Genomic DNA, 138,675 nt, shown 5'->3' on the forward strand with positions numbered 1-138,675 from the left:
CAGGGACCCACCTGCGCCTCCGGGGTCTGACCCCCGAGGTCTCTGGGATCCCCTCGGCCCTCCGCCCTGTGTGCTGGCGCCGTGCTTGCCAGAGCAGGCCTCCAGGCCTCGGCGAGAAACCCGCAGGCCTGTCTGGGCCCTGAGCACGGGGCTGGCAGAAGGGCCAGCGCCCAGGGGAGCCGGGAGGTGCTGGGACTCTGGGGCACTGGGACCCCAGCCCCGGGGCTCAGGCCTGGGGCTGGTGCAGGGTCCCCCTCGAGGGGCTGACAGCCAGGGGCTCTGGGCCGGCTGCCCTTGGAGCCGGTGCTCAGAAGCCAGCAGAGCACGGCAGCCAGCACAGCTCAGCCTGAGGACAACGGTGGTGCTGCGAGGCCAACAGGACGGGGGCTGGGGGCAACTTCCAGGTGGCGGGGGTGCCCTGGAGGGGCCTGTGCAGGGCCGGTGTCCGTGGGAGGCTCTGGCCGAGGCTCATCCTGCCCTGGCCCGGGAGCAGCCGGGCGGGATGGGGAATGAGGGCAGAGGAGCAGTGAGGTGGGGGCGACAGGGCCGGGCCGGGGGCTGGGGGGCGATGGTTTGCTCTGACTGAGCCCAGCTGCAGGGTGTGACCTGCTGGGACCCTGTCCCTCTGGCTGCATGGAGAAGGGACCCAGGTCCAGGCGGAGGCAGGGACATGCGATGGGGTCCTCATTTCACTGAGAGCTCAAGGAGGTCTCCCCCTTCTCCAACCCGTCATGTGTCAGCTGGGAACCCTCTGGAAGGAGCGGCGCCCTCAGCTGCTGTCTGGCTGTTGCAGAGCATAAGGCGCCTTTGAGTTATTCACCAGTTTTCAGAGCAGCCAGTCAGTCCCTGGAGCCAGAGGTCCCGTGTGGAGCCTGCACTGCGGCCCGTGTGCCCACATGAGCGCGGCCTCCAGCTTCTCCCCCAGCCACGCGGCCTCCTCGGCCACCACCCAAGATGTCAGCCAGGCCGCCAAGGCCAGGAGGCCCCTTGCTCCCGCCACCCTTGCCAAGGCAGCAGGCACCCAGGCCTCCACAGGCACCTCCCTCCAGTGGGCCAGTGACACCGTGGCCACCCAGGCACGGGCCCTGGTCGCTGTCCTTCAAACACCAGTGGTGGGGTCTGTGCTTCCTCCCACCATCCTGGGCCCCTGGGTGCTGCGTCCTAGCTGGCCAAGGGCACAAGGGGCCGAGCCGGACTCTGAGCCTCACATTTTCCTCTGGGGAGGGACCTGCCTGGGGGGCTGCTGGGGGCTTCCGTGGGGGCCCAGCCTGTGCACTCAGCGCTGTGCTGGCAGGGCCGTTGGCGGCCTGGGGGCTGCCTCGTCAGGGTCTCTGGGCCCCGAGGCCAGGCCGTGACCTGGGCCTGCTTCCCCACCCCCCACCCCCTCGCTCCCCACAGGCAGGTGCGAGGCCTCTGCTCAGTTTCTCCCCAGGTTACTCATTTGGGGCAAACTTGGCCCCGGAGGGCACATGCAAATGGCTGTTTGCTCCACACCGAAAAACAAGTCTCTCAGCCTCTGAGGATGTTTCCCGAAATAGCTTGTGCCGACCACCCACCTGCAGCTCCCCGGGTGTGGCGGGTTGGCCTAGGCCTCAGGGATCGGGGGGCCGAGGCGCCGGGCCCACCTGGGCCAGTGGCTGCCCTGCGCACGGCGATCTAGTGAAATACAATTGCTCTCAGCTTGCCTGCACCTCTGTGACCCGGTCCCCCACGGGGCGACCCTCAGGCCCCAGCACTGGGGGCGGGAGCATGCAGAGGAGAGCAGCCCTGTGGCCCAGACGCTGGCCACCCCCCTGGCCGGGCAGCCCCCCCCGAGAGCCCGTGGGACCCCAGGGTGGCCACAGCCGCTGAGCCCCATCAACCTGCCCCTCCCGTGACCCTGCCCTGCCCCGTCCTCATCCTACTGTCCACACGCGTCTCCCCTGCAGCCTCTGTGTCCAGCGCTCTCAGACTCGCCCCCGTCCCCTTCTCCTGACACCCAGGTCTCTCCTGTCTCTGTCTCTCTCTGGTTCTCTCTCTGTTCCTCTGTATTTCTCTCTGTCTCTGTCTCTCTCTTTCTCTCAGTGTGTCTCTCTGTCTCTGTCTCTCTCTGTTTTTATGTCCTATGTCTATTTATTTCTGTCTGTCTCTCTGTGTCTGTCTATCTCTACCTCTCTGTCTGTCTCTCTGTCTCTCTCTGTGTATCTCTTTGTCTCTGTTTCTGTCTCTTGTTTTCTCTCTGTCTCTTTCTGTCTCTGTGTCTCTCTGTCTCTGTGTGTGTGTCTCTCTCTCCCACTCCCTCTCTCTGTGTGTCTGTTTCTGTGTCTCTTTGTCTCTCTCTCTCTATGTCTTTATGTCTGTCTCTCTCCCCCTCTGTTCATCTCTGTCTCTCCCTCTCTGTCTCTCTCTCTGTGTCTCTGTCTTTCTGTATCTCTATCTCTTTCTCTCCTGTCTCTTGTTCTCTATCTCTATGTTTCTGTGTCTCTCTGTCCCTCTCCGCCTGTGTCTCTGTCTGTCTATCTCTCTGTCTCTCTGTGTCTCTATGTCTCTTTCTCTCTCTGTTTCTGTCTCTTTTCCCCTATCTCTCCATCTCTGTGTCCCCTATCCCTCTGTCTCTGTCTCTCCCCCTCTGTCCATCTCTTTCTCCCCGTCTGCGTTTCTCCCTGTCTTGAGCTGGTGCATAAGGGGAGGACGTGAGAACCTACACCCACTCCTCAGTGATCTGTGCTCCACGATCTTCAGGCAGTAGATGAGGGAGCTTCTCCTTTTGGAAGGTTCCAGCTGACCCATGAAGAAGGGAAAGAAGGGGTGGGAGCCCCCACCTGTGATCCCTAATGAGACACAGTCCTAAGGCCAGTGGCGGACAGGGCTACCCTCTGGAGTTTGTGGCTCTGGTGGGTGAGGCTGGGGCCAGGCTGGGCAGGGACGGTCATGGTCCTGACGCCCACACCCGTGGCTCCAGAGCGTTCCCCCAGAAGGCCCGAGGGTCCGAGGAGCTGGAGTGGCCCTGACACCCGGAGCCACAGGGCAGTGGCAAGGGTCCGAGTGGGACCACCAAGGATGCAGGACTCAGTGTGGGAGATTTTGAGTGGCCGGGGTGACACTGAGCAGTTAGGAGCCACCAGAGCCTCCGGGCCTTGGAGACTCGGGTTGAGGTTTACAGGTGAGACGTGGGGTGTCAGGGCCTGCGTTCAGGTGGAAAAGCCTAACGCACCGCGACCCAGGCCCCTTGCCTTCCTCAGCAAGGGTTTTCAGATGGACCCTGGAAAGTGCTGAGCGACACGGGGAGCGGGCGGAGGGACACAGGCACGTGTGCGATGTTGACACACGTGCAATGGGAGGCCTGCCGAGACAGCCCTCCCGGCTGCCGTGTGTGTTTGAAATACCTCTAGTCAGCAGGGTGGAAGTGCTCCTCTCTGCCAACAAACTCCCTCCCAGCCCTGCCACCCCTCACCCCAGGGCTCCCGCCTCCACCTGGACCCCCATCTGGACCCCCACCCCAAGCCCCCGAGGCTCCCACCTGGACACGCAGCCTTCACCCTGGTGTCCCCGCCCCGACTCAGACCCCAGGTCTGTTCCCCACGCAGCAGCCACCCTGCAGCTGGGCTCAGTCAGAGCAAACCATCGCCCCCCAGCCCCCGGCCCGGCCCTGTCGCCCCCACCTCACTGCTCCTCTGCCCTCATTCCCCATCCCGCCCGGCTGCTCCCGGGCCAGGGCAGGATGAGCCTCGGCCAGAGCCTCCCACGGACACCGGCCCTGCACAGGCCCCTCCAGGGCACCCCCGCCACCTGGAAGTTGCCCCCAGCCCCCGTCCTGTTGGCCTCGCAGCACCACCGTTGTCCTCAGGCTGAGCTGTGCTGGCTGCCGTGCTCTGCTGGCTTCTGAGCACCGGCTCCAAGGGCAGCCGGCCCAGAGCCCCTGGCTGTCAGCCCCTCGAGGGGGACCCTGCACCAGCCCCAGGCCTGAGCCCCGGGGCTGGGGTCCCAGTGCCCCAGAGTCCCAGCACCTCCCGGCTCCCCTGGGCGCTGGCCCTTCTGCCAGCCCCGTGCTCAGGGCCCAGACAGGCCTGCGGGTTTCTCGCCGAGGCCTGGAGGCCTGCTCTGGCAAGCACGGCGCCAGCACACAGGGCGGAGGGCCGAGGGGATCCCAGAGACCTCGGGGGTCAGACCCCGGAGGCGCAGGTGGGTCCCTGAGCCGCTCTGCCCCCACCTGCACTCAGGCCCCCGGCTCTGACCCAGGGCTCACTCGGCCTCTCCCAGCTGCCAGCTGACCTGTGCCCCTGGGCTCCTGCACCGTGTGTGGGGGGGGGCCTTCCCCGAGTGGAGGGCACGTGCCCACCTCCCAGACGGGACCCCCGAGGCAGGACGGGGGCACATGGCGGGTGAGCGGTGGGGCCGGTGGATGCAGACACCTGGGCAGGTTCTCGGCCCCAAAGGAAGTGGCCGGGCCTGAGAGAGCCTCAGTGGGGCTCCCTGAGCCCCAAGGGCCTGGAGGGAGGAGTGTGAGTGTGTGAGTGTGAGTGTGGGTGTGAGTGTGTGAATGTGGGTGTGAGTGTGTGTGGGTGTGAGTGTGTGAGTGTAGGTGTGTGGGTGTGAGTGTAGGTGTGTGGGTGTGAGTGCGAGTGTGAGTGTGGATGTGACTGTGAGTGTGGGTGTAGGTGTGTGGGTGTGAGTGTGCGTGTGTGTGAGTGTGGGTGTGAGTGTGTGTAGGTGTGTGGGTGTGAATGTGTGAGTGTGGGTGTAGGTGTGTGGGTGTGAGTGTGTGGGTGTCTATATGTTCATCCTGTGTGTGTGAGTCTGTCCGTGTGCTCTGGGTGTGTGGGGAGAGGGGGAGTGAGAGCTTGAGTGTTGTGTGTATTTTGTTTGTGGGTGTGTAGTGGGTGTGGGTGTTGTGTTCAGTGTGTGTGTCTCTCAGTGTGCTTCTCTGTATGTGAATGGGGTGAGCGTGTATTCACAGGCCACCTGCCCTGAGGCCCCCACTTCCCCCCAAGGCCGAGTCACAGGGCCCCCACCCAGTCCCAGCAGGCCCTGACCCCGAGGGTCTCCTTGGCCCCCCAATCGCCACCCCTCCCTCCTCAGGTGGGAGCCTCTGTTGGGGGCCGGGAGTCTGGGGGCTCTGCCCAGGCCAGCTTGGAGCTGGGCAATTCCACAAGCCCCAGCCTTCTGACACACATGTGCACAGACACACAGGCCCTAGCACAGGGCTGTGCGCCACACCTGCCCCAGGACACCCCAGCCATTGTTCAGCACGGTGCTCACATCGTAAATGCAAGTCTCCTCTGTGGCACAGGCCACACCCTGCCTGGCCCCCGACCCAGCCCTGTCACTGCCCCCAGGGGGCTGAGGGGCGCGCAGGGACCCGGAGGAGAGCCAGAGGTCTTGTCCTGGGGGTGACAATGAGCCAGGCCTGGAAGGTGAGGGGAGCTGGCCAGGAGCCTCCACTGCACACCTGTACACAGCTACACACATTTACACACGCCTGTGCACATCCACATACCTGTGCACACCCACACCCATCTATACACGCCTTGCACACCCACACCCATCTACACACGCCTTGCACACCCACACGCCTGTGCACACCTACATACTACACACACCTACACACTACACTTGCAGGTCATGCTCACGCCATGCGCCTTCACACACTTGCGTGCTCACCAACATGTTTACACTCACATGCACACAAGTGGATTGTGGGCCCTGAGGTTTGCACTTGGGGTCAGAGAAAGCTGGCCAAGCGGGCACCTTGGCCTCTCCAGCCTCCCTGGTCAGCACCAAGGTCAGAGGCATGAGGCCGTGGTGAGGGGACTGCACTGCCACCCGGAGCCCAGGTGAGGACCCCTGGGCAGTCAGTGCTGGGGCCACAGCAGGTGTGTGCGCACATGTGTGTTGGTGTGTGTGGGTGCACACACATGGGATGTGAGTGTGCAGCCGGGGCCTGTTGTCACTGAGCTTCACTTTCTATCTGTCCCCTTGGCCCAGGGAGACTGTGGTTCTGGAAGGTTCCCTCTGGCAGAGCCGTGGGCCACACCCAGGTGGGAATACCAGCCACAGAGGCTTCCCCACCAAGGCCTTGACCCATGCCTGGGCTCCACACACTGCCTGGGGTCCTGCCAGGACCCTCACTGCCCCCCTGGGGAGGCTGGAGGTGGGCTCCCCTCCCCCAGCCCAGTCTGAGAAACAAGCCCCAAGGGTGCTGGCTGTGCCCCACCCCCGCCCCACACACAGCACAAACACACTTGCAAATGTTTCTAAAAACGGGCCAAGGACAGGCCACAGAGCAGGTGGGGCCCAGGGTGGAAAGCCCCACTGCCCTGAGACTGAAACAGCAGAGCCAGGGCCCCAGGGCATTTGCATTGTGGACGGCGGGGAGGGGGCCCAGCTGGGCCAGCTGGTGGGGAGGGTTCCTGACCATCCTCCCGCCACGTCCTGGGCACCCCTCCCCCCAGGTGGCCAAGCCTGTGCCATGGCCGGGCCAGAGTGACCAGGCACCCAGGCCGCTTCCCAGAGGCCTGCCTGGTGGAGGGGGCCCCATGGACAGGAGGGGCCAGGCACAGCCCCACAGGCCCAGCACCTGGGGAAGTAGGCTTTGCAGGCCAGCCAGGGACAAGCCCCTGGCCCAGGACCTGGTCCCACCCAGCCCACAGCTCTGGCCTCACGGCCCCTCGTGGCCCATCCTGCCACCAAACCTTTGTCCCTGCTGTGCCCAGAACAGGGGCTGCCCACTCCACGGTCAACCTGCACACTCTGCCTCATGGAAGCCCCATGAGACCCCACACACAAGAGGCCTCTGGTCCCATCGTCCTGCAGACTGAGACCCCCGGAGGGCCAGCGAGCGTGTGGTGACCATGGCTAGGAGCACCTGGGGGTGCCCACATCAGCCAGGGCCCAGGCCTGTGCCTGCACCCACCTCCCCAGCCAGGCCCAGGCCCCCAGGGTGTGGCCTGAGTGACGGGGTCACTGGGCGGCCCCTCCTTACACACACAGTCTCCAACAAACATGGCCATGCAGACTCACACAGGCACACAGACACACAAATGGACACACACAGGGACACAGAATGCACAGAGACACAGAGTGACACACACAGAGACACAGGGACAAACAGAGACCCACAGAGACACAGAGGTACAGAGAGACACGTAGAGAGACACAGACACAGGCAGGCACAGAGACACACAGAAACGTAAACACACTCAGAAACTCAGACAAACTACAGGGTACACACAGAGGTGTTGACATAGAGATATACCCACAGACCCCATGGGCACAAACACACACACAGGCACATGGGGCCTCTCAGGTAAACATGTGTTCACATGAACACACAGACACCCTGACACACAGACACACACACAAAGGCACTCTGCCAACCACTGGCACACTCTCAGAGGGTCACACTCAGAGTCACATAGACATATGCACTCACACAACCTCACACACAGAGGTTTCAGAGAATCAAAGGGCTGGAAGAACAGGCTCAGCCCCTCGAGTCAGAAGGCCCACACAGGCCCACACAGGCCCACAGACTGACACAGGAACACGGACTCACACAGACTCATACAGGCCCACACAGGCACACAGACTGACACAGGAACACGGACTCACACAGACTCATACAGGCCCACACAGGCACACAGACTGACACAGGAACACGGACTCACACAGACTCACAACTTACACACAGGCACACACACACTCACACAGGAACATGGACACACAGACTCACAAAAGCTCACAGAGAATTACACAGGCTCACAGGTTCACACAGAATCACAGACTCCCACAGACCTACAGAGACTCACAAGCTCACAGAGATTCACACAGGCAGAGACTCACACAGTCTCAAGGACTAACACAGACTCACACAAGTTCAGATGGGCTCACACAGACACACAGACTCACACAAACTTACACCGGCACAGGCTCACAGGCTCTCACAGGCTCACATAGTCTCACACAGGCACAAAGACTCACACAAACAGTCTCACAGAGACCCACACAGGCACAGGGACCCACACAGGATCAAGGACTAACAAGACTCACACAGGCTCACACACACACACAGATTCACACAGACTCATACAGGCACAATGGTTCACACAGGCTCACACAGGCTCACAGACTCACACAGACTCACACAGACTCACACAGACTCACACAGGATCAAGGGCTAAAAGATTCACACAGGCTCACACAGGCTCACACAGACGCACAGCCTGACACAGGCACAAAGCCTCACACAGTCTCACAGACTCACACAGACTCACACAGGCACATAAACTGACACAAACTCACACAGGCACAAAGACTCACCCAGGCTCACAGAATCACACAGGCTCACACAGGCTCACACAGGCTCACACAGGCTCACACAGTCTCACAGAGACCCACACAGGCACAGAGACCCACACAGGATCAAGGGCTAAAAGATTCACACAAGCCCACACAGGCTCACACAGACGCACAGCCTGACACAGGCACAAAGCCTCACACAGTCTCACAGACTCACACTGTCTCACATAGGCTCACAGACTCACACAGACTCATACAGACTCACAGAGACTCACATGCTCACACAGTCTCACAGAGATTCACACAGGCGGACAGTCTCACACAGTCTCAAGGACTAACGCAGAGTCACACAAGCTCACACAGGCTCACACAGGCACAAAGACTCACACAGGCTCACAAGCCCACACGGACTCACACAGGTTAACACAGGCTCACACAAGCCCACACAGACTCACACAGGTGCACTGACCTACACAGGCTCACAGAGTCATAAAGGCTCACACAGGCACACACTCACACAAGCACACAGGCTCACACAGGCTCACACAGGTACACAGACTGACACGAAGTCACACAGGCACAAAGACTCAAACAGCCTCACAGAATCGCACAGACTCACACAGGCACAGAGCCTCACACAGGCTCACAAGGCCACACAGGCACACAGGTGTGAAAAGTCTCACGGGTTCTCAAAGACACACTGATTCACACAGATTCACACAGGCTCACAGGCTCACACAGGCTCGCACAGGCACACAGGCTCAGATGGACACAGTCAGTCATCATGGCCACAGGTGAGGGGGCTGGGAGGCCGTGTGAGCCCTGATCAGCCCGGAGACCCCAGGCCTGTCTCAGGCACTGCCCTTTGCGCCGGGGCTGCATTCAGGGAACTCGGGACCCGGGCTTGCACAGTGACGTCCATTCAGAAGGGGACACACCTCGTCGTGACTGAGCCCGGGGCTGGGGTCCCTGACACACGTGGTGTGCACACAGCCCACCCAGAGCCCCTCAGACACCCGGCATGTGCCACCAACACAGGAGACAGGCATGCACACGCGTGTGGCCAGGACCAGGGTGTGGCAGTAGCTCAGGCGTGAGCACACACTCACTCTCTCACACACAAACAGGAAGCTGGCTGGCAGTCCCCTGGGGGGCCGCACCTTGCCTGTCGCGTCTGAGCACCCAGGGTTCGTGGTCCAGCTGACCTGGCCTTGTCCCCTTGGACCCTGAACCTTCGTCCACCCACCGCTAGGCCCTGCACCCCTCGGTGGCCCTGCACCGACCCTCATACCATCTGCACCTTGGAGATTGTTCTAGAAACCACGGCTGCCCATGGCCCCAGCACTCTCGGGGTGAATCCTGGCCAGGCACTGCCCTCCTCCGTGGCCACCCTCCCTCCAGCTACCCTCAGCACCCTGGCTCCCACACCCGCTGTGGAGGGCGTCTCAGGGCAGGGTCTGCGCGTGGAGCCGTGGCCCAGGCCGAGCCCAGCGGGTGCAGACATGGTCACCACCCTCCTCACGCAGAGCCCACGGTCCAGCCTGGACACTCCTCCAGGAAGCCTGCTGGTCACCCAGTGCCCCTGCCTGCTGCCACAGCTAGGGCGGTCCTGACCCCCCAGGGCCCCAGGACAGCGTGCCCCCCAGGTGGCTCGGCCCAGGCCATGGCTGAGCTGGCTGCACTGGGACCCTGAGCCCCCGAGCCCCCATGCTCCGCGGGACTCAACAGGACCACGAGTCCTCACGGGAATGTGACGCCTACAAGGCTGGGGTGCCCTTGGGAGGAAGGGGCCTTCAGGGCGGGCACCCCTGCTGCCTGGGGTGGGAGCACGGGGGGCTGGCAGTGGCCCTAGGGCGTTTCTTGGTTTGGGGCAATCTTCTGTCCGAATACCACATTTCACAATAAAAATGTTTTTTTCTTTAAAAGAAAAGGAAGAGCAGAGGGGAGTGGGAGGGGCAGGCCGTGTGGGCACCCTTCAGCGAGTTTGGTGCCCAGAAAAGGGAAGGACAGGGGCTCTAGGGGCCGGGGAGGGACCACGGAGAGGGAGGGGCGGGAGAGCGAGCGGGAGGGTCTGGGGTGGAGAAGCCGAGGCCACCTCTTAGGAGGGTCCCCCGGGGGCAGTGGGTGACAGGCTCTCCCTCCTCCCAGGCTCCCCCATGCCCATGGCAGAAGGCCCCTCGGGGCTCCCCTCCCCTCCATTGCCCCAAGCCCCATGGATCCCGAGGCTGGGCATATCATGGCTGGAAAGGAGGTTTCAGTCATCGTGGGGGTGCTCACTTCCTGGGACCTCCCCCCGGCCCTCAGGCGCTGCCACTTTCCCCCCAGAGAGTCTGGGGCGGGGGTCTGGTCGGGAGGGGCCAGGGGATGCTGGAACCACGGGGCACCCCCAAGGACTGGCTGGGGAGGGACCAGGTCCTGTAATTAAACTAGGGTCCCTCACCTGGCCTCACCCCAGACTCTCCTGCATGGTTTCGGACAATTATGTTACTTTGTGTTTTTCTCTCAGTGGTAAAAATGTTAATTTGTAATACCGCTCTGATAAAACTTGGAAACCACACCATATGCTGCAAACACACTGCCCACGTTGGTGACACAGTCTCACTGAAGTGAAGGGGACAAGGCCCGGGGGGCTCTGGAGGGTCCCGGCTGGGGAGGGGCGCTCAGGCACAGAGCAGCCCCCTCCATGTTCTGCGCGAGTCCCACGTCACCTTCTGGAACACGATAAGCCGCCCCCGCGGAGGTCTCGGGCACCGCCCCACCTCACTCCCAAATCCGGAGGGCTAGGGGCTGGGGGGGGGGGGGCAGCGGGGGAGGCGACGGGGCCCAGAGGCGTCCCGAAGGGGACACGAGGAGCTGGGCGGGACCGGAGGGGGTGCGCGCGGGGAGAGCAGGGGGGTCACGGGAGAGGGGTGTCTCGGAGAAGGGGCGCCGGCGGGCGGCAGGGCTGGGAGGCGCCGCGACCCCGAGCCTCTGCCACTGCAGGGCCTCTGCCCGCCGGCGGGGCCGCGACCTCGGGACCCTGCAGGGCCGGCCTCTCCACGGGCCCGCTTGCCTGCTTTTAGGATTAACGGGAGCCCTGCTCCCGAAGCAGGTGTGCAAGTCTCCCCAGAAAGACGTTCACAAAGCCGGGCCCGGACAACGGCCCTCTGCAGGCTCCGCCGCCAGGGCTGCTTGGACCTGGGCTGCTGGCCGCCCACGCCGGCCCTCTGCGGAGCCCCTGGTCCTGCCGCCTGCGGACCAGGTCCGCGTGGGCCTGGGATGGGACCGCCTGCCGCCCCCTCCCCCCACCAGCCCTCTCCTCTGGCCAGGTCACCTTGCTTTAGAAAAGTGAGCATTTTAGGTTTCTTAAGTCCAGCATTTTAGTGGTTTTCACCAGCAAGCTCATTCAGGGGGTCGCTGTGCCCTGCTGAGGGAAACAGTCCCCACCGTGGCTTTTCCCTTTGGTGTTTCACTTCCTGGGCTTACAGGGCACCTCCCCTCAGCATTGGTGGTGGCCAGCCGGAAGGACAGGCAGCAAACGGGCAAAACCTAGACAAAGAGTGGCCCTCCCCATCAAGCTGCAACCCATGGGGAGGCTGGGGTCTCTGAGGTGCATAGAGCCGGGGCGCCTTGCGCAGGGCAGGGCTTGGGGTGGACGCACCTGCAGAGACACACAACACACACAGACCAAGGCCACAGCCCCGCGTGTGTGCAGGTGCGAAAGCTTGAGAAATGGCTCCAGGAGGTCGCCCAGCGCATCCACCTCCAATATGGGTCCCTCACAGCCCCTCCCCACAAACCCAGCCCCGCCGCCACCATCCCGGAGACCCGAGCGGCCCCCCGCGGGCCCCGGCTCCCTCCCCTGGCAGGCAACAGGCGCCCGCTCCTGCCAGAACCCCCAGGACCCCCACCACAGAGGTGCAAGAACAGGGGGCCAGGAGGGCGCGCCCTCGTCCTGTCCCCCAAGCACCAGTCTCACTGTCCAGGGCCCAGCGTCCCCTGAGGTCTCCAAACGCTGCACTCGGCGGGGACACTCACCACAGGTGCAGCCGCCTCAGCCCCGCTGACCCAGGACCAAGGGGTGACCTACTGCCAGTAAGCTCGGCCCGCTGGGGACAGGGTCCAGGCTGAACCTGGGGCTGGGGTCAGGGGACCTAGGGCAGGGCTCGGGTGAGCCTGGGGCTGGCCTCCGTGCAGGCGTCCCCTCTGGCCACTCCCGGCCTCAGGGCCCAGGGCGGCCCCGTGAGCTGGACATCCGGTCCCTGAACACGCTGAGCTCTGCTGCCCCTGTGTGGCCGCCAGCAGCATCGCATGCACTCGGCCAGCAGGAGGCTCTGCCCAGACCTGGGGCCCCTGGGCGGGCAGGGGCAGAGGGCAGGGGGCAGAGGGCATGGCCAGCAACACCTGGAGGAGGGTGTCGGGGTTCACCCTGGGGCCCAGAGAGCGTGTGCATCCTGGACCCCATCCTCGCCCCACGTCCTTGCGGCGCAGGTGAGCTTTGGGGTCCTTGGAACAACCATACAGGAAGGGTCACACCGGGCGCCAGGCACACCTGGGGGCCCTGTGCCTGGGCACCTGTGTGGCAGGTGTGGACACGGCAGGTGTGTCGAGGGCAAGGCCTGAGGATCCCACGCCGCTCCCTGCTCAGCTGGGGCTGCTGTATTATCACTGCAGGTTGTGAGGACACTTCCCACGTGCCCCACGGGTGACCTCCCAGGCCCCATTCTGCAGCCTGTCCCAAGGTCACGTGCAGCAGGTCCCAGGCAGGCGTTCACTCCCGGGTGTCCCCTAGGAGGACATCTGGACATACCGGCTGTGAGGCCCTGTCTCCTCCCAGACCAGGGTTGTCCCCACAGGGACCACAGAGCGAGGCTGGGCACCCCCTGGCAGCCTGCACCTCTGCAGTTCTGCCATTGCTGGGTCACCAGACCCCTCCCCACAACCTCGGGGCTCTGAGCGGTGGCTCTGTGGGCAACACGTGGGCAGCCTGGGACAGGGTCAGGGGTCCCCCTGGAGCTTCACCAGGGCTGGGGCTCAGGGTGGCACTTGGGGCCGGGCCAGGACTCGGTTCTGGGCCAAGTGAGCAGGTTCCTCAAACTGCTCAGAGACTCACCAGTTCTTCTGCCTGGGTGGCGGGAAGCTCCCACCCCCACCCCAAGGCATTGCCCCAGCACCACTCCGGGGGTCGTTACCCAGACCCAGGCCCAGTGTCCATCTGCGACAGGGCAGGACCAAGCCTGGGCCTGGGTCTGGGACCTGGGTGGGGGGGTTTCTGAATGGATGGCTGAGATGGCCAGAGAGAAGGGGGTGGGCGCGGAGGAGGGCACTGCCCCGTGGCCAGGGTTAGTGTAGGGGGTCTGCATGCATCAGGGAGAGGAGCCAGGCCAGGGCCCATCAGTCTGGGGAGTCAAGGCAGACAGACACCCCTGCAAGCCAGGCCCCCGGGGGTGAACTGGGAAACCCACACCCAGAGGGAGGCAACAAGGTAACAGTCGGTCCAGCTCTGCCAGGGCTCTGGTGAGGGAAAGGCCCCTCCCAGCTCCCCACAGCCCCAGGCTGGTAGGAGCCGGGACTCAAGGTCCAGGGACCCTGAACGTCCTGACAGCCATCGACATGGCTGGTCCTGCTGGGGGATCCGCCAGGGGCCTGGCAGATGCACACGTTGCTCCCACGGGGACTGGGGCACTGAGCCTTCAGCCTCAGAGAAGGCTCAAGGTAGAGATCCGGGAACGGATCTAACAGATCCACTAACAGAGCAAATCACGATGAAGCAAAAACAAGAGGCCACCTCAAACGGGAATCGGCGAAACAAGGACCCACAGAGTGAGACCCCAGGAAGTGCGGTTATCAGAACCATCAGACTCAGAACACGCAGGGTGTGGGTTGGAGGGGCTTTTTTAAAATTGAAGAATGTATTCAAGTCTGACGAATTAAGATGAAAGTGTTCAAGAAACCAATAGATTTGAAAAGAGGTCCTAGAACTGAAAAAGGTGGCGTTTGACAGTGGAATCAAAACAGCTGGAGCGAGAATTTGTGATGGAGGAAAAGTTAGACACACGTAAGGCAGCACAGAGAGGCTGAGAGAGAGGACACGGACAGCAACGCCAAGTGCCCTGGACACACCACGGACTCATCTTCCAAAGAAGAAGTGGGTGCACGGAGAGGCAAGGGCCCAGAATCGTCCAAAAGAGCTGAGAGAGTGGGCCCAGCACACTGGAGAACCCCAGCAGACCCCACACAGGGACACGTTCTCGTCCGCTCGGGCTGCTGTCGTCAGCACCACACACTAAGCACAAAAACCACAGGTTCTCCGTCCCTGTCCTGAGGCCAGAGGTCCAAGAGCAAGGTGTCAGCACTCGGCCTCTCCTGAGGCCTCCCTCCGCGGCGTGTAGACGCCGTCTTCTCCCGTGTCCTCACGTGGGCACCCTCTGTGCGTGTCTGTGTCCTAATGCCGTCTTCTTATGAGGCCACCAGCCAGACTGGATCAGGGCCCACCCCAGTAACCCCACTTCTAAAGGCCCCGCCTCCGAGTGCAGTCACACTCTGAGGTCCTGGAGGGGAGGGCTTCAACATCTGAACTGGGTGGGGGGACACAGTTCAGTGCATAACGTTACATGAAAGCAAAATGCAATTCCTGACACACTGAGGTGAACACTCACTGGAAAAGAGACGATTTTAGAAGGAGGCAGCCAAGCACACCGGGCAGGGCAGGCTCAGCCATGGCTGCTGGTCAGGACTCAGCAGTTCGGATCACACCCGCAGATCCGCCTGAGCGGCCGCGGCCCCTACACGCCATCCAGGCCCCGCAGCGACCACACGGCGAGGCTCGGGTGCCCCCTGGTGGCCATCCTGCGCCATCGCACACGCCCCTGACCAGGCGGTTTCCCAGACCCGGGAGAGAGGTCACAGGGCAGCGCCTCCTGGCACCCCGCCCACCGTCTGGGTATTGCATTAGACCCCAAAGTGTAAAATAAATACCCGTGAGTCCACACTGATATAAGTACATAATGGATTCACTGATAGAAGTGAAAAATTGATGAAAAATAAAAATGGGGGAGAAGAGACAGCTCTCCCTGAAGAAGAACCCCAACAATTTACAGAGATGTTCCCCCCTCACGCGGGCGGAGGGTACCGCCCCCTGGAGTGTGGGGTTCGTGGCCTCTCCAGGTTGGTTCCTGCTAGAACCAACTGTCTTTATAGATCCTGCAGAGCTGATTTGGGGGCAGGGAGCTGCCACTCACTGGCCTCTGCTTCTCGGCAGGACTGGAGCCCCTCGTGTTCTATTTCTCAGGCTGCCCTGTAGGTACCTGTGTGTTCTCTTCACTACCACGCCCTGAATCGTGTGTGTGCATAACATTCCATACACCTTCGCGTGTTACGCCCATCATATGATTTCCCTAGAACACAGCCCCTTGTGGCCGTGCTGAGTCATTGCACGCCCCGCCGGACCCTGGCTCCAGAGACTTGGTCCCGCCAAGGCAGGGGGGCGTCTCGGGCAGACCAAGAGGCACAGGCTTGGACGTGAACACGTCTGTGGAGTGTGTGTGTGTAAGTGTGCGTGTGCTCACACACATACATGTCCTAGCTCCACCCACCGAGAGGCCCTAGGAACAATGATAAGGACATATGGGGGGGGGAGGGAGGGTCCCCATGTGCGGTCAAATGGCTCCGCGTGTGGAAACTAAAGAAGGAGAGTAGGAGCGAGGTGATGCTCCTGCAGAGTTTCTGTAGGACTGAAGTGATCTCAGTGTGGACCAACGTGCCCTGTCTTCCTCGGGTCCGTCCTTGCAGCTGGGATTTTCGACAAAAGCATCGAGACTTGGACGGAACCCTTTGCGGAGGGTTCAAGGCGGCCAGATGGGGGGGAGGGGATGTGGGGGTCATCGTGCCCCTTGCAGGGACCAGGCTGGCTGTGACTGCCGTCCACAGCGGAGAACAGCCAGAGGACGCTGTGCCGGCCTGATCGTCCAGGGACAGTGGGAGAGGTCAGCAACGAGGGACAGGGAAAGTGGCCTGGGTCCCTGCCCTTCGTTCCATAACCAGTGAAACATCCACAACTAACAGACGTGCCTCTGCCCGACACACGGGGGCACGACAGAATGCCACACCCCTGCACGTCTAGGAGGGTGGGCGGAACACAGAGGGGAGGCCGACCCGGGGCGACAGGGGAGGCGGTGCCTGAATCGCGGCCTCGGCCCAGGGAACCGGGGCCGCAGGGGAGGCGGAGCACAAGTCTCTGCATCCCAGCTGCAGCGGCACCTGCGGCCACAGGTAACCGGGCAGCAACAGCAATGGGGCCTGCGACCCCGTCCCTGCAGCCCCCGCCTCACCGCAGCAGCAGAGCCTGTGAACCTCACAACACCAGACGCGGAAGAGGTGCCAGCTCTAACCGGACCCCCACCATCTCCCTCCCCCGCGGCTGGGGGCCCGGGACTCAGCGGACCCCGGACACGAAGGCAAAGCTCATCTTCCCCGGGGAGCCAGGTGGTGACGCCAGCGACACTGGTAGCATCAGGGCACCAGCGACTCCGGAGGCACAAGAAGCAATGACGGGGGCTCGGGCGACACCCCCTGACAGAGGCGGCGGAGGGCGGAAGGTGAAGATTCCCAAGTATAGCCGGAGGAGCGCAGCTGGAGAAGCCGAAAACCTGTGTGATGGCGCCACCTGCTGGAAGACAAAGGAAAGGCCTCTAATTTCGAACCTGTCACCACTTCAAAGGTGCCGGGGGAGGAATCCCCCACTCAGCGCCGGGGAGAAGCCAGGACCCTGTACCACAAAGAGAAGTGGCAGTTCTCCAGAAACCAAACTTAAAGTCACGCAGTATTGCGGGCTAAATGACAGCCAATGCACATAGTTGTCACGCACTCGACAAGCTGTAGGAAAATCAGAGGGGCACTTCAGTCAGCTCTGACGTGAATTTAATGAACACAAGAAATACTTTACCAAAGAGATTGAAATTCTAAAAAAGAAACAAACAGAAATTCTGCAGCTTAAGAATTCAATCAATGAGATGAAAAACGCATTAGAAAGCACTGGAAATAGAGCAGACCATGTGGAAGAGAGAATTAGTGAACTGAAAGGTAGAAATCTAGAAATGACACAAGTAGAAAAGGAAAGAGAATTAAAATATTAAAAATGAAGAAATTTCATGAGCTCTATCTGACTCAGATAGGAAGGGCAATGTTAGGGTGATGGGTGTCCCAGAGGGACAAGAGATAGTTTATTTAAAGAAATAATAGTTGGGAATTCCCTGCTGGTCCAGTGGTTAAGACTCAGTGCTTTCAGTGCCATGGGCCTGTGTTCAATCCCTGGTCAGGGAACTAAGATCCCGCAAGCCACGCCACATGGCCAAAAGAAAAAAAAGAAAAGAAATAGAAAAAGAAAGAAAGAAATGATAGCTGAGAACTGCCCAAACCTGGGGAGGAACTGGATATGCAAGTCCATGAAGCTAAGAGAACACCGAATCACCTCAATGCGAAAAGACCTTCTCCAAGACACCTTATATTAAAATTGTCAAAAGCCGATGACCAAGAACTTGAAAGGCAGCCAGGAAAAATAGATGGCCACCTACCAGGAACCCCCCTTAGGCTACCAGCAGATTTCTCAGCAGAAACCCTACCAGCCAGGAGAGAGTGCAATGACATTCTCAAAAGGCTGAAAGATAAAAACTGTCACCCAACTCTCCTCTACCCAGCAAAGTTACCATTCAGATATGAGGGAGACATAAAGGCTTTCCCAGACAAACAGACCTGAGAGAGTCCTTCACCGCTAGACCTGCCTTACAAGAGGTGTTGGAAGGAGCTCTTCTACCAGAAACGAAAAGGCAAAAGCACACGAAACTGAACAAAGTGAAGAACAGACAGAATTGGAAATGCAGCTCTTTAGCAGAACAAGCTTGCTTTATTTATTCATTTATTCATTTATTTATTTAATCTTTGGCTGCATTGGATCTTCGTTGCTGCGCACGGGCTTTCTGTAGTTGTGGCGAGCAGGGACTTCTCTTGTTGCCAAGCACAGGCTCTAGGCACGCAGCCTTCAGTAGTTGTGGCTCATGGGCCCAGTAGTTGTGGCTCGTGGGCTCTAGAGCTCAGGCTCAGTAGTTGCACATGGGCTTAGCTGCTCCGCGGCATGTGGGATTTCCCGGACCAGGGCTTGAATCCGTGTCCCCTGCATTGGCAGGGGGATTCTCAACCACTGTACCAGCAGGGAAGTCCCAGAATAGGCTTTTAAACATTTTATTATAACAAAGTGAATCAGCTATACGTATACATATATCCCAATAAAGATGTTAAAAACAATTAAGTAAACATTTTATTATAGCATAAAGTTTAAAGGGAGGAAGCAAAAAAATAACTATAGCCACTTCAACTTCGTAACAAACTCATAATATTTAAAAGGGGTAATTTGAGGCAACAAAAATACACGGGGAAGAGGATAGAACCTGTCTAGGCAAATGAAGATAGACGTTGTCAGCAGAAAGAGGACTATTTTATCTATGAGACGCTTTATACACATTTATGGTGGCCACAAAACATACATCTAGAGCAGAGGCAAGAAACACAAAAAAGAAGAAAATGAGAAAAGTATCCTAGAAAAACCCAAACAAAAATGGCAGAGAGAAACACAAGGGAAGAAAGGAATGGAGGTATTAAGCAACTAGAAAACGAAAGATGAAATGGCAGCCCTGTGTTCTCATTTATCAATAATCACTCTAAATATAAATGGACTGACATCACCAATCAAAAGACAGAGAGAACCCGGATGGGTTAGAAACCAAGACCCAGTTCCATGCTGCCTCCAGGACACCCCGCTCAGCTCCACAGACACACAGAGGCTCAAAGAGAAGGGATGGAAGATGAAACCCCAAGAAAGTGGCAGCCAGAGGAAAGCGGGTAGAGCTACACTCATATCAGACAGAAGAGACCTCAAGCCAAAAGGGAACAAGGGACAACGATGGACTCTAATGATAAAGGGGAGAGTTGATCAAGAAGACATAAAGTTAATAATATATATGCCCCTAACATCGAAGCATCAATATACATAAGCAATTATTAACAGACCTAAAGGGAGGAATTGACAGCAACACAATAATAGTAGGGGACTTTCACACCCCACTTACATCCGTGGACAGATCTTCCAGACAGAAAGTCAACAAGGAGACTGTGGCTTTAATGAAACATTACACCAGATGGATTTGATAGATTTGGACAGAACGTTCCATCCAAATGCAGCAGAACACACATTCTTCTCAAGCACACATGGTATATTCTCAAGGATAGATCATGTGTTAGGAAACAAGTCTCAATAAATTTAACAAGACTGAAATCCTATCAAGCATCTTTTCCAATCACACTAGTATGAAATTAGAAATACACTACAGGACTTCCCTAGTGACGCGGTGGTTAAGAATCCGCCTGCCATGGGCTTCCCTGGTGGCGCAGTGGTTGAGAGTCCACCTGCCGATGCAGGGGACACGGGTTCGTGCCCCGGTCCGGGAAGATCCCACATGCCGCGGAGCGGCTGGGACCGTGAGCCATTGCCGCTGAGCCTGCATGTCCGGAGCCTGTGCTCCGCAACGGGACAGGCCACAACAGTGAGAGGCCCGCGTAAAAAAAAAAAAAAAAAAAAAAAAAGACTAAGAATCCGCCTGCCAATGCAGGGGACACGGGTTCAAACCCTGGTCCGGGAAGATCCCACATGCCGCGGAGCAGCTAAGCTGGTGCGTCACAACTACTGAGCCTGCGCTCTAGAGCCCACGCGCCACAGCTACTGAGCCCACGCACTTAGAGCCCGTGCTCTGCAACAAGAGAAGCCACCGCAATGAGAAGCCCACGCATCACAACAAAGAGTAGCCCCTGCTCACTGCAACTAGAGAAAGGCCACACGCAGCAACAAAGACCCAACACAGCCAAAAACAAATAAATAATTTTTCTAAAAAAAAGAAAAGAAATACATTACAAGAAGAAAGCTGGAAAACTCACAAATACGTGGAGACTGAAGAGCATGATATGAGCACCCACTGGGTCAGTAAGCAGAGCAGTGGTTACCAGAGCGGGAGGGGCGGGGAGGGCAAAATGGGTAAAGGGCGCTAACTGTATGATGATGGGTGGAAACTAAACTTTTGGTGGTGAGCACGCTGCAGGGTGTACAGAAGTAGAAATATGTTGTGCATATGAAACATATAATATTATAAACTAATGTTACCTCAAGAAAAATAAATCTTAAACAAATAAAATAAAAAGGGACAGTTGGAGGCCTGAGCCTCCGAGTGAGAGGTCCAGCTCCCAACTGGAAAGACCATTGGGGTGGGGGGGACACTGAGACCCGGCCCAGGTTTGGGAGCAGCCCGGACACCAGCTACCACCTTCAAGTGACCCTTCAATGTCCCAAGGAGACAAGAATGTCAGCTGAGCGTGAACCCCTGACCACACCCCTGGAAGGACCAGCAGTGCTGGGCGGTCAGTCGGGCCCCGGCTGGGCTGTCTGTGACCCAGCCCGTGAGCCAGCACGCGTCCCAGACCTCAGCTAGAACCTCCACGGAGGTGGGAAGGATCCTCCTTTCCATGGATGCAAATCTAGCCTGAGTGTCATGTTAGCAGCCGTATCAGCACTAAAGGTATCACTCACTGCTGCTGTCCCAAAACCACCGGCAAAGTTTCACCTCAAATTGTTGGCCCTCGCGAGGGACAAAACCCCCACCCGTGTGTGGAGATGTGAAAGCTTGAGAAATGGCTCCAGGAGGTCGCCCAGCGCATCCACCTCCAATATGGGTCCCTCACAGCCCCTCCCCACAAACCCAGCCCCGCCGCCACCATCCCGGAGACCCGAGCGGCCCCCCGCGGGCCCCGGCTCCCTCCCCTGGCAGGCAACAGGCGCCCGCTCCTGCCAGAACCCCCAGGACCCCCACCACAGAGGTGCAAGAACAGGGGGCCAGGAGGGCGCACCCTCGTCCTGTCCCCCAAGCACCAGTCTCACTGTCCAGGACCCAGCGTCCCCTGAGGTCTCCAAACGCTGCACTCGGCGGGGACACTCACCACAGGTGCAGCCGCCTCAGCCCCGATGACGCAGGACCAAGGGGTGACCTACTGCCAGTAAGCTCGGTCCGCTGGGGACAGGGTCCAGGCTGAACCTGGAGCTGGGGTCAGGGGACCTAGGGCAGGGCTCGGGTGAGCCTGGGGCTGGCCTCCGTGCAGGCGTCCCCTCTGGCCACTCCCGGCCTCAGGGCCCAGGGCGGCCCCGTGAGCTGGACATCCGGTCCCTGAACACGCTGAGCTCTGCTGCCCCTGTGTGGCCGCCAGCAGCATCGCATGCACTCGGCCAGCAGGAGGCTCTGCCCAGACCTGGGGCCCCTGGGCGGGCAGGGGCAGAGGGCAGGGGGCAGAGGGCATGGCCAGCAACACCTGGAGGAGGGTGTCGGGGTTCACCCTGGGGCCCAGAGAGCGTGTGCATCCTGGACCCCATCCTCGCCCCACGTCCTTGCGGCGCAGGTGAGCTTTGGGGTCCTTGGAACAACCATACAGGAAGGGTCACACTGGGCGCCAGGCACACCTGGGGGCCCTGCGCTGTGGGGAGCCGGGCCCTGTGCCTGGGCACCTGTGTTGGCAGGTGTGGACACGGCAGGTGTGTCAGCTGTCCTAACACATTAAACTTAAAACTGTGATCACCTGGATCAATCCCAAAGCTGGTCCCTCTTCAGACCTATCTCTCAGAAGCTGGGTTCAGGGGCTTCCCTGGTGGCGCAGTGGTTGGGAGTCCGCCTGCCGATGCAGGGGACAAGGGTTCGTGCCCCGGTCGGGGAGGATCCCACATGCCGCGGAGTGGCTGGGCCCGTGAGCCATGGCCGCTGAGCCTGCGCGTCCGGAGCCTGTGCTCCGCAGCGGGAGGGGCCGCAAGCGGTGAGAGGCCCGCGTACAGCACAAAAAAAAAAAAAAAAAAAAAAAGAAGCTGGGTTCAGTGAGCAGTTTGACGCCTAAACCTCATAGAGCTAATCCCACAATATCACTTTGAGACTGAAACGTGCCCTTACAGAGTTCCTCCATGCTGGACGCACGCGTTAGAATTCCTTGAAATCTTTTCGGTGCTAAGTGATGTTGTGATGCGTTCCTGCAGAGGCCAGCGGGCGTCCCTCCACCTGGACACACACCTTCTGGCGGGGCTCTCCGTGCGAGCGGGAGGGGCCGCCGGGCAGGGCTGGGGCTCGGGCTCCCCCTGGTGGCCATCCTGCGCCACTGCACGACCTGCCAGCCCCACCCCAGCCAGGTGGGCTCTGGGGCAGGTGAGCTTTGGGGGCATCCCACCTGCCAGGATAAACGTCCCTCCTCTCCCCACAGCCAATCCTGCTCATGATCAAGTCCTAGCGTGACGTCACTTGCTGGGGAGGCCCTGACACAGCCCCACCCGCCCTGCTCTCCCCTGCACCCACGCTGCCATCCATAGGCGTGACACCCGTCTCCCCGCAGGTGCACAGCCTCTCCTCCTAGGAAGTGAAAGTCGGCCCATCCTCAGCGCCACAGACACAGGGACCCGCGATGCACCCGCGCGCGCAGCCGAGCCCTCACGCCCCGCGCTGCAGAGTGTCTCCTGCAGGCCACAGCCCAGCGCAGGTGTGCGACCCCTCGGGTGGGGAACCAGCAGTCTCCTGCAACAACCTGCAGTCGGCCTGCAAGGCATTCGTGAGCTTTCAGCACCGTGTGAGCACCGAGGCCCATCAACCCCCAGGAAGAACACGTTTCCTGGGGCGAACAGCCGTGAGGTGGGTGGAAAGTCCCCGAGCTCCGCTGTGGGCAAACCATTCCCGAGGTCCTCCGTTTTCTGCCTCATTTCATAAAAAGTGAATAAAGAATCTTTTCCACATAAATTTTACAGTGAAGGCTTGATTCGCGGGCCAAGGTTCAACTGGATGAAACATCACCACTGTGTCTTCCTTCTGTCACTGAGTGTCCTTTCCCGGCCATGATGATTGTCAAGAACAACTTTCCCTAGTGAAATCCTGCAGAACCAAATTTCGGCAAGAGATCTGGTTTCTCCACCCAGGTTTAGCCAAAGCAAGTGTTATCACGTACACTTCTATGCTCCGTCCCGTCCACAGTGTATTTATTATTTCAGCTGCAATATTTCTTTTCAATTTAATGAAAGGTGGAACTTTTTTTTGAGACTTCCAAGTGAAACATAAAGGATTGATCCTGTGCACTTACAAACGTACTCTCCCAAAATCCCATTAGAATAAGAATACGGACAAGGAAGGCAAACACCTACCCGGCTGCTTCCACGCGCCAGGCCCTGTCCTGGGTGGGTTACAGGGTCACCCGGTTTGATCCTTGCAGGACCCCAGCTTACAGACCAGGAAACAGAAGTCAGGTGCCCAGGTCGCCCGGCTTGGAGCGCCACAGCCAAGATCTGAAACGGCGGAGACCCGGTGATCCAGTCAAAGCTGAAATCTAAGTCAGCAGCAGGGGAAACACACAGCAGCCCACCTTCCACTGCAGCACCAGAAACACTCAGTACCTGGGGGCGGCAGGATGGGGGGCACGTCCAAGAGCAGAGGACCAGGAGACAGACAGCAGAGGATATCTGGCCCAGATGTGCAAGGTCAAGAAACCACTTTGAGTCACTTCTGAACTTGGGAAGCGACATCCACCTTCATCCTTTTGGCCAGAACTGTCACACGGCTAAGCGGGTGGGGCTTGGAGACGTCCATTTCCAGCCTGTTAGTACAGGAAGGCCAGGGACACGGGACCCGGCAGACTTAACTGCCACGAAGTGTCACTTAAATGGAGCAAGAAGACACATGTCTAGACACACGAGGGCTAAGAGAACTTCCGCTCCAAACCCGTTTTGGGTCCACTATGACAAAATTCAGCTGTGTGACCACAAGGAAAAGTCACTGGCATGGCTCACGTGAGCAGAGCCCATGGCGAGCAGAGTTCACACCGCCCTCCACCGACCAAGTCAGACATGTGGCGGGTGGGCGGGTGGGTGCAGGTGACCCCACGGCTCTCCAACCCGCCACAACGTGCACATTCCAGCAGGAGAAGAAGTGTGAAGAAGGGGCCTTCTTTCCAGCAGGGACGCTCGGCCGGCGTGGGGATGTGGCCCCAGGATGGCTGGCAGCCCGGGGAGGAACCTCAGAACGTTCTTCCTCAGGAGGCCAGGTGGACCCGGTGGATAAAATTAATTAGCAACTCACAGTGAAAGAACACGGCATTTTGCATTTTAAAAGTAAACCCAGGGCTTCCCTGGTGGCGCAGTGGTTGGGAGTCCGCCTGCCGATGCAGGGGACACAGGTTCGTGCCCCGGTCCGGGAGGATCCCATATGCCGCAGAGCGGCTGGGCCTGTGAGCCATGGCCGCTGAGCCTGCGCGTCCGGAGCCTGTGCTCCGCAACGGGAGAGGCCACAACAGTGAGAGGCCCGTGTACTGCAGAAGGAAAAAAAAAAAAAAAGTAAACCCAAAGTCTAGACAACAAGTAGTCGAGGGGAGAGGGGTCCAAGGGGAATTAGAGGCTAACATCTTGATGCTCCACAGGGAAGGACGGAGACACTTACGTAAATCTGTTAGAACAAGTTCAAGTTAAGTGCACAGAAGATGCAATAGTACTCAGTCTGTTCATACGATGGAGTATCACACAGCCATAAAAAAGAGCAAAACAGTGCCATTTGCAGCAACATGGATGGACCTGGAGGTGATCATACTGAGTGAAGTAAGTCAGACAGAGAAACAGAAATATCAAATGACAGCGCTTACATGTAGAATCTAATAAAAATGAACTTATTTACAAAACAGAAACAGACTCACAGACCTCAAAATCAAACTACGGTTACCAAAGGGGAAACGTGGGGGAAGTGATAAATTAGGAGATTGGGATGGACATATACACACTCCTCTGTATAAAATAGATAACTAATAAGGACCTACTGTATAGCACGGGGAACTCTACTCAATATTCTGTAATAACCTAGATGGGAAAAGAATCTGAAAAAGAATGGAGATATATATATATATGAATCACCTTGCTGTACACCTGAAACTAACACAACATTGTAAATCAACTATGCTCCAGTAACATATTTTTAAAAAAAGAAAAAAATTTCAAGTTAAGTGCACAGAACGTTCTATAGTGCAATGTCCATTAATAAGATGGAATATTACTCAGCCTTAAAAAGGATGGAAATCCTGACACAGGCCTCAACGTGGATGAACCTGGAGGGCATTGAATGAAACAAACCAGTCACAAAAGGACAAATCCCGTGTGATTCCACTCCTAAGAGTTCCCTAGAAGGGTCAAATTCACAGAAACAGAAAGGATGGTGGGAGCCCGGGGCTGGGGGAGGGGGTGGGAGGGACTGTTTAATGGGGACAGAGTTTCAGTTTTACAAGATGAGAACAGTTCTGGGGATGGAAGGTGTTGATGGTCTCACAACCATACGAGTGTACTTAATGCCACCAAGTTGTTCACCTAAAAAAGGTTAACAATGGTCAATTTTATGTTATGTATATTTTATCCCAATTTTAAAGTCAGTGAATAAAATGTATTACCCTAAAAAACATTCAATGGTGAATTACAAAAGCATTTTTTTAAATTCTACTTGCCAAACCTGCAGAGGATAAAAAGTATGGTGGAAAATGTGACTGATCTAAAAGACCAGGGATGGAGAGGAGAGAGGGTTTAAAAAAAAAAAAAAGACGACAAACACATAAAATGAGATGGTAGAAAGAGGTCCAAATAGAACAGAATTCACAGTAAATGGATATGGATTAAGCTCATCTTTTCAAGCAGAGATTTCCACACAGCACGTAAACAACAAAGTCCACTTTTGAAACAAAACTGTGCCGAGTGTCTTAGTCAGCTCGGGGTCACTATGACAAAGCAGCACAGACTGGGGGCTTCACACAGCAGACATTTACGTCTCCCAGTCCTGGAGGCTGCAAGTCCCAGATCAAGGTGCCAGCGGCCAGGTCCTGACGAGGACCCTCTTCCTGGCTTGCAGACGGCCGCTGTGTCCTCACGTGGTGGGGAGAGCCATGGTCCCTCCCTCTTATCAGGGCACTAATCCCATCATAGGACCCCACCCTCACGACCTCTTCTAACCTTAATCAACTCCCAACAGCCCCACCTCCAAATACAATCCCACTGGGGCAGGGCTTCAACAAGTAGATTTGGGCGGTTGCGGGGGGGGGGGGGGGGGGGGGGGGGGGGGCGGGGACACAGACATTCAGTCCACAGCAGAGGGTTTGAGAATAAAGGGTGGGAAAACATACACCATAAAAACACAAACCAAAGCAAAGCTGGTGGCACAATTCTATCAGGCAGAATGGAACTAAGTCAAAAAGGATGACTAGTGATAAAGAGAAACACAGTAACAAAGGAACCAGGAAAACCAAACCTGTTACCAAGTTAGCATGAAAATGTGCACGGCAAAGGTGACAGAGTGCAGGAAAGTGACACAATTGCCTGTGAGGTTCCAACAAACCATCTACGCCCAAAACCAATAGATGGTTCAGCCAGCAGAGTCAGTGGCAATGGCTTTCCCAAACCTGACACCTCCCCTCGGTTCCCAGGACTTAGGAAGATGAGGGTGAGATGCAGGACTCCACACTTGGACACGTCGCAGGGGATTCAAGACTATCAAAGACCAACTCTACAAACTTGCAGAGAAAAAGCAAAGATCGCAAACAAAGAAGCAGGGACCAGGCTGATGTGAAAACGTGAACAGCCACGCTGGATGCAAAAGCACCAAGCGTGGGAGATGCTGCAGGGCTCACTCGACTCAGCCCTGTCGGAAAACCGTGTGGCATCACCTGGAGAAGGTTTACAGCCCCTTACCTGTGTCCCAGCAGTTTTATTCCTTAGTACATACCCCAGGGAAACTCCTTGGCACATATGAGAGATGCACACACAGGAGCAGTCCCAGCAGCACGGCTCACGGTGGCAGCAACCTGGAAAATCCAAATATCCATCGATGGGGACGGGATGGGACAGCGTGGAACATTCACGTAAGGGTCCTTCACTGGCACAGAATGAATTAGCAGACACGCAAAAGTATGGATAAATCTTAGTAAAACATGGAGGGAAACGTATCTCCACAGAAGAATATATATAGCATGACACCCTTTCCGTAACATTAAAAACAACTGAAACCAAAATATGCATTCAGAAATGCATATCGATTTGATAAAACTGCACAAAATGGAAACAAAGGAAAGGCGCTCCCAGGTCTCAGGGTGAAGGTGCCTCCCGTGAACACGGCAGGGACAGGTGGGGGCCCTCGGTGAAATGCAGTCATTGTCGAGATTTCACCTTTGGTTTGGGTGGTGGGTTTGCAGGTGCCTCCATGATTTAAAGTAACAAATTAAAGAACTGACTGTAAATAACGACATCCAGCGTGGACCAGTGAAGGGAGCATATCATGAACCAAAGGTGATGATCCCTCCCGTTCTCTGCACTTGTTGTCCATTTAAAAAGAAGACTGTGGGTCTTCCCTGGTAGTCCATTGGTTAAGACTCGGCGCTTCCAGGGTTCGATCTCTGGTCAGAGAAGATCCCACAGGCCACACAGTGTGGCCAAAAAAAGAAGACTGTGACCAGAATCTACACAGGATGCCTCCGAACTAATAAGAGAAAGACAATCGGATAGAAAAACAGAATATGCAAAATTCACGGAAGAGGGACCGCGAATGTTCCACGGAGATGTGAGAAGATGACCAACCTCGTGAATAATCAAGGAAACGTGAAGGTGACTCGCTATCCCAGCCCCATCACGTGGGCGAGACTAACGCTACCACCTGCGTCAGGGGTGGAGAAGCCGCAACGCTCATGTTCTGCTAGTGAGAACGTGAGTGAGGACAGATACCTTAGAGGGAAAAAAATACTGAAAAAACCTAGTGAAGTTCAAAGGTGCTGCTCTTTTGGAGATATAAGTGGCCCCCGTTCCTTCACAGCAGAAGAATTTCATCTGGACACCCAGGCACCCTTTCCCTGTGGACCCACATGTCCAAATTCAGGACAGTGGGGTGTGAGCCAGGTGTCTTGTGCCAGCTTCTGAGAACCACGCAAAGAGATCCTACAAGCGTCCCCTTTCGAGGTCTTCAGCGCCGTCTGTGCCTCGGCTGAGAACCTGGACGGAGGATCAGAGCTCACAGAGGAGGCGGGAGATGGGAGGGACGTGGGTCCCCAATGGGCTGGGATGGACCAGCAGCCTGGACAACCTTCCAGACTCACGTGGGAGTGACACGAACATCCATGTCATCTAATCACCCTCCTCTCCAGTTTCGTGCCTCCCTGGGGGGACATAGACGAGTCCACAGTCAGGTCAGCAGGCCTTCCTCCGTGAGCCAGCGCCAGTGAGGAAGGAGTCGATTCCACGATGACCACTGGGATAATAGGCACAGGGCGACCCCCAAGCAAATTCTGGTCTGGTCACCATGAAGGAGTGGCCACGGGGCAGCCATGGGGCAGCCACTGGGTGTCCACGGCAATGCCCTGCCTGCAAACCCAGCAGGCATCTTCCTCACCTGTCTTGACCTCCCTCCCCATCCCCCCAGCCCCCTCTCTGCCATTCCTCCCACCCCTCGGCTGTCCAAGCCTCGCCCCCACCTGTGACACTTAATTTGACGTGTCGAGCAGGCTGGGCCACAAGAGCCCAGGCAGCATGTGAGGCTATTTCTGGGTGTGTCGGTGAGGGTGTAAGCAGATGGCCTTCCCCGTGCAGCGGTCCTCACCCAATCCTGGAGGCCTGGAGAGAGGAGCGGGGAGGGGGGACGGGCGGTGGGTTCGCCCCTGCCTGAGCTGGGACGTCCATCTTCTCCTGCCCTCAGACATCCGCGCTCCTGCTCCGTGGCCCTTCGGACTCAGACTGAACGACAGCGCCGTCCTCCTGGCCCCCAGCCCGCAGCTGGCAGGTCATGGGCCCGCTCGGCCTCCACGGTTGCGTGCGCCAACCCCTCATAAAGGGTCTCTTCTGTTCCGTATCTCTCCCACTGGCTCTGTCTCTCCACAGAACCCTGACCAACACACTCGCTCCGAACCGCTGCCGTTCTGCTCTCAGCCCCCTGGTGCGACCCCACCTCCAGCTGTCTCCCTGGGAGAAGTCCGCCCCGGGGCCCCTGCATACTGACGCAGCTGACACACGTGAGTGCCCACCGCCAGTCTGAAGCCCTCGGGCAGCGCCCAGCCTCAGACCCTCTGACTGACGGGTCTTCTCCTTGGTCTTTCTCCGGTGAACTGGCAGTTACCTTGTTTTTGCCACAGATTAAGCCACTTACGCTTCAGCCATGAGAGGCCGTGCAACACTGCAGTGTCCCATCCCTCCTCCACCTGGGCCATCGTCAAAAGGGTCCCCAGAGAGCAGATGACGTGGCGGCCATCCTAACAGGGGCGATGACGGTGGTGGCTTCTGTTCTGGGCTTATCACTAACTGGGTCTCCACCACGTTACTGGACAACATGAATCGGATAGGGCTTCCCTGGTGGTGCAGTGGTTGGGAGTCCACCTGCCGATGCAGGGGACGCGGGTTCGTGCCCCGGTCTGGGAGGATCCCACGTGCCGCGGAGCGGCTGGGCCCGTGAGCCATGGCCGCTGAGCCTGCGCGTCCGGAGCCTGTGCTCCACAACGGGAGAGGCCACAACAGTGAGAGGCCCGCGTAACGCAAAAAAAAAAAAAAAAAAAAAGAATCGTATAATGTGAAGTTTAGCTATTACTTAACATGAGGGAGTTCGATTTTGCCAAGTTGGGTTTTTACTATGATGAAGCTATTTTCCTACAGAAAAAGTGAACGTGCTTTGGAACGGAAGAAGACGGGTCAGGAGTTCGAATGTGTTTTCGTCTTGAGGGGCCAAGCTGCGTCGTGCAGGGCAGACTCTGCCTGGTGCCACCACAGCAGGTGAGGTGCATCTGAGCCCCACCACAGCAGGTGAGGTATGTCTGAGCCCCACCACAGCAGGTGAGGTGCGTCTGAGCCCCACTCCAGGAGGAGCAAGGGGGACGCAGAGGCCCCTCACTCCGGGGAAGAGGGCAAGGCCCTCGGCCTCAAACCCAGGGGCCTCGTCTTCCACTGGCATCCCGGGCTGTCAGACCCCAGACCCAGCGAGGCAAGTACCCCACCCCCGAGGCTGGCCCTCAGAACACGGCCGTCATGGAACCAGTTCTGGCCCAGGGCCCCTGAGGGGCCCACGCGGGGGGCTTCTGAGAGGGACTTCCCTACCAACAGGGGAAGCCACAAGGAGGAGTCCCCGCCCTCTCCTTCCCGAATTGGGAAGCTGTTTTTGAGATGACAGGAGCTGTGAGCTGATGAGCGAGGCGATGACAGACAGGGAGCTGCTGTCACTTCTGGCCATCACAGACCACCTCAGGAAGCCAGGGAAGGGCAGGCTGGGACGTCCCCATCTTGTTCCCAAGGCAAACCCAGAGGGCAGACACCTCGGGCCACGAGCCAGACAACAGCCCCGGTCATGAAAACGGTGGGTGCCGGCCTGGGCCTCATTCGGAGACCCTCAAAGTCGGGGGGCAGGGCACATGGCCCATTAAACCAAGTCAGGACCAGTGTGGCTGGCACCGCAGGGCCATGGAGGCCAGTGGAGGCAGAGGTAGGAGGCGCGGACCAGTGCTGACGCCCAGGAGGACGGGTGAGCCTGGGGCTCCGTGAGCCCAGAGCCGTCTTCTCTGCCCTGGGAGTGCGCCAAGTTCCCGCCTCTGACACCGGGACACAGGGCCTCACAGCCAAGGCAACCCCACAGCAACGGCCCCATCGCTAGGCGGAGACCCAAGGGCCAGCAAGGGGCTCCTCCCGGAAGAGGCAGGAACCCAAAACAGACCGTCGGGGGAGGGGGCGGGACCCTAGGGCCCCTCAGACCCACTCTCCCACGGGTCCTCCCTGCCGTCCCCATCTGACTGCCCAGAGAGACCAGGACAGGACAGAAGTGGACCGGCCCAGCCGCCCGCCGTCACTCGCTCACACCCCGCCCCTCAGGCGCCCCTCCGCAGCTATCAAGAGACTGGACACATCAAACAGGCAGAGCAGTGCCACGTTCCATACAAAACTGTAAACAAGAGTCTTTAAAATGACAGAGGCCTCCTTAGTCCCAAACTCTGAGCCAGAGGCCCCCACCCAGGGACCCCAGGGGAACAGACCTCCGCCCACTCTGTCCTCCCTTCCCACCCAGGTCCCCAGCAGGCGGAGGTGGGACCCTTCCCGCTCTGGCTCAGGCTGTACACACGGGCGCCCACGCTGGGCAGACTGGCCGAGCAGGGGCTGAGGTCCGTGGTCCGAAGGATTCCTGAGATGAAGAAGCGGCCGGGGGTCGCCCCCCACCCCCCTGGGTTCGGGCACTCTCCGCACCTAGCCCCGTTGGGAGCCCGCCCCCACCCCATCCCATGCAAACCGTGCGCCTGCAGCCACGCGTCTCAGCGCCCTCGGGCGGCCCCTGTCACGTGTCCAGGGCGTCTCGCGTGGGTGAGGGCCCGTGGGGGCGGCCCGGCTGGCCGTGCAGCGGCGCGTGCGGCGGCACCGAGTTGCGCTGGGGGGCTGGGGGCTGCAGCTCCAGAGCCAGCGCGGGTGGTGGGAAGTCGCGCACCTGGCGGCGGTACTCCAGAAAGGTGCAGGCCTTGGTGGCGAGCGCCACCACGTTCTTGCCCACGAAGATGGCCGAGACGCGGCTGTCGCGGAAGAGAGCCATGTTGGCGGCGCGCGCCAGCACAGCCACCACGTTGACGGTGGCGAGGCTGAGCACCGGATAGAGCATCATCTTCTGCGGCGCGATGTGCTCGCCCTGCATGCTGACCTCACTGAGCGCCACGCACGGCAGAACCAGCAGCAGCATGTAGCAGTAGAAGAAGGTGAGGCCCTCGGCCCAGAGCGGCAGCGCGGTGCGCGGCGGCTCCCACAGGTTGGCCTGCATGTCCAACAGGTCCAGCAGGTCCAGCGCCACCCAGAAGAGGCGGCCGCGCAGGTCCTCGCGCTTCCGGAAGGTGCGCACGTACTCCATGCGGTCGAGCGCCACGAGCAGCAGGAAGAGGCCGGGCACGCACACCGACAGCAGCAGCGTCAGCGCCTTGCGCGCCAGCGGGTCGGCCGCGCCGCGCCGCGCCGCCTTGTAGTTCTGGAAGATGAAGTAGAGCTTGATCTCCAGCACGAAGATGTAGAGGAACCAGAGAATCATGGCGTAGCCGCGCTTGGCCGTGCGCACCTCGGCGCCTACCCACACGGCCACGTAGCGCAACACCAGCAGGAAGCACACGTCGCCCACCAACACGATAATGCACACGCCGATCTTGCGCGGGCCCTGGTTCTGCTCCACCAGGTACGCGTCCATGACCGCCATGCTGCCCATGATCACCAGCGTGGTCAGGCACACGTGGCGCCGGTCCGGGGGCGGCAGCACCATGGTCGGCCGCCGGGGCCCCGACCTGGGCGCGCGCAGCCCCACGCTAGGCGGGACGAGGCCCTGCGGCGGCGGCGGCGGCGGCGGCGGCGGCGGCGGCGGCGGCGGCGGCGGCGGCGCTCAGCCCTCGGGCATGTCGCGGGGCCTGTCCAGCCGCCCCGAGGGCGCCGCTGCTCCCGGCTGGCGAGCTCAGAATCTGAGGAGATCAGAGCAGACAGAGTCAGGATGCGGAGGGGGCGGCCTCTCCCACCCCGGCGACGTGCTTCCCGCGAGGGGCGCTGTCCCCACTCGGGGCCCCGGGCCTCGGCTGCACGCACGCGCCGATGTGCGCACGGGGGGCCGCGAGCCAGAGCGGGGACTCCAGGGGGCGCCGCAGCCCCACCTGAGACCCGAGACCTCGTTCCCGCCACCGCCGGGGAGGAAATGGAACGGAAGTGGCTTCTCCCCGCCGCGCGCGCGTCCCCGGGGACCCGGAGGTTTGTCCCTGCTGGGCCCACGCCGCAGGCCCGGGGTTCCGTCCCGTGGCCGTTCCCGCGGGAGCTCGGGCGTCCTCGCTCCCGGCGCCGCGCTGGGCGGGAGGCGGGCCTGCGCTCTCCGCTCTGCGCGCTCAGGGAAGGCCGGAGGAGCCGGAGCTCTGGACAGGTTTTCCGATCCAGGACTGAGAGTCATCCAGGGCCTGCGGATTCCATCCCAAAAGCCTCTCCGTGTTTCCCAACCCTTGCCTCGCAGCCCCTGCATCTTCCCTCCCTGCCTCGGCAGACTCAGTCTCCCCTCCGGTCCACCGTTCACAGGGCGTGTGGACCAGTCTCTGCCCTGCTCCCATCGTGGCTCCCTACTGCGCTGGCTGCGTCTCCTGCCGTGTACATTCCCCCAGCCGCGGCGCCAGCTCACCCACGCCGCCCTGCTCACCATGAAGGGGTGGTCCCCCTGCCACTCCCTCCCCCCTGCCCTTGGGGGCAATCTCAGGAAGCCTTCCCTCCGCTAACGCCCACCTGGGCCTGCTTTGGGTTCCACGGCCCCCTGCACCCCTCTCACACCCCTGGCACTGGTTGTCATGGCTGTACTGGTCAGAGTTCCGCCGCAGGCTGCGGGTCCCCACACCTGTGCCCGTTCGCACCTGGGGGACGATGGAGGCCCTGCGCCCTCACCCACCCGAAAGTCACTTGCAGGCTCACTCCCAGCCAGTCTCCCCATCCCTCCTGTCCCTCCCACAGCACCCCTGGCCCCAGGGCTCTGTTTACTGCCCTGTCCAGACAAGGACATAGAATTTAATGTCACGTGTGACTGTGGAGCCAGTGCCCAGCCTGCCCCTGGTGATACCGCAGCCCCCACTGCCTGGGGAAGGAGGTCCCCTTCCAAGTCGGCACCTCCACCCCTGCCCTCACTGCAGTGCTGCCCCACCCAGCACCCACCTCCCAGGAGCCCCTGCCGCCACATCCAGGGCCCCCAACCACTCTGAGCTCGGCCGCGTCGAGTAGTAGGTGCCTCGGGAGGGTCATCGGCCTATTATGCCCCTGCCTCCACACTTCCGTGAGCTGCTGCTCCCCCCTCACACACACACCCCGTGTCCGCCGCCACTGGGTGGACACGCTTGACCCACGAAGCCCCCCGCCCCCCGCCACACACACACATACCTGGGCCTCCTGTGGCTGCAGCAGCGGCCTGGGAATTTCCTTCATCCCAGCCCTTGGCCAACTAGCCAAACAGCCGCTGCACCACTAACCCCTTCCTCCCCACCCATACCACGGCTCACTCACTCATCAAACATGCGCGGAGGGCTGAGGGTGCCGGGACAGACCCCGTCACGGAGGGAGCCCCGGCCCCTGCCCCAGGCAGCCAGCGCCAGGGCCTGGCCACCCCTCCCCCACACCCTGCCGGGCCTCTCCCTGGGGACTGGCCCCGCTGCCCTGGCCGGCCCGGGCCCGGCCCGGTGCCTCCTGCACGCCCCACTGCCCGGACCTCACAGACTCCGGAGCCTCCGGGCCCTTCACTGCCCGCCTCCTCCCCGGCGCCTCACACGCCCTCCAGCCCCAACCGTCCCTCAGTGCCCACAAGCGGTGGCAGGGGGAGAGAAAAGGGCCGCCCTCCCCCGGCCCCAGCCCGATCGGACAGAGGGCGGTGAAGGGGTTGGGCCGCTCCCGCAGCTGCGTCTCCGCTCCTCTGACCCCACCGCCCGCTCCCCCGCCAGGCCTCACCCCTGCAGCGCCGCCCCTGCATCCCGCCGCCCCTGCGGCCGGAGAGTCGGGGTTCACCAGGAGCCCCAGCCCGCGCGCCCTGCCCGCGCGCCCTGCCCTCACTTACCCGCCGCCGGCCAGATGCTGCGCCGCGCCCGGGCCGGCTCCGCGGAGCCCGTAGGTGCGCGGGGCCGAGGCCGCGCTCTTCTGCGCTCAGCTGCGCCCCCAGCCCGCGCGCGCGCCCCACCCCCGGCCTGAGGCCCCGCCCCGCGCTCCCAGCCGCCTGCGCCCGCCTGACGGCGATGGGGGTCCCCGCGACCCCGCCCCCTCCGCAGCGCCGGTTGCCAGGGCGACGGCACTGCGCAGCAACGGCCCCCGGGACCTATGACACTGGGCAGCCTGACGCCCCCCAGGGTCCACGCGCAAGCCCGGGAAGTCTCCTGTCCACCGTCCTCACCCAACAGCCGGAGAATCGCCCCGCGGGCGCCTCAGTTCCGCTCACACCCTGAAGTTCCACGGCAGCCCGTACCCGGGCCACCCACCAGTGTGACCCCGATCGCCTGCGACAGGCGGCCTGCGGGACCCTGTGTCTTACCCGCGGAGCTAGCCCCGACGTGGGGGCCGGGCTGCCCGCCGACTATCTGCAGGTGGCCCCCCGGGACCTCGTTTGGGGACACGGAGCCGCGTCCCAGAGAAGCCCTGCATCCTGGGTTTCTCCAGCCTTCCCGGTTCTTATCTGAGGGCGCAGAGCAGGGCCACTGGGCAGCCCTCATCCTCTTCTCCAGCCATCCAGGGAGCACGCTAGGGTTTGGAAGCTCGGGCTTCCTTCCCCCCACCGGAGTCCCCACCCTGTCCTCACTGAGCACCGCCCCCAACATGCCAGCCATGCCCACCCCAGGATGGAGGAGGGGACCGCACCGGCTGCCTGCCTGCTGCCTCTGACAGGAGGAGACCAGGTCAGAGGGTGAAGGGACACCCTTGATCCCTCGCACCTGGTCGGCTTGCACCGAGGCCCCACATGTGCCTGGTTCCACACAGGTGGCTGAGTCTGTGCAGGTGACGGGATCTGCCGCGCTCCACCAGCACTGGGGGCCGGCCAGGGGTGCACCGGGGCCAGCAGGGAGTGAGGATAGCAGGCCCGCCGCCCTGGGCCGTCCATGAGAGGCACACGTGAGGTGCTGCGATGCTCTTGGGCTGAGCCCTCAGGATGGCTGACTGGGGGATACCAGCCCCCATGGCCACTCGCACACTTGCTCTCACGGGAAGAAGTGTAGTCAGGACCCTAAGGCTGCCTCACTGCCCAGGGAGGGGCCCCAGACCCAGGGAGGGTTTACCTTCCCCAGGAGGTCTCCAGGGACAAAGGGCCTGGGGAGCAAGGCCACTTCCTGCAGCATGGAGGGAGGAGGCCCAGGGAGCACAGGTTCCGTCTGGCCAGCAGGCACCACCAGCAACCACCTGGCACAACCACCCTAGCAGGCCCAGGAGGCAGAGGAGGGCCGGAAGCACCTCCAGGGCCCCCTGAGCCCACACCACAGCCCACACGGCCTGCTCCCTCCCTCCACCCTCCGCTCGCAGGGAGGGGCTGCCCCCCAGGACACCCTGCCCATCTCCTCTCTCCCTCTGCCCTCCCCACCTCACCTAAGGGCTGCTGGGAAGGCCCTATCTTTAACCCCTGTCCTGCTTGCCTGGGTCAGTGTTCCAAACACCACACACCCCATTGCCACCCCGGCACCCAGTTCTTGCCTCTCAATCCCCTTATCTGTGTGTCCACCCGGCTAGCGCCAGGCCCAGAGCCCTTGGGACGTGGGCCGGCTCCCTCTGGAGGATGTCATTAAATTAAGGGCCTTGAGATCTGGGATCATCCAGATTATCAGGTGGGCCATTGTCATCACAAGTGTCCTATTGGGAGGGAGGCAGGGGTGCAAACGCGCGCTGAGGGACCGCCGAGGGGGTCTCTGTGTGAGGACCGCGCCCAGGAGACCGTCCTTCTGGAGCCACGTGTGATGAAGTGACCAGGTGAATTGTCAGGGCACCTGTAGTTTACCCTAAGTGGTCCACGATACAACGTACATTTATTTCTACACACACACTCACTTCAATAAAGAGAAACCAAATGTGACAGGACAGTAAGAGGTGCCCAGTCGAGACCAAGGATATATATATATATATATATATATATATATATATATATATATATACACACACACACATATATACGTATACACACACACACACATATATTTTTTTGGGGGGGGGGCCACACGGCTTGTGGGATCTTAGTTCCCTGACCAGGGATTGAACCCAGGCCCTTGGCAGTGGGAGCGCCAAATCTTAACCACTGGATCGCCAGGGAAGTCCCTGTTGTCTTTTTCTTTTATGTCTCCTGGGTTCCGTTTGGGGTGAGATGGGATAAACCCTGTCTCGTTCGCTGAGTGCAGCTATAAGAAGAAGGTAATGCATGAGGTACTGAGGGCTCTGAAGCCTGAGCAGACTGGGGGGAGAACGAGAATGTGAAGCACCACCAACCTGGCGGTGAGTTTCTGGATCTTCCCCCCATATCCCCAGGCTGGACTCTGCCGGGTCCAGAAGCCAGACATGGGGACACGACAGGGACAGAGAGCTCCAGGAGGGGCCCCCTAGTTCTGGCTCAGGGAGGGAAAGAAGAGAGACTGGGAGAAGAGAGATTGGGAGGGGGGGTTCCGTTTGCTGCTTCGGGGCACCTGGGCAATCCTACCTCCACCCAGGCTGCAGTCAAGGCATCAGGGTTCACAGGCACCTTTTTAGGGAGAAGACCCTCCTCTCCAGTCAGAGGAGACGTGGTCCCAGAGGGTGGGACCCAGTTGCCTCGAGCAGACGGGGAGAGCCAGGCCCTTCTCTCTTTCCCAAGATGCAGGCACAGTGAGGGGGAGTGTGCAGGAGGGCGGGGTGACTAAAGCCCCCAACTTCTGCCAGAGGACTGGAAAGGGGAGCCCCAGGGAGCCCGAAAGTAACGGAGGCATGCCGGGGGAGGGGCTCCAGAAGGCAACCCGCGAAGCTCTTCATGACTTTTGGGCTCAACCCCAAGCCACGTGTGCCCGGGTCCAGTCCCAAGTGTCACCCTGAGTCCAAGGACTGAACTACAGGACGCAGCACTGCACGAGTCCCACACTGGCCACTGGGCAGTGCCCACACAGGACGGATTCAAATAACACTGCAAAGGCTTTGAAAACAGAACTGACATTGAAACCACTACCCACAGAAGGCTATTTGGAATTTTCTGCCTGAACCCAACTGGGTTGATTGCATGCTAAAACAAAAATATCACCATTCTCAATAGGATTTAAACAAGACCAGATATTCATAACATACCGTTTGAATGTGCAGAATATAATCCAAAATTACTCTGCATATGAAGAGCCAGGAAAATCCAACCCACAAGGGAAAAGAAAGTCCAACGCCATCATGTCACAAATATTCTCAACAAAATATTAGCAGATAGAAGCAAGCAACGTAAAAAATAAAAACAAAGAAACACCACAACCAAAGGGAGGTTATCTCAGGAAAGCAAATAAATCAGTGTGATCCACCGTATCAACAATCTAAGGAAGAGACCATGTGATCATATCAACTCATGCATAGAAAGCATTCAACAGAGTTCAATATCCATCCATGATAAATACTCAGCAAACCAGAAATAGGAGAAATTTTACTAAATTTAATAAAGGGTATCTAAAAAGAAAAAAAAAGAGACAAAACAAAACTACAACTAACATGATAGTTAATAATGAAGGACTGGGTGTTTTGCCCTAAGATCAGAAACAAGGCAAAGATGTCCACTCTATCCATTACTATCTGCTATTGTACCAGCAGTCCTAGCCAATGCAATAAAATAAGAAAACTAAATAAATGACATACAGAATAGAAGGGAAGAAATAAGACTCACTCTATTCGTAGATGGCATGAAAGTCTATGTAGAAAATCCCAAAAGTTCTACCAAAAAAAAAAAATCTGAGTACTAATAAGTGAGGTTAGCAAGGTTGCAGGATACAAGGTCAAAACAACTTCAATCCTGCTTCTACTGGAAGCAAACAACTGAAAACCAAAATTTTTAAAGCAATAACATTTACTTTAGCTCCCCCCAAAATTAAATACTTGGGTATAAATCTAACAAAACACATACAGGATTTATATGCGGAAAATGTCTGTTCAAATTCTTTACACATTTTTCCATTGCGTTATGGTCCTTTTATTGTTGAGTTGTAAGAAGGAATTCTTTTTATGTTTTGTATACAAGTCTCTTACCAGATATGTAATTTGAAAATATTTTCTCCAATTCTGTGGGTTGTCTTTTCAATTTTTTTGATGGTGTCCTCTGGAGCTTAAAAACTTTTGATGACACATGCCGCAACGAAGATCCCACTACCGCAACTAAGACCCAGCGCGGCCAAAGTAGATAAATATTTTAAAAAAAAAAAACCTTTTGATGAAGTTGTTTATCTATCTCATCTTTTGTTGCTTGTGCTTTCGGTATCATATCTAAGAAGGTTTTGCCTAACCCTAGTCATAAAGATTTTCCCCCATGTTTTCTTCTAAGAATTTTATAGGTTTAGGTTTTACATTTAGGTCTATGATCCATTTTTAGTTAAATTTAATGGATGCTGTAAGAAAGGGATCTGTTATGGGTTAAATTATGGTGCCCCAAAAGATATGCTGAAGTCCCAGTACCTGTGAGTGGGACCTTATTTGGAAATAGAGTCTTTGCAGATGTAATCAACTTAAATTGAGGTCATATTGGAGTAGGGTGGGCCCTAAATCCAATGCCTAGTGTCCTTATAAGGAAAGAGAGATTTGAAGACACAGACACATACACAGAGGAAAGAAGACCATGCGATGACAGAGGCAGCTCTTGGAGCGATACAGCTACAAACCAAGGGATGCCAAGGCTTGCTGGCCACCACCGGAAGCAGGAGCAAATTCTCACTCAGAGCGCCCAGAAGGAACCACCCCCGCCAGCACCTTGATCTCAGACCTCTAGCCTGCAGAACTGTGAGAGGACAAATTTCTATTATAAGCCGTCCAGTTTGTGGTCATTTATTGCAGCAGCCCTAAGAAACTAATACAGGATCCAGTTTAGTTCCTTTGCATATAAAAATTTCATTCTTTTGCATATCCAGTTGTCCCAGTACCATTTGTTGAAAAGACTTTCCTTTCCCACTGAATTGTCTTAGCACCCTTTCAAAAATCAATTGACCACAAATGCAAGGGTTTATTTCTGGATTCTCAATTCTGTTCCATTGGTCTATATGTCTACTCTTATTACAGTACCACACTGTCTTTTCTTTTTTTATATTTATTTATTTATTTTGGCTGTGCCGGGTCTTAGTTGCGGCACACAGGATCTTTAGTTGCAGCATGCAAACTCTTAGTTGTGGCATGTGGGGTCTAGTTCCCCGACCAGGGATTGAACCCGGGCCCCCTGCATTGGGAGCACGGAGTCCTAGCCACTGGACTACCAGGGAAGTCCCGCACACTGTCTTTTTTTTTTCAAATAAACAATAATTTTATAGATAACTTTAGGATGTATGAATGTGATAAAGAATGCTTCGGGTGGGGTGTGCTACTTTATTATTTTTTTAATATAAATTTATTTACTTATTTTTTTTTTTTTTTTTGGCTGTGTTGGGTCTTTGTTGCTGGGCGTGGGCTTTCTCTAGTTGCGGCGAGCGGGGGCTACTCTTGGTTGCGGTGCGTGGGCTTCTCATTGCGGTGGCTTCTCTTGTTGCGGAGCACGGGCTCCAGGCACGTGGGCTCAGTAGTTGTGGCTCGTGGGCTCCAGAGCGCAGGCTCAGTAGTTGTGGCACACGGGCATAGTTGCTCTGCGGCATGTGGGATCTTCCTGGACCAGGGCTCGAATCCGTGTACCCTGCATTGGCAGGTGGATTCTTTTTTTTTTTTAACATCTTTATTGGAGTATAATTGCTTTACGATGGTGTGTTAGTTTCTGCTGTATAACTGCACACTGTCTTGATTACTGTAGCTTGTGGTAAGTTTTGAGATTGAGAAGTGTGACTCCTCCAACTATGTTCTTCTCTTTTGAGATTGTTTTGGCTATTCTGTATCCCTTGCATTTCCATGTGATTTTAGGATCAGTTCGTCACTTTTGAAAAAAGCCGTCTGAGGTTTTGATAGGGACTGCATTGAATCTATAGATCAATCTGGTGATAAATGTAAGATGTCTTTTCCATTTATTTAGACCTTCTTTAATTTCCTTCACCTGTGTTTTGTAGTATTTAGAGCACAAATTTTACCCAACATTTGGTTAAATTTATTCCTAGTCTATTCTTTTTGATGTTGTTGTAAGTGAAATTGTTTTTCTTAACTTCATTTTTGGATTATTCACTGCTAGTGCATAGAAATACAATGGACTTTTGCATATTGATTTTGTATCCTGCAGCCCTGCTGAACTCATTTATTAATCCTAGTATTTCTTTGTGGATTCCTCAGGATTTTCTATATACAAGTTCTTGTAATATCATCTGCAAATATAGTTCTACTTCTTCATTTCCAACCTGGATGCCTTTTTTTTTTTTTTTACTTGCTTAATTGCCCTGGCTGGAACCTCCAATATAATGTTGAATAGAAGAGACAAGAGTAAACATCCTTGCCTTGTTCCTGATCTTGGGGGAAAGCTTTCAATATTTCACCATTAAGTATTATGTCAACTGTGGAGTTTGGGTAGATTCCTTTCATCAGGTTGAGGAAGTTCCTTTCTATTCCTTGTTTGTTGAATGTGACCAATTAGCTCTAACTAAGGTGTGAAGGTGATTCAACAGAGAAGGGATAGTACTTTCACTAAATTGGACATCCATATGTAAACAAAAACAAAAACCCTCAACCTAAACCTCAAATCTCATACAAAAATTAACTCAAAATGGATCATACACCTAAATGTAAAACTATAAAACTTTTAGAAGGCAATGTAAAAGGAAATCTTCACGACCTGGTGCTGGTCAAAAACAAACAAACAAACACGACACCAAAAGCACAGTCCACAAACAATAAATTGATAAACTGGACTTCATCAAAGTCAAAAACTTTGCTCTGTAAAATTCAAGTTTCAAGGAACAGTTAATTCCTAACTTAACAAGTTTTTCCAGAAAATAGGTGGCAAAGGCTGTGATGAGGCCAATGTAATCTTGATTCCAAAACATAATAAGGAACATATGAAGAAAAAAAAGAAAATTATAGACCTATTTCACTTCAAGCATAGATATGAATGTTCTAAATAAAATTTTAGCTAACCAAAACCAACTGTATATTTAAAAGTTATAGTATGATCAAATGGGACTTCTCACGGGAATGCAAGGATGGTTTGACTTGGGAAAGGGTGTTGATGTGTTAATATAATATAATTCATTACAATAAAGTAAAGGAGAAAATCATATGATTGTCTTGATTAATAAAGACAAAGCACTTAATAGTTACGATTCTAAAAAAGCTCCTAGGAAAATAAGAGTGGAAGGAAACGTTCTAAAACCTATAAAGAGTTGGGACTTCCCTGGTGATCCAGTGGTAAAGAATCCGCCCTACAATGCAGGGGACGTGAGTTCAATCCCTGGTCAGGGAACTAGGATCCCACATGCCGCGAGGCAACTAAGCCTGCGCGTCACAACTACTGAGCTCGTGCGCCTCAACTAGAGCCCGCGTGCCACAAACTACAGAGCCCATGCGCCCTGGAGCCTGCGCGCCACAACTAGAGAAGAGAAAACCCGCACACCACAACTAGAGAGAAACCCGCACACGGCAACAAAGATCCTGCACGCCACAACGAAAGATCCTGCACGCCGCAACGAAAGATCCTGCACGCCGCAACTAAGACCCAAAAAGCCAAAAGTAAAAATAAGATAAATAAATAATAAATAAATCTTTTAAAAAAAAGGGTATAATAAGTTATGTACCAAAAGCGCACAGCAAGCACCATTCTTAATGGAGAACCTTAGCTACATGCCCTTGAAGACTGAGAATAAGCGTTAGCAAGACGGCCAAAATGAAACTACCATCATCACAGTATCTTCCTACACCAGCAACAGTAGGCAATAAATCTCTTCATATAGAACCCCTACTGGTTCTGCTCCTCTGGTTAGACCCTGATGAAACACACGGTGATAAAAGCAGCGTAGTGTTAGTACATGAACTGACCAGTGGAACAGAAGGGAGGTCAGGATAGATGGAAGCTGAATATGGAGAAGGCCCAGATCAACGAGGACAGGATACGTCTGTGTGTAGACGGTGTTGGAAACTGGCTCACCACATGGAAGAGACCTGGATTCCTGCCCGACACCACATACAGAGGTGGACTCTGAATGGAGTGAAGACCTAAACGTTGAAGAAAAAACTGACAGAAGGAAATGTAGGAGAATATGACACAAGAAAGGGAAGCATGTCTTCAAATGTTAATTGTAAAAAGCAAGAGGCAAAAACATGATGAATCAATTAAAACAAACTTTAAATTTTCTATTCAACAAAGGAAAACCATGAGCAAACTTTTAGACAGATGACAGAATGCAGATGATATTTATAATGTGTAAAACCAATGAAGGGGGCTTCCCTGGTGGCGCAATGGTTGAGAGTCCGCCTGCCGATGCAGGGGACAGGGGTTCATGCCCTGGTCCGGGAGGATCCCACATGCCGCGGATAGGCTGGGCCCGTGGGCCATGGCCGCTGAGCCTGCGCGTCCGTAGCCTGTGCTCCGCAATGGGAGAGGCCGTAGCAGGGAGAGGCCCGCGTACCACACAAAAAAAAAACCAATGAAGGATTCATATCTCGAATTTTCAAGGAACTTCTGCAAAGCAATTTTTGAAAGTCAGCCGCCCCCAAACACCAACAATTAAAGGATATGACCAGCCAGTTACAGAAGAGGAAGGCCCCAAAACTAAGCAAGTGCATGAAAAGATGGTCAAATTCAATGATTAGAGAAATGTCAAGTAAACCTGCAGAAGCTAGGACATGCTGAGGGGGGGTCACAGGGACCGAGGATGTAGGAACTGGTGGGACCATGGACTGGAACATCCAACCGACCACCTGGAGAACTCACTGGTCTGCTCCAGGTGTGCACCCCAAAGCCCTCCTCCCACAGGTCCACCCAAGAGCAGGGGCTTTTGTGAGGCAGCCAGGGTGTCCACCTGTAGGAAACGGTCAATGTAGTGAATCTGGGACCTTATCTGCTGGGCAGAAGCAGCAAAGAGCTGTACACACAGCTTCGAGGATGCAGCTTTAAACACACAATACAGGGAATTCCCTGGCGGCCCAGTGGTTAGGACTCTGGACGTTCACTCCTGAGGGCATGGGTTCAATGCCTGGCCAGGGAACTAAGATCCCACAAGCCACTCGACAAAAAAAAATAAAGTAAAATAAATAAAATACAATAAAACACAATACAAAGTGGAAAGAAACAGAATAGGGAAACACAAAGACTTGAGTTGATTAGGGCCACAGTTCCCAAACTGTGTGCCGAGGCACCCCAGCGTGCTGCAGTGAATTCTCAGGGGCACTACAGGGTATTTTCCATTTTTGAGGGCAACACGGGATACAGAGCATGCCAGACGCATTGTGAATAATTCGACTGAGCTCAGAGCTTCCATACTGGATTGCACTGCTTTCCTTTCTAAGATCTCTTTGCAAAGCTGGTTTAACAGCAGTTGCTGAAATAAAAAAGCAAACACCAGGCAAAAATCCACATGGATCGGGTAATGCAGGTGGCAGCGTCCAATGTGATTAAGGTTTGAAAAAGTGTGTAGGGTCTAACAGTTTCAGATATCCTATTGATAAGTAATTGCAGTTTCTAAGAATTAAGGGTTTTTTCAATTCATGTGTTGTTGGTTTGTTTGGGGTTTGGGGCTTGTTTTCTAAACTGCTACTAAGTTGTTAGTACCTAAATACTTATTAAGCTCTTTGGCCACAATACACAGAAGTGTTAAGTATTTCTTCGGACCAAGAGGTGCTGTGAAAAATATTACTGAGCCACTCACTGCAAGCGCCACAAGCTGAGCAAGGGCAGGAGCCCTGAGTTAGGGCGATGCTGGCTGCCAAGACAGTCAGACCCAAGAAACAACTTCGGGGCAGCTAACAGTCACCGCTACCTTCCTCCCAAGGGAGACGAGCCAGGGCGCCCCATCTGGTCCCCGCCCCTGGCTCACCTCCCAGGGGCTCTGCGGACTACACGGCTGTCTCCATCAAGCCATGCCTGGCTCTCGATGACCCAGAGATCCTCTAAAACTAAACTAAAAACAGGAATGCCTGCACACCCACATTCATCACAGCATGTTCTTCACAACAGCCAAGAGCTGCAAGCAACCCAAATGTCCACTGAAAGATGGGGGGGGGGTAAGCCTATCGAGGTCTATTACTCAGCCTTAAAGAGGCAGGAAATCCCGACGCCTGCTACAACATGGATGAACCTCGAGGACTTTATCTCAGTGAAATAAGGCAGTCACAAAAGGACAGATCCTGTGTGAGTCCACTCATATGAGGTCCCTAGAAGAGTCAGATTCACAGAAACAGAAAGGATGGTGGGGGCCCGGGGCTGGGGGAGGGGGAATTAGTGTTTAGTGGGGACAGAGTTTCTGTGCTGCAAGATGTAAGAAGTTCTGGAGATCTGTAGCACAGCTGTGTGAATATTTTAACACTGTTGAACTGTACACTTAAAAATGGTTAAGATGGCAGAAGGAAGAATGAAATCATGCCATTTTCAGGAACGTGGATGCAATTAGAGATCATCACACTAAGTGACGTAAGTCAGACAAAGAGAAATATTACATGATGTCATTTATATGTGGAAACTAAAAAATAATACAGATGAATTTATTTACAAAACAGAAACACACTCACAGACATAGGAAACAAACTTACAGTTACCAAAGGGGAAAGGGGGTGGGGAAGGATATACGAGCCTGGGATTCATAGATACAGTCCTACTATACATAAAATAGGGAATAAGGATTTTTTTTTTTTGCGCTTTGACAAATTTATTTAACCATGAAATGACCACCCCAATCTAGATAAAAGGCAACAAGGATTTACTGTACAGCACAGGGCACTATATTCAATATGTTGTAATAACCCATAATGGAAAAGAATCAGAAAAAAATATACATATAATATATATGTGTGTGTGTGTGTGTGTGTGTGTGTGTGTGTGTGTGTGTGTGTGTGAATCACTTTGCTGTATACCCAAAACTAACACAGTATTGTAAATCAACTGTATTTCAATTTTTAAAAAATGCTTAAGATGGCAAACTTAATGTTATGTGTTTTTTACCACAATTTAAAAAAATTGTCCCTAAAAGGGAAGGAGAAAACTTGGGAATTGTAAATGAAGACGGTAAGAAGAGAAACAACTTAAAAGAGGGGCCACCAGCTCACAAGCCCCACGGCCAAGAGAGCAACAGATCCCAGGCCCCAAGTCCACCAGAGCCCACCAGGGCCCGGCCCAACACCCCTCACCGCCTTCTCGCTGAACCCCAGAAGCTCTCCCGCCCGGGGCAGACGGGGCCTTTTGGAACGAAGACGGGACCTGGCCCTGAACGGTGCCCCAACCTCGCTCAGAAGAAACTCCGAAATCCTGACCTGGGGCACAAAAGCCTGCAGCCCCTGCCCCTCTGCGACCCCACCTCTGAGCTCATGTCCTACCCCCTCCCAGACGCCCCCCATGCAGCCCCCGCATAAGCATAAGCACGCCATTTCCTTTGCCTGGACCACGCTCCTGGGCGGGACACTCAGCTCCCTCTCCTCCCCTCCTTTACTGTCTGGGCAGGCCTCCTCTGACCAACACCCTCTGTCACCTCGCGCCCTGACCCCGCACGGCCAGGGCCATCGCCCCCTGATGCATATTCGTTTATGGTGTTTGCTCTCCCCTAGACCCTGCACCCAGCCCCGGGGCTGACACACGTTGGGCACCTCGGGAATCCTGGCTGATGGATGAGAGGAGCAACAGCCCAGCTCAGCGAAGGACAGAGAGGCCGGCGCCCAGCTGCACTCAGCACCCAGGACCCAGCTGGGGGCCCCGGAGCTCGAGAGGCACAACTTCATGGCCACCAGCCACACCCACAGGCGAGGACACGGGTGCCGGGGCCTACGGACCAAGGTCGTCGACTGTGCCCGCCAACAGGGATTGTCTCCTAAATGCCACTGAGAGATGCTCCTGTCCACCCACACCTGAACTTCAGCAGACCACGGGGAATACCCCTCAGGCTGCAGGTGGGCCCCGGGGGGCCTCAGTCCTGACCAGCCAGCCACGCCCCCCAAGCCAAGGTCAAGCCAAGGTCAACCAATGCAGATAAGGACAAGGGAGAGGGAGGCCGGCCAGTGGGTAGTGGGGTAGGGCACCAAAAGGACCGTGGAGGTGGGGGTGACGCGGGAAGGCACCTGGACCGGCTCCTCGGTTTCTGACATCGTGGTTGACACACCCAAAGGACAGGTGCCCTGGGGGCGAGTGGGAACCGTTGGTAAACCCACGACCACAAGGCCCCGCAAGGCAGCCCCGCTGTCCTGAGCTTCCCCGCAGATGAGAATCCCTTCCCTACCCCAGTCATGGCTGTTTTAAGACCTCCCTGTGTGTGGTCTTCTGCGACATGCCTGTGTTTTCTAGAAGACTCTGAGGGTTTTTGACTCCGGATCCCAGGAGGCCGCTGCAGTGTGGCCAGCCGGGGGTCCCCGTCACCCCCTCACCCACCCCCCTTGGCGGACGGCAGGGACCGCCCACATCCGCTCCTGCCCCCGCGACTCCGAGGGGGTTGGGGGCCTCTCACAAGACGCGCGCGTGTGCTTCCCGGGGGTAGTTCGAATCCAGCCCCACCCCTTCCCGGTGCCCCGCCCACCTGCGGCCGCACCGCGCGCCTGCACGTCCCTGGCTAGTTTGACTTATCTGAGTTCCCGTTTCCTCTTCTCCGCGGTGTCTGCCCCTGGGCTGACGGCCCCATCTGCTCCACACCAGTTCTTCACGGGCTACAGGTGTTGCGATAAACTCCCGCTTGCTCAGCCTTGCCTTTCCGCTGTCTTTACAGTGTCTCTTAATGAACAGGTTCCTAGTCTTGACGTGTGGTCTTAGGAAGCCACTCCAGAGGGGAGCGTGGCATCCTCACCTCCTGCAGGGCTGTGTCTGTGGGTCGGTGGGGAACCCTGCAGCCCCAGTGTGCAGTCCTCACACATGCAGCCAGGCCAGACTCCAGTGCACGCGTGGGCCCACGCTGCCCCACACCCCGTCTGTCCCGTGGGTCTGGGGTTGGTGGGCAGGGTCTGAGCCTGTGAACCTGTCCTGGTACGCGCAGAGGGGACTGCAGTGGCCGCGGGGCTGCGGGGCTGGGGAGTGTTGGAGATGACAGCCCGCGTGAGGCCACTGTGGAAGTGGATTCTCCCCGGGGCCTCCTGCCTGCCCACCAGACCTCAGCCCCACAGAAGGCAGGGTCAGGGCCATGAGCCACTAACTTACAAGCGCTAACTTATCACGGCAACAGTAGGAGCCAAACCCCAGGGCCCACGCCTGCCCCCTGCAGCCTTGGAAAGCTCCTGGCTCGCGGGGTCACCGCGGACGGCTCCACTCACCCCCAGCTTGGCCTCTCGGGCCGGTTCCACCTCGTGTTTCAGAATCACCAGCCCAGGTCCCACAGACACACAGACACGCTTGTGGTTTTGATTGAATTGTACTGAATCTACAGATCAGTCTGAGAAGTGACAGCTCCGAAACACAGAGTTTGCATTTGAGTTTCTAAAACGTAAGTTCCCGAGGGCCAGTGGCCATCCCGGCTTCAGGGAATCCTCAGTGGACCTGCCCCGTGGGGCAGTCAGGAGGATGGCAGCAGGGGGTCCAGAAGGGCCTTTAAACACTCGAGGGCCGCAGGCGGGGGCCTGAGTCCCGTGTGCCCTGGACCCGACTGGAGCAAGCAGGGAGCCCATAAGAGGGGCTAGGAGAGGGGGGCCAGGCCTTGGAGAGAGGGGCTCGGGCCAGAGGCTCTCTGGGGCCAGCCTGTGAGGAGAGGGTCAGGGGGCACTCCGGAAGGGGCGCCGGCTCGACCCCGGTCTGGTCAGTGCTCCCGAGGCCAGTGCAGAGGCGCCACAGGTGTGCCCCAACCCGGGACGAAGGAGGCCCAGAATGGCCCAGAGGGGCCAGTGCCCCTGGGCGTGAGCCAGCACTCCCCAAGCGGACAGCAAAGGCCAGTGAGAAGGCGTTGTGGCTGGGCCCTGGGGCCTAAGCTGGCGGCACCAGGTCCGGGTGGAGTGCCCTGGGGGAGAGGGGAGGCCGGGCTGAGGCCATGTCCACTGGCGGAAGGGGGGCGGGGCAGGTGCCAAGCCAAGCCTCCTGGAAGGAGAGGAGCCTGTCCCGGCAGCTGGGGGCGCATCCTCCCGATCCCGGCAGCTGGGGGCGCATCCTCCCGACACAGATGGCTCTTTGTCAGGGCGGAGCCCAGCTCCCCGAGCAGTCTCGGGAACAAAGCCCCCTCTGTCCACAGTGGCCTCCCCCTCCCCCCCGGGGCACCACCCCCAGAAACGGAGCAGAGTCCCCCCACTACCCAAGGTTCCCATCAGGCGTCCCTGCCCAACACAGACACACACACGCACATGCACACCAGGCATAGGCGTGGCCCAGGTGGGGTGTACAAAGGGAGCCCAGGATGAGGGTGCTCCAAGGGTACATCCACGACCCTGCATCCCCGGGGCCCTCACGCCCACCCTGTGCTGCAGGCCATGCCTGTCCGTCCAGCACCTGGGCAGCCCTAGAACAGACCAGCCTCAGCCACCACCGCCCAGGGACCCCTCGCCCTGGACCTGAGGGGAGCATCCCCTCCCCAGACAGAGACCCGGAAGGGTGGCAGAGGGACAGCTGGAGCCTCAGCCCTGCAAGGAGGCCTCCACAATTTATTTCCGGGTCTTCTCCAGATCCTGAATGCCCACGGCCACCACAATGGGCCTGCCCCCAGCACTGCAGGCCGCGGGGCTGGGTACTGCCCAAAGTGGGGACCCGGGGCCCAGGGCCCAGTGTGCCTGCACCACCGGGGCTGTGTCTGTGTCAGCCCTGCAGTTACCTGGCCTGGAATCTGCCCCTCCAAGGCCCAGCCAGGCTGAGGGAGGTGCCCCCGGGAGCAGGGAACGTCAGCGTCCAGGTGGCAGGATCCAGACGGGGCCGGGCGGGGCTCCCACCAGCCTGGCCAGCTCCTGCCGACACTGGCCCTGGAGCTGGCGCAGCACCACCTCCAGGCGGGCCTCCTGGCTCCTCAGCGCCTCAATCACTTCAGGGGCCCGCAGGCCTGGGCCCCCGGGCGCCCCAGCCTCAGTCCTCACCAGCCGGTGGGGCCCGTGGGGCTGGGCCAGGCTGCAGCCGCCGCCTCGCTCGCAGGCCTGCCGCAGAGCGGCCAGGTCCTGTCCCACGGCCTCCCGCAAGGCCGTCCTCGCGGCGCTCCACTGGGGCCCACGGCCTCCGACCTGCACAGGGGACGTGGCAAGTGAGCAGAGGGTGACCAGTCTCACCAGGACCCTGGCTCAGGGCCTCGGCTCTCCCTGAGCCCTGCCCCAGCCGCCAGCAGTCCTGCGGCCCCTCCCAGTGCCCAAAGAGGAGCAGCTCCAGCGCCAGCTCTAAGGCCCGGCTCCTCCAGGCTCTGTCACCCGCACCGAGCATCTGAGCCCTAAGCCAGAGGCGGTGGGGCCCCGGGGAAAGGGCCAGCAGCTCGATCACCCCCGACAGCCCTGCAGGGCCTGAGCCCTCAGGACCACAGAGCTGCAGGCCCAGCTCTTGCACCGCGGTATTGCAGGGGGAGTGGGCCTGGCTGCCCCCAGCAGGCCAAGTCCTGCAGGGTCTGCTCAGAGCCCAGAGTGCAGACCCTGGGGGCACCCACCCCCAACCCCACCCACCACTCCAGGCGGGGTCAGCATGTCCTCTGCTCTATCGGCTTCCCACTTTCCCACCGCCCTCGCAGAGGGGTGGCATGGGGTGGCCCTGACCCAAGGGGACGCCAGGCTAAGGGGACGCCAGGCCGAGGACACGACCTGGTGAGGACACCTCTGGCCCCCAGGGCAGGCCCATCCCAGAGACCCTGCAGGCAGCAGGGAGCGCAGAGAGGCTGTGCCCTCGGTGTCCCCAGGGAACTGCCCTGACCCTGACCCTGACCCCGACCCTCAGTGGGCACTGCTCCGTGGTTCGCAACAAGGAAGCGTGAAGAGCCCTGAGCCCAGACAAGCACCGGCCCCCCTTCTTGTGAGAAACCGCCTGCAAACGCCACCGTTGCTCCAGCTGTCACTGCCCAAGAAGGCAGAGGGCTCCAGCTTGGCCCGGCCGGAGGAGACATGGCCGTGCAGGGCCTGAACGAGCCACGCTGCAGGCCCCCAGGAAACACCCATGCTCCCCAGGGGTATCTGAGGGGCAAACCACGCCTGCAGTTTACTCTAAGATGCTTCAGAAAAAGGAAATCAATGTAGCGCACGTGGCGCACTGCTCACAGCCACAAACCCGGTGCTCGCCCGGTCCAGCTCATGGAGAGAGGAGGGTGGCGCCCAGGTGGGGCTGGGGGACACACATGTCCACCAGCAGGTCCAAAAGGCCACATGGTGTGAGCGGAAGCCAGCAGGGACGACACCAGAACTGCCCTGGGATAACGAACGGACCTCCATCAGGGTGGCCAGGGTGGGGCGGCAGCCGAGTCTGGCAGGTGAGCCCACCCCCCTTGCAAACAGACCAAATGCTGCAAGTCCCACCGTGGGAGCCCCCCACCGAGCACAACCCGGGCCAGGGCCCCAAGTCCTCACCCCGGCCTCCCAGGCCGCCCGCCGGGCCTCCACCGCCTCTCGCAGCTCTCCCTGCAGGGCCTGCAGCTCCCGCACCAGGGGCTCCAACGCTCCAGTCCCTGGTGTGGGGATCCTGGGCAGAAACGTGGGCTGTGAGGCCTCAGGGGGGCAGGCGCCCAGGACCGTGTCCTGCAGAGAGGGACCCCAAGTGAGAGGGTGGGCGGCAGGCCCGGGCCTCACAACCAGAGGCCCAGCTCCCCAGCCGGCAGGGACAGAGGCCCAGGGTCACTTCCCGCCCCCGGGTCGCAGACCAAGCTGGACAGTGACCGTCACCCTGGTGGGCCTGGAGGCCAGGGAGGCACAAAGGCCAGGCTTCCGGAAGGCCAAGACCGCTGAGAAGTCTGGGCCTCCCCAGGAGCTGGGAAGGGTGGTGATGGGACAGACAGACATCTGGAAAGAGCCACACACACAAAACCCACAGGCCTGGGTGTGAAACCAGCTTCAGGGCTGGGTGTGGGGGGCTTCCCTGAGACTTCTCTTCCTGTGTGGAAAATGAGAAGACCCCACCACCACCCCAGGGCCGCTGTGGTCAGACCAGGGGAGGGGAGGGACAGGAGGTGGGTGGAACGGCTTCCTGACCATCCACCGCCAGAAGACCAGCTCCCGGCGCCGCCACTCGAGGGCCGCCTGCAGCCGCGCGTTCTCCCTCTCCAGCCTCCGCAGCAGCTGCAACGCAAACCAGTAAGGCCGCAGAGTCAGAGAACCCAGTGCGCCTGGGACCCTGCCCACCCTGCCCACCGTCTCTGGCTCAGTCGCCTTGGCTCACCCGGCCCACCCGCGGGCTGAGCCACCTCCCTGCAGGGCACGGCACGGCAGGACAGGGCGCGGCACGGCAGGGCAGCCTTGCCTCCAGCACAAGCAGGCCAAGCCTACCAGGCCTCTGACCACGCCAGTGATCCGCCAGCCCCCACAGGCGTGGGTCCCGCAGGGTCGGCGGCTGAGTCCTGGTGCCCCCTCCCTTGCGGCTCCACCCCACATCCCCCGCTGACTGAGGGCTGCACCCCGGAGGCTTCGGGTGTACAGGGAGGCCCCGGATGGGGGAGACTGGCGGGTTCTGGGAATCCCTCCCTGTAGTCCCCTGGAGCCCAAAGGCAGGGCAGAGGCCCAGCTTGGAGGCGACGGAGGACAGACCGGGGACCAGGGTGGAGAACACAGCCGCGCAGACCCCCAGCCCCACCCTGCAGGCGCGGCCCGAACAGCCCCGCACCTGCGGACCCCGCAGTCCAGTGCACGGGCACATGCTCCCGTCCCGCCTGCTGAGGCCACTGCGGCCTCGGGAAGCCGGACAGGGGCAAGGCCAGGCATGGTCCACCCCAAGGGCCCACGGTAAGCTGCGGAGAGACAGATGGGCCCCACTGGGATGGCCCAGGCCAGCACCCGCTGTGCTCCTCTCTGAACACAGCAGCCAGCACAGTGACCCAGCCTCCGGCACCACTCCTTCTAGAAGGGAGCCCAGGAGTGTGCTCTGGGGCCGGGACAAACGGCCAGACAAGAGCCCTGCCAGGCCTCCACTCACAGAGGCTGGTGCCCGAGCCATGCACACCAGCATGCCCGCCAGGCAACCAGGGGATGCACATGGCTGGACAAGGGGCTCCCGGGCCAGGGGGCCGGACAGGGGCAGCCTTGAGCACCAGGCCAAGGGCCCAGCCCATGGCCAGTGGAGCAGGGAAGGCAGGCCTGCGGTGAGAATCGTCCTGTGGTCTGGGGGAGGGCTGCGGACATGGGAGAGCGGAGCCCACATGCCCACACCACACACACACCCCGCTACACACACGTGCTGGCCCGTAAGAAGAGCAGCTTACTCAGCAACCAAGAACAGTCCCAGAGAGTGTCCACACCCCCGCGTCCCAAGCCACAATATAAGAAGACTACAGGCCCAGCCAGTAACCAAGGATGCTGCCCAGCCACTCCACGGCATGCCTGGCCACTGACACGGCAACAAGAGATCATTCCAGAAGCTCATGGGACCCATCCCAAGAGCGCAGCCCCTTCAGGTCGGCTGGTCCAGGCCGCCACCAGCTTCTCATCCAGAATCCTTGGAAGGAAGCCAACTGTCCCCATCCACCTGGCCACACCGTTTTCAGTCCTGGCGCACCAACATGCACCGCCCTCCAGGAGGAGGGGAGTCGTACCCGCCCAGGCCCCCCACAGAGGCTGGGGTCCCAGGCAGCACCAGGCTGGAGCTGGCACAGCCTCTGCTCTACTCAGACCAGGGAGGGGACCAGGGGCAGGAGGCCTGCGCCTCGCTGAGTCACCCCTGAAAGGGAACAGAGCCAAGGGCATCTCAGGACGCCCAGATGCGGCCTCAGCACCTTCAAGGCCAAGCACGGCCTCGCCCAGGTAAAGCCAGGAGCGCAGGCCGGGCAGGCACCCCCAGGTGGCCGCCCTGACCCCACGGTGGGGATGCAGACCCCCGAGGAGCACGCGGCTCTACAGGCGGGATCTGCTGGGCCTGCCCTGAGCCTCAGCCCTCCTACCCAGCCAAGTGTCCCAGGACAAGGCACTGCCAGCCTCACACTCTGGACAAGCCAGGGCCCAGCACAAGTAATGGCCAGCCTTGGGCCTGTCCCAGGACCCCCTGGCCAGGCGAGCCCAAGGGAAGGAAACAGTGATGATGGACGGGGGCTCCTGAAAAGAAGGTCAGTAGAGTGTGGGGCAGCGCCAACCCCCACCTCCTCATCAACAGGTGACACATGCCCAAGCTCAAGGTACCCACACCGTCAGCTCGGACCCTTGAACAGTCTTCCTTAATTCCAGTGGCCCCCCTTGCTGGCTGCCAGCCCGGCCCAGACACCTGTGTTCTTCCCACTGCCCAAAGTGTACCCAGCCACGTGCACACACACAGCAGCACTGGCTGCTCTGGGGGCAAGAGAGGCCCTGAGGTTGCACGTGTCTCCTACATAGGCAAGGGGGTGAGCTTGGGGACTTCCCTGGTGGTCCAGTGGGTAAGACTCCGTGCTCCCAAAGCAGGGGTCCCAGGCTCAATCCCTCGTCGGGGAACTAGATCCCGCATGCTGCAACTAAAGAGTCCACATGCCACAACTAAGGGTCCGCATGCCGCAATGAAGATCCTGCACGCCACAACAAAGATCTCACGTGCCGCAACTAAGACCCAGCACAGCCAAATGAATAAAATAAATATTTTTTTTAAAAAAAAAGGAACTTCCTGCTGGTGCAGTGGTTAAGAATCCACCTGTCAATGCAGGGGATATGGGTTCAAGCCCTGGTCCGGGAAGACCCCACATGCCGCGCAGCAACTAAGCCCGTGAGCCACAACTACTGAGCCCGTGTGCCACAACTACTGAAGCCCACGCACCTAGAGCTCCGCAGCAAGAGAAGCCACTGAAATGAGAAGCCCGCGCACCACAATAAAGAGTAGCCAGCCCCCGCTCGCCACAAGTAGAGAAAGCCTGCACGCAGCAACAGAGACCCAACGCAGCCATAAATAAACAGATAGATAGATAGATAGATAGATAGATAGATAGATAGATAGATAGATACTGTTTAAAAAGATGGTGAGCTTGGCTAACACCCACAGCTCAAAGCTGGTCTGCTGTCTGGGTCCCCCACCCTCCCAGGCTCCTTCTCACCTTGGACCACAGCCACCTTGGTCCCACCAGCCCTCACCTGACGGCCACCCTCCGGGTCTCTGAGCAGCTCCGTTTCGGTGACAGACAGGTGTCCAAGGCTGCGGTCGCTGTGGCAGCCACGGGTATATGAGTGGATCTGAAACAGGCAGTGCAGACCCCAGGCTGAGAAGGTGGGCGCCTCCCCACAGCCAGCGCTAGGCAAGGACCTTACAGATAAGGAAACGGTTCAGAGAGGGTCGGGCCCAGGAGAGTAGTCAGCACTGCTGGGAGGCTGGCCCAGGGCCCAGTACCCACCAGGAGGCCCATGCAGAGGGAGGGGCACCCCACCCAGCTCCCAGGGTGCAGTATAGGTAGAGTGGGGCGCCCCTGCTTCCCCCTCAGCTCATCAAGTGCGAGGCCCATGTGTGGCAGAAACAGTGAGGCCAGTGGCAGGGACACAGACACAGGGAGGGCACTCCAGCACGGTGAGGCCTGAAGGCAGCAGGGACGCTAACTGGTGGGCATGTCTCACACAGAGAAGCAGCTGGAGCCCAGACAAGAGGCAGTGAGGGGTCCCAGGAAACGCTAGCTGAACAAAAGACCCTCTCCCAGGGCAGAGCACCAGGCGGGGTGTTCCAGCACCAGAGAGCCCTGCGCTGGTGCGAGCCCTGGGCTACCTGCCCAGCCACCGCTCAGCCCAGACCATGCACTGGACCTGTGGGGACCCCTGTGCCCCAACAGCTGAGCCCTACCAGCCTTTCGGAAGCCCACGGGAGCTGCCCACCGCCCGTGAGCCCACACCCAGCATGCGGTGGGAGGGGGTGCCTTCCTCGCCATCTCATGTTCAGGCAGCAGTGGCTCCCCAGGGCCCACTTCGGTGCTCAGTGACATAGATTCTGAAGCTTCTAGGGAGTTCTGGGGACAGGAAGGTCGACCCTGCAGGCTCCCTGCCCCCCTGATTCCCTGCCCCATAGATGTCCAGCAACACCTGCTCTAGGCCCCCTCCTGGACAACATGGAGCCCTAGGGTCAGGCTCTGGGCCACCCCAGGCTGTGCCCAACAGGTCAGCTCCCAGCCAGGCCTGGGAAGGCCCACATTCAGCCAAAGGCTGGGCGCCAGCCTGAGATGGGAATGCTGGACAGGCCTCTACAGCACAGAGGACAGCTGCCCCTGGGTGGACAACGCATGCGTGGCACTACCTTGCCCAGGAGGGCGCACTGCTCCTGCTGACTGGCCATCAGGTTTCGCCACCGGAACCGCAGCTTTCCCATCAGCCACTGCAGGTGGCGGATGTCCACACAGCCGTCTGCTTCCACGCTGGGGGCAGGAGGGCCAGGGCTGGCCAGGGCCTCGCACTGGGGAGGGGGCAAGGGTCACGCACTGCTCTCACACACCAGGCAGAGACCACGAAGGGGAAAGAGAAAGGAAGCCCCTGGGAGTGAGAGCCAAGAGATCCCGGGGGCGCCAGGAAGAGCTGGGTCAGGAGCCTGTGGGCACGTCCCCGGCCCTCACCTGCCTCCGTGTGCTCACCCGGGCATTCGGGGCAGCAACACTGACCCCCACAGGGCTGACCCCGCCGGTCCGGTGCCCACACCCAGGATTCCCGCCCGGGCTGGGCGCGGCTCACACTCATCCCTCACCCACCTCGCACACGGGCATCTCGTCTCCCAGCTGCACGCGGTTCTGGGTCAGCAGCCGCTCGGGCAGGGGCCCGCGGGCCAGGAGCCAGGCCAGGGCCAGCAGCAGCTCGCGGCTGCCCTGGGAGCCGTCGTCCGGGAGCTGTGCCAGGGCCCGCCTAGGGTAGCCCTGGGTGCGCAGCGCCAACTTCACAGAGCGAACCTGGGCCTCTGCGGTAGGAGACACCAGCTCAGGAGGGACACCCACTGGAGGTGACGCTACCCAGACTCCTAAGGGACCCCCGCGGGACGCAGAGCAGAGACCATGCTTGGAAGGGACTAGCAGGGGCATTGGGACCTAACCTGGAGGCGGGAAGGGGAGAGGCTCACGCGGGGGGACGGGGTGTCTCATCGGGGAGGCGGGGCAGTGGGCGGGGCCTTACGGAGGGCTGTCCCGTGGTCGTGCAGTGGGCGGGGCTCTCTGGGTGGGCGGGGCCAGAGCCTTACCAGGCGGGCCTTACAGGAAGGCGGGCCTTACCCGGGGAGAATGAGGCCGAGGCGCCGTCGGCCAGCTGCGGCGAGAGTACGCGGAAGAGCAGCCGCCAGAGCGCGGGGGCCTGCGAGGATCAAAGAGCGACGGTCAGCGGGGCTGACGGCGTCCCTGCGTCCTCCCGGAGCCCTACTGGCCCCAGCCGCCTGCCGTGCTGGCCTCACCGCCTCCGGACGGTCGAACTTGGCGCGGCGGAAGGTCTCGGGGCTGGGTCCGGCGGGCAGAGTCTGACTCAATGCGGCGATGGCCTCGGGCAGGGCCCGGGCCGCGTCCGCCGGGTCCACCCGGCGACGCCGCCGCCGCCGCCCCATGCAGCCTCCGCCCGCCTGTCTCAGATTGCGCGCCGCCGCCGCCGCGTCCCCGCGACCAATCCCCGCGAGAGCTGCGTCCCCGCGCCCAGTCACCGTTCAGGTGCCGCCTCTGCTGGGCCCGCGCCCAACCACCGAGTAGGCTGAGACGCGCCTCTAGCTCCTGCCCAATGAGCGGTGCCCCCGGCGTTTGAGTGCTGTCTGTTCTGTCCGGTGCGGAAGCATTTCCGGTGCGTCGGGGACCCATCGGCGTTGAGAGCCTCGCGGGGTCCGCCCTCCGCGACTCAATCGCGGCGACACCTGACTCTCCTCGTCCGGACCCCACCAATCAGCCCCTTGCACCAAATGGCAGCCTAGCAACCGCCGGAGGGTCAGCAGCGGCGCTCAGGGTGCCCCCTGCGGCCGAGAGGCGCCACCGACACGCGGGAGCGACCCTCCGCCTCCGGAAGCCCTCTCTGGCCTCCGGAAGCCCTGGGACCCCGCAGCGCGTACCAGGCCGGAGACGCAGGGGCCAGCGCCCGGGTACCGGGGGACGTACCCCGACGGCTCAACCCCGCAGCGCGCGGGCGGGTGCTCCTCCCGGACGGCCGGCGACTCTCTCCCCCTTCAAACCTACGCCTGCATACCCCGCCTGGCCCCTCCCCGTCCAGTCCATCGTCTGTCCGGCTAGCCCCCTACCCCCTACCCCCTACCCCCATCCCCACCCCACCCCGGCCTCCCTCTGCCCTGCACCTTCAGCCTCTCCTTCCTGCCCTTGAAGAGACAGTCTTCAAAGGACTGTCCGCACAGCCACTTTGGAAAGCAGTTTGGCGGTTCTTTCAGAGCTAGACTTGTCTACCAGACGACCCCACAGTTCCAGTGCCCGGAACCTGTGAGGACTCGTGTTCCCACGCACGGACGTTCAAGGCAGCTCTGTTCATAACAGCCAAACCGAAACAACCCAAAAGGCCGCCAGCTGGGCAGTCAGCCCTAGGATGGAACCCTCTCGGCACCACTGATGGCGGGTCAAAGTGCCAGGAAGCGCAGACACAGAGGAGGGCAGATGCAAAACACTATGTTGTACGTGCCTTTCATCTATAGGAAGTGTCCAGAAAAGCAAGTGTACAGAGACAGGAGGCAGGTCAGTGGTGGCCTGGAAAGAGACCAGGACTGGGGAGTGGCAGCAGATGGGCACGAGGGAATTTTTGTGGTTAAGGAGAATGGTTTAGAACTGGATTGTGGTGACGGTTGCAGAACTCTGAACTGGTTAAAAAGCATCGAATGTGCATAGGTGAGTTTTACGGTAGGAAATTATACCCCAATAAAGCTGTAAAGAGGACAGAGTGAAGGAAGGAGAGAAGAAGGGAAAGAGAAGTGATGAAGAGAAAGGAAGCAGGCCTCCCTGGATCCCAAGTGCTCCCCAGACAAGCCCCCCCCCCAGCCCTCACCAAGCCCACAGGAAGTGCGGTCACGCCTGACGCCCCACCTTCCGCCTGGTGTTCTCCTTTGCCCGCCCCCACCCCCCCACCCCACCAGCTCCCCCTGCCGTCTCAGGCACAGCAGCTGCTCACTCCCTGTGTCCCCCCAGAACTAACCCATTCTCCAGAACTTGGCCTCTGACCCGGGCACCCCCACCCCAGGAGGCTGTCTCAGTGGCCACCTGACAAGTGCCAGGGCAGCTTACCTCCCGAGAGCCCTCCTCCCCCACAGGCAAGGGGGTATTGCTGTCTGCCCCTCACCTCACCTTCAGTCCCCTCCAATCCCCTTCTGAGCTGGGGCTGGGACCAGCACAGGCCTCCAGGCTGGCCCTGCCTTCTGTCTCCACAGCGCAGAGGCCATGCTGCTAAGGCCTACCGTAGCACCCTGCAGCCTTCGCCCAATACGGTTCCTGACGCATTGGGTCTGGAAGCCGATGAGCCCTTTCCCGCTCCGGCCTTTGCACCTGCTGGGCCTTCTGCTCCGAGTGCCTTCCTCCCCAGCCTGAGGCCTGGCTGACCCACTCTCCCTGTGGGCCTCAGCGCTCTGAGCGCTCACTCCAAGTCTGCCCCCCACACCCAGACTGAGCCACGCGGTGGCGGAGGGGCCAGGAGTTTCTGCTGCCTTTTCAGGGCCACCTCCCAGCAGCTCGGCGCGAACCTTCCGGTGCACCCACTCCCCGCTCTGTGCCTGCTCTGGCCACAAGCCCTTAGCTGCTGGGCCCCCAGATGACACCTCCACCCCCCACACCCCACCACTGAGAAACCGGGCCTCACTTAGTATCCTCTGCTCCCGCCTCCGCCGCTGAATTGCATCGGTGCCCAGAAGCACTCCAGCTCCCACCCCTTGGAATTCTATGAATCACAAATCTCACACACGCACGCACGCGCGCACGTGACCCCACACACCACCCTGGGCCCCCCACACCTGTCCAGCTCAGGCCTGCCGGACCCCCGGCCAAGCCATGGGGCAGGGCTGAGGCCATTTGCAAGGCTGAGATGACCGCTCTGGGCTCCTTAGATCAGCCGAGCCCTGGGACAGTGGCCGTCTGCCAGGGCCGGAGTGTGAGTGGCCAGTGGGGGGAACGGCGAGGGCTCTGAGGGTGACCCAGTCTGCAGCTGCTCCCTGAACGGAAACAGGAGTTTTCAGAAAGCCCCTAGCCGTTGCCGCCCAGCCAGTCCTCGCCTCAAAGTCCGCATCGGGCAGCCAGCCACTTGCTAGTCCCTACTGGGCAGCTGGCCACCTGCTAGTCCCTGGGCATGGCACGGGGGCAGATGAGGTGTCTGGGTGGATGCACGGCTGCCCAGTCCGGCAGGGTGGGGATGGGGGATGGGGACAAGGGAGGAGCAGCAGGAAGTGGGGAGGGCAGGAGAGGGCTCCCCACCACACTCCCCAAAGCTTCTCAAAAACGGAACCAGCTCAGCGGATTCACCCTGCAGCCTCATGTTCCCGCTGACCAATCCCAGAGCTGCAGAGGAGGGCTGGGGCATCTGCAGGGCTGAACGCGGGGCTGTCCAGGGTGGCTCCCTGGCAGAGTACCCCGCCCCCACCAGGGCAGTGGGCAGCAAGGCTGGCTGCAGCAGGAAGAGCAAGTGCCCGGCAGGGTGCAGCCCCCTGCACTGTTCCCCCAGTGAAGTGCACACACAAGTAGGTCTTCCAAGTGTCCGGGTTTATTGAGGGCTTGAGGGTCTACAGGGGAGCCCCAGGTGCCTGTGGGGAGGACCTGCCATCGGCCTAGAGGGGCAGCGGCCCGGCGGGCAGCCAGGGATGGGGTCTCCAAAACCTGTGCAGAGAGACAGGGACAGAGGTGAGTGCAGGCCCCAGGAGTGGTCGGTCCTCACTCAGGGTGGGGGACCCCACTCTCAGGGCTGGCTGGGCTGGGCAGGGCAAGGGGGATGGGGGTGTACCTGGGTTTACTTGAAAGTGTGGCTCTCTGCCCCACCGCGCCCGAAGCCTGCGGAGAAGCAGTGGGCGGGTTAGGGGTGGCCAGGGGCTGTGGAGGTCAGGGTCAGGTGGGGGCTGCGGGGAGCATACCTTTGGGGCCGAACATGGCCGCGTAGCAGGGATGGTTGCAATAGGGCTTGCCTTCATGCTGCAGAGAGAGGCGCATGAGGGCCTGTCACCCCTCCCCCATGCCCCGGCCTCCCTCCAGGCCCCACCTACCTCGGCGTGAGACCCCGAGGTCAGCGTCTTTCCACATTTTTCACACTTCAGGCAAGGGCGATGCCAGTCCTTCCCCAGGGAGGTCACCCGCTCAGCTGCAGAGGGACAGACATGCCCCCCGCCCCGTGAGGTGAGACACTGCTCCTGGGACACGGGGCACACCCACCTGCTCGCACAGCGCCTTCTCCAGCCACCTCTGCTCAAGGCCTCGCCCACGCATGCCCGGTGGCCCACCCAAGGTCTCAGCGGCACCTGTGCCCCACGGGGGGAGAGGGGCACCTCCAGTCCCCAACCAGTCCCGCCCAACTAGCGGGGGTGGGCGCCGGCCCTGAGCGCGCCCCTGAGGGCTTGGGTGGGGCTGCAGGAGGAGGCGAGGGGGCCTTGGGTCGGGACCCGGGCCGGCTACCGGGTTGAGCCCTCCGCCTCTGCACCGGTGACGGCGGTGGGGCCTAAGGGGCGCCCTTCCCCGTGGCGAGGCGGGGGGACTTCCCACCTCCTCCTGCCCTTCCCCTGGGTGGGCCCCGGGGCGCGGGACAGGAAGGCCGCGCCCGGGATCTGAGCGCGCCTGGTCTCGCGCCCGGGACGCCGGTTTCCGCGTCTGTTTCTACTTAGCGCTGGGAGGGGCGGCCAGAGCCCCGCGTTCCTTCCTACCCCTCGGGGTCCCCGCCCAGGGCGCGCGCGAGAGGAGGCTAGAGAGCGGAACCCGGAGACGGGAGACCCAGAGACGGGCAGACTCAGAGACGGGAGGCCCAGAGGCACCCGGAGAGACAGCGGGGCACAGAGATGGAGGGCCGTCCGACGCAGGGGTCCCGACCCGCACATCCAGGCGGCCGCGGGCAAGGCTGAGGCGTCGCCCCGAGGCGGTGCCCCAAGTCCCCCTGCGCCCCCGGCCCACCTGAGCGGCCCCGCGGCGGGGACCCTGGGCCGCGCTTCCGCGTGGGGCGGCTCAGGGACCCACAGTTCGAGCCGGGGAGGGTGGGGGTGGAGTGCGCTCACCAAAGTACACCTCTTTGTTGCACTTGGGGCACTTGGGCATGGTGGCGCCGGGTCCGGGTCGGGTGGCTGGGCGGGAGCAGAGCGGAGCGCGGGACTGGGTGGGTCGCGCCAGGTCCTCGCCTTTCAAGCACCCCGGGACCCCGCCCCTTTGGGACCCGCCCCTAGCGCCCCGCCCCCTGAGCCCTGGACTTGGGCCCGGAGGCCTCGGACCCAAGCCAGCAGACCGAGAAAGGTCATCTGGTCCACGCCCGCTTTGGGGTACGACCCGGGCCTAGCCGACGACAGAGCGTGATCCGAGCAGTGCAGGAGATCCGTGGGGACTCACTGAAGGGGCGGGGCTGGCGCACCCGGAGGAGCCCCGCCCCTCGCCCTGGACTCTGGACTCGCCGGGTCCAGGATCTGGGGCAGTGGGGCTCCCCAAGAGCAGGAGGGAGCACCCCACCCCCAGCCCCAGATATGCCGGAGCCAGGGAGGGAACCGGTCACCTCTAAAATGCAAAGAGATGCAAACCAGCGTGTCCCCTTCCCCCGATGGAGGTTTGGGGACACCTGCCAGGGGAGTCTCAGCCTGGTAGCCCTCCCCCAGGAACTCCCCGCGGCCTCCATCACGCGCGGGGCCGCCCCGCCCCAGTTCCCCACCCCCGAGGGACATACCGGTCTCTCTCACGCGCCCCACCTCAGACCCGCCCCTGGAAGTCCATCGGACCGCAGCGGGAACGTCCCCAGGGAATTCAGAAGAGGGGACTCCGCGACGGGGCATCCATTTTCTCCACGGGGACAGCCATCGGCTGCGGGGGCTGGGGGTTCTGTGGCGGGAAGTGGATGCGGCGACGCCCAGGCCGGCCCAGGCCGTCTGGGAGATGCCGGGGCCGGCGGGGGAGGGGTCTTTATCTCTGCGGGAAGCGCCGAGTGCAGAGCGGTCCAAGTCGTTCGTCCAAGGAAAGCGGGAGCGGCCCTGGAGCCTCCGCCGTGCCAGGCAGAGACCGCGGACCCCACCCGCCCCAGGAATGGGGGAAGACCTAGGGGGCTGGCTCTCTCGCGGGCTGCGGGGTCCTAGGCCAGCCTCTGCGGACCAACGGAGAGGCCTGCATCTCAAGGGGGTGGGGCCCTCGAGGGGAGGCGGCTGGCCAGCCTCCCATCTGCCCCTTAGCCCAGGCTGAGGTGGAGGCCTGGGGGGGCGTCCCAGTGCTCTGTGCCCTGTAGGACTCTGCCTGAGCCAACCCTCCTCCATCACTGTCACCCAGGCCACCTCCCTAGCCGTGTCTCCATCCTACACCCTGAACCTTTACCAGCACCAGCGTCCTCATGTGCCCTCAACCATCTCGCCAAACAAAACGTCATCTCTGGGCCTGTCCAGGCCCTGTCCCCATGGAGGGTGCTGGAGATCATCCTCTGACAGGGCCCAGGAGCTCCGGCCTCCCCACGCAGTGACGCCCTCACCCTTACCACCCGCTGCGAGCAGCCCGCCCCCCAGAGTCTGGCAACGGGACCAGGAGTGGAAGCCGTGGCTGCCTCCACCCCGACGGCGCCCCACCAGGCCCGGGTCGGCGTGGCGGTGAGAGCTCCAAGCCTTCAAGGGTAAGGGAGGCCGGCCGCACCCCAGCCTCGGTGAGGAGGACAGCCCGCTGGACCCCACACTCCCGCGGCGGGCCCCCCACACCGCTCTCGAGTCACTCCCACCTCCCTGGGACCCCCTCTCTGAGGCCACAGTTCTGCCCCCCCCCGGGAGCTGTGCAAGCCCCGGGGTCCACAAGGTGGGTAGCCCCGGTGCCCGGCTGCCCGCTGCCCTCAGGAGGCAGTGCACGCCCTGCCCTGCACTGGTGGAGCTCCGGGCCCGGAGCCTCAACACCCTCTCTGCCTGGCACAGGGGCACCTCAGCATGGTTTCTGGAGCCGACACCACCGGCCCAACCTTCCCACAACCCCCACCCGCCCCTTGATGTCTCCTTGGCCTGCGCCTGATGCCACCAGGCCAGGCCAGGAACAGGAGGTGGTCCTGGCTTCCCTCATCTCCTGGCTCCATGATCCAGAGAGCAAGGTGGGCAGGAAAGAAAGCAGGAGAGTGCCGGGGGGTGGGGGAGTGGACGGGGCACACGGAGACACAGACACAGCTAGGAAATGCAGACAGGTAGAAGCAGCGAGAGGGGAGGAAGGGCAAAGACCCCTGGTGATGGAGAGGACCGCGTGGGCGGGGGGCACAGGGCAGGACACTCTGGGGTAGGTGGGCGTCTGTCACAGCAGATCCCGGGCATCAGGCCACACGTGTTGCACGCACCGCCTTGCAGATCCCTGAGAAGGCTGCCCCAAGTGGGTGTGCCAGGCAGAGGTCAACTCCACCGGGATGATGAGCTGGGGGGGGACAGTGACCGACAGGTTGCCTGGATGCGCACGCGTGTGTCCCAGTGCCTTCCTGGGTGGGCGTATCCATCAGGGTGTCTCTCGGGGCATGCGTGCACGAGGCCCTTCTGTGAGCAGCCGCCTTCCCATGTTTCTGCCCGGCCCACACCCCCAGCCCACTCAGGGCTCCGGGCCAGGTGGGGCCGTGAGCTGTCTTGTCTGCCCTCCACACACCTGGCCCCAGGGATGACGCCTCCACACCACCAACACTGGGACTCCAAACCCGCCTGACCCTGGGGGTGGGCGGAGCTGAGAGCCCCTCCCTTGATAAGCAGGGTGACAAATCTCTTCTTGGCCTTCCCCGCTGTTATTGCCATTGCCATGGTCACAGCACTGGTTACAGCACGGCCCCTGTGGGGAGGATGCGGGGGGGGGGGGGGGGGGGGAGGGGCCCGAGGGCCATGGGCGTTGCCCTCTGGTTGCTACATAGCACAGCTTTTCCAGACACACGGACACACGGACACACACACACACACACACACACACACACACACACACACACTGCCTGGAACTGTCCCAAAGCTTCAGTCACAGACTGACGTGCCCCTTCAACTCCCCCAGCTCCCTGTCTGTCCTGCCCACCTGTGGGGGTGGGGACCCCTCCAGCTGCAGACCCCCCAGCACTGGGGGACTGTGGTGGGTGGACAGATCCTTCAGCCCCCTAGACTCTATGGCCAGGCACACCCCCATTTGAGGCTTGACTGGGTGCCCATCAGGGCCCTGACAGTCCCTCCAGGAACAGGCTTCTTGCTTCCATGGGCTCACCTGCCCAGGATGCACTTGTGGGGGAGTGGCAATGGCCTGGCCCAAGGTCAACCAGACTCGGGACCACCGGTCCAGTTCAAGACCCAGATCTGCCTTGCCTGGCCCTCCACCCCTTTCCTTACTCTTTCGGGGCCCTAGTGGCATTTGCTGCACAAACCCATGGAAGGCACAGAGTGAAGCACCTCGCACACCCCAAGATGCAGCCCGCCCCAGCGCCACCAGCGCCGTGGCCCTGCGCTCTTCCCCCTCCCAGCACTGGCTGGAGGCACAGGGGCTGCGTCTGGAGTGGGAGGGACAGCGGCCAGGACGGCCACTTGCCCCAGGCTGCTCTGTGCCCAGAATGCCCACCCCGCCCCAGGCCAGCCTAAGGGCATCCAGGGCCCTGAGACCGGGGGTGGGGGGAGGCCACTGCGGAGTTCTGGCTGCCTGGCCAAAGCCACCTCCACACGCTCACCCTCTCTCTGCGCACTCCCGCGCCCTCGCCTGCTGAAGCTCCGCCAGGCTCAGCTGGAGACCCAGACGGCAACGGGCAGGACCCTGCCCTGCCGCAGAATGCTGGATGCAGAGGGCCAGGCTGGGGCCCCAGGGCAGGGCTTGCCTGGGCTCCAGGCGCCGGGAGAATTGGTGAAGGCAGGGCTGGGCCCCAGTGACCGCTGAGGAATCCACCAGGAGAGCTCTGCCCCTCAGGGCTGGACAGACACCCCCCCCCCAGGGCACACCCCCCACCCCACCCCCACCCCCCGCCATGCCATACACTGTGACACTTGCCTCTGGCCTCTTCCCTACCATTCTCAAAGCCCCCACCCAGTGCCCAGCGCCCCAGTCTCCGGGCTCCCTCCTCAGTGTGGACAGGTGTAAGGATGTCCCCTGCTAGGGCTGGAGGCCAGCAGGGCCTGTCTGGTGTTCCTGCACCCAGATGCCCTGCAGGGCCAACATGTGCTCCAGGACCACTGCTGAGCCCTGGGCCAGAGCTGGCTTCCTGCCCCCAGAGGCCACCCCTCCCTGCCCTTCCCCCAGGCCCGGCTGAGTCTGAGTCGTGGAGACTCAGACATTCCCAGGGCCTATTTTTAACAGCTTGTCTCCCGCGGCCCCTTGTCTGGCCCGAGGTCCTGCCCCGGGCGGCCCTGGGGCTGGGGAAGGGAACGGACTCTGCTTTCCCAGAAGGACGCTGATCCTGTCCACCAGGCCACGGCCTGGCCAGGGTAGGAGAAGGCCCCTCTCCTCCTCTGCTGGAAGCAGGCGTGGGATGCAGAGGGGCTGGGGTGGAGGGTTGCGGGCACCTACAGCCTTGAGTTCCCTCAGCCCGCCCTGCCCTCCCCCTCCCCCCACCCCAGGCTGAGCCTGGTTCCGGGAATCTCTGTGCCCTGGAGCCAAAGCCCATGCAGCAGCGCCTCAAATTCTAGCCTCATCAGCCCAGCAGCTGGGCATGTTCACGGCCACAGACCCACCCCTGCAGCCAGCTGGGCCCTGAGAAAACGTGCTGCCCACACCTGGCCGCCCCGGTCTCCCACCAGTCCTTGCCTGTCCCAGCTCCCAGAGGCCCAGAGCCGGGGTCACAGGCACTAGGTGACTTCCTGACCCTTAGCACCCAGGGGGCCACAGCCCATGACCAGTGCGCCGGTGCTTGGAAAAAGGTCATGCTCCCTCAGGCCTAGAGCTCAGCCAGGCTAGCCTAACTGGGTGGGGTCCCCAGGGAGCCTCCAACTGCAGAGGCCCAGGGGAAGGTGGAGGGAGAGGGGCTGGAGGCCTAGGGCAGGGGATTCTGGGCCTCAGGGAAGTGGGGGCCGAGGGAGCTGCAGTCCCCACAGAGATGCCTGGAGGGTGGGGGTACCAGCTAGGGCCCAGGTCTGAAATGGGGTGCAGGGTGGGTCTTGGAGGGTCCTGGCGAGGAAGTGGGGAAGACTGGACCGGTGGGAGGTGGGGTACAGCTGGGGAGCAGGATGGCGGAGGAGGCCCGGGCGCTGTGCCCAGCCCTGGGGTTCTGGATGGAACAGAGGTGGTTAGATGGCATTTCAGGGCCGCCTCAACTGGCTGGGGCCGGGCTGGAGGGGTGGGGGTGGAGGCCGGGCGGGGTGGGGGGGTGGAGAAGGCGGCCTCCCCTGCGTCTGGCAGGGGCGCCCGAGGAAACACCTGGCTTGTGGGGAGGCTTCCTGGAGCTAGTGTCACCAAGGGAGCCCCGGCAGCGCAGGGCCACCCGCGGCCCCCACCGACGACACCCAGCGACCGCGAAGAGACAGACGGTACCGGCCCCGCCCCGATTTCCATGACAACCCCACGGAAACAAACACGGAGGCGCGACCCCCTCCGCACGCAGGAAGTGGAACGCGCCCTCCCGGGCCAGAACCCGGCAGTGGGAGGGCACTGCGTCCCTGGCAGGGCTGGGCCGATCCTCCCTCCAGGCGACCCCGGCAGCCCTCGCCCCACCCCCCCAGGGCGGGCCTTCACACGAGAATAGACCCCGCCCTTCCCCGGGTTTTGGGGAAGGGCGCGCCGCAGATCGAGTCTTCCCCTACGCAGTTTCCCCTGGAGCCTCCTGGAGGAGGGGCCCCGGCTGTGCTCTCAGCAGCCCCTAACCGGCCGGACGACAGGAATTTCCCATCCGACACCGGGAGCCCTCAGCGAGGGCGGGCCTGGGGGTGCTCAGGGAAGCCTGAGTTCTCCCCCAAACGACCCCCCAACCAAGGAGCCTCGTGCTGGCGGGAGGGAGGTGGGAATGTGGAGGGGTGTTGTCCCAGCCCCTCCTCCGAGCGTGCTTGCCCGAACCTCCCCTCTGCCTGGGGTGGGAACTGGGCGCCCTTGGGGCACCTGCTCCAGCGCCTCCCATCCCCAGGGCAGGCCGACCCACCCTGCACATCCTGGCTGCGCTCCAGGCGCCGGCCAGGTACGAGGAGACGCTGCCGCCCACGCTGGGCGCCTGGACTGGCCAGGAGGAGGGCGGCTTGGCACTGCAGACACCAGGAGCCGGCCCTCCACCCCAGGGACACGGTTGGCTGCTCGAGGGACAATGAGCCGGGCACCCAGGCTCAGCTGTGTCTGGGCCCGCGTACTGGAGGGCGGGTCAGGCACGGGCCTGTGCCACGGGCTGGGGCGCTGGGAGCTGTCCCTGGGGGCAGGGCACGTGGGGAGCCGGCTGTCTATGGTGCTGGGGACACGGGCCCAGATTGAGCAGGCCCGGATGACGCTCCTGGCTCGGGGAGGGCGAGGCATCTGGGGGTGGGGTGCTGGGAGCAGGCCAGGGCAGGGCTGAGCACTGGAGGGCAGGTCTCCAAGGGTTCTGCCCCCGCGCCCAGCGTGGGAGAGAAGGGGCGCCCTCTGGTGGGCTGCCCGGGAGCCAGCAGGTAAAGGGAAGGCAGACGAGGAGGAGAGGCCTCCTCCCAGCTACTGAGAGTTCCCGGTTGCAAAGGCAGAGCCTGGACAGCCTGGGGAGGCCAGAGGTGAGTCCATCAACACTGCAAGCCCAGACGCAGATGCTGTTCAGGCAGGAGCCCCTAGGCCCCACCTCCAGACTGCCCACGTTCTGTCCCTGGGCTCCCACCAATGCCGGGGCCGGCCGACCACGCTCAGCCTCGCTCCCCCAAACCCTCTGTACTTCCAGGCTCCTCCTCGTCCCTGACCACCCTTCACCGGCTTCTCCCCCTGCAGAGGACCCCTCCTCTGGTCACCTGCCCCCTCTCCCTCCACATGCCATGCCCTCTGCTCTTTCCCGAGGCTGACCTCTCCCTCTGGGTCTCTGATGGCTCAGAGGACCCCCTGGTTTTGGTGCCCATGTCTGGGGGCCAGGACCCCACCCCCGGATGCCTCCCACCCTCCCCACGTCCAGCTAGTCTGGTCCCTCTCAGGGGCCCAGCCCACCTCAGTGTCAGCACCACAGCCTAAATCAGCGCCTCCCCGCCTCCCAGCCACGACCACCGCCGTTGGGAAGAGGACCCCCGGACGAAGGGACGCTATCCCGGCTTCACACCCATACCACAGACACAGACACAGTGCGGGGTTGTGCGATCCTCAAACCTTTCATTGACAGCAGAACGCCCGGCAGTCGAATGTGAGCCACGTGAGGGCGGCGGGCGGGCGCTCGCGAGGCAGGGTGGGAGGCGGGCAGAGGGCTCCTGGCAGGGATGTCCCTCCACCCTTGGGACACTGTGAGGGGCGTGGCTGTGGCTGTCACGGGCAGGGGGAGCATAAATAACACTGTGGGCAGGACTCGGGCAGCAGGAGGGGGAGCGTGGGGCGGCCACCTCAGAAAGACCCACCCAGGCCACAGGGACATTCAGGGACGTGTGGGCCATGAGATACAGACATGGGGACACGGGGGGCCAGGAGGACACAAAAGGCGGTGACGGGTGGCTGGGGACACAAAGGCAGACACACCCAGAGAGACAGGGTTGGTGGGCAGGGCTCTGGAGTCAGCTCAGGGGCTTCCTCCCCAACACGCAGGCCCTGGACTCGCAGGTGCTGAGGTGGGACTGGGCGGCGGTCACTCTCCCCTCGTAGCCAAGCAGTGGGCCCCTGGCCAGGGGCCTGCGCAGGCGGGCCAATGCCCCGCAGAAGGGCCTGCGGGCCTAGGGCTGAACCTTGCCCTCGGGGTCCTTGTCATAGATGTAGCTGCCAACAGCTCCGGTGTTCACCCCTGTGGGGAGAGGGGCAAGGGTGGTAGGGGAGGGGTGGAGGAAGGGGGACCCCGCATCCCAGACCCTCCTGGCCACACTCACCCTTGGGTCCGAAAAGTATTCCGTAGCAGGGCTTGTGGCAGTAGGGCTGGCCGTCGTGCTAGGGACGAGATGGGGGGGGTGAGAAGCGAGGGCCACGGAGTCCACACTCCCCACTCCCCCTGGTGGCTTCCTCCGGGTCTCCCTGAACCCTCGAGTTCTCAAAGCCTTGGCCAGGTCGGCTCACCTTGGGGGAGCTGGAGGGGAGGACAGCGCCGCCACGCCACTGGCCACCAGGGGACAACGCCCACCGCCCGGCACCCCCCTCCCGCGCCTCCCGTCCCCGGCAGCTGCGCGCCCCGCCCCCAACCGTCCAGCCAGCGCCCCTCTCACCTCCGCGTGCCCGCCTGGGGTCAGCGTCTTCCCGCAGCGCTCACAGCGCAGGCACGGCCGGTGCCAGTCCTTGCCCAGAGACGTCACCTTCTCGGCTGGGGACGGGAGAGGTGGTGAGGTCGGGGCCCCCCCTGGCGGAGACCTCCCAGGCTGGGGGTGGGCGCGGCCACTCACCAAAGTAGACCCTCTTGTTGCAGCGAGGACACATGTTGGGTTCCCCGGTGAACGTGGTGACGCTGGAGGCTGGGAGGGGGAGGAGTCAGGACGGGGCACAGCGGCTCCGACGCCCCGGCCCCCCCGCCCCCGGAAACTCAGCCCAGCCCACCTTTGCTGGGCCCCTTCGGGGGGCCGCTGGCCTTCCGCTCCTCAGCTCGGGCCACGGGGACCTCGATGGGGCCAGTGACCTGCGGTTTCTCGGCAGAGGGCTTCTCGTAGATGTAGGAGCCGGCACCTCCGATATTCACCCCTGTGAGGTGGCAGGCACTGTAGGGGGGGTGGCCAGTGGGCTCGCCCACCACCCAGCCCTCACAGCCACCCCCCAACTTCTCAGACAAGGGTCCTCCACGGCCCACTGTGGGGTCAGGACCCCCACCCAGAGGGCACCCGTGGGCTGCAGATTTCCGGGAAAGGCACGGAGGATGCTGGTCCTTCAAGGACGGGAGGGGCCAGCATGGGGAAGGAGACAAGGGGGCCGGGGGAATCCGAGGGTCCACAGCGTCCCGCCAGGCCAGCCCCAAGTCTCTGCTGGGCCGAGGATCGGCACTGGCCACGTCCCCCAGCGCTGGAGTAGATCACACGCCGTGGCGCCCCACCCAGGCTCACCTTTGGGTCCGAACAACGTGGCATAGCAGGGCTTGTGGCAGAAGGGCTTCCCGTCATGCTAGGCAGAGGGCAGGGCATGAGGGCGGGGGCCTGGCCTGGGCTCCCCGGCCCCCCCTCCCTGCCCGGGGGAGGGGCTCACCTCGGCGTGGCCCCCTGGCGTCAGCGTCTTGCTGCAGTGCTCGCACCTGAGGCAGAATCTGTGCCAGTCTTTGCCCAGGGAGCTCACCTTCTCAGCTGGGGCGGGAGGGGGGTCAGGGCCAGCGCCCTCCTGCCCTCCCGCGCTCAGCCGCCTGCTGCCCCCGCTGTCCTGCCCGCTCCTGGGCAGCCTCTGCGCCGGGTCCCCTTCATCCCCACCCAGGAGCCACGTGGCACCTGCCTGCTCCCCCACCGTAACCACCTTCTGCTCCCCAGGGGCCCTGCTCTCCCTCTGGGTCTCAGGCACCCTCATCACCCTGGGTCACGGGCTGCAGCAGGGAACTTGGACGAGGTCCCAGCTCAAGCACCTGCTAATCCCCTCACCAGGACACCTGCCCCTCCGTCACACACATCCCCAAACCCTCCAATCAGGCCCTAATGGAGCTGGCAGAGCGCCCCCGCTGAAGGGTGGCCCCAAGCCTCCAGAACCCCTGCGAGAGGCCAGTCCCTGTCGCCACCATGGGACACCCGTGGGACAGGACGCTTGCCTGTCTATATTTGGCTTCCTCTCCCTAAGCTCTGAGCGCCCCCCCCCCCCCCCCCCCGCCTCTGGCTGCTGCTTTGGCACTCAAGGTCTGAGACCAGCTGCTGAGGGTCACGTTGGGGCCCCTCCCTGTCCCCTGCCCCAGGCTGGGGCTGCTGGGCCACCTCCCAGTGGACGGAAGCTGAGGCTTCCCCAGGGGAGCACAGCAGGAAAAGGGCGGAGGAGAGGGCAGGAAGAAAGGCCGGAGCTGAGTTGGAATTCCTCCCAACTGGAAAGGGGCCCGGCCAGAGGCATCGGGGAGGGGAGCAGGGGGGTCAGGTGGGCTGGGCCCCTTCCACCCTGGCAGAATCTGGCCAAGCCCCAAGAAGAGGCCAAGGACCAGTGGCTCCTCTGGTCCCCCTCACAGAGGGGCCCCCACCAGGGCCCCAGCAGAGCAGGGAGAGAGGGCCTGGCCAGGGGCACCCCGAGCCCCAGGAGGCCTGTGGGTGCTGCTGGAGGGCAGTGAGTCCCCCTGGTGGCCCAGGTTCGGAGCCCTGAGCGATGTCTCCCCACGGCCCTGGTGGAACCTGCTGGCCCCGGCCAGGGGCAGCACAAGCTTAGATCCCTCTGGCCACTCCACCAAGGAGGCTGGGACGCAGGCTGGCCAGGCCTCGCCCCAGGTCCATGCCAGGGCAGATGGGAGCTGGCTGAGCCCAAGGCGGGCTCGGATCCCCTCCCAGTTGTCCTTCTGGCCAGCGGCGGCCGAGGCAGCTGCAGCTCAGGGCTGCCAGAACCACTGGCTGGTTTGTAGGATGTGGCCACCTGGGGGCAGGGGAATGACCCTCAGACCCACTGGCCAGGTCGACGGCCACACATTACCGGCCCAAGTTGGGAGGGCAGAATCGATTGAGCCTAATGGCTCGGAAGGGAACCGGCCCTCACCCGGCTGCACGGTTGTTGGGGACACAAAGGCTCGGTGTCCCTGAGATCACCCTGGGGTATCCTGGCCCAGGTTGCACTGTGCACACGCTTGGGGTGTAGGCTGCTGGGGTGAAGCCTTATTGGGGGTAGGCTGCTGGGGTGAAGCCTGATTGGGGGTGGGAGGGTCTGGCCCCCAGCCCTTTCCTCCACCAGGGCCTCCAGACCAGGACAGAAGCCAGCCGAGTCTGAGCCGCCTTTGTTTTCTGCTGGGAGCCGGCGGCCGCCCAAGCAGGCAGAAGCGCTTTTCCGGGCTGTCCACGGGACTGTCGGCCCGGTCCTGAGCTAGCCTGACTGGGAGCAAAGTTGCGGGCAGCGGGGCTGGCAGGAGGACCCTGGCGCTGGCCCCCACCCTGAGCCTTACAGGATGAGCCCTGTCTGGGATGGGGACAGAGGGCTGGGCGGACTCCTGGGGAGGCATCCGGAAGCCCCTCGGCTTCCAGCCAGCCCAGAAGCGCTCCAGGCCAAATCCGGTCCCTCCCCTCTGGGAACAGCAAACAACGTCGGCCTCCTCCGGCCTCCTCCTCGCGCTCTGGCCTGCTGGGAAGCCAAGTGGCCATCTTCACCTCGGCCTGTCCCCAGTCCAGACCCGGACCACTGCCCTTAGGATGACAACAGAAGGATCGGATCCCCCGTCTGTCCCTGTCTCTCCCTGCCCTTCTGGCCATCCTGGCTTGTGCCACCAAGTCTGTCTGTGTGGGCGTTGGTGGGAGGCTCGGTGGGCAGGGACTTCGCCGCCCTGGCAAAGTCGGATCAGCCAGGATGAGCGAGAGTGGGTGAGCCAGACAACAGGGTCAGAGCGCCAGAGTGTGGGTGAGCCAGTGCTGGGGCGGGGGGGCAGGTGCCGCCAACCCAGGGGGCATCCTGGCAGAGAGGACCCCCTCCTACCCAGCTACCTCCTCCTGAATGCCACTGTTCTGACCTTGAGGAAGCAGGGGGCCTGGCCACCTGGGCTCCAGCGTCCTCTCCTGCTTGTGGGGACTCGCTTGTCACCCCACCCCCGGGAAAGTCCTGGGGGGACGTGAACCAAGGAAAGGCGCGCGCTGGGACACGCAGGAGGTAGAGGCCAAGGTCGCCCCCGCGTGGACTGAGTCCAGACAGAGCCCAGCCCTGGCCCAGCCCCGCGTGGGCAGAGGTCGGGGTGGGGGCTGGGGGTCACGGGTCGAGGCCACGCCAGCCCGGCCACGTGTCCGCGGAAGGCGGGACTGGGGTCCGCGCGAAACGGCCGAGAGGGACAGGAGCGCGCGAGAAGCGCCCGGAGATTGCTGCCCCGCCCGACCCCGCCCCGCTCGGCACCGCCGGGAGAACCACGATGCGCCCGCGAACCCAGAGCTCTCCCCCAAGCCCGGGCGTATTCTCGGGGGGACCACGCGCCCCCCCACCCGCCGGGCCTCGGGCCCCCGCCCCACCCCCATCGTCCACTTCGGGGTTCGGGCGTGGCCGCCCCCAGCTTGTCGCCGCTCCGCCCTTCAGCCGCACCCGCGTGGGCAGCGCGGCGAGCCGGGTCGGGGCCGCGCATCCTGGACCGAGAAGGGCGGCGGGGTGCTGGCCGGGCCCGGGCACTCACCGAAGTACACGGTCTTGTCGCACTTGGGGCACTTGGAGGCCATGGCCGGTGCGCTCCCGTTCAGCCCGTGTCCTCCGCCCGCGCCCGTCTCCCCGCCGCCGCCGCCTCGCCCGCCCCGCCAGCCCCGCCCGACCGGCTGTCTGTGCTCCCATTGGTCTGCGTCCGGGGCGGGGCGTCGGGAGCCCGCCCCCGGGGTCCGGGCGCCGCGGGGGCGGGGGCGCACCTGCAGGGGCGGATGGGGGGCGACTGGACCCGCCGGGCGCCCCTGGGTCGCGCGCGCGAGGTGGCCTCTACCCAGGCCCGCCCTGTCCTCGCCTGTTTCCATGGCAACGTCGGGGCAGCCAGCCGAGCCGCGGGTGGGGCTGGGAGTCCGCGGCCCCCTCGACTGGGGGCGTCCTGGCCAGCGGGGGCCTCGGCCCGGAAGGGCGGCGTCGGGACAAGCAGACTGACTCCCCGACGGCGGACCGGTCCGCCCTGCCCGGTCCTGGCGCCCGGGTCCCCAAGGGAACCCTACCCCACCCTGCCGCGCGCCGCCACCCCGCTTCCCTTTGTTGCTCGGTTTCTATAGCAACGGCCTTGCGGTGGGATAGGAGCGGGATTCCGGGCGGGCGCGCCACCGGTCCAGGCCCGGTCCCGGCCCCGGCCCCGCCTAACACTGTCAGTGGTGCTGAAGGCCCAGCGGGTGGAGGGCAGGGCGCCTGCCACTTCCAAAAACAGCGCGAGAGAAACTGCTGGAAGGGGGTTGGGGAGGGGATGCCTGGCACCGAGGGGACCCGCGGGGCTGTGCTGCAGGCTCTGAAGTTGTCCTCCCCAAGCTCTCCCACCCGAGGGCGGTAGGGAGGGGAGGAGAGGAGGGAGAGGAGATGTTGGGGCCCCTGGAGTGCCCCTTTCGCGGGTGCTGTGGCCGGCCAAATGGGCGGACCCTGCCGTCAGCTTCTACCCCTATCCCCTCCCCCGGCTCCCGCCACGGGCATCCCTCGTCTGGACCCCACTAGCTTAGGGCCCAGGGCCTCTGACCTCCAGCTTGGTGGTGCCGAAGCACCCTCCTGGAGGGCCGGGGAGCTAGGGATCTGCCAGCATTCGGGGTCTCTCCCCGGGGTCCACAGCTCTCCTGCCAACAGGGACCTACCTACCTGCCTGACCACTCCCACTCTCCCTACCTGCACCTGGAGCCATGCAGGACCCGGCCCTAACCCCGGGGTCTGGGGGACCTGGGGGACGCTGGGGCCACCTCCCAGGGGCTCTGCCTCCTCATGGACTCTCCTCTGGACCTCCATCCCCAGCTGAGCCTCAAGTCCGGCAGATGGACAGACCCCCAAGCCCAGACGACTAGGCCCAGGCTGGGCAGCGGGCTCCAGCCCCCTCACCCCCTGCCCTGTCTTTGAGGCTCTGTGCTGGACACTGAGGTCTGCCCCCCACTGCCCATTTCCTCTGCCTGGTGGCGTCCGGCGCCTCTCCTGGCCCCTGGTGCCAGCGTGTTCACAGTGGTTGGGTGAGCCAGTCTCACAGGGCAGTTTCATGGCAGCCCTGCCGCGGCCCTGCTCCCAGCGGTGCCCCCACCCATTGCACCCACACCCTTCAGCCAGTGCCATTTCCGTGAGGACAACAGCCCAGAAACATGTGGCCCCCCTCAGGCCTAACTGACCAGCCTGGCTGGCCCCCTCTCCCTTCGCACTCGGGCTCTGGCCCCGAGCCAGCCAGGGCAGAGACCAGAGGGGAGGCCTCAGTGGGCCCCCCTTCTTGGACAAGGTGGCCTGCAGGTCAGTCATTCACATCCCGCTCCTGGCTCAGGCTGGGTGTCCGGTGTCTCTGAATAATTCATGGGCCCACTGCCCCCCACTTGGCACCTGTTACCACCTCCTCTGTAGCTTGGGAGCCCCCGGGGACCCCCGGGCATCAGCCTCCGTGACTCTACCCCGCCCCTGAAATTTGCAGGACTGCTGTGGAGGGCGGACTGGTTGGGCACTGGTGTCGCCCAGCTCGGAGAGTGAATGGGGGTGGAGCAAAGGAATGGCGCTGGGCCCCGGCCAGATGCCCTGGAGCCAGGGAGGGGAGAGCGGTGCGGTGCGGCGCAGTGCCTGGGCTGGTGGCGCTGGGGCTGCTGTGGGCCTGGCGGGAAGGGGCACAGAGCGCGGGACACAGAGCAGCGGCATCTGCCTCTGAGGCCACTGAGGGCTAGGGACGGGGGCAGGTACAGGCCAGGCCAGCTCCTGGTGAGCAGGCCGTGGGGCTGGGTGAGGACAGCAAGTTCGTGGGAAGCAGGCAGGGCCTGCCCCGAGGTGGCCGGGGCAGGCGGCTAGGTGGTAAGGCAGGCCCCTCCCCTAGGGCCGCAGCACTGGCAAATGGCACACGCAGGAGCCCAGTCTCGCTCTCCCACAGGACCCCCAGGGCTGCGCCCAGCGGTGGGCAGGCGTCCAGGCTGAGTCCCTTGTGGGGACTCTTGTCCCCCTGAGATGGCCCTGGCGCTGGGGGTTGTGGAGGAGACGGCTACAGCCCCCTGCCAGGCCCGCGAGAACAGACCAAAGCTGGCAAACACTCCTGGGCACCCAAGAGCTTGCTTCCCCGCCACACCTGCCTCCCACCCCGCCGCTAAGCCTCGGCTCAGACCCCCCAGCAGCGGAGAGGCGGACACGCAGCCCAGGCCCTGGCCAGCACAGTGCTGGGGTGGGGGCGGGGACCCCCGGCTCCTGGCTCTCCGCAGCGCCTGCCTGTCCTTGGGACGGAGATCTCGACCAGCCTGGGGGGGGGCCAGGTTGGGGGAAGGGAACAGTACCGGGCCCGGGGAGAACCCTCCCTTCCCGTCCCCACCCCACCCCATCCTCAGGCCCCGGGACTGGAAAAGGCCCCGGAGGAAGCTAGTGTCTTTCTCAAGGTCACCAGCCTGGCCTCCCAGCCGTGCGCCGCACCCCCCCGCCCCCCACCGCACCTCGGCTGACACTGCAACGAAGCCCTGGGGCAGCAGGGGCAGCAAGGGGTGGTGCCAGGACTGCGATTAGAATTGGCTGTGGGGGGGCAGGGGGCGGGGGGCGGGTGCCACAGCCACTCCTCTGACACCCTGGCCCGCCACCCTGCGGGGCCCTGCAGCTGGGTCCTGGAAGGCCAGGACGCCCCTTATCTGTCTCCAGCGAGGGAGCAGGGTGGTTTCTATTTCAGTTCCCCAGCTGAGATGCCCACGCGTCACAGTGGGGCTGGAGGCACAGGAGGCAGAGCTCACGGAGGGGAGCCCCTCGGCTGGCGGAGGTTAGCGTGGCTCCCAGACCCCTCCCCACCGCGGCCTGGCCACACCTGTCCCCTGGGCCCGGAGCGGCTGTGCGGGGGCCAGCCGAGGCAGGATGTCTGAGAGCGGACTTGCTGAAATCTGAGCGAGCTCTCCCTGTGGAAACGCCACACCTGCTAGGGGTGGCCCTGCAGTTCCTGGCAAAAACCCGCAGACAGCTGGGGCAGGGCTCTGCCAGGAGCAGGCTGGCCGGCCGGCTGACCCAGCTATGCTGGCTGCCCCGACGGAAACCAGGCACCTGCCAGTCTGGGTCCCAGGCCAGGTCCAGACCACCCCCTGCCTTGAACAGACACAGGGGGGCTCCGCTCCCCCACCCCTGCCCCCGCCACCGCGTGAGCGCCAGCGAGCCCTGGCTGGACCTCTCCCTGCTCCCAGGGCCAGGTGGTGGGCATCGGGCCAGGGCCTCCGGGAGGCAGGTATGCGGGCCAGGCCTGCACGCGCTGCTCGCCAGTGCCTCTCCCTGAGCGTCCTCCCCCATGGCGGGCCAGGGGAGCCCAGGCTGGGAGCGCCGGCTCTGCCCTGAGGGTGAGGTGGGCCCAAGACAGGGAGAGGACTGGGGACAAAAGACACGGAAAGGGCTAGTTGGATTTTTTGTTTTTATGAGGTTTTTTTCTTTGTTTTTTTTTAATATGAAAATTACTTGAAAAGACAAGGGGCCAACCCCACCAGGCAGCTCGGCTGGCCGCTGGCCACGCCGATCCTAACATTCCAGGTGTAAGTTACAGAGCTTAAATTCATCTACAAAAAAAGTAATAAAAATAAAATTTAAAATGGCACCTTCAACAGAACACAAGGAAACTCCCGGCCGGCCCGCAGGCCCGCGTCGCAGGGCGAGCGCTGGGGCGGCCCCTCAGCTCCGCTCCGGCCAAAAAGTAAACACAAGCTAAAAAGGTGACTCCTCGGCGGCCCTGGAGTAAGTTAGGCGGCGCTTCCCCCCCACCCCCGCTGGGGGCCGAGGAGCAGTCTCTCTGCAGGGGGGGGCGGGGGGGGCGGGGGGGCACTACCGAAACCGGGCGGCGGGGCGGCGGGCGGGTGGCGGGCGGGCGCGGTCTGCGGCTGGAGGGCCTTGCGGGCAGGCGGGCGGCGCCTAGTCCTCGATGACGATGGGCTCGTCGTTGACGGGCGCTGGCGGGGCCGGCCGCAGCGGCAGGGTCTGGCTGGGGCGCAGGGCGATGGGCTTGTAGGGCCTGCGGGCCGCGCGCTTGGTCTCGGAGGACGAGAGCAGCTTGCGGATCTTCCTGTGATCGAGACACCGAGTGACGCGGACGAGTGACACGGACACGGTGGCCCCTGCCCCCTGCCCGCCGCTGGCCCTGGAGGCCCCACCTGGTCTCCTCGGTGGCCATGTAGAACACGTCATCGGGGGCGTCGATCCAGTTCATCCGCCGCCGCTTGACGGGGGGCAGGGAGCCCCCCCGGATCAGCCGCACCTTGGTGGGGTACGCCTTCCCGTTGAGCAGCAGGTTCCGGCTTGGTCCCTGCGGTGGGGAGGCGCCAGGGGTCAGCCCGGGGCCTCCACGTGGGCACCCAGAAAGCCCGAGGTGGCGGTCCCAGCGGGGAGCATGGAATATTGGCCACCCCGGGCGGGGAGGGGGCCCTCCGAGGGCCATGGAGACCCGCCGCCTGCCCCTCCTCTGGTCCCACTGGGCCTCCCAGATGCTCCCATGCAGCGCCTGGCAGGGCTGGGGGGCCTCCCCCAAAGGCCCGCGGGAGCTGTGGGAACACACGTGTGTCCGAGTGTGGAGGACGGGGGCCCTCCCTCTCACCATGTGCCTGGTCTGTCCGTGATTCGCCAAACCTGACAAGAGGGAGGAGAACAGGCTGTGAGGTCCGAGGCAAGGCACGTCCTGCACTCAACACACTCGCTGAGGACCCGCAGCCGAGAAGCAGGAGACCTGGGGCCAGGTCCCCCCAGAGCCACAGCCCACACCCAGGCGGCGCTCTGGGTGGGGGCCCGGAGTCTCGGATCTGAGCTCGCTCCCTTGACTGGGCCGCGACAACCGGGGCCTGGTCTACGGTGGGTATAAATACAGTGGCGCCGGGCAGCCCCTCTGCAAGGCGGCCACTCCCCGGGCAGCACCACTCAGACCCCAGGAGGCCGGGCTACCCTGGGCTTCCTCCCGAGGGGCCCCCAGCCCCCATCGCAAACCCTGGGGCCAGCCACCCAGGGAGGAGCTGACAGAAGCTTCTCGAGTGGCCAGGAGGCCAGGCTCTGGCCAGGGTTCCAGTGCTTCCACCCCATGCCGGGGGTCTGCAGCCACAAGCAGCTGCCCCTCTGCAAGGGGAAAGACGCCGTCCCAGGTCTCAGTCCACACTCCCAACGGGCGCCCGAGACCTGTGGCTCCCAGACACACGTGGGGCGAGTCTGTGGGCGGCCGTGGGAGCACGTGCCCATGAGGGCTGGTCTCCACCACTTGCGTCCTGCCAGAGGCCTCCCAGGACCAGCTCCTCCCAAAAGGGCCCCTTGGCCACGGTTCGTCTCTTGACGAGCAGAGAAGAGCTGTCCAGCCCTCCCCTTTGCAAACCGCCTCCTAACTTGGAGTACCCCAAGCCCGGCAGGGCAGAGGGAGGGGCCGTGGCGCCCGGCCTGCAGCCCTCGAGGCCCTGTGCTACTTACCCAGGTAGGCGCCTACCAGAGGGATGGGTGGCGGAGGAAAGAAAGCACACGGTCAGCGTTACAGGGAGCGCGTGCATGCGGCAGGCCCGGAGGGTGGATGCAGCCGCAGGCGCATCCGTGGGCCTGTTAGCCCATTAAGGCCCCACCAGTGCCAGAGGCCAGGCCTCGCCCAGAGCCAGCTCCCGCCACCCGCTGCTGCCCCCGCTGCCCCACAGCACCCCAGGAGGCCAGCTGTGGCCTCCTCCCAGGGCTCATGTGCAGCCCCCGATATCCCCACCCGGGATCTGCACGCTGGGGCTGAAGTAGATAGGTATGGAAGCACATCGATCTCGGAAAACCCGACAGAAGCAAAAAGATTTCATCCCTCCCGCTAACTAACGGCTTTTTCACAGGTCGGACCACAAAGCCCAAAGCTGCCTGCTGATGAGCACGCGGCCCCTCACACCCTTCTGTGGGTGTAATCAGACCATCCCCAGGGCACCTGTCGCAGGGGCAGATGAGCAGCCAGCCCCGCTGCTGGGACCAGGGGCTGCAACAGTCTCCCCGCCTGAAGGCTACGGGGGGGGGGGGAGGGAGATCAGCAGGCTAGCGCCCCGCCCTCAGAGCCCCACCGCAGGGTCGTGGGTGAGGCAGCCAGGGCAGGGGGGGGGCGGGGCCTGGTGCAGGCGAGAGCCTGTGTCCAGATGGGGTGAGATGGCAGGACCCGGCACCAGTACCACCGACTGACCCTCAGGGTGTGCCTGCTGGGGCTCTCAGACACAGCGGAGAGAGGGAGCGTCCAGGGGACAGGGCTGGGCCGGTGGCCGCTGGCCGCTGCTACCTCCCGGGTCCCCACGTCCGGCCCACCTCCCACAGATCCCAGGACAGCCAAGCCTCGGCCAGACCCCTGGGGCCAGTAGCCCTCCAGTCCTGAGCTTGGGGAGGGCTCTGGACGTGTCCATGCTTGCTGCCCCATGGAGCTGGGGTACCCACACCCGACCTGACCTTGCCGTCACGAGAGGCTGGCAGGAGGGGCTCTGAGTGCACTTGCCACGTTCTTCCCTTCAGCTGCTTCCCTGTTCACCTCCCCCCCCCCCCACACACACGGGTCCGGCCGCAGGCAAATCCCTGGGGGGCCCTGGGACACCCAGGTCTGACACATCCCACACTGCCACAGTGGCTACACCCTCCTAGAGCAGCCCCAGCCCACGAACACCCCACCGCCAGCTGAGGGGGCAGAAGCCGGGCCCTGGGCAGGTGAGAGGAGCCACATTCCAGAGGCACCGACGGCAGGAGGATCCCACAGAGGGCTGCCCTAGCGCACACCCCACGAGCATCCCACCCCGCTCAGGAGAGGGCACTACTGCTGCCTCAGCTCTGGGACCCTCAGCCCTGGGCGCGCCTCCATGCGGGGCCCTGACCTGAGCGTCCACCCGGGCCTCGCCGACCCCCACCCAGCCATGCCGGCCACACCACAGCTCTGTCCCACCTGCCCCCCGAGGAGACCAGGGTCCCAAAGCCCCCCACTGGGGCAGGGGCGCAGGCAGGGTTGCAAGCACAGCGCAGGCGGCCACGCAAGCTGAGGCTGGCGGCATGCGGACAGTCGCAGCACGACAGCAGACAGTACAGGCGGGCGGCGGGGGCACCAGGGCCGCCGGAGCGAGGACAGTCCACTGACCGGCGCTGGGCCCGGAAGGAGGGGTGGCCCGCGAGCCGGAGGCCCCGGGGCAGGAGGCAGCGTTGGGCGAGCTGGGGGCCCGAGGGGCAGCACTCCGGTCTTTGCCGAGCGACAGGTAAATCGGGAGGAGCCGGGGCAGCAGGGTGTGGCCCAGCCCGCGTGGACTGCCCTTGGACGTGCCCTGAGCCGTCCGCCGCGCACGCGTGAGCACAGCACACACAGGCACGCGCGGAGGGCCGGGCCTTACCCCTACTGGGCATCAAGAGGCGCTTCTTCACGTTGCCTGGCAGCGCCCGGCGGCAGGAGAGAGGAGAGAACACACGGTCAGCGGGTGCAGGCGCGGCGGGGGCCAGGGTCGGGTGCCCCGGGGCCACAGGCCGTGCTGGCCAAGCCCAAGGCCCCGCCGGACTCACCGTCCACCCCGTTGTGCTGCTCGTAGCTCCTCTTGCCCAGGATGGTAGGGGAGCCGTTGTTGATGACGGGGGCCGACTTGGCCGGGGTCAGGCCGCCGAGCACGCCGGACACGCTCTTCACAGGGTCGGGCTTCGGGGGGCGGGGGTGGGTCTCTGCAGAGGCAACGCGGGCAGGTGGGCGCACTGCGGGCCCTCGGCAGCAGCCCTGCCGCCCGACTGTGGGCCGCCAGAGCCCAGGCCCATGGCGACCAGGGCCCGGGAGGGCACCGCAGTCCAGCACCCCCGGGCATCCTGTGAGCGGGGACAGCTGCTGGGGCCGGGCTCCTTGGCTCCTCCGCCCTGGCCGAAGGGCCGCAACACCGGGGACCACCGGCAGCTTACAGGCTCCAGACACCCATAAACCAGCAGGTCCACTCAGCGGCCACCGGAGCCGACGGCACAGGGCTGGCCACTAGACAGACGATGAGTTTTAACGGCCCAGCTGGCTGGCCGAGGACGAGCCCACGAGCGCCGGCCTGGAAGGCACGGGCTCACACCTGCCAAGGTCCCACAGCCCTGGGGGGCTCGCAGGGAACAGAGACCACCTCCTCCCATGGGTCGGGTCGGGGTGAGGCCAGCCCCGGGACCGAGACTCCACAGCAAGTGCTGCCGGGAGCTCCCAGCTCTGGAATGTCCCTCACGAAGGGGAAGCCCCGCCCTCGTCCAAGCCCAGCCAAGGCCAGCCGAGCCCAGCCGAGCCCAGCCGAGCCAAGGGCCCAGGAACAAGCCGGGCGGGGCGGGGCGGCAAAGCCAGCCGAAGGGCTCAGGGTCCCCAGGCCCCGAGGCCCCTCCCTGCAGGCTGCTGCCTAGGTGTGCACGTCTCCCACCCAGCCGTGACCCTGCCCTGGGGCGTGGGGCGCGGAGAAGCCCCCGCGGGAGATCCAGGCTCAGAGGCATCACAAGAGCCAGTGCCCCCAACCCAGATCCCTGGGGACTGCAGGGGCGAGGGGAGCAGGGTGGGGAGAGGCTGGGACCCCCTGGGGGGGCCAGGGCTGTGCTGGAGGAGAGCAGGCTCACCGAGGTGCCGCAGGACGGCCTCCAGGGGCTTCCGCGCGGCCTGCTTCAGCACCAGCGGGCTCTGAGAGGCTCCGGGCAGCCGTGCCGTGCCTGTGGGGTGCGAGGCCCGGGTAAGAGCTCCCGCGGGGGCTGCACACCCCGTCCCCACCAGCCCCGCCAGCGCCCCTCCCGCAGGGACACTCACACTCAGCCTTGATGGCCGCACTGTTGATGGGCATGTAGGGGTGCCGGGCGGCATGCCACGGGCGCAGGATCTCACGGCACAGGCGCCGGGCGATCCGCGTGAGCTTGGTGGTGTGCAGGTAGAAGGCCTGTCTCGTCTTCATGGCAAACTTGGGGCTCCCGCTGCTCCGGGCTGGGATGCCGTGGGGGCTCTGCGGAAGGGGGCGAGCCGCCCCAACACAGCGCCATGACCGCGGGCCGGACCGCGGGGCGTGCGCTGGGGCAGGGTGGGGGGGACCGACTTACCATGTTACTGCGGTTGGGTCCTGGCCTCTCTCCATCTAACCGGGTTGGCATTTTCAAGCCACCATATTTCTTCCAATATGTCCAACAAGATGCGCAGAGGCGACACTGCATGTTAGGGGGACCCCAAGAATACCACTGGTAAGACTGGGTGGCTACGGACAACAAAGTTGGAAATAGACGGATTCTTAAGCAGAACCAGTGACGGCAGAGAGCATTACACAGCTGTCGCCCGCCCGCGCCCACCACCCACCCTGTGGGCCCGGGCACCCGGTACTCCCCGAGAGGGCTTCCCCGGCAGGGCGTGGCCACCGCCCCCAGGCTGGGCCCCAGGGCAGTGCAGGGGCGCCCAGGGCTGTGGGCGAGGGGCACCCAGATGCCGGGCGGGGCACTTACTGTAACAGCTCTCGCAGGCCCGGCCGGCCCCAGGGCTCTGGCCTGGCGCCCCGGCACCGTTCACCACGCCTGCCTTCACGTTGTTGACGCTGATCTGGTTCGGGTTTGGCTTGTTACTTGGGTAAGGAAGGGAGAGAGGGAAGACGTCACGGGACCACCAAGCCCTGGGCGCGCAGCTCTGGGGCCCGGCAGCCCCGGTGCAGACCTGCCTGGCCACAGGGCAGACGCTGACCCCTGCCTGAGGGTGTGGGATCTTTCTCCCCTCGAGTTCTAGAAGCAGCTCCCGCCTTGCCGACACCCCAGCTCCATCTGCCTGCGCTTAGCTCAGCTCAGAGTTGAACCCCAGGCCGGGTGGGGCCCCGTGCTGATACGCTGTGCTGCCCCCACCTCTGCCCCCGGGCCGCCACGGGCTTCGATGGCAGGCCCCCGGCTCTCTAGGACTCAGCCAGGGCGGCGCCGTGAGGGCCGCGCGGCGCGGGGCGGCGCTGAGGGCCGCGTGGCGCGGGGCGGCGCCGTGGGCGCGTACTTACTAGTTGGGGATATAAACTTGCTTTAGCTTGCTCTCCGCTTCCGCTGCTTTCAAGCGTTTCTTCAAACACAGAGCAAAGGGTCAGGGCGGCCAGCAGGTGGGTCTGGAGAGGGGATCCCCCAGTCCCCACGCCGCCCCCTCACCCTAACGTTCCCACAGGGCCCCTCGGCCCCGCCCAGGCCGGGCCCTCACCTGCTGCACGTATCTGTCGGTGGTCTTCCACATGTAGTAGTACTCGATGATGCTGGTGAGCGACTTCCAGGGGAGCTGGGGGGAGAGGGGCACGTCAGGGGGCGGGCGGGGCATGGCGGGCCGCTAACCCCACCCGGGAGGGGGCGAGCCCCCCCCAGCCCGCGTCAGGGCCCCTCTCAGGCCTTGCCCCCTCTCTCCCTCTCAGGCACACTCCATTCAACGCAAGAGCTTCCTCCCCGGTTCCGGCACCTCTGCCCTGCTCGGTCGGCGGTGGGTGCCCCTCCCGTCGCGCACGGTGCTGGACGCCCAGACACCAGCCCCACCCACGGCCGTGGGCTGCAACGCTTCCCCCGTGCGTCCTCGCGGCCACTCTGCTCCCGGGTCCCAGCTCCCCTGCTGTGCGGGCGCCACCTCTGGGCTCCACAGGCTGCCTGTGGGTCCAGCGTGGCCGTCAGAGTCTTGCCGCTGCCATCCCGCCCCTGCGTTTCCACGCCACCTCCGGGCCAGTCTCAGGCGAGTCCCGCGGCGCCCTCCCGGGCGTGTCGACAATTCACTCCGTGCCACCGCGCACGGGGCCCGGGACGTGCGGGAGGCGTGGCGAGCTGAGCGCTTTGCGTCCCGCCCGCCCCCTCGCTGGCGCTTGTTTCCGTGTGAGGAGGCCTTGCTGCCCTGCTTAGGTGTTCAGTGCGTTCCGCGCATCTGCCTCGCACAGGGGGCCGGCTGTCTGGGCTCGGCCTGTGTCCACGGCACCAGGGGCTGCGCGGGTCCCTCTGATGGCCTCTGGGGACCGACATGCTTCTCCACCCTCAGTAGTGCCGTCTGCCTTCTGACGTGGGTCCTGTGGCATCAGCCTCGTCCGTTACTGCAGAGGTGCTGCTCAGAGTCAGATGTTGGCGAGGCCGCTGCATCCCGGCCCCTCCTAGGCGCTCGCGGTCAGGCCGGCCCGGCCGCCCCTGCCGCCCTCTCTGCACAGGCGCGCTCTTCGGAGTGACCACCAGTTGGCCACCTTTCAGATGAGTTCAAGTGTATTTCAGGGGCTGTAAGGGCAGGAGGGGCCCCTGAGGGCACAGGCCCTGCCGGTGCTGGAATCCCCACGGGCTCACTGGTGGACACTTGCAAGGGACACAAAGCAAGGACATACAAGGAGACGCTCGGCCACTTAAGAACAACCAACACAGCCAAACGAACCAAGTCAAACAAGGCCCGGCGGGGACCCCGGCGACACCAGCGTGGACCTCGCCTTGGTGGCTCAGCCCAGGCCCCAGCAGGCGGCCTTGGGCGTTTCCTCCGGAGCCACCAACAGACAAGGGGACGGAAAAACGGCGGCCCGGCGGGCACAGCAGGGCCCTGAACCTGCGCCCCGGTACTCACGAAGTCTTGCTGAATGTCAGTGAAATCCTTCCCGTACTTCTCCAGAGCCTCCTCGAAAAGGCTGGCCTCCGAGGCCGACCACTCTTCCATCTCGTCCCTGCAGAGGACGGGCCCGCCCTGCGGCACCAGGGCCGAGATGGCCTTGGCGACGTCGTACACACTCCTGTGCAGCGTGTCCATGGCGTGGAACTGCAGCAGGAGAGGCGGGGTCGCCTGGGCCCCAGAGCTGGGGCGACCCCACCCCGCCCGGTCCCAGGCAGGAGGCACACCCGGGCCGTGTGGGAGGCCACAGGACCCAGGGGCTGGCCCTCCCTGCCACCTGGGAGGGGGATAAGGACAGTCTCGGGGGGGCGGCCGGGGGCCTCTGGGGAGAGCACAGGGACAGGCCAAGCTGCTCGGAGCAGAAGAGGGGAGCAGGTGTGCTCCCAGGCCCACTTCGGCAGGGGCGGGACTCCAGGAGGGCGGGGCTCAGCCGGCAGACAGTGGGTGACTGACCCCAGGGCCAAAGTGCCCTGGGCAGGAGGGGCCGGCCTAGGGCACGAGCCGTCCTCTGGGAGATGCCGCTGCCTCTGAGGTGGCAAGTGTGGAAAGAGAAGGGCGGGCTGAGGACGTGCGGCCCGCAGACCAGCAAGGGCCCAGGACGGCCTGACCACGTGCCGGCCGGCAGCCTCTCACCAGCATGAGACAGGGTCACCACACAGGGGCAGTGAGAGCCCTGCGCTGTGCCCCCCAGGGAGGGCTGTGCCCCCCAGGGAGGGCTGTGCCGCCCGGGGAGCGGGTGCTGATCTGAGCAGACGCACAGGGCCGCGGCTGCCCGGTGGCCCTCTCACTTACCAGGGTGATGTCCCGAGAGGCGGCCGCGGCGCTCATGTGCAGGCTGGGCTGTCGGACAGAGCTGCTGCAGTCCAGGGCGCGTGCAAAGGTGCCCACGGAGCTGGGGAGGAGGAGAGACGCTGACCACTGGAGCGGACAAGCAGGAGGAGCGGCCGGACCAAGCCAGACACGCAGAGGCGTCCAGACTCGGCTGTCTCGGGAAGGAACACTGTGGTCTGGAGCGCGGGCACGTCGTTTCTGAGACCTTGCAGACCTCTTCTTACAAAAGAGAGCCTTCAGGTCCTGAGGCTCAGGACCCCATTCCTACACTGTTTCCGACGGCACCCGGCCCAGGCGCCTTCTGGGCGTGTGGCCCCCGTGTGCTCGCAGGAGCTCCCCTCCTGCTGTCCCAGCCCAGGGACCCCTGGGAGGCCGGCCTGGGCAGAAGCTGCTCCTCGGAGGGCTGCCCCTCTGTGCCCAGGAGGCCCTGCGCCTGCAGGCCACATGTGCCCGGTCCCGGAGCTGGACAAGCAAGCCCTACCGTCCGGGGAAAGAGCCCCCGTCTGCGGCCGGCTTACGTGGCCTCGGCTGGTGGGCGGCCCCTGAGGTCCACAGGTCGGGCTGCCGCCTGGACCCAGGGACCCGCAGCCCCCCAGAGCCGGCTCCACCTTCAGGGAAGGGCCAGGCCCCACGCTGCAGGCCTCCCTAGGAGCCACGAGGGGGTCTCAACAGAGCAGGGCCCCGGACCCTCTAACCTCCCAGGCCCTTCACTGGGGGACGCCCTGTAGGACAGGCACCCGACGCCCACCGCAGGGGCGGGGCAGTGGCTCAGGCCCCGAGCCGGCTTGCGCCCGGGGGTCAGGCAGGGCGTGGCCGCCCCAGCCCAGCACTCACCGGGCCACCACCAGGAACTGGTCGATCTGCTTGTCCACCAGCGGGTTGTGAACCTCCCACACCTTGGTCTCCAGCTTGGCCTGGTCTCGGCCGTCCTCCTCGCCTAGGAGGACGAAACACTGCGCGGTGAGAACACCGAGGCCGTGAGAAGACCCCCGCAGCTCCGCTTGGAGCCCAGGGTTGGACGAGGTACCAGGCCGCTGAGGCGGGGAGCGGGCTGGGAGGGCGAGTGAGCCCAGGGACGAGGCGACGGCGCGCGTGCGCACACACACGCGAGCAGGCACGTGCACGCACGGGGCGGTCGGGCCCAGAGCTCCAGGGCGCGCTCAACACACGATGGCCTTCACCTCCGGAAACAGTGGGCGCCTGGGGCTGGCAGCCCGCGGCCCCCGTGGAGGAGCTTGAAGAGGTGCCGTCGGGAGGGCCCAGGGAGCACAGCCAGCTGGACAGAGGGGCGCAGCGGCTCGGACCTGACCAATCAACTCTTTCCTCTGAGGCTCTGCGGGGTGGGGTGCGGCTGCGCCCAGCCCCCAGCGGCAGCCCTGCCACAACGAGGACACTGATGTCAACTCAGTGCGGACCCACGCCTGCCACCCAAGGGTGCCCTCGGCGTCAAAAGCCTCTTGGGGCCTCTTCCCTCTGCAGGCGGGAGCCCCACTCCTCACCCTGTATGCGGTGCGCGTGGGGCTCAGGGCCCAGCCAGGAGGGTTTCTCTCCTGGGCAGCTGCCCATGCCAAGCGCCACCTGCCACGTGCTCCAGGCTGCAAGGGGCAGACGAGGCCAGCACGAGGGTCCAGAGAACGCCCGCCCCGAGGTCACAACCCCGCTCAGCTCAGGCGCTCCGCCTGCACGTCTGCAGACCCTCTCAGCCTCTGTCGCTCTCTGTGGCGACCAACTTCCAGACCCAGGGCAGGACCCCTCACAGCACTCAGCAAGCCCGCGGGAGCCCTGTGCGAGCACGGTCATGCAGGGCCGGGCACGGCTGGAAGTCACCAAGGAAATACGTGCTCCCTCGCCCTGGGGAAGGTCAGGCCCTGCTAGGCCCCAGGGGACGGCGCCGGGCCAGAGGCTCACAGGAGAGAAGCCCTGCACTGCAGACCGACCCGGGGGTGGGAACGAAGAGATCTGAGGGGTCGGGGTCCTGGGGGCTGCATCTGTAGGACGAACACAGGTGTTCGTCACACACAGGTGTCGTGGGTAGGCTCCTTCCTGGTGGTGACTCGGCACGGAGAGCCCTCCCCAGGGACAGTGGGTACCAAGGAAGGCAGGGCCCCCACTCCTGGATCCAAGGTCTGCAGGCCGCGACCAGCCCCCAGCGACTGCCGGGCAACTGAGCCCAGAGCCACGGGCACAGCTAGCTGTGGCCCCAGCTGGCGCCCACGCCCACTGGTGCACCTGCAGACGCCTCACGCGCCCAAGGCAGGGGCACAGCTTCACCCGCTGGGAAGGGTCCAGGCTCCAGGAGGAGAACAGGGAACTGAGGCCTAGGCCGACCCCACCTCGCCCCAGCAGCCCAGGGGTCGGGAGGAGGAAGGGCTGTAGGGATGCCGCCCCTGGCCCTGGGGCTGCAGGCAGGGCTTCCCCGGGGCACCCTGAGACCAGAGACGCGTCCTCCCGCCAAGCACCCAGGGCTGGCCAGAAAGCAAGGTCCTCGGACGTTCCAGCCACTCAGTGTTCTCCTGTGGCCGCCGTGTGGCCTCTCCTGTTTCCCACTGGATGTGGCCCTTTATCCTCAGCCAGGCTGGCTGGGATGGTGTAGACCAGGAGGCCCCACGGGGCCACTGGAGGGTGCCCATCCCTGGAGCGGGGCCCGGGTGCCAGGTGCACCCCCCCAGCAGGAGGACGGGCTGCACCAGGAGACCAGCTGGGCCAGCGCATCTGACTCTGCGCGAGTGCGGGGGCCCCCACAAGTGACGCGAGCGGCCCCAGGGCAGGACCACAGGGCAGAGCGCCAGGGCTGGTGGGAAGGGCAGCCTCACCCCACCTGGGACGGAGCCGGACACCCACGAACAGAGGGAACCGCCCCCACCAGGTGCTTCCCGTTAGCCCTCCTTCTCACATCCGACCGGCGGCAGGAACCCCCATAAGACAGAGACAGAGACCAAAACCAAGCAACGGGGGAGGCAAGTGTGTGTGTGTATGTGTGTGTAAGATGCACACGCGTGGGAGGTGTGGCGCGCGTGTGTGCAGCAGGAAACACGCACACAGGCCGAGAGCGGATGTTTAGGTCAAGCGGACCAGCTTCTGGGGATCAGGAGTTGCGTCCCCGAAAGGAGCAGCAGCCACGGAAAGAAGGGACGTCTGGCATTTCTACAGCACAGGGGAAACCGAGGCACAGACCACAGGGGAGCCAAGCCCAACCCGCAGCCCCACAGGTGCTGGGGATGCTCGCCAGGAGGACACCGCGCTCCTGAGGGACACCTGGGCGCCACGCGGGGATGACCCTGCACACAGGGGACCAGCTCCGCAGGAGCACAGGCTCCGAAGAGAGCGCCATCGAGGGCAAGCAAGTGCGCAGGTCAGCCGTCGGGCCTGCCGCACAGCAACTACGCGGCCGCGCAGGAAGGAAGCGGGGGAGGGGAGGTGGCGGGTACCACGAGGCCCGGACCCCGCCGCGCTCCCGGTCAACCTGAGCTGCCTGAGTGTGGCCACCACCCAAGTGACCCGGGCTCAACCACATGGCCCCAGAAGGAAGCCCGCCAAACGGCGCCCCAAGCCAGACAGCACCGGCCTTGCTGGTCACCGCGGGTCCACGTTCCTGCCTGGGCAGCTTGGTCGGGGACAGAACGGGCTGAGAAGCTGGGAGTCAAGCCCGCCCATGACCCCCGGGCTGCTGAGGACTGAAGGGCAGGGGAGCTGCCACCGCGTCCCCGTGCACTTCAGCCTCGCGGACGGCACCACCCGCCAGAAGTCAGTGAAACAGGCAGATCCATTCAAACGAGTTTTTGGGAGAGAAAAAGGGCTTCGAAAAGGTTATGAAAACAACTGACGAAAGGAAACAAAATCTGCAGGTGCCAGAGAGGGTCCGACGACCCCTCCTGCTGGGGGTCCTGTGGCTTGCCGCCCCATCCCAACACCCAGAGGCCCCCGCCCTCCCCGCCAGCCCCCCGGCCCTCCCTACCTTCTTTCAGCAGGTCGGTGATGTCCGCCTGGTACCGGTTCCCGACACGGATCTCTCCCTTGTCAGCCAGGAGGGTCTTCTGCTGGGGGTCATAGACGAGAGAGTAGAAGAAGAAGTCCTGGAAAACAGCACACGGGGCGGCGTCAATACACAGCACCCTCGGCCACGCTCGTGGGAGGTCAGCAGACGGGAGGGGCGACCGTTGGGGAGACAGACACAGAGAGCTGACGGGTCAGCAGGCTTGAGAGCACAGGGGAGGCAGCTGTGGCGCCAGTTCCCCACACTGCCACGTGCCCACCACAGCAACAGTTGAAAACTGAGTTTATGAGAGCATTTCACAGCAACAAAAATCCGAAGGCATCTGGGAACGAAGCTGACAGATTCTGGGCACGTCCTTTGAGAAGATAGTGCCGTTTTCGTGCAGTTGTCACAGGAGACGTACACAAAGGGGGTTACGTTACAGAATGTTCTGGACTCGGTGCCCAGAGCTGTCAGCGGAGCAGCAGCCTGCAGCCCTCAGCCTCGGAGCCTGTCTTCACCCCACACGCCTGCGCCCAGGCTGTTCCGGCTGGAACTGGCACAGTCCGGCCTTCCTGGCCCTTCGCTGCCTGGCACTCCACGTGCCGAAGCTGCTTCTCAGAAGCTGCGTTTAGCTGGCTTGGGCTGCTCTGCAGAAACCAGCCTGCCGACCCTGGGCTTCCCCGGGGGTCTCCCCGTGTACACCGAGGGTCGCGGCACCCCGTGCCAGGACTGCTACCTGGCCCCGTGTCCCCGTGCCGCCTTTCTTAATCCCTTGTGGTTGCTTCTCGCGGCCTCTGCTCCCCGGCGGCGGCCAGCTCCTGCGTCTGGGTGCGGGTGCGGGTCCGTGCAGGCTGCGGCTGCACCCGCAGCCGAGGACCGACTCCCTGAGGCCCGAGCAGGATGGCGGGCCTGGGCGCAGTCAGTCGATTCTTGCCCGGGGCCGCCCAGACCGGGAGGGGAGGCCGTCCCAGTGGGCTGCCTGCCGTCTCAGGCTAAGAGCCACCCACCCCTAGACAGGTGAGCGAGAGCAGCAGAAACCACGAGGCGTGCGCCCAGGACACACACAGGTCCCCGAACGGGGCCCACGCGCTCGCCACTGCCGGACACCAAGTGGTTCACAGCCGCCGTTTTGCTCACGGCCGTCCCTCCGCGTCACCACCTCTGTGTGGCTGTCACTCAGGGGTCTTTCTAAACTGCAGACAACAGCCCCCAGTGGACGCACGCCTGGGGGCCACGGCCCCTGCTCTGTCCCGTGGGCAGGCACGCGGCGGCTCCCTGGAGCCCGGGCTGCCCTGGGGGCTCTTCAGCGCCGACTCCAGGCAGCGGCCTCCTGGTGGTGCTCCAACGCCTGATGGAGTCAGGCCTCGGTGAGGCCACGGCACCGGGCTTGCCCTCCCTCGCTGGACTGCTGTCGCCATGGTCCACGGTCCGACCCCCCGTCCACCTTGCCCCTCTGGGCCCCCAGGAAGAGCCGGGCCCTGCCTCGGGGAGAGGGAACTGTGGCTGAGAACAAGCGTCGCCCACAGACGATGACACTCCTGCTAGGAGCTGCGGGGTGGCCGCACGCAGGTCCCAGGGGAGCCCGCAGTGCATGGGGACACGCAGGGAGGGGACCCCGGACCCACAACCACTCCTCGCCTGGCCCCAGGAGCTCCCTTACACTGCGACCTGTCCCACTAGCCCACTAGGTAACACCCGTGCCCGCGCCGCTCCTGACCCCGCTGGCCTGCCATCGTCCCCAAACACGCTTCTCGCTGCTCCCAGGACTCACGCGTGCACCCTCTGGGGACGTTTTCGGTCGTTCCGCCTCGGGGGAGGGGCGCTGGGCGGGCAGCACGCACCCGCCCTGGGTGTCACCGCGGGCTCAGGGCGAGCAGCTCGGGGGTCACAGCAAGGCCCAGGCACCGGCCGCCGTGGCTCCCCTCCCACCCTGGTCTGGGATGAGGAGGTCGGTGCCCTGGCCCCAGACCCTGGCAGCACTACGGTTTCGGTTTCCTAAGCTCAGAAACCCTCTGGCTGCCTGGCCAACACAGTCGTGGGTCAACCCAGCGAAGACCGGAGACGGTGGCCTGGACTGCAGTAGGGCCACACGCCCGCTGGGAAAGCCTGACGGCGACCACGGCGGCCAGCACGAGTCCCATCGTCCCCTCCAGGACGAGTCGTGCCCCTCCTGGGGGGCGGGGGGTGGTGGGGAGAGCAGACCCCCGGGAGCCGTCACGCCCACTTTGGGCCCTCACTCTGGAGGTGCGAGGAGTGGGGACTGCACGGGACACCGGGAAGGGCCGTGACAGCGCCTGACCTCAGGGCACCACGGGCGGGGAAGGGCCTGAGCCCAGCGTGAGGTGGGAGCAGCAATGCCCACCCAGACCAGACCAGCGGAGCCAGGATCCGCCTCTGCCCCCACCCCCCAGGCCCCAGCCCACGACGTCGGGCCTCACCTCCCGTTCCAGGTAGGACTTGAGGGACTCAGTCTCGTTGAGCAAAGTGACGCTGCACTTCCCTCTGCAAGATAAGGGCGCGCGTCAGGGGAGCTGGGCAGACTCCCTGGGGCCCGCCCCCGGCCCCCGGGCACCTGACGTGGGTGGCAGGACTCCCTCGGGCCCGCCCCCGGCCCCCGGGTACCTGATGTGGGTGGCGGGCAGTGACTCCAGCTGTCTGGAGAGGAAGAGCTCTCGATGCCTCAGCTGGTGCTTGAGCTTCTCGGGCAGGTCTGCCATTTCTGGGTTCTCCATTTCCTCCTCTGTTTCACCTGAAGGACACAGAGCTCCTGTGAGCTGGTCCCAGAGACACACGCTCAGGCGGCTGGACAAAGGCCCACCCGCTGGCTGCACAGGCCCCTCCCCACGCTGGACCCGGGGCAGGTGGCAGTGTAGGTCCCCGCAGCGCACCCCAGAAGCCCCGGGCATCTGAGCAGGAAGGAGGACAATGTCCTGTGCTGGCCTGGGAAGCAGCACGTCAGAGAAAGAAGGGAAAGCGAGACAGCAGCTGCTGCATGTCCAGGACAGGGGGGCAGGACCCACCATGCCCCGCAGCCCTCCCTGCGCCAGGAACCCCTCAGGCCTGCCTCGCAGCAGGGCACACAGGCGCGGGCACACGGGCAGCCCGGCGCACAGACCTCAGGACCCTCCCGCAGGGGCGGCTCTTACCTTCCTCGCCGTTGTCGGCCCCCGATCCAGTTTTATAGCAGACCGACAGGGCTGTGTAACAGACAGACAGCACCCAGATGGCGGGTCAGCGACAGCGTGCCGCGCTACTCACTCCCTGCCCGGCCTGGACTGAGGGCTGTGAGGCCAGGAAGCAGGGTGGACAAGGGGGCCGCGGACCACCCAGCCAAAGACAGAGAACACCTGAGCCTCTGGACATCCCTACTAGCTGACCTCAGCTCCTGCCAACCCCACGCCCACGCTGCCCAAGACTCTCCAAGCAGAGCCCCAGACAAGCCTGGGCAGCGAGGCCCTGCTACCTGCACACAGAACACACCTGCCCCTACGAAGTCGGGAGAAGCAAGGACGGGGCGGGGGACACAGCCGAGCCACAGCGTGGGGGGGCGGGGGCGGGGGCGGGGGACGTGTCCCAAGGCCGGTCAGCAACGCGTGCTTCCTGCCTGCGGATGGTGATCCGGGGGGCCTCGGCCACACCTCCAGGGCTGGGCCATCGATGGGCACAGGGAAAGCCTGAAACTCGAAACTGGCATGCGGTGGGGCTGTGGAAGGTCTCCAGGATGTGGACCCCAGCACATGCAGCCCTGGGGCTGGAGTGCCCCCAAACACACACTGGCGGTCTGGGGTCGTGCACAGTGGGGTGGGGGAAGCCAGACGCATGGCGAAACCCATCCTCTGCCCCAAGACCCAAAGGTAGGGGCGTGGAGCCCAGCCCCCCCAGGCTCTGGGCCACCACAAGGCCCCTGGCCCTCTGCTGCCCTCCTGTGGTGGCTGCAAGGAGTCCTGGTGCCCCTGGGCAGGGGACACGCCCCCCCGCCCCCCAAAAAAAACCCTGGTTGCAGCAGCTCAGACGGAGGTCAAGGCTAGGGGCGGGGGCGCTGGGGGAAGAGGGGCAGGGCCAGTCTGCCCGGCCCGTGGGCGATGGGAGCCTGGCCTCGGCACCTCCCTGCCCACTCCCGGGGACGTCACAAGCACCCGGAAGCCGGCCCACCACCCCCACACCTTATCCTGCTCACGCCTGTCCGGTGACGGCTCCGCTGGCCCTGCAGCATGGCTAGGGACCGGGCCGGGGGCAGCCACCCTGGCCCCTGCCCGCGACAGGCCCTTGGGCATCCATTCCAGGTCTGCAGGCACCACCCCTCCCTGTCCTGAAACTAGCTCACAGTGGCTCTGAGACCCCCAGCCCACCAGGGCTCCCTGCCATCAGCAACGGTGAGGAGGGACCCAGCAACGCACACCCCAGGGCCACGCTTAAGGCCTCAGGGGTGGCCAGGGTTTGGGCCAGGCCAACCTCCAGCCCCCGGGAGACCAGGAGAGAGCCTCCCCACAGCCCCCAGGCCCCGTCCCCAGCGGACCCTCAAACGAGCGTGGGCTGTGGCGCTTGGCCTCTAGGAACCCAGGGCACATGGCCCCTGGCACAAAAGCCCCTCCCTCTGGGATCCAGGGTGCCCGGGCCCTGGGCTCAGAGCTGGGGGGCCTTCCCCACAAGGCCCAGGCAGGCTCTGGGCTCCCACCCTACGCCAGCTCAGCTTACACACCCTACTGGCTCTCCCGAGCCCCTGCAGCTGGTTCTGGGGGGTTCCAGGGAGGACCTGTCACCTGTGTCCACTGTCCCCTCGGGCAAGGCCTTGGTCTCAGGACAGCTCTGTGGGAGGGGGCCACACACCTCGAGACAGGGCCGTGGCGGAGCAGAATGTGGCCTGGAGACCCCAGCAAGGGCTCTACCGTTCCGGGGAGGCCTGTGTGGCCCCAGGGCATCTGTGCTGCACCAGGGGCTGGACGTCCTGGTAGGGGCAGGGCGGAAGCTTGTCCCTCAGGCCCCCGGGCCCAGAAGAAACTCGAGTAGCTAATCTGACCGTGCAGTGGGCTCCCCTGGGTCTCTACCCCTCCTGCCAGAAGGGCCCGCAGAGTGTCCCTACACCCATGCCCTGACGCTGGGCGAGGCCCTGGGCAGCGAGGTGGACCAGCCTCGCCCCAGCTGCAGTGAGCTCACAGATGCGCACACCAGGAGAGTCAACCCCGAGAAACGTGGTTTCTGCACAAACCACTGCGAGACGGAGCAGGCAGTACAGGCTCCTGAGAAAACAGCCGAGGCCCCGCACTGCGAGGCGGTGAGCTGGTGGGGGCGGGCGGCCTCCTCAGAGCAGCACGCCCCGTGCGCGTGACACGTGTTCCCTGCCGCTTGGCTCTAAGTCCCCGGCAAGGAGCTTTCCCTGCACGCAGAAGCCCCGCCGGCACCGCAGGGCCTCTGCCCACCCTGCCAGCTCCAACACTTCTGCAGGACCCCCTCCTCCCACGGGTCTCAGGGCCTAACACCTGGCCAAGCTCCCCCCGGGGGCCTGAGAGCAGGAGAGCCTGGGCCCGTGGACACAGTGCGCCGTGTGCCGAGGGGCAGGCGCTGCAGTCGCTCTGGGCTGAGCAGCAGACACGGGGAGGAGATCCTCTGTCATCGACACCCCCAGGTCACCTACCACCAGGGCCACCCCCAAGGCCCCTGTCAGCGTCCTGACAGCATGAACGCGAGCCCGCGTGCGGACACCTGCAGGGCCAGCGACTGCACAGACCACTCCACTGGGCCACGCAGCTGTGCACCCCCAAGACCCCGGCTCTTTTCCTCTTTTCCTCGGCACCGGGAGGCCAGAGTGCTGGGGTGGTGGGCACAGGCTTTAGGGTGGGAGGCTGAGAGGCACTGTATCCCATCTCTGTCCCCTCTGGGCACAGCCTCAGGGTCCACCACTGGCGTGCCACAGGGACGCTGCTGACAGAGGCCAAAACCCAAAGGTGGGATCCCATCCTCCCATGAGGCCAGACAAGGCCGGCAAAGAACCGGCTGCTCCCTCAGGGTCGGCCGCACAGCCTGCGGCCACCCTGCGTGGCACAGAGGCCTGGCCTGGACAAGAGCGCCAGCGGCCCTGCCCCTCCCCGCCACAGGCCTGGAGCCCAGGGCCCAGCACTCCCTGCACCATCCAAGGAGTGGTCCAACCAAGGATCTGCAAAGTCCCCCAATTAAACTCCTCAGGTAGATGAGCGCAGCCACACCCTAGGACAAGCACGGCCAGGGTCGCTTCTCAGAGAAGGAAGGAGGCCCCAGAGACATGCATGGACTTCAGTCTACACCCGCCCGGGGGCTGAGGCGGCAGCTACAGGCGGGCTGGAGGGGGGGGCTGGGAAACTCACTGGCGTGCTTGTCGGCCAGGGCGATGAGCGTGCTGGAGATGTCCCGCCTTCGGTAGAAGCACACCACCTTGGCCTCCACGTTCCCGTTGGCCGTCTGCAACAGCAAGGCAGGGTCTAAGGCACGCGTGCCCCCGCGGGCCTGCGGCTCCCCGCAGGGGTGTCCCCCAGACGGGGCCTCAGGTGTGACCAGGGACGGGCTCGCCATGCGGAGCCCATGCCCCAGGGAGGGCCCTGGAGGGCAGCGGCAACGCTGGCTGACGGAGGGGACGCACACCGGACCGAAACCGAGTCTGCACCCCCAACTCCTGTCCTATCCCGAGCCGCCTGAGGACACCAGGTGGACCCCGGCCACCAGAAAGGCCAGCTCTGCCTTGGCCTCGGGAGCTGCCCCTTCCTTTCGGGCACCAGAGGGGGTGTGATCAAGGACAACGACTGCGGGCCTCCGTCACCCGCCACGAGCAGAAACCTGGGCAGCACCCGAGAGGCGCGGCCCTGAGGCCTGGACCCGCCTCCAAGGGGCAGGGCAGCGCGGCGGGGCTCAGCGGGGCTCAGCGTCGGCCTCGGCACCAGGATGGGCGGCAGCGGCCAGGACTGACCTCCACCCGGCGGCTCCCGCACCCGGGCTTGCAAAGCGTCCAACGAACGTGGACAGAACGAGCAGCAGCAAGGACACCGTGAGGCCCGTGGGGTGGTAACCTCATACCGAGAACGTGTTTTTTCTTAACTAACGAGTTTACAAAATTTTTAATAATAATGCAAGGATTTTATCACAATTCTAATCTTTGTAGAGTTTAGCACAGCAGCATTTATAACATTAAACAAAATTATCTTTATGAAAAGTATTTCCCTTTTAGTTATTAAATTCCATTAGACCAGGAATTTTTCCCAAGAAAAAGCCTTCGGAATTTTTCACATCACTGAGCGTAAGTTAAAAGTGCTATCAACTCCGCTGCTTTACAGGTTCATCACAAAACTGCAGAGTGCACGCTGATGAAAACCATCCTCACTCCAGTCCACGAAGGAATAGAAAGGGCATGCAGAATTCTTCCAGGAAAGCCGAGATCAAGTATCAAAACAAGTGAGCGTGAGGGCCTGAAGATGACGCGTCCGTCTTCGGCATGTGGAGACTGGGTTTTTAGAAGCACGACTTGTCAGCTTGTCAGCACGGCTGTGTCAGACCCGTAAACATCTGCAGTGTTCCAAGGGTGCCCAGAGTTTTGCAAGATGGGATTCCCAGACCGAAAAGCGCCTCGTAGAAATGGTCCTGGAGACTGTCCGCTGAGCTTGGAACGACGAGGGGCCTTCAACACGATGGAGATGATCTGACACCGCGTCAGGACCACAGAAGCAACTGGACAGAGTCTAGAAGGACCACGCGAGAGCGTCCCGCGGCAGCCACGGTCCCGGCCTCCAGGAGCACCTGGGCCTTGCGTCTTCAGGGCTTTGTCTGAGTCTCTGAGCCACGGAGGCTGCCCCCAGCGGGCCTGTGGAGTCGCAGCAATGCCCCCTCCTGGATCCACACCAGGTGCAGCCCCTCCCAGGGGCCCCCGAGAACGTGCACCTCCTGGGGTTGTGCTTTGCTCCGCACAACCTCAGCTCTGCGAGCCTGGCTTGGGCCGGACCCTGGAGACCCAGGGCTCCAGAGCGCTCTTCCCTCCGGTGCTCTGCCTGGACCCCTGCTGCCTCGCCCCTCACACCCCCCACGTGTCTCCTGCACCTGCCTGCATCGCCCCCCGGGCTGGGGTCCCAAAGGGCCTGTGGGAGGAAAGCTGGGGCGACCGCAGGGCACCCTCGCCCGTTTCCTGTCTCCACGGAGGCCGGCTCAGCGGCCCGGGAGCGAGGGCAGGACGGCAGGGGGCCTTCCCACAGGCTGGGGGTGGCTACGGCTCGGGAGCAGGCGGAGTGGGGTCCTTGGCCCCCCAGGAGGACCCTGCTGGAGGACAACGTGGGATGCGGGGAGATGTCCCACTGGGGTCAGCGGCGTCTGCCTTTCATCCTTTGCTGGACTTTTCCGAGACTCCCACACCCCACGGTCCAACCTGCCTCCCTAAAACCTGGCTTCTAATCCCAGGACAGAGGCTTCCCGGGAGGCCTCCGCCCATCCTCTGGTCCCCTCTGGGCCTCTCCTGCCTGGCTGGCACCCAGCCGGCCCGCACGGGGCCTGGTCCCCACGCCGCCCCCCCCCCCCACGCCTGTCCCGAGGGTCTGCCCTCCGCGCCCCCCTCCACGCACCCCCGTTCACACCCCCCCGCCAGCCTTTTCCCATGCTTTCACAACAGCAATTTTCTCCAGCAGTGTAAAGATTTTAACTCTTCATGAAAACAACGTAAATGCCACATATATCCAATCAAAGTTCTAAGACGAAAACTCGACAGTTACTTTGAAAGGTCCCGGGAGGGCCGGGGGAACTGGTGTCGGGCACGGCCCAGGAGAGGGGCTCCGAGGGGCTCAAAAGAGCTGGGCTTTGCCAAGGAAACTCATTTTAGACTAGTTTTCATTTACAGAAAAGAGACAAAGCGCAGAGCAACCCCGCGCCCCCTGCCCCAGCCTACATGCCCCCCCTTCCTCCTGACCCCTCAGTGCTCGCTCCAGGGTCCGCTCCAGGGCCCCGCCAGGACCCCGCGCCACCCCCCGCTGCTCTGGGCGGCGGCATGGGGACTGGTCAGCGGCCCACAGGGTGCCCTCCGCCGGGGCGCCCGCTGTCCTGGGGGCTGGACGGGGCTGTGGCTCTGGAGGACCTTGGGGTGGGGGCATTTTCTCAGGCCACTCCTCTGCTTGCAGGGCCCTCGTCTCCTCTGACTCCTACTAACTGGACGTTGGGCCGTTGGAGGACTCTCTACTTTTCTGAGTTTTCTCTCTGTGTTTTCGTCCCAGTTTCTGCTACTGACTTCCAGGAGCCTCTTCTCACTCCCGAGTCTCCCCAGTCACAGCGGCCGCCACGTCTCTCTGAGGATGCCCCCGGCTCGTCTGGCCTCAGTTTCCTCTGCGCCCTCATCAGCTCTCTCCTCGGTTTCTTTTGATGGATCTCACGGTGGAAGCCGTCCTCCCTGCTCCGTCCAGGTCGCAGGCTGAGAGCAGGCGTTTTGCTGGGACGCGACGCCAGCGGCTCAGATCTGCCCCCAGAGAGCACCCCCCGTCTCCACTCCCTCTGCACACGAGGCTGCCCAGCATCCTGGGGCCGTCAGGGGAGGGCCCTCAAACTGACCCCGTTTTCAGCCCCTGCCTGAACTACAATCGCCTGGGCTGTGCCCACCTCTCCAGCCGGGACGAAGCCCCCATGCCCCGTGGGGTGGGAGGGGAGGCCAGCAGGGGTGCAGGGCTCCGAGGACCCCGAGGGCCACAGCAGACATCCGTGCTCCCCGGTGCTTTGGACCCACGCCCCTTTCCACCACCCCACCCGGCAGAGGTTCCTGGTGCCCACACTTGCGTCCACCCTCACGGGGCGGCACTGCCTCTCCCTCACACACGTGGCGTGTCGCGGCCAGAGTGAGGGCACCGTGGCCACCCTGCGACCACAGGCTGCCACGGCCCCGCCTGCCAGGACGACTCCACGCAGAGGCCTGGCCCCCAGCCACGCCTTCAGTGATCCGCACGGGGTGGGGCGGGACAGACACCTGCTCCCATCACAGCAGCGGGCACGGGCTGCACCCTCCGCCCTACGGCTCCAGTGGGCGGAAAGCAGGGCTCGGGGGAGGCGCCCGCCAGCGTACCGGTTCCAGCGGTGTGGTGGCCTCACGGGACATCCGGCCACCGCCCCCAGCCCCGGTCACTGACACGCCCAGGCCGGGGCTGAGGCTTCGGGGCACGGGCACGCCGCCCATCTCCTGGTCCCAGCAGGCACGGCCTTAGGGTCGGGGTGCCGCCACGGCTAGTCTGATCCTTGGGAGACCGGCACCCTGACCTTCCCGCCCCACCCTGCATGGTCCTGAGAATCGGCTGCACCGCCCCAAGGCCTGAGGTCCAGGAAAGCAGCCCCTCCCCTGCTGGCCACACGGAGGCACAACAAGGTGGCCCCTAGCCAACACGAGTGACAACAGGGCTTCCGGGACGGGGGCTGCTCCAGGGCGGGGGTCCACAGCCGCCCTTCTGCAGGAACCAGGGGAGAGAGAAGCGGCAGAGCTAAGGGCCCTGCTGACCGGGCACCGCCGTGGCCGCAGCCGTGGCCTCGGAGAAGGGTCACACCGATGCCCTCTCCCCCAGTATCCCCGCCAACGCCTCCAACTAAGGAGGGCGGCAGGAGACGTGGGGGGGCTTCCCCCACCAGGCTTGGGGGTCTGCACGGGACAGCGCCCACTCCTCTGACCAAAGAGGCCATTCTGAACCTGTGAGCCCACGCCCACCGCGCCCCACCAGGCCCAGGAGGGCCCCGCCCCCTAATCCACTCGTAAGCTCGGCAGACGTGGGACGAGAGAGGAGGGAGACGGGCAGGGGACCTTCGGGCTGTGGGCGCCCAGGCGGCTTCCTTCACTCCTCAGCTGGAACCATCCAACCCAGACCCTCTCCTAACACCCTACCAGGGACCCGCAGGGATGGGCTCTCCGGGGAGGGGCACCCCCGCCCCCCAGCAGGGACGGGGCCGCACGCTACCTTGTTGAGCTCCTCGATCCTCCGGATCAGGTACGGGTTGCTGGAGGAGTTCTCGAAGTAGACGTAGTCTGCAAACGGGCGAGAGCGCGTCAGCCTCGCGAGTCCGCCAGCCTGGGAGCCGGCCCCCCCGCTCGCCCGCGGCCCGGCTGCATCTGCGGCGGCAGGCGGGGGCCAGGCTCAGGCGGGGGGGTGGGGGGCCGCGGGGGCTGCAGCCGGCCCGGAGGGGGCCCCAAGAGCGGCACCGCCAGGGCGGGAAGGACGGTCACAGGCACTGCTACGGCCGGCCCCAGAGACCACGTCGGCATGGAGGCTGCCAGGCCCCGGCCATCCCCCCATGCACATCCCCCGGCGTCCCACCACCTCTCCTCCAAAGACAAAAGAGCTGAACGGAGGCCGGGGCTTTCCGGGTGGAGGAGAAACGGAGCTCGCCGGGGCGGCACGAGGTCGGGGGCCCAGGGGAGCGGGGTCCTGAGGGTGCTGCCGCCCTGCCGGGTCCCCCAGACTTCAAGTCAGCACAGGCTCCCCTCACAGAAAAACCACACGTGCTCTCCGTTTCCCCAACGCCCCCAAGGGCGAGTGGGGCTCTGGCTCAGGGAGGCCCCGGGGTCCACCCGGGAAAGCCCAGGACAGCCGCGAGACCAGCCCCGCAGGGGACGGCTGACCGGGAGGCTGTCCTGGCTGGAGTCCGCTGAGGCCTGCATGTGCACACGGCCCAGGTGCCCCCGGACGGAGGTGAAGACCCCAGAGGGATCACAGGAGGGGTGTGCCCGGAGGCTGGCTGGACAAAGAGAGGCCTGCGGGAGGGGCTGGCCGGCACGAGCGTGTTTCAGGGCGACTGCGGCCGCGCTGCCCCTCCCTGGACCATACACTCCAGATGGGCGGGTTTTATCACATGTAGATTGTATCTCAACTAAGCAGTTTTATAAAAAGGTCTCAAATCAATCATCCAAGCTTTCGTTCTAAGAAACTAGATAAAGAGCAAATCAAACCTGAAATAATTACTCCTGCGTGTCAGGAACTGGAAACCACCCAAACGCTCCCCCGGGAGGGTAGGGGGTGGCAGACAGGCAGACAGCAGGTCTGCGTCCAGCGACAGAGTCCCGGCAGCGCCAGGAAAGGTGCCCTGGACACGGGGCAGCGGGGGGCTCGGGGGACTGTGCGTCTTGTGCCCGGGCGGCACTTACACACCTGCCGGCAGCTGCCCTGAGCTTCTGAGGACTGGGCTTCACCGCCTGTAACTCGTGCTTTGGTAGGTGGGGAACAAAGAAAGAGGCAGGAGGGGGAGAGGCGGCAGCAGCAGCGGGAGGAGACACGAGCCTCCCCTGCACCCGCGAAGAGGACGGAGCGCAGAGGCAACCGCCTTCCAAAGGGAGAACGAAGGGAGGGGAGAAGCCCCAGCCCCTCCCCGGCCCAGACAGCGTCGCTGGTGAATCGCACCGAACACGGAAGGGAGGCTGAACACAGTCCACACGAACTCTCCCAGAAAGCACTAGAGCAGGGAGCCCCCGGTGGCTCAGAAGGCCGGACACCGCGAGAGACCACAGGGCAGCGCCCCTCACCAACTTGGAGCACAGCTTCTCAGCACGACCTCTGCACATGGAAGCTGGCCACCCAGCAAGGGGACAACGCCCCTTGACCACTGGGAGTCACACCTGGGGACACGTCGAAATCACAGCAGTGGAATGAAGCAGAAAAACCATCTCAACAGATGCAGAAGAGCTGACGAAACCTACACAATGCCTGATAAAAACTCTGACACAGGGGCTTCCCTGGTGGCGCAGTGGTTGAGAACCCGCCTGCCAACGCAGGGGACACGGGTTCGTGCCCTGGTCTGGGAAGATCCCACATGCCGCGGAGCGGCTGGGCCCATGTGCCACAACTACTGAGGCTGCGCTCGAGAGCCCGCGAGCCACAACTACTGAGCCTGCACTCTAGAGCCCATGCACCACAACTACTGAAGCCCACGCGCCTAGAGCCCGTGCTCCGCAAGAGAATCCACCGCAATGAGAAGCCCACGCACCGCAACGAAGACCCAATGCCGCCAAAAATAAATAAATAAATTTGTTAAAAAACAAAAAACCTCTGACGCAAACTAGGAATTCAGGGGAACATCCTCGCCTGCTAGCAGGCGTTTACCAAAAACCTACAGTGAAGTCCCGTTTACTGATGAAAACACGGTGCCCTCCCCTAAAGCCGGAAGAGGGCACGGGAGTCGATCCCCTGCTCTGCTGCTCACCCACAGGCCTGGTCGGTGCCACGAGGACAAATAAACACATGAAGGGCGCACAGATTGGAAAGGAAGAGAGAAAACTCTCCAAATGCAGAGGGCATGACTGTCCACAGAGAAGTGCCCGGAGTCTACAAAAAGCTATTAAAGCGAATGAGTGAGGGGCCGCTCGTGCCTTGAGATGGACTGCATTCTGCCTACGGCATGTGTTGCCCTCTCCATAAACCTGCTTTCACTTAAAAAAGAAAAACGAGCGAGTGAGGGTTTAGCAAGCTCATAGGATACAAAAATAGTGTATTAAAAGTACCATTTACAACAGCTCACACAAGTACTGCAGTACTAATTTAACAACCTACAGATCTCTGAAGATCAAAAGCTCTGTGCCGAGATCTGTATGCTGAAAACTACAAAACGCTACCGAGAAAAACCAACAAAATCTAAATAAATCCTAACATAAGACACCATGGATCAAAACACAGGCCGTCAACCTTTTTTTCAGTACAGGGCCAGAGAGTAAATACTTCAGGCTTCGCACGACAAGAGGCTAAGCCAAAGGTATCACTTGGGTATTAACGTAATACATTAACACAAACATTCTGCCAATGAAACTAAAATCCAAACAATAATAATTGAGTATACTTTTTGTGATAATCCTGGCCTACTAAGGAATTCTGCTTTGGGGGAGGACAATTTGCTTCATCGGGGCTCAAGTTCACGTTCTGGATCACGAAAACCCATCGCAACGTCCCTGTTAATGCTGACCTGTGACGCGGCCTCTATGTCTTTCTGCATAAAAAGTACCCAAACAACGATATCCATCTGCAAGCATGAAATTTTAATTGAGCACACTCGTACTGGACTCTCTGAGATTTCTCTCGACCTTTCCCTTTCAGCATTTGTGCAGTGAAGGGTGAACCCAGCAGGCCTGGGTCATCCACACCCCGCACGTCCAAAGGAAGGTGTGGCCCCTGACCTGCTCCTGGGAGGTTGCCCCAAAGCCCCTGGAGGGTCCTGCCTGATGGGAGCCTTTGCCCACCTGGGGGCACGGGCCACACAGACCATGCCGACAGTGTGATCTGTGGTGGGCCAGAGATCAACCTGACCTCCGGAGGGCTGGACACTAAGGCCAGCCACGCTGATGGTCAGTCATGGCTACGTGACCGACCTGGATTAACAGCCTGGACATCGAGCTGCGTGTGGTCTCACCACCTGTGGCCCTGGGAGAGGCCAGCTGGAAGCCTTGACCTTTTTACCTCTGCTGATTCTGGTGTATATCCTTTTGTTGTACTAAACTCAGCCATGAGTTTGATGGCTTTGCTGACCCAGAACTGCAGCAGGTGACACAGTACAGATGGTGGGGCAGCTCCTCAAGGCAGCTACGTGGCTTCTGAAACACAGAAACCTCCTTCGCACGTGCACCGCGGCCCAGAACACACTGCGGGGACTGTGGTCTGAACGCAGAAAACATGCCCGATGCAAATCTGGGTCGGAATGGAGATCCCATTTCTCGTTTTAACATCTGACGGTAAGAAACCGTATAAAGCAGTTTGGGATTCAAACAACGTCAGTCATCACCAAGATGGATGCACCACAGTGTAAGTCTGCAGGAAGGGCCATTTCATGCAATTTTGAGATGAGTTCACAAAGGGCCATTATCAAGCATGCAGCAGAAACGAATTTCCAAAGGCGCTCAGTGTTTGATACTCGTGGTTGAGTGTTCTTCTCATTCTGAAAAATTCCAATTTCTGCCCCACATTTAAGAAATCACAGTAAAATTTAACCACTGCTACGCCCTCAAGCTGCTGCGTGGTAGGGCAAGTCAAGATATTCAGCTTCCACCTTTTATTTTGGCTGTGTTGGGTCTTCACTGCTGCGCACAGGCTTTCTCTAGTTGCGGCGAGCAGTGGCTTCTCTTATTGTGTAGCACAGCCTAGGTCTAGGCGTGCGGGCTTCAGTAGTTGCAGCACGCGAGCTCAGTAGTTACAGTGCATGGGCTTAGCTGCTCCGCAGCATGTGGGATCTTCCTGGACCAGGGGTCAAACTGGTGTCCCCTGCACTGGCAGGCGGATTCTTAACCACTGCACCACCAGGGAAGTCCTCAGCTTCCACTTCTGATAAAAATTCACAGAACTGATGACGGCTGACTCCTCGAGGTCAAGTGCAGCTCACCGCTGACACGACAGGTGGGATGAAGCACGAAGACTCAACATTTTGCACAAACGCCTGCTGACAAGCAGCCCGACGGACCACGGGCTCCAGGCACCTGATGTGTTAACAAGCTTTGTCCAGGAGTCCAGCCGAGCCGTTCTGCTCCATACACCAAATTCTGTTCGCGCACATAGCAGTCTGTCCTACGAGTCAGCTCACGTGGGTCTGGAGGCTGAGAGGTCAGATGATCTGCCGTCTGCAAGCTGGGGACCGGAGCCAGTGGCGAGAATCAGCCTGAGTCCAAAGGCTGAGCACCAGGAAGCCCGATGTCCAAGGACAGGAGAGGATGGATGACCCAGTGCAACGAGCAGGATGCCAGCCCCGCGCCTCTCCGCGCCATCAGGCCCCACAGACTGGACGCTGCTGTGCTGGGAGGGCTCCGATCCAGGCTGACCTGTCCCGCAACGCCCTGGTGGCCGCACCGGAAACGACGTCCCCCCGGCTCCCCGAGCCCAGCCGGGCAGACACAGCATCCTAGTAGAGCCCGCTTCAGTCGGCACGAGGCTGGCATTTTCCCCACTTCTCTGAACATCTCGGCTGTGCCTGGTCCAGGTGGACTCTTCACAGAGGCCGGTCTCCTTGTGGGGAGCCCATCCCGCGCACCCCGTGCCCACTCCCAGCCCCTCAACCCGGGCAACCAGCCTCCCAAAGGCTGCTCCTCGGCCAGCTGCCACCACCACGACTGAATGACGCCACCACCAGTAACCGGCTTCGCCTGCCCAGCCGATAAGCAAGCAGACCCCGCTGGAGGCTCTTGTCCGGTTCGCGAACTTCCGTGAAAGAGCCCTGCGGCTGCACCCACACACGCTGCGTCCCTTCGGCACAGCGCCCACGCCCCTAAAGCCACCACCTCCCAAGCCCGGGTGCCCTGCTCGCTCGGCGGGGACGGGGATGCAGACAGGGCTGCGAGCTGGTGAGTTACGACACGTAGGTGTGATTCGCAATGACGGCACCGCAGGTGGGCAGGCGAGCAAGTGAGGTGGCCTCACCACCGCTCGGCCATACTGAGGCCCCAAAGCAGTGAGGACAAATGCAAACGCACGAGCACGGCTCGTTCCAACACGACTCTATTTATGGGCACTGAGATTTGAATTTCATGGAATTTTCATGTGTCCTAAAGTATTCTTCTTTTGATTTTTTTTCCTCAACCATTTAAAAATGTAGGAACCATTCTTAGCTCATGAGTCACACGAGAACAGGCAGTGGGCCGCAGCCTGCCAGTCCCTGTAGCAGAGGACTCAGTCCTGGTGAAGATGCCAATTCTCCCCCAAACTGATCTCAACCATAGTTTCAACGTGATCCCAATCAAGACTCCACAGTTTCTTTCTGTAGAAACCAATAAGCCGATCCTACCCTTTACAGGGGAATCCGAGACGCCAGAACAGGCCCCACAATGTGGAAAAGGACAGTCAGGGGATTCCCGGCGGTCCAGTGGTTAGGGCCCTGCACGCTCACTGCCAAGGGCCCGGTTCAGTCCCTGGCCAGGGAACCAAGATCCCGCAAGCTGCGTGGCACGACCAAAAAGAAAAAGAAAAAGGACAAAAGTTGGAGGATTCCCACCTGATCCAGATTTGCCGTGAAGTTACAGTAATCCAGACGGCGTGGACTGGCACAAGCATGGCCGCATCAATGGACAAGAGGAGGAACGAAGGGCACCACGGCAACCGGGTTGGACCACGGTGCCCACAGATGGGGGGGGCGGCCAAGAGGTTAACAGGTGGAGATGGACGACTGGACGCTCACACGCAAAAGGGGAAGGACCCGAGAACCATCACCCCTACCACACACGAAACAATGAACTCAAAATGGGTCCTACACTTGCAAGTAAAACCTGGAACCATAAAAATTCTACAAGAAAACAGGATAAAATCTTTGTGACCTTGGGGTGGGCACACTTCATATACTTCTCTCTTGTAAAAGAGAAAATTTGCAAAATACATATAGCGTAAACAACTGAAATCCAGAATATAAAAGAAACTCTCACAACTCAACAGTAAGTTTCTTTCCAATTTTAAAAACCGGGCAAAGGATTTGTCCAGACGCCTGACCAAAGGCACAGGAACGGCAAATAAACACGCGGAAAGGGGGCCAGCAGCACGGATGCTTAGGGAAACGTGAATCAAAACTCTAGTGAGATGACCTGTGTGCCAGTCAGACTCCTGTGCAGAGGACCCAGGACCCTCAGCATCGCTGCCGGGAGCACAGGAAAATAATGCCGCCGCCTTGGAAAGTAATCAGGCTGCACTGCGGACAGGCGACTCCACCAGGCAACCCCACCCCTGGGCACTTTCACCCATGAGAAACACCCATAAGAACAAACGTTCACACTCAAAGCTGAGCACAGGTGCTCACGGTCGGCTTCACTCAACCACCAAAACTGGAAATAGGGGCTTCCCTGGTGGCACAGTGGTTAAGAATCCGCCTGCCAATGCAGGGGACACGGGTTCGAGCCCTGGTCCGGGAAGATCCCACATGCCACAGAGCAACTAAGCCTGTATGCACGACAACTACTGAGCCTGTGCACCAGAGCCCGGGAGCCACAACTACTGAAGCCCACGTGCCTAGAGTCTGTGCTCCGCAACAAGAGAAGCCACGGCAATGAGAAGCCCGTGCACCGCAACAAAGAGTAGCTCCGCTCGCCGCAACTAAAGAAAGCCCACGCGCAGCAACGAAGACCCAACGCAGCCAAAAATAAATAAAATAAATAAATAAAAAATTATATATAAAAAAAAAACCTGGAAATGGCCCAGCTGTGATATGAATATCAGGTCCTTCCAAAAGTCACGCTGAAATCCTAACCCCAAAGCCATGGTATCTGGAGGCAGGGCCTTTGGGAGGTGCGTAGGTGGGGCCCGGAGTGGGATTAGTGCTCTTACAGGAGACCCCACAGAGCTCCCCAGACATCGAGGCTGCTGGAGCCTTGACCTGGGGCCTGCAGCCTTCAGAGCTGCAAGAAGTTGGCATCTGTTGCTGCCCAGCCCCCAGCGGCTCACGCCTCGTTACAGCAGCCTGAGGGACCGAGCCGGCCCCAATGTCCCTTCGCTGCTGAATACACCTCGGTACGTCCATTCGATGGAACCTATTCAGCAAGCAGAGGATGAGCCACCGACACGAGGACAAGTCCTGGACGCGCTGCACCCCATGAAGAAGCCGGCGTGCTGCATGACACCCTGTAAAGGGGATCTGCAGCAACAGGGGCAGATCGGGGCTGCCAGAGCTGGGGTGGGGGGCAGGCGGGCTGACTACAGAAGGCAAGAGGGACACTCGGGTCGTGGAAGCAGTCTAACCGCTTACCTCCCCCTCCTGGCCTGTTTAGGACCACACACGTGGAAGCGTGTGCGGCAGTTACACAACGGTGTGCGTCTGCCCAACTCAAAGAACCGCACACATAAAACGGTGTTGAAAAGTGTACTTCAATAGACCCAAATTTAAATGTAAAAAATACACACAGGCCGTTCCTATTTGTCTCAGTAATGATGTACCCTAATGTCACCACTAACACCGAACTATGCTGAACTGAGCCATCGCCCCATGGGGAGCCCAGGGTCAGGGTCCCACCAGCCTCGGGCCACCTTTTCATCAGCAGATCGACACATAACCTGTCCTCTGTGAGAGTCCATTTAAAGACACCGTATCCGGTACGGATCATATCGTCCATTCATGAGTGCTGGGCCCGTAGCCTCCCTGCGCTTAGGGATACTGGACGCACTTCATGGCTATGCTGAGGGGCACTTGAAACACCGAAATCTCCAACTAAAAGCTCAAAACTTCAAGTGGCATGGTCCTAAACAGGCCGGGGGACCCATCCCTCGTGGCTCCACTCGTTACACATCAACCTTAGGGAGACAGCGGATTCGCAAAGACGATCCGTGAGGAGTGATGGGGCTGGACAGGATGTGTCCGCTGAGCAAGTGGGCGGGCTGGTCACAGCCAGGAGGCCGCGCGAGGGGAGCCAGCGGGGACAGAGGCCCCACAAGAACACGGGCGCACACCCCAGGAGGGCCGCCAGACCCGTCAGCATCCCTCCAGAACCGCCTCCCACCAGGTCCCCTGGGGCTGGGGACCCTGCGGCGGGAACGGCGGGGCGCCGAAGGAAGCCAGACTCCTGACCCTGCAGGACCATGTCCGCTTTCACCTGCTACACCTGGGCCCCCCCAAGCCCAGAGCCAGGACGCCTGCACGCGGGCCCCCTCCGCTCCTCTGTCCTCGCCCCGGCGGCTCCGGCTCCCCAGCCAGGCCTCCCGCGTACACACCCCGCTGGACGGAGGCCGGACCCTGACTGGAGGGGCAAGTGGTCGATGACCACGGGGCCTGGCCTCCCTCCAGGGGCTGGAGCACAGGGCGGAGGCTGACGGCCAGTCACGCGGGCGCCAGAGGCCGGGTCCCAGGCCTGAGCACGGCAGGTGTCCCGCACATCTCTACAGACAGAGGGACAGAGCCGTCCTCACCCGCACGCCAGGGAAAGCCGGGCCGGTGCCCACAGCTGAGTTCACTGGAGCACGTCCCCCCGCGGCCCTGAGCTGAACCCAGTCCCCTCCCACGGGGTGCGGCCGCCTCTGAGAGGCGACCTGCTGCGACCCCCAGGGGAGCCCCGCCCGCGCAGCCCGAGGAGCCCACTCTGCCCGACGCCCACAGACGGACCCTCGGGGAGCCAGTGTGGCCGCCTGGACCCCTGCCTTGCAGAGGGCAGGGAGGTGGCGGGCCTGCCCTCCAGGGGTGCCGAGTGCGGGGGTCCCTCTGGGCATGCCGCAGCCACGCCCCTCGCTCCCGAGGCAAGCAGCCCCCACCTCCGGTCACCACCGTCACACGCGTCACCCAGAGGAACCTGGGCCTCCATCTCAGGGGCCCATGCCCAGCTGGGACCCCCGCACAGCGACAAGAGGGCCAGGACCCAGTCGGGGGGCGATGGGGGGCCACCCAAGGGCGGGGCCGGGTCGTGGGGCCCCGAAGATGCTGGGAGTTGACCCCCCACCGCAGGAACCACTAAGCAGTTTGAAGTAGGGGAGACGGAGCAGACCAGCTGCTCAGAAGGGTCATCTCCTCAGGCAGCCCAAGAATCGCAGCCAGGAGAGGATCAGGGCGCTGCAGGGCCGGGAGAGCAGGCGTCCCACGAGAAGGTACAGCTCCAACCTGCATCCCACTGACCGGGAGCAGGGAGGCCGCAGGGGCATGGCCAGCGCAAGACGACGGGCAGCATCCCCAAGGCCACCCCTGGAAGCCCCGCCCGCCAGGCCCTCCCCAGGAACCACACCCCGACGTCAGCCTGGACCCCCCGGCTGTGGAGACGGCACCAGCACCCTCGTCCGTCCACACAGGGGCCCCCAGAGCCCCTGGAAGGCTGTGCCCACTGCTACAGGACACGGGCCCCCTGCTCCCTGAAGACAGACGGACAGGGGTGCAGGGCAGACAGAGACGGAAGGCAGGACAGGACATTGTGTACAACATCAAAGTCTTGAGAGAAGGCAGGCTGGGGGTCATGGGGGGCCTCAGGGCACCCCACCACCCTCACCCCGCCCCGAACTTCAGCGGGAGACAGCTGGGAGGAGGGGCCCCTGTGCCAACCTCACCCAAGCCACCCTTCGGGCCCCGCATGCCAGCACCCACGTCCACACGTCCTGGGAAGGCCACTGCGCACTGCAGGGGTGCCCGCCCTGCCATGTGAGAACGTCCCTGCTGGCCCCGCACAAGTCTGGCATTCTCCCGCGTGTGGGTGTCTTACCTAGTCAAAAGTTAAAATTAAACAAACAAGCATTTCTGACAACAGGACAGGATACAGATGACAAAGGCAAAAACAGCAGGGGCAACGGAGACACTGTCAAGCTGCCTGGAGGACTAGGGTGTTCCTATCACCTTTTCAAAATATATTTTTAAAAATCAACTATCCAAAAGAATGGGGGTTAATTTCTTACAACGATAGAAGAAAAACAAGAGACGAGACTTGAGGGGAGATGGTTGCAGCCCGCCCATTAAAAACATACCCACCGCCCCAGTGACCGTGGTATCGGTGGCTCCTAGCTGTTGGTTTTTGCTTTCTGTCCTGAAACGTGACAGCACGTCTCTGCACAGAGACAAAAAGAGGTGCCCGTGGTGCCCTCAGTCCATGGCTGGTTCCAGAAGACTGGCCAGGTGCCCCCACTCCCCACGCAGAGCGCAGACCCCAGAGGAAGAGGGTTCGTGGACCCTGACCCCGCCACCCGAGTCCAGGCCTCCTCCACCACATTTGCTGTCACCGCCGAAGGCAACTCTCTGCCCAGGCTGGGTCACTTCCCGGGGAAGAACCAGGCCCTGTCCCCTCCCAGGCTGACCCACTCCGCCCAGCCAGTCAGCTGGCACAGAGCTGCAGCCATGCCTTCGCCCCGCCCAGACATCCTGGCAGGGCCTCGGGACGGCCTGCCAGGTAGAATGCAGGCCACCCAGAGAACGCTGGACTCTGCTAACTACTTTCTAGTGCATGTCCCTCCCATGCGATATTTGGTACAAACTTACGCTAAGAAACTGTTTATCTGAAATCCAAACTGAACGGGCATCCTGTACTTTCCTGGCTGAGTCTGGCACCTTTGGAAAAGGTAGAGCGTCCTGAGTGGAGACAACAGGGGCGGCGGGGAGGGGGGCTTTCCCAGACTCTGCTCCTGCAGTGCCCCCCAGGCCAGAGCAGGCTGCCCAGGCAGGGCCAAACCCCAGCAAGAGAGGGGCGTACCTTCCTCTGGCTGGGCCCTGAGAAATCCAGACACCGCCCCCCAACCCCGAACAAGCAGCACCTCGGGACAGGGTGCCAGCCTGCCAACACCCCGCCCACCGGCACCACTGGCCTTGCAGACCTGGGGCAGCGCCTTGGGATTCCATACAGAAACTGGGCACGGAACTGCAGGGACCAAGAGGGAGTCCAAGTGGAAGCGGTCCTGCAATGCAGGCCCTGGGAGGGCCTCCAGGACACCCTCAGGGGGACACGCAGACCGCTCCCCTGGAGGAGGCACCGCAGGACACAGGGATCCTGGTCAACACCGTGGGGAAACTGAGGCACGGGAAGGTCTGAGGGTGGCCAGGCCCCCGCTGACTTCGCAGCCGGATAGGTGGCTTGAAGCCCGTATGTCAAGGAGCGGACACAAGTGGCGATCGGGGCATCCACGGCCTGGATGGGGCAGGGACAGCTCCCCTTGGAACCAGTCCCCACAGGCAGGCACGGTGGATGTCCCACCCACTGAAGCAGGGGCTGGCAGAAGTGCCTGGCAGCGGGTGAAAGTGCAGCAGGGGCCAGCTGAGGGCCTCCAGCCCCCGGCCACCGCCACCTCCTCCTGCAGCCTCCGTGCCTCCTCCAACCAGGAGCTGGGCGCCTCCGTTCTGCGGACACTGCTTCGTTTATTCAGCGTGCCGACGTGACCGCAGGGCCAGCGCCTGGGATGGGAAGTAAGACCACACCTGCCGAGGGGCTTCCGGCTGGCTAAACCCAAGGGGGCCCCGGGCGAGCTGGAGGGTGGGCAGACCGGAGGGGCCTCAGGCTGCGCAGGAGGCCAGGAGGGGTCTGCACTGCGGAAAGGTGGCCCAAGAGGGCACGGGTTCGAGGAGCACTGAACGGGCAGCTGCAAGGGAGGCAGGAGCCCTGGGCTGCGCAGCCGGGGTGAGGCAGAGGCCGAAGCTACAGGGCGGAGCAGGCGGCCCGGCCCTGGGGGTGACCCTCCCGCCTCCACCCGCAGACGGCAGGCTCCTGCCTGGAGTGGCGAGGCTGGGAAGTGAACAGGCCCCTCCCAGAAGGGCCCTACACTGCAGCGTGCTCCCCACAGGCGTCCGCCAGGGGCCTGAGCTACACGGGGCACAGGCCCCCATTCCCATGACCACCTCTGAGCCAGAGAGAGCAAGGGAGGGCCTGCCGGCCAGGCAGGTGCTGCACTGACCCCCTGCACAGATGGGGGTTTACGCCCAAGGTGACAAGGCTGGCCTGACACTCGGGGTCACCTGGCCAGAGAGAGCGCAGACTGAGCACAGAGGACACTTGGTAAGCGAGGCCAGCGCCGTCCTCAGCCCTGACACACTCCACCAAAGGTGGGCAAGTGAGCATCTCAGGCTCAGAGAGGGTGGGCCCCTCACCTCCCTGTGAAGGACCAGCTCAGAACCCCATGGAAAACCCGCGGCACAGCCTCCCGGAGCCCCCGCCCCACGAAGAGGGACAAGGCCCAAAGCCGGCGGCTTCCTGGGGCCCAAATGGGAGGACGAACAGCCCAGGAAGCCAGCCCCCCAGGGCCTCAGCCAGCTCAGCGACCCCCTAACCGGGGGGCTACCTGCCCCTTCTGCACCCTTGCAAAGCACCTCCCTGCTGGGCTGGGGAAACAAGACGCAGCAGAAAGTTTGGGGGTGTCTTAGAAAAGCATGCTTGGGGTGACCACAGGCTGCTGAGGACCCGGAGAGGGAACCCTGCTAGGGGAAGCCGCCAAGCACACGCCCGGCCAAAGGGGTAGCTCAGCCGCCCCTGGGCTCCCACGCATGGGGCTCCCCACCCCAGAGGGGACCCAGTCACCCCCCCAGCACCCGACCCAGCCCTGCCTGCCCCGGTGGGCACTCCACACCCCTGCGGCCCCCAAACTCCCGCTCCCAGGAGGGCAGCCAGCACCGCCCCCCCCAGACCATGTGCTCCAGCTCTGCTCCGGGGTCGGGGGCTCCCGCCAGGTCGCTGGCCCGGAAGCATGCTCTGCGACTTCAGAGCCTTCCACAGTTCCTCTGCCAGGGCCCAACAGGCTACACGGTCAGCCCCCAACAGGTGGGCAGAGCCCCCGCCTCCCTGGTGCGCCGCTCGGCCACTACCCGCACCGGCTCGTGAGGGCCGGCCCAAGGGGTCACTTCGGGTTGGGATGAGCATGGCCGAGGCAGAGGTGGCGGAGGAGGAACAGGCTGCTCAGAAAGGGGGGGGGAGGGGAAGGAGATGGGGTGGGGTACAGAAGAGTGGGTGAGCGCTGCCGGGGGAGGGGGAAGGACGGCCCAGCCGGGACGGCCTGCAGTGGGGGAGGGGTGCAGAGGCGGAGGGAGGGGACCAGAAGTGGGCCGATGGGGGGGCTGGGCCGATGGGGAGGCGGGCGGAGGAGGGGAAGGGGAAGAAGGGAAAATGGGGGAGGGAGGGATACGACGGGGGACCCGGGCAGGGGGTGCAGAGGGGGCCCGGGCGGAGGTATGGCGAGGCCCGGGGCGGCGGTTTGGGACCGAGGCAGGGAGAGGAGGAGAGATGGGGGACGGAATGGGGCCCGGAGGGGATGGGGACCCGGCGGGGACTGGGGGGATGGGGGCCGGCGGGGCCCGGGGTGGCAGGGTCGGGCCCGCGGCGCATAAAGGCGGCGGCGGCGGCGGGCAGACAGGCGGCGGCCTTACCTCCGACCCTGTACATGTTGGCGGCCATGTCCGGCGGCGGCGGCGGAGGCCGCAGGCTGGGCCGGGCTGGGCGCGGGGCTCGGCGCGGGCGGCCGGGAAAATGGAGGCGCGCGGGCGCGAGGCGCGGGGGCGCGAGCGGGCGGGCGGTTTAAAGGGGCCGCGCTGCTGCTGCTGCCGCCGCCGCCGCCGCCGCCGCCGCCGCCGCCGCCGCCGCCGCCGCCGCCGCCGCCGCCGCCGCCGCCGCCGAGGCCGCCGAGGCCGCGCAGGGACCGAGGGCCGCGGTGCGGGCGGGAGAGGAAGAGGAGGAGCGGCCGCGAGGAGGGAGGGGCCTCGGGCGCCACCGCCCACCGAGTGGGCGGTTACCCGACCCGCGGCCGCGCGCTCCCAGACGCCTGCCCGCGCCCCCCGGGGTCTTCCCCAAGCCCCTCCCCGCAGCGGCCCCCACCAGCCGTCCACGCCGGTCCGAGTCCTTCCTGGGCTTCCCGCTCCTCCTTCCCACCCTCCCTCCTGTCGCAGGGTCCCCTCCGAGTCCCTCGCTTCCCTGAAGCGCAGCGGCCCAGCCGCGGCCTCTTGACTCCCGGCCCGGCCCTCTCCGCTCACGGCAGGGGTCTTTGTCCCTGCCCCACTGCCCAGCCCCACGCCCCGCCCGGACAGCGGCGGCGCCCCCATCCCACCTCCGTGCGGGCACTGCCTCCGTGGACTGTGGCCTGAGGAGAAGGCCAAGGGAGGCGCGTGGCCGTGCCCAGAGGACCCTCTGCAACGCCCCGCCTGAGAGCGGGGGTCCCGCAGGCCTCTCTGACACGGCCCAGAGCCCGCGGCTGGTGGGGCGGGGGGCGGTGCGTGCCCAGTACAGCGAGTCCGGACGGGCCCCTGTGGGTGAGGCACCTGCCTGTCCTCCCCAGGCCCGGCAGAACCTGCAACCGAGTGTGAGCTTAAGGTCCGAGGATGGTGGGGAGCGCGGTGGCCTGGGCGCACCCCGCAAGGAAAAGCAGTGGGTGCAGGGGGCAGTCCCGGGTGGAGAGTAGCGGGTTCCCGGCCACGGTGGGAGCCAGGACCAACCTGGCTGCTAGGAGGCCAGCGGAGGGAGGTGTCGGGGCCCCAGGGTGACTGCCTTGTCCACTCAGGGACATCCCTTCGAGACACGGAGGGGAGTGGCGAAGGGGTGGAGCTCAGGAGAGGCCCCCGGCCGAGCACCTCCGCCGTGATTGACGGCGGCTGCAAGGGAGGAGCTTAGGGCTGAGGATATCTAGGCAGGTTCCCCAAGCGGGGGCGCTGGGGGTGGAATGGTCTCCCTCCCCCAGGCCCCCGTCCTAGCTTCGTGGCTTGCATCTCCTCATCTGAACAGCGAAGGTGCAGCATGAAGTCCCCTTCCACCTACACCTAACAAGTCGACCATAAAGTTAGTTAAGAACCACCGATAAGTGCCCAGGCAGGGCTTTCAGCTTTCCGCAGGGCCGCCCGCCTGCCAGCTGCGGGGAGAAGCAACAAAGGGCGGGGGCTGTTCTCCTCCCTGGACGGGGCCGTGGGGGTGAGCGGCAGTCCGGGCTGACCTCCACCGGAAGCAAAGCCACGGGCCGCGTCTCAGGGAAGCCGCTGGAATAACAGGTCTCCCGGCTCCCAAAGCACAGTGACGTCTAATAAACCCTCGGGAGACAGCACTGAGCCCCCGCTCCTCCGTTGGCTTCCACACCGCTTTCCCCTCTCCAGACTAACAAAAAAGGGAGATTGCATGCAATGCCCAGCCCTTACACCAGCTCAGCGGCAGGCCAACAGACCAGAGACACCTTGCAAAAAAGACTTAGGAATTCATCCATTTAGTGGCAGAGGAAGTAGACATTCAGGAGAGAGCCGGGAGGGTGTGTGAAGGTGTGGCCAAGTCCACGGCCTCAAGGACAGCAGGGGGCGGGGGTGAGGCACGGCGGAAGAGACCTGAAGAAGCAGAAGACAACTCCACAGGAGCCCTGGAATCTTAGGAGCTTGACAGAACGTGAGATCGGTAACCAGAAGTCAGAGAGTAGATGGCGGGACAGCAGAACGAGAGCAAGGTTTAGGAGCTGAGAAAACACAGTTCCTCAAAATCACGCCGTCGCTAGAACAAGAAACAGCGAGGGGCAGGATGTCGGGCGACTAACAGGGACGGCTGTGCGGTCCAGTGGGGAGCGGGGGAGAGGTAATAAACATGACATTACGGGCCTTGAAGACAAAGTGATGAGGGTCAGGGGACAGGGTGATCATAGTGAGGGCACTGTTTGGAGAGGCTGGGACATTGGTGAAGGAGGGACCCATGGGAGTCCAACGGTGGGTGAAGTGGCCCAGAGGCCACTCGACAGGGCTGCGTCCTTGTGCAGGGCCTGGAGAGTCCCGAGTGACCTGAGCTGACCTCTGGTGAGGGATGGGAGAAGTAGCAGCAGATGTGGAGGCAAGAGGCCTCAGAGGAAGGCACACGGTGCCAGAGGCCGTGCACGGTTAGATAAAACACTCAGAGACTCACTACAGGAAAGTTCCCCTGGAGTCACCTGAGAGCCTCCAGGACCACGGTGGGGTGCAAGTCACACGGAGACCCACCTCGCCTGCTTACTGAACTTCAGGGATTCTTAGAAGCGTTTTTCAGAGAAAGCATGTCACATACAAAAACAAAACCCCAAGTTGGCCCTGCTCTCTCCAGCAACATTCAAAGCCTGAAGAGCAAATTGCAAGGGTAAGAAAGCTAAACTGAAGAATCCTGCCCCAGCCAAGTTCTCATGCGTGTTTAAAGGCCTCAGGGAAACATTTTTAAACCTAGAAGAACCTGAGAAATGAAGTTCTTTAAAAATGTGAAAGCTGACCTTTAAGACAGCCAATAAAGATGTAATTGAAACGAAGACTGAGTGGGCAGGTGCTGGCGGTGAGCTCGGCCCCCCAGTGGGATGCGGATATGACACGTGGAACGCAGGGGACGGGAGTGACTTTGCAAGGTGGGCCGGGGCCAGAGGGGAGGTGCCGGCACCCTTCACCGTTCAAAGCCCGGCATCGGATAGACGCACACCACCCAAACCCCAGTGACACCCATCTCTCAATGTTTGTTGTAACTTCTAAAAATAATCTTAGAAAAATCTTGTAAACTTGGGGTGAAGAAGCATTCATCTAATTTCAGCGATCATGTTTTCCCTTAAAATTAAATTTTTAAAAATTTGAAAGAATTCTACACTTATTCTATCTTTTTTTAAGATTTTTTTTTGATGTGGACCATTTTTGAAGTCTTTATTGAATTTGTTACAATATTGCTTCTGTTTCATGTTTTGGTTTATTGGCCACAAGGCATGTGGGATCTTAGCTCCCCGACCAGGGATCGAACACGCACCCCCTGCATTGGAAGGCGAAGTCTGAACCGCTGGACGGCCAGGCAAGTCCCTATTCTGTATTTCCATATATCCTCTCGCCTCTGCCTGGGCCTTTAGGGGTATCTGAACAACCTCCGCCTAATGTCGACAGCGGTCCTCTCGATGACGAAATTGTGGGCGAGATTTTTAAGCTTTATTGTTGGATTGCGGAATAGTGAGCAAGTGCCCTTGTAACGCCAATGGACTCATTGTTTTCAACCGGCAACACTGGGCAGTGACTGTCTGTGGCCCCCAGTAGGGCACGAACTACACACACCTCCCAGGCGCCCTGCCGGCCCCTGGGGGGGTGGCGGGGGGCTCCCCTTTCTGCCTGGGGTGTCCAGAGTGGCCTCCGCTCCTGCTCTGAGCCCACCTGACCCACGAGAACAGGCGGGTGCTAGGGTACAAGGGAGACCACACAGGAGGGTGGCCGTCCTCTCTGCCACAGGAGAACCTAAGCAGACCCCCGGCCCGGGGGTGTCACTGTGAGTCTGGGGAGGTGCATTGCTCCTCCTAGACTTCAGGAAGGGACCTCCCGGTTGGGAAGCAGAGTAAAGGGACACTGCAATGTCCACTGTCAGCAGTGACTGGGGGCAGTGTCCTAACCAGAGTGGTGCTGTCTGACCTGTCTGCTGGGTGACACCCTCCTCTCATCCGGGTTCCCAGGCCCCCTTAGACCCTCCTCTCTTCCAGGGGCTCCCAGCTGGGTCACTGGTGACGTTGGGACCCGGTCATTCTCAGCTGGGGGCGGGGGGGCGCGGCGTCCTCTGCTCTTGGGATGTTGCGCCGGCCCCAGCCTCCAGCCACTCGATGCCAGAGTGCCCCTCCCTCCGACATGTCACATCTTCACCCCAAACCTGTGGCCGTGCTGGGTTACGTGGCAAGGGGGGAGTTGAGGTTGCTAACCAGGTGGCCTTAAAATGCTATCCTGGGGTGTCCAGGCGGCCCATCATCACAGGGTCCTTAAAAGCGGAGGACGAGGTGCTGCGCTGCTGGCTTTGGAGATGGAGGACGGGGCCCCGAGCCAAGGTGTGCAGGCGTCCCGAGGAGCTGGAGAAGGCTGGAGCCCCCGCAGGAAGGCAGCCCTGCCCACGCCCTCGTCTCAGCCCAGCGAGACCCGTTTCAGACTCCTACAGAACTTAATGTCCATGGATTTGTGTGAAGACACTAAGTCTGCGGAAACTTGTTAGGGCAGCGATAGGAAGCCAACACGCCCAGGGTGACGACGAAACCATCTCCAGCACTGCCACCCGTCCTGGGGCTCCACGCCTTACTGGAGCGGGCCACGGGCTCCACCAGGGGAGCCCCGCGACTTCTGCTGCTGTGGTGGTCCCAGAGGGGGAGACCTGGTGCAGAGGAGAGGCCCTGAGACCACTCGCAGGACAGAGGGCCGGCCAGCCCAGCATCCTGGACCCACCCCATCCGACTGCGGCCTCATGAGACACCCTAAGTGAGACCAAGAGACCTGCAGGGTGAGCCCAGTGAGGCCCTGGCCACGAAGTCCTTTAAGGCCGCTTGGGGCAGAGAACTCCACAGCACTTGTCACCTCTATCGCAACTGTTGGCACTTTAGCATGGGAGGGGGTCCAGCACGGAGCCTGGCCCGGAGCAGGTTCTGGCCTTTGACACCTATCCCCACTTCACCAGGGTCCCTGAGGAGGAGGGGGAGGGAGTCGCGGTGTCCCCCAGGGCCCAGCCTACCCTCACGTCCACCCTTCTCCCCCACGTCTTAGGACACCTCCCCCAGCCCCAGCCTCCACCCCACATCCCTGCGGCTCACCACTAACCCTAGGGGTCTAGGGATCCTGAGAAAGGCACAGGCCTGGAACAAGATTACACTCAGGGGACCCCAGAGACAACGGGGTGGGGGCCTAGCTGCATGATCTTGGAAGGCTTCCTGGAGGAGGGGCCTGAGCTGAGGCCAGGATGGGCAGGTGGGGTCGCAGCACCTCAGCAGCTGGCTCTGGGAGGGAGGCAGAAACCCGGGCGTTGCCCTCACCGTGGGCCTGGGGGTGGGGGTTGATGACCTCATCCTGCCCAGAGCCCCCCTCCCTCACGGCCACCCACACACGCTGCCCCCAGTCAGCCCCTGAGTGTCAGTCACCAAGTCCGGGGGATGGTGCCACACCTGCCGCCCTCCTTCCACCCCGCCCCCCACGGGCTGGGAGCCTATCATCACCTCCCTTCTTCCCCTCCTCCCACTTCCTCTTCCCCTCCAGCTTGGTCTCCCCAAAATGCAGCCCCATGTTACCCCCAGCCCAGAACCCACCCACCCACCCCTCAACCTCGGGGCACAGGCAGACACCGTGGCAGGCCAGGGCCAGCTCCTCGCAGCTACCCCACCCTGCCTTCTCAGGCCCTGTTCCGCTACAAGCTCCCTGTGCGGAGACGGGTGGCATCACCTCCTCCAGGAAGCCTCCCTCTGTGTTGGGAACCTCCTTGGCTCCCGCAGGCTCTGGGCTTCTCCCCATCACGGCATCACCCCTGAGTTACACGTGCCCCTGGGGGCCTCCTGGAGAGGCAGTGCTCCTGGGCTGGACGGGCACCAGTACCAAGCAGTTCATGACCAGAACCTCCTTGCTCCCGGAAGATCGCTGGTCCCGCCTCACTGCCCCCTGCAGGCAGGCACCCAGCTCCCCAAGGGGCTAGGCTCCCCAGCCCAGACCCCTTCCACCCAGGCCAGCTAAGGGGCTGTCCATGAACCAGGCCCCGAAGGGGGGACTGCCAAGGCCTCACACCCCTCCCAGGCCGCCCACAGTGGCCTGTCCCCAGGATCACGGCCCCTGAGGGGAGCGGGCAGCCTCTCCTGGCAGCCCAGAGGGCCATCTTGGAGGGCCACTCTGCTCTGTCCCTCAGGCCCCGCCAGGTGGCCTCTTGGAGATGGGGCTGGGGCACGTCACCCCAGCCGGAGGTGGCCTCCGAGGCCTCAGGGGTGAGTGTTCTGAGGAGAGGGCAGCCAGACGTCCTCCCAGGCCTGTTTTCTCATCCCTGGGCTGGTCATGACTGTCTGGTGGGCACTGGGGAGGGCGCAGGGGCCGTGCGCCCCAGACCTGGCAGGCCGCCTCCCCAGGACCCACAGGAAAGGCACCGAAGACAGACACGCGGGGCTGAGTCGTCTATTAGGAGGGCGGCGACCTCGAGGCCTGGGCCTCCAGAGTCACGTTGTGCCAGAAAGGCGCGCTCCGGACCAGGAAGGCTTGGAAGGCGCTGCTGGACTCGGCGGACCTCGGTGGATGGGGGAAGAGCACGCCCTTGTCCTCGTCCTGGGACACCAGCTGGGCCACGATCTGCGCGAGGTCCTGCGTGGACGGCGGGGTCAGGGGGCGGGGCGAGCAGGGCAGGGCGGGGCAGGACCGAACCCTCGGCGCACCCCGCCCTGCGCACCTTGTAGGAGAGGGTTGCCCCGGCGAGGCCCGGCCTCTCGCCGCCACCCAGCACGGCCAGCCTCTAGCGCTCGTCTATGCTGACGTTCCAGCGGCGGCTCGGGGGCCTACTCCCCTGCGTCTCGCACACCTGCGGGGACAGGGCAGGGGTCCGCGCCGGCCGCGCCTGGGGGTCCCGCACCCGCCTCGCGGAGGGGGACGCTTCCAAAGTGCTGTGTGCTCAGCCTCCCCAGTGCCGGCGGGCGGGCAGGTCCTCAGCCTCTGGTCCTGGGGCCTTCCGTGGCCGTGCCCGGCGGCTCGGCCCCTGGGCACCCCGGCCGGCACCTGCCCTGCCTTCCCATGCACGGGTCGGCCCCCTGGATGCTGGGGGCCATTACCGCGGAGGTCGTGGCCCTCCGGCTGCTGCCCGGTCCTGGCCGGGCAGAGCTAGCCCACACTCTGGGGAGGCCCCAGAACAGGCAGCCAGACTGCGGCCGCCTCAAGAAAGGCGGACCCAAAGGTCAGCCTCCTCCCCAGACCCCTCTAAAATGACCATAAAGAGGCGTAGGGTGGAAAATACGCTCAGGTGTCCACAGGGACACAGGAACAGGCAGTGAGGCACGGGTGTTAGAGGGCTGTCGGCAGAGGCTGGAAAGCGGTTACTAACTGGGAAAGACCAGAAGTGCGCTGCACCCCTGCAGGAACCCTCCCCCCAGGGAGAACTTCCCAGGCGGGCTGTCCGTGAAAGACCCTCAGAGCCTCTCCTGCTCTGCCCAGCCAGGGAGCCATCCCATTGCCTCCCTGGGGGAAGCCAGGAGGTCACCCTCTGGAGTGCCACGGGGGCAGGGAAGGGTGCCATGCTAAAAATAAAGAGAGGATTAAGACAAACTCAGCCTCCATTCCTCAAAAAATTAAAAACAGAGCTACCATATGATCCAACAATCCCACTTCTGGGTATACATCCAAAGGAATCGAAAGCAAGTCTCAGAGAGCTATTTCTGTACTCATGCTCATAGCAGCATTATTCACCGTAGCCAAAAAGTGGCTGCAACCCAAACGTCCATCAACGGATGAATGAATGAGCCTAATGTGGTCCATCCACACAATGGAATATTATCCAGCCTTAAAAAGGAAGGACATTCTGGCACAGGCTGCGATATGTGTAGTGAAACGAGCCAGTCACAGAAAACACAAACATTGTTTAGTCCAGGGATCCCCAGCTCCCCCCACCCCTGCCACAGGCTGCACAGCAGGAGGCGAGCGAGCCCCTCCCCATCGCTCTCATTACTGCCTGAACCATGCCCGCCCCCCCCCCCCCCCCCGCCGTCGGTGTCGGTGGAGAAATTGTCTTCCATGAAACCGGTACCTGCACCAAAAAGGTTGGGGACCGCTGTTTTAGCCCACTCATACGAGTTACCTAGGGTCATCAGATCTGTAGAGTCAGAACATGGAATGATGGCTGCCAGGGCTGGCCGAGGGCGAGGTGCTGCTTCAGGTTTGCAAGATGGAAAAGTTCTGGAGATGGGTTTCACAACGATGCAAATATACTTAACACTACTGAACCGTACACTTCAAAATGGTTAGGATGCCCCCCCCCAAAAAAAAGTGGATACTTGGACCCAGAAACATGCACAGAAGGAAGATGATGTGAGAAGATGGCTGTCTACAAGTCAAGGAGGGAGGCCTGGAAAAGACCCTTCCCTCGCAGCCCTCAGAGGGAACCAGCCCTGCTGACACTTTGAACTTCTTGCCTCCAGACTGCGAGACAATACATTTCTGTTGTTTAAGACAAAGAAAGTGAAGCCCCCAGCCCCTCTTCGCACTCTGCACGAAGAACGGTGGCAGCCTGGGTAAGCTCCCCTTCTGCGCAGGAGAGGAGAGGGGTCCTTTCTGGGGAGAAAGGCCAGCCCCAGAGAAGAGGCCTACAGACACCAGGAGAGGGGGGTGCCCAATGCGGAGCAGCCCAAACCTGCCCGATCACCCCACAAAGAGCGTGACCGCTGGTGAGGCGGCCCCTGGCACACGGAGCCTTCAGCCAGCCCTGCGTGCCCCACTCTTCAGTATAGACCAAGAGCGGCCCCGCCCCCAACCTGAGAACGTCTCCAGTGTGAAACACAGAGGCCAAACCACCAACCTGGGCAGAAGGAACTCAGAGGACAGGGGGCTGTTACAAGGAGCAGAAGGAAGCCGGCCACCTCCCCCTGTAACTGTTGTTCTCCTGGATCCAATGTACCTATGAAACAAGAAGAGGATGACGTGAAGAAGGGCTGTTCAGAGAACGGGGGGATCCAATGTACCTATGAAACAAGAAGAGGATGACGTGAAGAAGGGCTGTTCAGAGAACGGGGGGGATCCAATGTACCTATGAAACAAGAAGAGGATGACGTGAAGAAGGGTTGTTCAGAGAACGGGGATGAGCTCTTTCGAGTTAAAAATGCGACGTCAGAATTTAAACTTCTATAGCAGGTGCTGGGGTAGGCTGTTGACCCTAGTTCATCACTCCCTTCCTGTAATCGAATCCTACGCCTCCCCTTTAACATGTGACGTCACGCCGGTTCCCACTAGAGTATATTTTCCTGCCTCACTGATGCTGGGCAGGTCCACAGGATGCTGACAGAGCACATGCATTCCCAGTGTAGTCTGAGTGGGCCTCCTGAGATTCTGTGTCCACCCGAGCACAGGCTTCCCTGGGAAGACCTCTGAGGGTAAGCGGCATGGAAGACACACAACCTGCGAACAGAAAAACAAAAGTTTGCTGTTGTGAATCATGGAAATTTTGGAGTTGTTTGTCACGGGGCATCATTACAGCAAATGCTGATAATAGAAGGACGGGCAGCAAAGCCCAAAAAGGCAAGGTAACAAAGTATGAGAAAATGGGAGAGTCAATCACACGGGCCCATGTTCAACTAACAGAGTTTCCAGAAAGAAAGTCAATCGCACAGGCCCAACATCCAAGTAACAGAGTTTCCAGAAAGAGAGTCAATCACACGGGCCCACATCCAACTAACAGAGTTTCCAGAAAGAGAGTCAGTCACACGGGCCCACGTCCAACTAACAGAGTTTCCAGAAAGAGAGTCAGTCACACAGGGCCCACATCCAACTAACAGGGTTTCCAGAAAGAGAGTCAGTCACACAGGCCCACATCCAACTAACAGAGTTTCCAGAAAGAGAGTCAGTCACACAGGGCCCACATCCAACTAACAGGGTTTCCAGAAAGAGAGTCAGTCACACGGGCCCAACATCCAACTAACAGGGTTTCCAGAAAGAGAGTCAATCACACGGGCCCAACATCCAACTAACAGGGTTTCCAGAAAGAGAGTCAATCACACAGGGCCCACATCCAACTAACAGAGTTTCCAGAAAGAGAGTCAGTCACACAGGCCCACGTCCAACTAACAGGGTTTCCAGAAAGAGAGTCAGTCACACGGGCCCACGTCCAACTAACAGAGTTTCCAGAAAGAGAGTCAATCACACGGGCCCAACATCCAACTAACAGGGTTTCCAGAAAGAGAGTCAGTCACACGGGCCCACGTCCAACTAACAGAGTTTCCAGAAAGAGAGTCAATCACACAGGGCTACATCCAACTAACAGTTTCCAGAAAGAGAGTCAGTCACACGGGCCCACATCCAACTAACAGAGTTTCCAGAAAGAGACAGAGCAGAGAAGATGAACACACACACGCGCACACACGCCACGGAGGGAACAAGGCTCCAGATTGAAGGGGCTCACACAGGACCGAGCAAGGGAACAGACTGGCACCAGAGGACAGTGTGGTGACATTTCAGAACCAGGGCAGGAGGAGAAACAGCCTGACTTCCAGAGACTAAAAAGCAGGGCACGTGCAAAGGAGGAGAAGTCTGCAGGGTCCAGGGCACCAAGCAGCCCCACTGCAAGGTGGAAGCAATGCGACAACGGCCTAAAATCCTGAAAGAAAATTATTTGCCACCGAGAATTTTCACCCAACCAACGTATCACTCAGGTGTGCAGGCAGAATAAAGATACGTTCAAACTTTAAAGTCTCAGGAAATCGAGTATCTTCAGAGGAGCTGCCTTCTGAGGAGCTGCGAGATGAGGGGCTCCAGCAGACAAGGGGGGAGCCGGCAGGAGGGACGCCCAGGGCCCAGGAACTGGGGTCCCAACCAGGAGCGGCAGGGAGGGTCCCTGGATGGGGCAGGTACAGGGTGGCACAGAGGCAGGGGCGGTGGAACCCCCAGACCTGAGGGGTCGGGTGGTTTGTGAGCCGAGTGTCACAGTTTCTCTGGAAAGTTTGGGAAAGAATCGATAATCAGTGCACAGAAAATGAAGAAGAAGGGGCAGGAGGGCGCGATTATTACCTCCAGGGAAAAAGAGAAGCGGTGGGAGAAGGGTAACCTCGTCACTTTGAGGGAAACTTCCCCACGTTCAGCTGTCGGCAGGCTTCCAGGGGGTCACTGGGGAGCAGACATTCGCAGCAGATTGAGGTAAAAGGATGAGCCGACTCCGGGTCCGGGGAGGGGGAGGTGTCTTCAGGGCAGGTGAGGCCCGCAGTCCCTGTGGGGGGCGCCAGCAGATGCGGGCAGCTGGGCCATGACCCGCAGGGCCAGGCAGGGCTGCTGTTCTCAATTATGTGCCCGCAAGTGGTAATAAAACGGACACAAAATTTTACAAACAGATTGAAGCAATTAAGTAGAGTGACCTAACAGAGAGCACGCACAGGGGACCCACATTCTCACCAGCAAGAGGAACCATCGTGCACACTGGCTGGGCGCCAGGCCACGGGCAGAACAGACTCCCCCGTGGGCCCGACTGGAAACCAGAACAAGGTGCTCCTGTGGGCGCAGATGGGGGAGTGGAAGGGAAACCCAGTCCCCGGGAGGGGCCAGGGAGGACTCCCCCCAGCCAGGAGGGTGGCCAAAGCTGCCCTCTGAAGACATGAGATAGCTTCAAACGCTGGAAGATTAGAAAACAGCCCTGGAACTGGAGGGACAAAGCAAACAACTCAGGAAGCTAGGAAAACAACAACAAAAGCAGTTCACGGAGAGTTTAGAGACAGAATCGGGAAAGGCTGGTGAATAAATTAAAGTGGAAAAACGGTGGGCAATGATCACAAACTGGTTCTTTGCAAAACCAGTAAAACAGAGCTACTGCTACCCTTGCGTCCTCCCCAACTCCACACAGATCTGTCTTTATCATGTTTTTTCCTTTTTTAATTTTAGTTTTATTAGAGCATACTTGATTTACAATGTTTTGTTAGTTTCAGGTGCACAGCAAAGTGAGTCAGTTATACATATATTCATTCTTTTTCATATAGGTCATCACAGGATATTGAGTAGAGTTCCCTGTGCTCTACAGCAGGTCCTTGATTGTTATCTACCTTGTATATAGTAGTGTGTGTATGTTCACCCCAAGCTCCTGACTTATCCCTCCCCCCAACACGTTTCCCCTTTGCTAACCATATAAATGAACTTATTTACAAGACAGAAACAGAGTTACAGATATTGAAAACAGAAACAATCTTCCCGGAGCACCAATCACTTCCTTGTTCAAAACCATTCACTGGCCTCTCCCTGGAGTTCTTTGCCCACTTGCCATGTCATCCCCCTCTTGGGCCCTCATCAGGCTAACTTCTACTCATCCTTTAAGACTCTGGAAGCACGTCTTTGCTCTCCACTCTGCTGCTAGGCTCTACCAGATAGCCCCACTACCCCATCCCCTTTGTATGCGTGAACTGTAGCACTCACTGCCTTAATTGTAACTGTGCCTGCCTCCCTAACCAGGCTGAGGACTTCCTGGGAACAGAGGTATATTTTAACCCAGTTACCTAGCAGAACACCTAGCCCATACTAGCTACTTAGAAACTTTAATTAATTCATGCTTTCTCTGGGTCCAGAAATGTCATTGATCTAAAGCAGAACTCAGTCATGACCCAGCCACCTAGATCTGTTCAGTGAAGCAAAGCAGAGGTGGGCTGAGATGCAAGCCCAGTGCCCCAGACAGATGCCAGAGCCTTTGTTGGACACTGGTTTCTGCATGTGGCAAATACTAAGTTGGGTCAAGTTGACGCTAACAAACTGAGGCAGAGCCGTTCTGACAGCCATTTCTGTTTCCAAGTGAACACTGCATACGGGAGATGCTACATTAAGGTAATTATTTTACACAAAATGTAATCAATTTCCCTGTGTTGCCTTCTCTCCAGCAAATGATTTTGCATAAAGCAAAGTTTAGTGTTTTGGCCTGGCTAAGAGGCTTTATCTTGGATGGAAAAAGAAGTGCTTCGGAAACCTTGCCAGAAATTTCCGAATATCACTGAGTCTTCAAATATCGCACTACGCTGATCAGTTTTTGTTGACTTCCACATACAGCATTGACTCAATTCCTTTGCAAATCACTCCATTCTTTGGACCTCATTTTCTCCATCTGCTAGTGTTGGAGGGTCTCCTGCGGAGGCGGGGTGCGCTGTGTCTCACCGTGAGGACGAGGACACTGGAGTGGAAGCCCCGGGGAGCACTCCCTGGCGCGAGCCCTCCGAGTCCGCCGTTAGCCCCACCAAACAGCCCGGGTCTACCTTTGTCATTTTTGCCAATCTTTTCACATTTAGCACCCATTTCGTTTCTCCTTTATGAACTATAAGTCCATAGACTTAACACACTTTTCTGCTCAGTTTTAAAAACTGTTTTCTCTTTGCTATTAAGCATCTCTTCACAGATTCCGGTTGGTAAACATTTGTATGTTCTAAATATTAGAAGTATTTTCTTCCAGAGTCCTGTAACACTCTTGTGTCTTTGATTGTACTAGCCTTTAAAAACGGCAGCCAATTTGTCAGGATTTTCCTTTATGGATTTGGCCTAAAATGGGCATTTCCCACTCGGATTCTAAACACTGCTACATTCTCCCTGTGCTTCTGTGGTTTGGTTTTAATGGTTAGCGTGTGTGTGCGCGTGTGTGTGTGTGTGTGTGTGATGAGTGGTGGGGATCTACTTAACGATCTTCTAAATGGATAGCCAATCACCCCGATACCATTCATTGAAGTCTGTTTCCCACTGCTCTGCAGAATCTCGGAAATTAAATTCCCAGATTTAAACCGGGGTCCATTTCTGGACTGTTTGTGCAGGTCATAAGTCTCCTTGCCAACTTCTGCCCCAGCGCCACACAACATGCACTGCTCAGAGCAGGCAAGGGAGGCCCTGCTCTTCTTTTTTAAAACTCTTGCCTGGGGACTTCCCTGGTGGTCCACTGGGTAAGACTCCACGCTCCCAGTGCAGGGGGCCTGGGTTCAATCCCTGGTCAGGGAACTAGATCCCACATGCTGCAACTAATGATCCCGCGTGCCGCAACGAAGATCCCGCGTGCCACAACTAAGACCCGGCGCAGCCTAAATAAATAAATACTTAAACAAACAAACAAACAAACTTGCATAGCTTCTTTGGCAAGTAAAAAATTTAAAAATCTCTAGTTTTTCAAATTATGTTGTCACGCTGCAGTAATACACTGTCTTCTTTTGCCCTCACTGCAGGGGTACCCCGCCTGCTGCTCCATTCCCTGGAGAGCGCCCACCAGGCCGCCTTGCTGTGTGTGGAGGGGCGTCCACCCGCCCTGACCCCAGAGCCCACGGCACGCTGGCGGCGTCTGGCAGCTGAGCACCGCTGAACTAATGCCAGGCTGTTGACAGTATGCCTCCTCCCACTTGTGGGAATATTCCACCCTTCTCTCCGCACCCTTCCATGTGCGTGTCGAGGGGCTGTGTGGTTTGCAACCCACTCTGACAACAGCTGCCTTTAACCCGAGTTAACCGACAGTGCTAATTCCCCTTCTGCCGCGTCTCCTGCTTTGTTGGTCTTGCCTATTTTCGGGTCTTTCTCTGTCTTCCTCTTCTGGCTCGATCAGGTGCTGTTTCTAGCCCACTTCCCCTCCACTTGTTCAGAGGCAGTTCTCTTCCTAGTCTTGTGGTGTAATCAAAACCCGCCAAGCTCACCTGAGCCTGAGGCTGACGACCATCTCCACTGGCTTCTTAACCAGCGCCGGGGGTCTAGAACACTGACTCGCCAGCCACTCGAGGGGACCACGATCTCCAGCCTTCTTCAAGCTTCCGGATGACTGCAGCTCTGACTGGCATCTTGGAATAACCTCACGAGAGACCCCGAGCCAGAGCCACACAGCTAAGCGGCTCCCAAACTCCTGACCTATAGAAACTGGGACAAAAATATTTATTATTGTTCTGAGCTGCTGAAATCTGGAGACTTCCGTTATGCACTAACAGAGAACTGATACGCTGCCAGAAATGCTGTGTACCTTTAAGATAACATTTTCAAGATTCATGAAAAACATTTTTTTTTCTAATTAGGATTGCCGTGAATTATTTATTTTGGGAAAATCTGGCAGGTTTAAAACACTAAATCTTCCCACCCAATAATATGATACAACTTTCCCCTTAGGAATTCTCTGCCATTTGTCACATTTTATAGTGTTCTTCACATAGGCATCAAACGAGACACAGTTATTTCTAGGACATCGTAGTTTCTGTTGCTAAAGTGAACGGATCCTTTTTGCTACTACATTTCCTGGTTATTTTTAGTGCATTGGAAACTATTAAGTTTTGAGTGGTGATCATATATCCAACCTTCCTCTTCCATTAGTGGTCTTTTAATTGTCCTGCGTGGATTTTCTAGGTAGACAGTATGCTGGCCACACACGGTGACTGCTCCCGGTATGCATGGCTCATTTCATTCTCCTGACTCTGAGCAGGCTCCACACGCTGTCTCATCGTCATGGCGATGCCCTGCCCGCCGCTTGACGCTTCAGGAAACACATCCACTGTGCGCTTTTAATGCTCCCCTTCGCCACGTTACAGAAGTGTCCATTTCTTCCCACCTTGTTAAGAATCAACAGGTTTTGGTTTTTACTTTTTAAATTTTCTTATTTATTTATTTATTTTTGGCTGCCTCGGGTCTTCGTTGCGGTGCGCGGGCTTCTCATTGCGGTGGCTTCTCTTGGTGCGGAGCACGGGCTCTAGGTGCGCGGGCTTCAGTAGTTGTGGCACGAGGACTCAGTAGTTGTGGCTCGCGGGCTTAGTTGCTCCGCGGCATGTGGGATCTTCCCGGACCAGGGCTCGAGCCCGTGTCCCCTGCGTCGGCAGGCGGATTCTTAACCACTGCGCCACCAGGGACGTCCCTCAATGTATGTTCATCGAGCACCTGCAACGTGCCGTGCACCCTCCTGGCGCTGGGGACAGAGCTGTGAGGAGCAGAGGCCCTGCTGTCCTGGACGGGGTGACCCTTCGTGCTTGTGCAGTTTGCTGCTTGGTTCGATTAACCTCCTGCACGTTCAGGACTTTTCGACCTGTGCTTCAGTTAGATGGCGCACCCCTCCGTTCCGTTTCTCTTTCCCTCCTCCCCACGCAGCACTGGTGTCAGGGGGATGCCCTGGGCAGCGTGAACCTCGTCGACGGGGAGGACTCGTTTCTTAGTTGCTTGGGGATGCCTACCCACAAATCCTTCCTTAGGGCAGATCCAGGCCCACTTTAGAGTTTCCTTTGTTATCAGTCTCTTCAGGTTTTTGAAAATCAATTTGTAACACGGATTCCAATCATCACAGTTCAGGGTCCTTGCTTTGCTCCTCACGTGGCGAGACCCCCACAGTGAAGGCCTCCCGCCGCCTGTGGGCGCTGGCCCTGGGGGCCCGGGTCCCACTGGCCTCAGCTGTGTTTGGGGCACTCCTGGGTCGGTCACCCCAGGTGAGGGGAGGGCTGTGCCCACCACGGAGGAGTCCCTGCAGCCAGCCCCCGGGCCTGCACACGAGGCCCCCTCCGTGGAAGGGCTGTCCCACCTCAGCCCGGCCATAGGCACAGTTTAGTTTAAAACTAATGGTAACCACGTGAGAAAAACGCAAAGGAAAATACATGAGAAAACCCAGGAATCCACTACCCAAAATGAACAATGCTGTACTTGCTTCCGATCTTTTCCCCCAAGAAATAAAACATATTGATATGGTCTCGTGCAAGGCTCCTCTCTCCAGCCCCAGTGAGGGAGGTGAGCTGGGAGCCCGGGTTTGCTCCCCGCTTTCCGGTCCTGCCACCAGCAGATGTGGCCACAAACCACGCGAGGCACCAGGCTGGTCTCTGACGCAGGTAACCGGGGCCACGGGGTGCGGAGTGCTCTTCCGCGTGCTTCTCCCTGAACCTGCTTTTGAGACATTTCCCCGTGGACTTGCAGGGGCTAGTCCATCAGCTGTCACTGCTGCGCTGCCCTCACCTGAACCAACAGCCCCGATTACCTCACCACCCCCACTGTGGGGACAGCAGGCTGGACACGTGGGCTCCTGCGGGGCAGCTGGCGTCTCGCCTTCTCCAGGCGCTGCCTGGGGCCGCCCCAGAGCTCCCACTAGCAGGGGTGCTGGCTCTGCGCCCCGCATCTTGGCCAGAACTCTGGCCTCTCATGTTTTTGTCAGTTGAACCTCATTTATTTCCCTGACATCAAATACCTTTTAGTTTTCTTTCTAGCCAGTGGGGACTCCCTTTCTGTGAAGGGACTGTACATTCTGGGGACCATCTGCCTCTCTTGCAGGCGCGCGTGTGGTGTGTGTGTGTGGTGTGTGTGTGTGCATGTGTGTGTAAGGTGCCCCTCTGGGCCTCACACTGGCGCTCTGTCCGGTGTGGGTGTTGGGACAGGGATGGGCCTGGGGCTTCCTCAGGAAGGTGACTGGCGTGCACGCTGTTTCCAGTGCAACCTACTGTTCCCAGCTGCCTAGGGTGTCCAGCCCAGACTGGCCCGAGCCCTGCAGGGCCAGCAGTTGGAGCACCAGGCCCAGCGTGGCCTTGCTCAGCCTCTCCCCGTCCTTCTGGAACTTGTTCTGAAGTGCCCCTCTGGGCCTCTAGCCCTACTTCCGCGCTCACCTGAGATTCAGCTAAGCCTCTCAGGGCTGTGTCCTCGGTTAACCCAGGACCAGCCGTGCTCACCAGCCCTTCCTCCGGGGCCAGGCCAGACCCTACTCACTACAGGAAGCTCCACTTCCGGGACCTGGAATTTGTTTTGCTTCGCCCTGTCCCATCAGGGGATCTCTTGTTCCTTCTTCTTTTTCTTCCCTTTTTACGTAGTTTCTTTACTGGGATAAAATGCACATCACATAACATTTACCATTTTGACCATTTTTAAGTGTACAGCTCACTAGCATAAACACATTCACATTGTTGTGCGACCATCACCAACATCATCTCCAGAACTTTCCATTTCCCCAAACTGAGGCTCTGTCCGCATTAAACTCACTCCCACCCCTCCTCCAGCCCTGGCACCCACACTTCTACTTTGTCTCTAAATCTGACCCCTCTAGGGACCTCATGAGTGGACCACGTAGTGTCTGGCTTATTTCGCTCAGCGTCATGTCCTCAAGGTCCACCCATGTTGTGTCACGTGTCAAAAGGTCTTCCCCTTTTAGGGCTGAGTTATCCTCCCATTGTATGTTTTTACCACACTCAGCCGTCAATGAACACTTGGTTTGCTTCCACCTTTTGGCTATTGTGAATAGCGCTACTGTGAACATGGGTCTACAAGTACCTGTTTGTGTCTCTGCCTTGGATTCTTTGAGATACTTACTCAGAACTGGAATTGCTGGATCATATGATGATTCTATGCTTAATTTTTTGAGGAGCCTCCATACTGTTTCCCGTGGTGACTGTGCCATTTACATCCCACCCAGCAGCGCGCCAGAGGTCCGACTCCTCCACACCCTCACCAGCACGTGTTCTTTTTTTTAAATTATCATTACAGCCACATCCTAATAGGTGTGAAGTGCTACCTCACTGCGGCTTTGACTCGCGCTGCCCTGAACTAACGTAGCTGAGCATCTATTCGCGCACCTGCTGACCCTTCGTGGATCTTTGGAGAAGCGTCTATTCGAGTCCTTTGGCCAGTTTTGAGTCGAGTTCTTGGTTTTGTTGTTGTTGTTGAGTTTTAGAGTTCTCTATATATAAGGATATTAATCCCTTAGCAGATATGGACTTGCAAATGCAGTTGACTCTTGAACAACATGGCTTTGAACCGCATGGGTCTGCTCACACATGGGTCTTTTTCAATAAATGTGTACTAGAGCAGCGGTCCCCAACCTTTTTGGCACCAGGGACTGGCTTCGTGGAAGACAATTTTGCCCTCGGGGTGGGGAGGGGGATGGTTCAGGTAGTAGTGCCAGTGATGGGGCGGATGAAGCTTCGCTCGCTCACCCACTGCTCACTTCCTGCTGTGCGGCCCAGTTCCTAGCAGGCCGCGGACTGGCGGTGGTTAGGGTTAGGATGTGGAACTTCAAATACAGAGGGCCAACTATAAAGTTTTACTCAGATTTTTGACTGCTGGGCAGGGGGCCGGCGCCCCTAACCCTCAAGCTGTTCAGGAGTCGATTATGCTTTCTCCCGTGCCGCGTGCTGACTTTTCCCTCTGTTGGCAGTGTCCTTTGATGATCAAAAGTTTTTAATTTTGATGAAGCCCAATTCATCTATTTTTACTTTTGTCGCCTGTGCCATTGGTGTCATATCCAAGATATCATTGCCAAATCCAGCGTCAGGATGTCTCCCCGTTTTCTTTTAGGAGTTTTATAGGTTTAGTTCTTACATCTATGTCTTTGATCCATTCTGAGTTAATTTTTTCACGTGGCATTAGGTAAGAGTCAAACTTCATTCTTTTGCTTGTAGATATCCAGTATTCCCAGCACCGTTTGTTGAAAAGACAGGGAATTCCCTGGCGGTCTAGTGGGTAGGACCCTGTGCTCTCGCTGCCAAGGGCCTGGGTTTGATCCCTGGTCAGGGAACTAAGGTCCCACAAGCCACGTGGCGTGGGCCAAAAAAACCCCCAAAAAACAAAAAAACCGCCTTCTGCCGTTGAACAGTCTTGGCAACCTTGTCAATTATTATTATTTTTTATTTCCGAAATACAAATATAGTTTATTACAAAAAGTTTATTATATTCATAAATTATAAGAGAAAAAACAATGAAGTCATTTCCGAAGATGTCAAAAAGGGACTTCATATAATTTAACAAGCATTTCTAATTCAATAAAAGTTATTAGCGTATTACAACAAAAAGAATATAAGAGAAACTAAAAGCAACATTAGATTAGATTAACAGTGAGACACTAGCAGCCATTCCATTAAAGTCAGGAAGACAACGAGACTCACCATCACTGCTATTCAAATCACGCAGGAAATCAATTTAATAGGCCAACTAAAAACAATTCTAAAAATATTAGAAGAGACAAACTTTTCACTATTTTCAGATGTTATCATTGTCTTCCTAAAAATTTCAAGAAAATGAACTGGGAGAGGACTTCCCTGATGGTCCAGTGGTAAAGAATCCACCTTACAATGCAAGAGACACGGGTTCAATCCCTGGTCAGGGAACTAAGATCCCACATGTTGTGGGGCAACTAAGCCCATGCCACGACTAGAGAGCCTGCGTGCCTCAAATCACAGTGCCCACGTGCTCTGGAACCCGCACACCACAACCACAGAGCCCACGTGCCTTGGAGCCTGCACGCCACAACTAGAGAGAAGCCTGTGTGCCTCAACAAAGAGCCTGTGCACCACAACGAAAGATCCCGCATGCCACAGCTAAGAGACCCAACACAGCCAAAAATAAATTAAATAAATAAATATTAAAAAAAAGGTTAACTTGGTTTTTTTTAAAAAAAAAAGAAAATGAGCTGGTAAATTATTAGAAAAATAAGAGTGTAGTATAGTAACAAATTAGAAAATAAATATTCTGAAATAAGTAGCTTTCTATATACTGGCAACAGATAGAAATATAACAGAAAAATCCATTCACAGTTGTGACAATAAAGCGGTCAAATATCTAGGAGTAAGTGTAAACTTAAAATAAATGAATAAAATCTATATGAAGAAAACTGTTCAACATTGCTGAAGAACACAGAAGAAAACCTGAACATGTGGAGTGACATACCATGTTCATAGATGAGGAAATTCGATATTGTCAAGATGTCAATTTTCCCACAAGTAGATTTTTAAATTCAAAGCAATTCCATTAAACATATACTACATTTGAAATAGTGAAAATGTATAATCTACATAAAAGATGAAAATAGTGCAATAAACATTTGTACACCCCTCACCTCAATTTACCAGTTGTTAGCATCTTGCCACCTTTACTTCATCTCAACTACTTTTATTTTCTGAACGTTTCGAATGTAAGTTGCAGACAGCAATGTCACTTTGCCCCTGAATACTTCAACATGCATCTCCTAAGAATTAAGGCATTTTGACACAGCCATACTCATCAGTTTCACACTTGAGACAGTTAACAGTAATACTATAGTTCCACCAAAAACAGTGCTCGTCAAATTTTACTGTACATGTGAGCCACCTGGGGATCTTGTCAAGATGCAGATCCTGATTCAGTGGGTCTGGAGTGATGGCTGAGGCTCTACATTTCTAACAAGTCACCAAATGGTGATGATGATGCTGGCCTGGCAGAACACACTTGGAGTTTCAAGGATCAAATATTGTTCCTTCTATACCCCCTTCCCAGGTTATCACTCCTCTCTCCTCGTCTAAAGGAACCATTATCTTAAACTTGGTGTAGCTTACTCCTCTGCATGTTTTCGTACACTCATTAGATATAGGTATCCCTTAACTATATACCCTATGTTTTCCATATTTTTGAACTTTACATACGGTATCACGTTGAACACATGCTTGGGCAACTTGCTATCTTCATTCAGCATTATGTGAGGTTTATCCATGTTGATAAACGTAGTTCTGAGCCATTCATTTTAACTTCAACAAATCTTCGCCAAGGAGATATGGCTGGCGGGTAGGCTGGCTGCAGAGGACTCGCAGAAGTGTGGTGATGGAGGAGTTGGTATCTGGAGTTGGGCATTAACCAGGCTGCTTCATTTTCCATTGTGAGGTTGTAATTCACAAACAACCTAGCTTATACAGTCCTGGAGGTGGGAATGCCAACATCAAGGCTCCAGAATATTCGCTATCTCGTAAGGGTCTGCTTCCTTGTTCGTAGACAGCCTCTTCTTGCTGTGCCTTCATGTGGCGGAAGGGCCCTTGTCAGTTACTCCGACTTTGCTCATGGTGTATATTTTGCCTTGAGGGAGGGTTTTCTTTGTTTCTCTCATGTGGTTAAATGTATCTCTTTGCTTTTATGGCTTCTGGACTTTGAGGCTTGGTTAGAAAGGCTGCCCCTACTCCACGGTTATAAAGGGATCTGCCCAGGGTTTTCCTCGTACTTTTATGGTTTTGTTCTTCTACATTTAAAATGTTGACACATTTGGAGCTCATCCTGGTACTCTGTGAGAGGTATGGCTACAACTTCCTTTCTTCTAGGCAGCTGCAGTGTCCCAGCGTCAATCAAAAACACCACCTCCCCTCCCCAGCAGCCCCGGATCTGAGGCGCCACCTTCCGCCCACACTAAGTGTCTGCAGGCGTGTGGGTCGGTTTCTACCTTTCCTGCTCCACACTGTGGTTCATGCATCATATGACAGGACACTGTCGCCTTGATAATCGAAGCTTTGTGATGTGAGTTCACGTGAGAGCTGAACCTATTCTTGCTTAGTTTTCTGTTTGACCAGTTTGCCGAATTGACAAGGGAAGATGAGCTTTTAGCAATTTTTATCGTTGACAACACTGAGCTGTGAAGCGCCTGGGGAGAACCCTCTGTGCTGGTGAGTCTTCCTCTCCAAGAACATGGTGTCTTCCCACCGCCAAGTCCCTTGGTAATGCCCTGGAGTGTTTTAAAGTTTCTCTCAAACAGGTTTGCACTATTTCCTGTTAAGTTTATTCCTGTTGTCAAATGTGCCTTTTTCACTCATTTATCTTCTAGAGTCTGTTTACATCTATAAAGACTACTGATTTCCGAGCAGTTGTCTGCACCCTCTTCCCAAACCCCCTGCTGTGGGTGGATTCCAGTCCACTCTCCTGTGCTGGCGGGGCGCAGTCACGT

At 60.9% G+C, this 138,675-nt stretch overlaps 5 protein-coding genes across 6 annotated transcripts; all 5 read right to left on the reverse strand.

Moving 5' to 3' along the window:
- Window positions 1-31,676: 31,676 nt before the first annotated feature.
- Window positions 31,677-32,633, reverse strand: TMEM121 (transmembrane protein 121; the record flags this gene model as incomplete). Its single annotated transcript, XM_082840687.1, has 1 exon — window positions 31,677-32,633. One exon carries the CDS (start codon window positions 32,631-32,633, stop codon window positions 31,677-31,679), a length of 957 nt encoding a protein of 318 aa, XP_082696813.1.
- Window positions 32,634-49,808: 17,175 nt separating this feature from the next.
- TEDC1 (tubulin epsilon and delta complex 1) lies at window positions 49,809-57,659 on the reverse strand (the record flags this gene model as incomplete). Its single annotated transcript, XM_082834237.1, has 8 exons — window positions 49,809-50,257; window positions 51,575-51,742; window positions 52,193-52,279; window positions 55,241-55,339; window positions 56,382-56,537; window positions 56,827-57,029; window positions 57,337-57,415; window positions 57,513-57,659. 8 exons carry the CDS (start codon window positions 57,657-57,659, stop codon window positions 49,928-49,930), a joined length of 1,269 nt encoding a protein of 422 aa, XP_082690363.1. The 3' UTR covers window positions 49,809-49,927.
- Window positions 57,660-60,763: 3,104 nt separating this feature from the next.
- LOC309970245 (cysteine-rich protein 1) lies at window positions 60,764-62,380 on the reverse strand. The gene is made up of 5 exons (XM_082852522.1): window positions 62,271-62,380; window positions 61,275-61,369; window positions 61,146-61,203; window positions 61,019-61,065; window positions 60,764-60,894 (listed from the first exon to the last, which is right to left on the reverse strand). Exons 1-4 carry the CDS (start codon window positions 62,308-62,310, stop codon window positions 61,025-61,027), a joined length of 234 nt encoding a protein of 77 aa, XP_082708648.1. The 5' UTR covers window positions 62,311-62,380; the 3' UTR covers window positions 60,764-60,894; window positions 61,019-61,024.
- A 7,041-nt stretch (window positions 62,381-69,421) lies between these two features.
- Window positions 69,422-74,552, reverse strand: LOC309972112 (cysteine-rich protein 2). The gene is made up of 8 exons (XM_082855559.1): window positions 74,495-74,552; window positions 71,431-71,525; window positions 71,292-71,349; window positions 70,795-70,935; window positions 70,644-70,712; window positions 70,470-70,564; window positions 70,140-70,197; window positions 69,422-70,057 (listed from the first exon to the last, which is right to left on the reverse strand). Exons 1-8 carry the CDS (start codon window positions 74,535-74,537, stop codon window positions 69,990-69,992), a joined length of 627 nt encoding a protein of 208 aa, XP_082711685.1. The 5' UTR covers window positions 74,538-74,552; the 3' UTR covers window positions 69,422-69,989.
- Window positions 74,553-78,160: 3,608 nt separating this feature from the next.
- MTA1 (metastasis associated 1) lies at window positions 78,161-116,167 on the reverse strand. 2 transcript variants are annotated; one of them, XM_082855380.1, is made up of 21 exons: window positions 116,028-116,167; window positions 102,242-102,309; window positions 97,655-97,748; window positions 94,463-94,513; window positions 93,939-94,065; window positions 93,755-93,818; window positions 91,296-91,413; window positions 88,175-88,277; window positions 87,302-87,401; window positions 86,468-86,656; window positions 85,097-85,171; window positions 84,906-84,964; window positions 84,376-84,491; window positions 83,983-84,134; window positions 83,699-83,888; window positions 83,515-83,604; window positions 82,459-82,611; window positions 82,293-82,328; window positions 79,538-79,569; window positions 79,098-79,249; window positions 78,161-79,009 (listed from the first exon to the last, which is right to left on the reverse strand). In XM_082855380.1, exons 1-21 carry the CDS (start codon window positions 116,053-116,055, stop codon window positions 78,859-78,861), a joined length of 2,148 nt encoding a protein of 715 aa, XP_082711506.1. In that variant the 5' UTR covers window positions 116,056-116,167; the 3' UTR covers window positions 78,161-78,858. The 2 variants fall into 2 exon arrangements, with proteins under 2 accessions (XP_082711506.1, XP_082711507.1); XM_082855381.1 differs by lacking the exons at window positions 78,161-79,009; window positions 79,098-79,249; window positions 79,538-79,569; ... (1 more) ...; window positions 82,459-82,611; window positions 83,515-83,604 and having other exon boundaries at window positions 83,751-83,888; window positions 83,983-84,087.
- Between the last annotated feature and the right edge of the window lie 22,508 nt (window positions 116,168-138,675).

Source organism: Leucopleurus acutus (assembly GCF_964270905.1).
Source record: "Leucopleurus acutus genome assembly, chromosome: 1".
NCBI lineage: Eukaryota > Metazoa > Chordata > Mammalia > Artiodactyla > Delphinidae > Leucopleurus > Leucopleurus acutus.

Bases quoted from the DNA above. Each gene is read 5' to 3' on its own strand.
- MTA1 (XM_082855380.1), bottom strand. From the start codon at position 116,055: ATGGCCGCCAACATGTACAGGGTCGGAG. The intron at 102,310-116,027 runs GTAAGGCCGCCG...GCCCGTTTGCAG, and splicing joins CAACATGTACAGGGTCGGAG to ACTACGTCTACTTCGAGAAC. The intron at 83,605-83,698 runs GTGAGTGTCCCT...CGCACCCCACAG, and splicing joins TGCGGCCATCAAGGCTGAGT to GCACGGCACGGCTGCCCGGA.
- LOC309970245 (XM_082852522.1), bottom strand. From the start codon at position 62,310: ATGCCCAAGTGCCCCAAGTGCAACAAAGAGGTGTACTTTG. The intron at 61,370-62,270 runs GTGAGCGCACTC...GTCCCTCTGCAG, and splicing joins CAACAAAGAGGTGTACTTTG to CTGAGCGGGTGACCTCCCTG. The intron at 61,204-61,274 runs GTAGGTGGGGCC...CTCTCTCTGCAG, and splicing joins CCTCGGGGTCTCACGCCGAG to CATGAAGGCAAGCCCTATTG.
- LOC309972112 (XM_082855559.1), bottom strand. From the start codon at position 74,537: ATGGCCTCCAAGTGCCCCAAGTGCGACAAGACCGTGTACTTCG. The intron at 71,526-74,494 runs GTGAGTGCCCGG...CTCCCGCCCCAG, and splicing joins CGACAAGACCGTGTACTTCG to CTGAGAAGGTGAGCTCCCTG. The intron at 71,350-71,430 runs GTGAGCCCCTCC...CCCTCTGCCTAG, and splicing joins CGCCAGGGGGCCACGCCGAG to CATGACGGGAAGCCCTTCTG.